Source organism: Hemiscyllium ocellatum, chromosome 26 (genome assembly GCF_020745735.1).
Source record: "Hemiscyllium ocellatum isolate sHemOce1 chromosome 26, sHemOce1.pat.X.cur, whole genome shotgun sequence".
NCBI lineage: Eukaryota > Metazoa > Chordata > Chondrichthyes > Orectolobiformes > Hemiscylliidae > Hemiscyllium > Hemiscyllium ocellatum.
In genome coordinates, this window is record NC_083426.1 from 13,924,575 (window position 1) to 14,068,753 (window position 144,179).

General features: G+C 40.2%; 3 protein-coding genes across 7 annotated transcripts in view; all 3 read right to left on the minus strand.

The window, feature by feature from the left end:
- Nucleotides 1–18,277: 18,277 nt before the first annotated feature.
- nucks1a (nuclear casein kinase and cyclin-dependent kinase substrate 1a) lies at nucleotides 18,278–60,505 on the minus strand. Its single transcript, XM_060845074.1, has 8 exons — nucleotides 60,072–60,505; nucleotides 57,661–57,704; nucleotides 49,681–49,786; nucleotides 49,126–49,208; nucleotides 47,509–47,652; nucleotides 35,002–35,157; nucleotides 25,048–25,203; nucleotides 18,278–20,185 (listed from the first exon to the last, which is right to left on the minus strand). Exons 1-8 carry the CDS (start codon nucleotides 60,086–60,088, stop codon nucleotides 19,953–19,955), a joined length of 939 nt encoding a protein of 312 aa, XP_060701057.1. The 5' UTR covers nucleotides 60,089–60,505; the 3' UTR covers nucleotides 18,278–19,952.
- A 13,202-nt stretch (nucleotides 60,506–73,707) lies between these two features.
- On the minus strand, nucleotides 73,708–83,961 carry LOC132828152 (ras-related protein Rab-7L1-like). Of its 2 annotated transcripts, XM_060845075.1 has the most exons (5): nucleotides 83,572–83,961; nucleotides 78,819–78,890; nucleotides 76,407–76,588; nucleotides 74,438–74,559; nucleotides 73,708–74,002 (listed from the first exon to the last, which is right to left on the minus strand). In XM_060845075.1, the coding sequence occupies exons 1-5, from the start codon at nucleotides 83,690–83,692 to the stop codon at nucleotides 73,879–73,881; spliced, it is 621 nt and encodes a 206-aa protein (XP_060701058.1). In that variant the 5' UTR covers nucleotides 83,693–83,961; the 3' UTR covers nucleotides 73,708–73,878. The 2 variants fall into 2 exon arrangements, with proteins under 2 accessions (XP_060701058.1, XP_060701059.1); XM_060845076.1 differs by lacking the exon at nucleotides 78,819–78,890.
- Nucleotides 83,962–97,810: 13,849 nt separating this feature from the next.
- LOC132828349 (solute carrier family 41 member 1-like) overlaps nucleotides 97,811–144,179 on the minus strand; it is a 60,271-nt gene continuing 13,902 nt past the window's right edge. For all 4 annotated transcript variants that reach the window (XM_060845375.1, XM_060845374.1, XM_060845376.1 and 1 more), the window contains exons 3-11: nucleotides 122,466–122,573; nucleotides 115,494–115,565; nucleotides 113,794–113,938; nucleotides 111,256–111,402; nucleotides 108,655–108,802; nucleotides 107,978–108,057; nucleotides 105,561–105,695; nucleotides 99,746–99,894; nucleotides 97,811–98,538 (exon numbers count right to left, since the gene is read on the minus strand). In XM_060845375.1, the coding sequence (XP_060701358.1) occupies nucleotides 98,353–98,538; nucleotides 99,746–99,894; nucleotides 105,561–105,695; nucleotides 107,978–108,057; nucleotides 108,655–108,802; nucleotides 111,256–111,402; nucleotides 113,794–113,938; nucleotides 115,494–115,565; nucleotides 122,466–122,573 (1,170 nt within the window). In that variant the 3' untranslated portion in view covers nucleotides 97,811–98,352. The remainder of the gene's footprint in view (nucleotides 98,539–99,745; nucleotides 99,895–105,560; nucleotides 105,696–107,977; nucleotides 108,058–108,654; nucleotides 108,803–111,255; nucleotides 111,403–113,793; nucleotides 113,939–115,493; nucleotides 115,566–122,465; nucleotides 122,574–144,179) is intronic.

Consider the following 144,179-nt stretch of genomic DNA (forward strand, 5'->3'; position numbering starts at 1 on the left):
GCCAGTTCAGCCGTCATATCCTTGGTATAGTTCACCCAAACTAGTCTTCGGGTTACTCCTGATGTGAGTTAGTATTATGAAACAAATGTTAATTACCTCTAATTGCTTAAGATGCAATACTTTTGTACTCAAGGACCCAACAAACGTGAATCTGATGAGCAGAAATCGAAATAAAAAGGAAACTGGAGTTTTAATTCCGTGCCAATCGAGGGGAGACAGGATCATCCCCGCTTCTAACTTTATGATCAACCCTCAGTTGTGAGGTCAGAAGTGAAGATGTTCAGTGATGATTGCACAATGTTTAGCAATGTTAGTATTGAATCGGTCTATGCCCAAATGCAGCAAGATGTGGACAATATCCAGGTTTAAGTCAATAAGTAGCAAGCAACGTTCGGACCATACAAGTACCAGGCAATGACCATGTTCAACAAGAGAGAATTTAATCATTACCCCTCGATATTCAATGGCATGAACATCACTAAAACCCCCACTATTGTGGGCGGTACGGTGGCACAGTGGTTAGCACTGCTGCCTCACAGCGCCTGTAGACCCGGGTTCAATTCCCGACTCAGGCGACTGACTGTGTGGAGTTTGCACGTTCTCCCCGTGTCTGCGTGGGTTTCCTCCGGGTGCTCCGGTTTCCTCCCACAGTCACAAAGATGTGCGGGTCAGGTGAATTGGCCAAGCTAAATTGCCCGTAGTGTTAGGTAAGGGGTAAATGTAGGGGTATGGGTGGGTTGCGCTTCGGCGGGTCGGTGTGGACTTGTTGGGCCGAAGGGCCTGTTTCCACACTGTAAGTCTAATCTAATCTATTCACATCCTGTGGGTACCATTGTCCAGAAACTGAACAGGATTAACTATGAAAATACTGTGGCTGTCAGAGCAGGTCAGCAGGCAGTGAGTAACTCATTTCCTGACTCCCCAAAGCCTGTCCATCATCTACAAGGCACAAATCAGGAATGTATTGAAATACTTTCCATTTGCCTGGATGAGTGCAGCTCCAACAATATTCAAGAAGTTTGAAACCAACCAGGAGAGAGCAGCCCAGTTGATTGGCACTACATCAGTAATAAAGATTCACTCCCTCCACCACCAATACACACAGGAATGAAAGTGTATAGTATCAACATGAAGCTCTGCAGAAATTCACCAAGGCTCCTTAGACAGCACCTTCCAAACTCATGACCATTACCATTTAGAAGGTCAAAGGCAGCAGGTATTTGGGAACACTGTCTCCTCCATGTTTCCCTCTAAACCACTCACCACCCTGACTTCAAAATACATTGGCATTCCTTCAGTGTCACTGGGTCAAAATCCTAAAAGTCCCTCCCTAACAGCCTTGTCGGGGTACGTGTACCAAATGGAGTGCTGTGGTTCAAGACAGCTCCTCACCACTTTCTTGAGGACAATAAATGCTAATATCCACATTCCATGATTAAATGAAAGACAACCTGAACCAGGTGACATGGAAGTCATAAATATGGTGAGGAAATTTGAAAGGGTTCAGAAACGATTTACAAGGATGTTGCCAGAGTTGGAGGATTTGAGCTATAGGGAGAGGCTGAACAGGCTGGGGCTGTTTTCCCTGGAGCATCAGAGGCTGAGGGGTGACCTTATAGAGGTTTATAAAATCATGAGGGGCATGGATAGGATAAATAGACAAAATCTTTTCCCTGGGGTGGAGGAGTCCAGGACTAGAGCACATAGAGTCATAGAGTCATAGAGATGTACAGCATGGAAACACACCCTTCGGTCCAAACCGTCCATGCTGACAAGATATCACAACCCAATCTAGTCCCACCTGCCAGCACCCGGCCCATATCCCTCCAAACCCTTCCTATTCATATACCCATCCAAATGCCTCTTAAATGTTGCAATTGTGCCAGCCTCCACCACTTCCTCTGGCAGCTCATTCCATACATGTACCACCCTCAGCGTATGCATACGAGACAATTTTCTGATTCAGTATGTGCGTGTACCTACTAGAGAAGGTGCAAAACTTGACCTACTCTTGGGAAATAAGGCAGGGCAGGTGACTGAGGTGTCAGTGGGGGATCACTTTGGGGCCAGTGACCATAATTCTATTCGTTTTAAAATAGTCATGGAAAAGGATAGACCAGATCTAAAAGTTGAAGTTCTAAATTGGAGAAAGGCCAATTTTGACGGTATTAGGCAAGAACTTTCGAAAGCTGATTGGAGGCAGATGTTCACAGGTAAAGGGATGGCTGGAAAATGGGAAGCCTTTAGAAATGAGATAACACGAATCCAGAGAAAGTATATTTCTGTCAGGGTGAAAGGGAAGTCTAGTAGGTATAGGGAATGCTGGATGACTCAGGAAATTGAGGGTTTGGTTAAGAAAAAGAAGGAAGCATATGTCGGGTATAGACAGGATAGATCGAGTGAATCCTTAGAAGAGTATAAAGGAAGTAGGAGTATACTTAAGAGGGAAATCAGGAGGGCAAAAAGGGGTCATGAGATAGCTTTGGCAAATAGAATTAAGGAGAATCCAAAGGGTTTTTACAAATATAGGGTGAGAGGGGAAAGATATCAAAGATACCTAAGAGGCAACTTTTTCATGCAGAGGGTGGTACGTGTATGGAATGAGCTGCCAGTGGAAATGAAGGAGGCTGGTACAATTGCAACATTTATAAGGCATCTGGATGGGTATATGAATAGGAAGGGTTTGGAGGGATTTGGGCTGGATGCTGGCAGGTGGGGCTAGCTTAGGTTGGGATATCTGGTCGGCAAGGATGAGTTGGACCGAAGGGTCTGTTTCCGTGTTGTACATCTCAATGACTCTATGAATGCATAGGCAGCAATGAAATCAGCACCTAGTCAGAAGAATTCCAGTGCATGCAACCTACCTGAACTCAGAGGTGACATTCAAATATTGGCATCATTGGTTTTTACAAGATAAATACACACAAATTTTGCACGACTAGTACCTGGATTGAAAAGATTTTCTCCGTAGAAACAGAAAGTAGTACAAAAAAGAGATTAATTCAGTCTTTGGATTAGAACAAGGAAGCTTGGCTCCTATCCCTTGACTGTTTAGGTGAGAAGTGTTCTTCTTGCAACATTCATTTACTTGGCTAATTGAAGGGACAGCAAGAGTCAAATGTAATGTTACTAAATGGAGTAAGCAGCAGTCCAGCAGATGGAATATGTAAAAATGCAGACTATTGCTATATCCCATGTCACAATCATGGAAAAGAATATTGCAACAATTAGCCCCTCCTTTCATGTTCTGGAATGCATCCAAAGATCAGTGAAGAAGACCACAAAATGAAACAACTTTGGCCATTTCTGAGCCACTGGTTGTAACTTCTGACCCATTTCCCAAAAGAAAAATTGACAAAAGGACACCAACCTACAAAGCCAAGCAATGAGGACAGTTGCAAAACTCAAAATAACAATTTAAATGTTAAAGGTGCCGCAAAATCCTCAAAATACTTCAACCAGGAGGATTATAGAACAAAGTACGATACCGAATCACAATAGTGGTCCACCAAAAACTTGGGCAAAGTAGTAGGTTTTGAAGGAGTACCTTAAAGAAGTAGACTGGTGCGGCAATGTCTCGGCCTGGTGTGGTGGTCTCTCGGCCTGGTGTGGTGGTCTCTAGGCCTGGTGTGACGGTCACTCAGCCTTGTGCAGCGATCTTTCGGCCTGGTGTGGTGATCTCTCGGCTCGGTGCGGTAGTCTCTCGGCCCGGTGTAGCGACCTCTAGGCGTGACATGGCAATCTCTCGTCCTGGTATGGCAGCCTCTTGGTCCGGTGTGGCCGTCTCTCGATCTGGTGTGCCAGCCTCTAGGCGCGGTGTGGCAATCTCTCGGCACGGCATAGCCATCTCTCGATTCAATGTGGTAGTCTCTCGGCCCAGCATAGCGATCTCTCGGCCGGCTGCAGTGGTCACTCGATTCCACATGGCAATCTCTCGGCCCAGCATTGCAATCTCTCGGCCCGGTGTGGTGGTCTCTCGGCCTGGGGTGGCATTCTCCAGGCCCAGCATGGTCTCTTGGCCTGGTGTGATAGTCTCACAGCCCAGAGTAGTGACCTCTCGGCCTGGCATGGCAATCTCTCAGCCCACTGCGGTGGTCACTCGGTCCCGCGTGGCAATCTCTCAGCCCAGCATAGTGAACTCTCGGACTGGTGTGGCGACCTCTCGGCCCTGTGCAATGGTCACTCAATCCCGTGTGGCAACCTCTTGGCTCGGTGTGGCAGTCTCTCGGCCCCGTGTGGCAATTTCCCGGCCCAGTGTGGTGATCACTCGGCTCAATCTGGTGGTCTCTCGGTCCGGTGTGGCAATCTCTCGGGCCAGTGTGACGGTCACACGTGCCGGCGTGGTGATCTCTCCACCTGGTGCGATGGTTTCTCAGCCCAGTGTGCTAACTTTTCGGCCCGGTGGGTTGATCTCTTGGCCTCGTTTGATGATCTCTCGGCCTGGTGGGATGGTCTCTTGGCCTGATAAGGCAGTCTCCCGGTCCGGTCCGGTGACCTTCAGGCCTGGTATGGCGATCTCTCGGCCAGATGGGGTGAACTCTAGGCCCAGTGTGGTGGTCTCTCAACCCGGTACGGTGTTCTCTCGGTCCAGTGTGGCAGTCTCCCGGCCTGGTTGGCGATCTCTCGGCCTGGTGTGGCAATTTCTAGGCCCTGTGTGTCAGTCTCTTGGCCTGGTGTGGAAATTTCTTGGCCTGATGTGCCAATTTCTTGGCCCAGTGTGGTGGTCTCTCGGCCCGGTGTGGCGATTCCCTAGCCCGGTCTGGTGATCTTTCGGCCCGGTGTGGCGGTCTCTCAGCCCAGCGTGGTGATTTCTCAGCCCAGTGTGGCGTTCTTTCGGCCTAGTGTGGCGATTTCTCGACCCAGCGTGGTGGTCTCTTGGCCCAGGGTAGCTTCATCGTGGACCTTCGGCCTAGGGAAGAAGCACAACACTGCCTGGATGCTCGATGTTGGCATGGATTGAGTTGGAATGACTGTTATTTGGAAATTTTTTCTCATTTATTCCTATGATCTGTAAAGTATAGAAATCAGCTTAACTTAATTTTAAACAATTGTATAAAACTTTACCAAGTTTGATTTCTCCACCCACAATCACTTTGAATTCCAGAAAGGTAGAACAAAGTCACATAAAATGAATTATGTCGGTTAACTCCTCAAGTATTAGCTGAATAACTGGATTTGAACATTTTCGAGGTTAAAGCACACACAAGGTGTGCACACACCCAATGCCAAATGAAAATGCGATACATTTCAACCCCTGGGTGTTGCTTCAGCCTCACCTCAAGACTCAAGTATTATTTGGGCCAAGTAGCTATGCAATGTTACTATTCGCAAGTGCATTATTTACTGTTACTAAGAAGGTCCTAATATTAAATTTGCACATCTCATCTGAAGCTGAAACTTCCTCCCTATTTGCAGAGGCATTTTCACTCTGGTTGCTGGGTAGATATACCATTAGAAACTGGGAAATAATCTAGAATAGATAGAAAATGTAGCTAGTTCTTTCTCTAATTGTATTGCTTCTCTTGCAAATACATTTTCCTTGCTAATAACTGTTCCTGATAAGTTTATTGGATATTTAATTTGTTGCACTTCATCCATCCTCAATTATTCAGGTGCTTTCAAACACATTGCTCACTCAATATTTTGTGACTGCAATCTTCATTTCTGCAAGGCATTAATATAACAGGTGATTCTGACCCTGAACACTTTATTAAAACCAGTGTCAAATTATTATTTAACTTCGGCAGAACACACAAACAAACAGTCAAACCTGTTTTCTAAATGGTTAATATGTCCAATGATCCTTCACAAAACATTATCAAACAAAATTTGACACCAAGGTATGATATTTGAACAAGCTAGGTCAAAAGGTTGTGACATAAGGAGCACCTAAATTTGGAGGAAGCAGAGATGCATCAGTTTTCAGAGAGAATTTTAAAGATTAGGATCTTGGCAGCAGAAGCCACCAGCAAAGAAATCGATAAAATTTGACGCACAATTGGACTACAATTATCACCCCAGTGTTGGGCTAGAGAAAATAAAGCTGAGGGCATGGAGGGATTTAGAAACAAGACAAATACTTTCTGGGCTATAATCTACCTGTTACATCATACAGATCATAGAACCAGTACAGTATGGAAGCAGACCATTCAGCCCATCGAGTCCACACCAACTTCCAAAGAGCATCCTACTTAGACCGCTCCCCCCACCATCCCTGTAAACCTGCATTTCCCATGGTCAATCCACCTGACCTGCACATCTTTGGACTGTGGGAGGAAACTGGAGCACCCAAAGGAAAACGACGCAGACAGGGGGAGAATGTACAAACTCCACACAATACCCGTCCAATGGTAGAATCAAACCCGGGTCCCTGGTGCTGTGAGGCAGCAGTGTTAACCACTGAGCCACTATACCACCCAATGTAGATGTTTCCTTCCCATTACTGTAGTTTATTCCTTAACCAATTTCTTCAATGCAATTGATTCCAACTTTATCTATTCCCAAATTAAAGCAAATTAATTGTTTATTCTTAAATTTCAATTAATTGTATCAGTCATAATCACAGGTGAGGTGGCGGAAGATTGAAGGTCGGCAAACGTAGTGCCACTGTTTAAGAAGGGTGGTAAGGACAAGCCAGGGAATATAGACCAGTGAGCCTGACCTCAGTGGTGGGCAAGTTGTTAGAGGGAATCTTGAGGGACAGGATGTACATGTATTTGGAAAGGCAAGGACTGATTAGGGAGAGTCAACATGGCTTTGTGTGTGGGAAATTTTGTCTCACAAACTTGATTGAGTTTTTTGAAGAAGTAACAAAGAGGTTTGATGAGAGCAGAGCGGTAGATGTGATCTATATGGACTTCAATCAGGCGTTTGACAAGGTTCCCCATGGGAGACTGATTAGCAAGGTTAGATCTCATGGAATACAAGGGGAACTAGCCATTTGGATACAGAACTGGCTCAAAGATAGAAGACAGAGGGTGGAAGTGGAGGGTTGTTTTTCAGACTGGAGGCCTGTGACCAGTGGAGTGTCACAAGGATCGGTGCTGGGTCCTCCACTTTTTGTCATTTACATAAATGATTTGGATGCGAGCATTAGGAGTACAGTTAGAAAGTTTGCGGATGATACCAAAATTGGAGGTGTAGTGGACAGCGAAGAGAGTTACCTCAGATTACAACAGGATCTGGACCAGATGGGCCAATGGACTGAGAAGTGGCAGATGGAGTTTAATTCAGATAAATGCGAGGTACTGCATTTTGGGAAAGCAAATCTTAGCAGGACTTATACACTTAATGGTAAGGTCCTAGGGAGTGTTGCAGAACAAAGAGACCTTGGAGTGCAGGTTCATAGCTCCTTGAAAGTGGAGTCACAGGTAGATAGGATAGTGAAGGTGTTTGGTATGCTTTCTTTCTTTTGTTGGTCAGAGTATTGAGTACAGGAGTTGGGATGTCATGTAGCGGCTATACAGGACATTGGTTAGACCACTGTTGGAATATTGCATGCAATTCTGGTCTCCTTCCTATTGGAAAGATGTTGTGAAACTTGAAAGGGTTCAGAAAAGAGTTACAAGGATGTTACCAGGGTTGAAGGATATGAGCTATAGGGAGAGGCTGAACAGGCTGGGGTTGTTTACCCTGGAGCATCGGAGGCTGAGGGGTGACCTTATATAGGTTTACAAAATTATGAGGGGTATGGATAGAATAAATAGGCAAAGTCTTTTCCCTGGGGTTGGAGAGTCCAGAACTAAAGGGCACAGGTTTAGGGTGAGGGGGGAAAGATATAAAAGAGACCTAAGGGGCAATCTTTTCACACAGAGGGTGGAACGGGTATCGAATGAACTGCCAGAGGATGTGGTGGAGGCTGGTACAATTGCAACATTTAAGAGGCATTTGGATGGGTATATGAATAGGAAGGGTTTGGAGGGATATGAGCTGGGTGTTGGCAGGTGGTACTAGATTGGGTTGGGATATCTGGTTGGCATGGACGGGTTGGACTGAAGGGTGTGTTTTCATGCTGCCCATCTCTATGATCTGTGACTCTAATACTGTAAGCAAGTGACAAGTACAATAATTAACTTCAGAAACTTTAACTCTTCCTGGAATATTTTGTATTTCCTAGCACCAAGCATAAAAAAGTATGCTACTAAATGGGGATAGCAAATTAGAATTTTAAACACATGGGAAAAAATATTTTTATAAGACAGTTGGTAACAGGTGAATTGGCTGATCAAACAAAATGAACCCCATTATTGTAATGCTCTCATCTTCAAAGACATGTTCAACATGCTTGGTATTGGAGATTATAAAGTACCAAAATAAAAACAAAGCTAAACAAAGCAAATTCCCTAAAAATATCCGAACATACAACATCAGTTTTAGTGCAACTAAGAGCTCCGGGTTCAGAGACTCTCAAGGACCTACTCCTGTTCCTAAGCAATGCCTCCTTTCTTCCAAAACACTTAGTAGGTACTCCACCTAGGGATATAAAAATGAAAATATTTACCTAAGGTAATATTCTACCCCACCCCACTCTACTCACATTATCAACTTCTATAAATTTCTTTTACAAGAGTGTGGGTGTCACTGACACATCCAGTATTTACTTCCCAACTCTAATTGATTAGAGAGCAATTAAGAGTCAACCACATTGGTGTGGGTCTGGAATTCACCTGTAGGTTAGACACCGACACTCTCATTCGTTTGACCGAACTGGTCCTCACCCTTAACAATTTCTCCTTTGAATCCTCCCACTTCCTCCAGACCAAGGGGGTAGCCATGGACACACGTATGGGCCCCAGCTATGCCTGTCTCTTTGTTGGCGACGTAGAACAGTTGATCTTCCGTAATTACACCAGCACCACTCCCCACCTCTTCCTCCACTATATTGATGACTGCATTGGTGCCATCTCATGCTCCCGCGAGGAGGTTGAGCAATTCATCAACTTCACTAACACATTCCACCCTGACCTTAAATTTACCTGGACCATCTCTGACACCTCCCTCCCCTTCCTGGACCTCTCCATCTCCATTAATGACGACCGACTTGACACTGACATTTTTTACAAACCCACTGACTCTCACAGCTACCTGGATTACACCTCTTCCCACCCTACCTCTTGCAAAAATGTCATCCTGTAATTCCCAAATCTTCCGCCTCCACCGTATCTGCTCCCAGGAGGACCGGTTCCACTACAGATCACACCAGATGGCCTCCTTCTTTAGAGACCACAATTTCCCTTCCCACGTAGTTAAAGATGCCCTCCAATGCATCTCGTCCACATCCCGCACCTCCACCCTCAGACCCCACCCCTCCAACCGTAACAAGGACAGAATGCCCCTGGTGCTCACCTTCACCTTACAAACCTTCACATAAACCAAATCATCCGCCGACATTTCCGCCACCTCCAAAAAGACCCCACCACCAGGGATATATTTCCCTTCCCACCCCTTTCCACCTTCCACAAAGACTATTCCCTCCATGACTACCTGGTCAGGTCCACGCCCCCCTACAACCCACCCTCCCATCCTGGCACTTTCCCCTGCCACTGCAGGAACTGTAAAACCTGCGCCCACACCTCCTCCCTCACCTCCATCCAAGGCCCTAAAGGAGCCCTCCACATCCATCAAAGTTTTATCTGCACATCCACAAATATCATTTATTGTATCTGTTGCTCCCGATGCAGTTTCCTCTACATTGGGGAGACTGGGTGCCTCCTAGCAGAGTACTTTAGAGAACATCTCCGGGACACCCGCACCAATCAACCACGCCGCCCCTTGGCCCAACGTTTCAACTCCCCCTCCCACTCTGCCGAGGACATGGAGGTCCTGGACTTCCTTCACTCCGCGCTCTCACCACCAGATGCCTGGAGGAAGAACGCCTCATCTTCCGCCTTGGAACACTTCAACCCCAGGGCATCAATGTGGACTTCAACAGTTTCCTCATTTCCCCTTCCCCCACCTCACCCTAGTTGCAAACTTCCAGCTCAATACTGTCCCCATGACTTGTCCGGACTTATCCTACCTGCCTATCTCCTTTTCCACTTATCCACTCCACCCTCTCCTCCCTGACCGATCACCTTCATCCCCTCCCCCACTCACCCATTGTACTCTATGCTACTTTCTCCCCACTCCCACCCTCCTCTAGATTCTCTCTCCACACTTCAGGCTCACTGCCTTTATTCCTGATGAAGGGCTTTTGCCTGAAACGTTGATTTTGCTGCTCCTTGGATGCTGCCTGAACTGCTGTGCTCTTCCAGCACCACTGATCCAGAAAGTAGGTTAGACCAGTTGAGAATGGCAGATTTCCTTTCTACAAGGAAATTTACATTTTTTTATGACAATAGACAAATGGTTATATGGTCATCAGAAGGGGTACAGAAGTTGGGACATCAGATGTTGCGGCTGTACAAGACATTAATGAGGCCACTTTTCAAATTCTGCATACAATTCTGGTCACCCTCCTATAGGAAGGATGTTGTTAAACTTAATAGGGTGCAGAAAATATTTACAAGGATGTTGCTGAGACTGGAGGATTTGAGTTATAGGGAAATGCTGAATAGACTGGGGCTTTTTTCTCTGGAGTGACGAAGGCTGAGATTTATAAAATCACATGGGGCATGGATAGGATGAATAGCTGAGGTCTTTTTGATAGTATGGGCAACTTCAAAACTAGAGGGAATTGTTTTAAGGGGAGAGAAGAAGGTTTAAAGAGGACCTGATGGGTAACTTTTTCACACAGAGGATGGTGCATATATGAAGTGAGCTGCCAGAGGAAGTAGTAGAGGTTAGTCCAATTACAACATTTAAAAACTGTCTAAACGGGTACATAAATAGTAACTGTTTAGAGGGACATGGGCCCGAATGCTGGAAAGTGGGATTAGGTCAGATCAGGATGTCTGGTTAGCAGGGACAAGTTGGATTGAAGGGCAAGTATACAATACTTTCTGCACTGAAGCAACATTCACTGGCATAAATTGTTAGTAAATGCATGACAACTACATCGCAGTCTATATCTGTGAAAACCGTCCCTAGGTACATTATCCATTCAATTGGTTGTTTAAATAAATTATTGGTCTTTTTCAGAATATATAGAACAAATAGCCTTGAATGCAAACGCATCGCCACCTTTACAAGAATAAAGGTTATTTAACACATTCTCAGGAAGATAAGCCAAGCTAAGAATGTATTTAAATTTGATTCAACATCACCATTAAAAAAGTTACCTGATGTATCCACATCTCCCAACAAGGGTTTTCATTGACCTTGTACTAACTAACTGGCATTAGCTACATTCCAGTCAGCAATTACAACTAATGTCCAGGAGTGAAGCCTACAATTTAACCAATTTTCAATTTGTTCTGATCCATTTTTTTTCAGGCATTCAATATAATGATTCTCCTTTAGCTCTTTAACAGGTCAAGTCCTCTAGGTACACGCATGTCAACAGCTAATTAGCTTTTGTGTTGTACCTGTCATTCATAAAGAGTTCATAGCTTCCACAATTAAAAGTCCAGCTCGAGGGAAAGTTGTTTGTTTTTTAGCTGTAGCATCCAAAATGGCAAGACCACAGAATTTTCTTTATATGAACGTTCTCATTCTGAGAAACACCAGTAATGTTGCAGTAGAGCTGTGTGAAGCAAGTTTTTGGATTTAATCCAGATCCCTCGAGTCTGAAATCGCTAAGCATATTTTCACACAGTGGTTAAAATCTGTGCTATCAAGTTGCAGCTAAGTTCTATACATGTCTTTTTTAAGAAGTTACTTTAGATTCATCCATTTATTTAAAACATAATTATCCCTCATGGGAAGGGATTACAGTTGTTACTTAGCTAGATATAATGTTTTGGTCCTGACTATGTATCCAGTCAATAATACACTGAGTGTAGTGCTTCTTCCACCATCTCATTAATAAATAAAATGCTTTGGCATTCCTCTAAAGCCACAATGTTTCAATTCTAATACACACAGGGTACAATATGGTCCTACAATACACAGTGAAATTAGACCTATTAGTACATATTAGTTGAAAACATGCAGGAATTAACACCATCCATTTTACACAAAATTCACAGAACATAATGAAAATGCAATTAAACCATCCTACATTTTACTTACGTAACAGAAAAATTCCTGGAGGTATCCCAACAGCTTAATAACAGGTTTCCAACAGTTTGTAATAATCTGAATCTCTCAGTATGGAATCCCAACAGTTCAGAAGCAGACCATTCACCCATTGAGTTCACACTGACCCTCCAAGGAGCTGCCCACTCACACCCTCTCCCATTCCTGTAATTCCATTTACTATGGTTCATCCACCTAGCCTGCACATCCCACGATGGACAATTTAGCACAGCCAATCCACCTAACCAGTTGGACTGTGGAAGAAAATTGAGCACCCAGCGGAAACCCACGCAGAATGTATAAACTCCACAGGGCCAATCACTCAGGTGTGGAATTGAACCCATGTCACTGGCACTGTGAGGCAGCAATCACTGAGTCACTGTGCCATCCAATGTATTAATATATTCACACCGATGAGCTATTTTATATAATGTAGGTGGCACTAAAAGATCATTGCAAATGTTCCTCCTAATCCAAGACTTCCCAAACAGTGGGTTATAAATTGAGATTTTGAGTCACAATCTCAGAGAAAGGTGTGGAGCTCATGCTGAATGCAATGAGCATTCTTTCTTTTACCATGGGTGGGCATGGTTTGACAGGTCTTTTGAGTTGCAATTGCTACCAAAACATCTGTGAAAAGGTGTTGTTTTCAGAAGAAAAGGTCGATAGTTTAAATAATTCCCTTCACGCTGAATATCAACCCGTTTGTTCTGCTGAAAATGTGAAACTTATCCGCTACCACCCCACCCCCACTCCCAGGCTCACACCAAGTATGGAATAATGACGTGAGGAAATAACTGAATCATAGAACATTTATGGAACAGGAAAGGGCAACTTGGTTGAACAGATCTGCATCATGGTGCAAAATAGAATCACATTGAGAAAAGTTCAAAGGAAATAAAGTAGGTCATTGACAGATTCAAGGATGTCAGAAAGCAAAAGTAAAATTTATTTTTTTAAAAAGAAAATGGGAAAGCCAATTATTCCGGTATCTTTCTGCAACTGGCAACAAGGGGAAACAATCCAGGCTTTGTAAATTAGATAGACTTGGGCTTTTTTTGCCTTGTCTGTACAAAAGGGTTAAGTCAGTAATACTAAGATTAAAGCTAGTTGAAAATTCATTTACCATACATTTATTACCCCCCAAGATAAGCAGCCAATTCTCATCACATTCTTTGAAAAGGTGAATCACACACAAAATTTCACTTGTTTGCTTTTTTTTGACCCTGGTGTTCTAGAGATGCAAAGATGAGAGCCACCAAAATACCTGCTGTTTCAATACTTTTAGCTTGGACTGTATTTCAATTTCACTTGAATTTTGATGTTTACTTCCATTGGAAAGTTGCATTATAATTAATGTTGATTAACTGTTAATGATGCTTTAGAGAGTGATGTGGTTTTAAAAGAGAGAAGCTCTTAGGAGATGGGGAAAGACCGCCAGAGACAGACATGATACTGAACAGGAATCATGTAGAATAACTAAAACAAAAATACGACAGATGCAGATGATCTGAAACAAAAACAGAAATTGTTAGAGAACTCAGCAGGTCTGACAGCATCTGTGCAGAGAAAACAGAGGTAATGTTTTGAGCCCAATGACCATTCTTCAGAAGAGATTCTGAAGACGGGTCATGCTACTAAAAAATTTAACTCTGCTTTCTCTGCACAGATCTGCCTTACCTGCCGAGTTTCTCCAGTAATTTATGTTTTTAATGGAATAATTACATTTATGGTTTTTGCATTTGCCCACAGCTACGATGAAGTGCAACTGAATTCAATCATAGCCATCAGCTTTTTTTTTTGATACTGTCAGGATTGTTATACAATCAAATGCACTGTAGAATTTAAACCTTGACACAATAATGATCACCAGGAAACGAACGAGAATTACACAATGTTGTGGAACTTATCTGAGGTTCACTTAAACAAAGGTTCTTTGGTGAGTACTATATAGAAAAATCGAATGGCTTCATTTATAATTGAGGAATGCAATACATTTCACAATAGCTTCATCTAGGTCATTATGACAACGTTTTACATGTAAGAACAAAAGCCTACAAACAATTCAAATGTCACTCTAGGTGGTGCACAAGTCACATACATATCAGGTGGAAACTGACATAATTTAGAAGTGACAAAATTGATTTAGTTATTTTTAATTGACTTGTTCAGAGATGTTATTACACATCTCTGGAGCAGATGGGACTTAAACCCAGGCCTCCTGGTTCAGAGGTATGGACATTACCACACCAGTCCCTCACAGAAATGTTTTGATTTTAATTTAACTTATTTTTCTAAGCAACCTGTTCAGAGATGTTATGACACCCTTCTGAAGCAGATGGGAGTTGCATCTGGGTCTCTTGGTCCAGGGTTAGGGACACTAACTTTGCACCACAAGAGGGCCCTCATTTGTTTTTATTAATCTACTTTTCTAATCAGCTTATTCAGAGATGTTATTAAACACCTCTGGGATTTAAACCCAGATCTTCTGGTTCAGAGGTAAGGATATTACAACAGTCCCTCATAGAAATGTTTTCGATGGCAGTAATAAGCAAATGTTTAAACTGCTCTCAATTGATTGGAAGTGACTGATTCTCAATTAGAAGAGGAAAATAAAAGCGTGCAAGTGAAAGGCAAAAAGCTGAGAAAAGCTGCAATTTAAACATTCACAAACAGCTTCACCTGGCAAGTTCATCTTGGATCTGGAAACTGTGCCAAAACCTCTCTATTGGTTGCTGGAGGAAGTCTGGCTGTGGAAATGCACTGGTTGTGAGGGGACTTAGTGAAACAATCCTTAACAAGGTCAGAAGTGTTAACTCATTTCGACCTGGAGTTACCAACTACAGTTAGCGTGTGACAACTTTTCTTGTGGGTTGAGGTCACTGACAAAAGTCAGAGGGGAATTGTAATCAAGTCAAAAAAGGAGGATTGGGCACGGTTTTCATCATTAAGAAGTTCACCTACTTCCTTTATGACTGGCACTTTGTGCTGCTGTCAGATCACAAGGCTCTAGCCTTCATTTTTGGCCCTTATAAGGCGATACCATCAATGACGCAGCATGCTTGCAGAGAAGACACTGGCTCTGTCAGCCACATGAAATCAGATACTGGCACATAGCACAGCAATAAATCACCTTATCAAGGCTGACATGACTGGTAGATACAGAGGTTACCACCTGAAACCTGGAAATTATGTATTTTTCCCAGGAAGACAGGTACTGGCATCAGCCAGTGAGATATGGAGTTAAGGGAGCACCTAGAATACCACAAGAATCTTACTGTAGCCAGGAGAGACAAAAGACATGATAGAGTGAAACCAGAAGCAACTGGCTGCTAAAACAGCAGGAACTTTAAAGCCTAGAAGTCCAAAAAGGAGAGAGATCGTCTTGTCCAGAAATGATACACTTCCAGCAATGGTGATGGCTCAAACAGGACTATTGTTGTACATGATACAGACCAGTGATGAAGCGATCTGGAGGAAACACGTGGACAGCTGGTCACCTTTCCTCACCAACAGTGGAGGTCCCTCAAAATTCACAGCCAGACCAGACAGAACCAGTCATAATGATTACATCATGTGCCTCTAAAACAGGGTCAGTCATTCAAACAGGAGATAGTAGCTGTTTCACAGGGCAGTGGCAGCCAGAGGCAGACACATATGTTGAACTGCAGGAGTTTCTGCAAGTCCAGGATACTAACCAGAAAAGGCTCCCAAGGTGAGAATACAGTCTGCTAGAAATGGCCTTATAGACTAATTGTATCAATGCAGACTACAGAGGGGATGCTTTGCACAGGGTGGGGAGAGGGAGTGGTTGCCCCGCAGGTCTCTTTTATACCTTTCTCTCCACTCACTTTAAAAATGTGCCCACTAATTTTGAACTTGCCCTCCCTGGGGAAAAGACTTGCTATTCACCTTATCTTTGCTTCCCATATTACAAACCTCTAAGGTTACTTAACCTCCTATACTGTAGTGAAAAAAGTCCCACCCTTTCTCGTCTATCTGTATAACTCAAAACCCTCCAGCCTCAGCAATAGCCTGGTAAATCTTTTCTGAACCCTCACCAATTTAATAATATCCTTCTTATATCAAGGTGACCAGAACTGTACATAGTGCTCCAAAATTATCATGTAAAATTAAAATACGTAGGGATTGGAATGGTGTACTGAAATGGATAAAGAGCTGATTGGCAGACAGGAAGCAAAGAGTAGGAATAAACAGGCGTTTTTTTCAAGTGGCAGCCAGGGAACAGTAGACTACTGCAGGGTTCAGTGCTTGGACAATTGAGATGAAGGAACTAAATGTCATACCTCAAATTATCAAATGCGTTGGGAAGGTGAACTGAGAGGTGAGTTTTGAGGAAAGGTCACTGGACTGGAAATGCTCACTCTGCTTTCTCTCCACAGATCAAACCAGACCTGCTGAGTTTCTTCCGAAATTTCGGTTTTTGTTTCAGGATAAAGCTGAGATGATTCAGTGTGCTTTGGACAAGTTGACTGGGAAAATGCATGTCAGGTGAAGTATATTGTGGACAAATGCACTTTGGTGGCAAAAATATAGGAAGCCTGATTAGATAGATTGGGAAAGGTAGTTGTGCAATGATACTTGAATGTCCTTGTACCACCAGTCACAAAGTAAGCATCCAGGTGCAGCAGTGAAAAAAATAAATGGTATGTTGGTCTTCAGATCAAGAGGATTACAATGCAACAACAGGTGTATATTGCTGCATTTGTACAGGGCTGGAGGAGACCATATTTGAGGAAGAACGTAATGTAGGGAGCACTGTAAAGATTCACCAAACTGATTCATGGAATAGTAAAACCGATATGCCAAGACACTGGATCAGTTGACTATATTCATTGGAATTTACGAATGAGGGAGAAATCTTATAGAAACCTATAAGATTCCAACAGGGCTAGACTGAGAACACATTTCCTGCAATTACTCTATGACCAGGGAGCTCATAACAGCGGTCACAGTCTAAAGAAATGGGGTAGTCAAATTAGGACCAGTTTCTTCAGCAGGAGAGTGGTGAGCCTGTGGAATTCTCTGCCGAAGAAGGTGTTTGAGGTCAAAATGTTGACTGATCATACCAAACGGCAGAGCAGGCTTGAAAGACCAAATTGCTTACTTGTGCTCCAATTTTCTATGTTTCAAAAATCTATGCAATCTATAAAGCAATGAATTATTGGGTGATCATTACATGGCACACGAGGTTAGAAATTGCTTTTCAGAAAAAAGGAATAAGTTGCATAGTCAAAGCTAACTACAATAACTTCCGTCAGTTATATGTATTTTAATCTCCACAGAATACAGCACAGAACATATCCTGTGCTTAAAACAATTATGATCCCAAACAGAAATAAGGGTGGGGTAGAGGAAAGGAATGAAGGGCTTTTGACTGAAATGTTGATTTCCCTGCTCCTCGAATGCTACCTGACCTGCTGTGCTTTTCCAGCACCACTCTAATCTTGACCCTAATCTCCAGCATCTGCAGTACCCACCTCCACCTAAAGGAAATGAATGTCTTAGAGCATGTAACACCAATAGCTTCAAGCACCATTACAGGGATGACACAGGTTTACAAAATTAGTGATCATCAGGCAGTCTTGCTGAGTGGTTCTCACACTGGGGTCTGTTGACTTTGGGGATCTGCAAAATACATGAACATAATGCCATGGAGGCACTGTGACCAAGAGCAAGAGAATGAGTAGCAGAGGTAAGTAGCTGAGTGAGTTGGGAACAAAATATGACTGCCATACTTGCAACGCAAAGAGTGAGCCAGTTTCTTCACCAACCAGGATAACCTCAAAAGGTACCTTCCAAACATAAGCAGCAGACACACCCATCTCACTGATATCTGCACATAACCAGAATCTGAAAACCATTATTAATATATTCTGTGAGTAGCTATTTCATATTATTTGGCACAGTTTATACAGGGATCCATGATTATCAAACTATTTAAGAAAAGGTATCCTTCAACGAAAAAGGTTTGAGAACCATTGTTACAGCTAATAGGTTTGACTATACATAAAGATTTCTAAATCTGCATCTGTATATTTGGAGCATTACACCGAAGAAATGTTTCAATAATCTATTCTCTCCCCTTAGTTTTATTAAACTCTTTCACAATCTCCAAAAGAATTGATTAAAGGAACCATTTTACACCAGCAGACATTTAATGTTCTGTAGCGAAAATAAAAACCAAAGAAATTGAAAGCCCATGTGAAATTGAATGTTAACATCATAAGAATTGGCTGTACAGGATTTTTTTTGTAAGTTACAAAGAAATGGCTGCATTAACAAAATGCTGATACAGATAAACAATTGCGCAGTTTTTTTTAGATTCAATCACATTCATTTTTAAACATTTCAATCTGCAAAAAAAAAAATACAATTCAGTTCACAAGATCAGACCTGACGACTAGAGTGATTTTTGGTGGTGTGCAGTTTTTTTTTGTTTCTTTGTTTTGAAGTAGTGAAGATACAAACAGCAATTACAATTTTGTGATTGCTTTTCAGGATTACAGCATCTCACATCATTACTCACTTACAAGGAACAGCTTGACCATACTGTTTTAGATACATTCACTGTTTGCAAAGCAAAATTGCCCATGTAAGAGAACCAGTTAGATTTGAACTATAAAAGATTGCTTCCTTCGAGGTCCCAAAACATTTTATTTAAATCTAGGCAGACGCAAAAAAGTTTAAGACATCTTTAAAAATATAATATTCAGGTTTTCTTAAAAAATCTCATAACACTAAAATAATTGAACAAGTAACTGAATAAATCTCAATAGTTGGACTGAAATGGACTGTGTACCATTCATTTGTGACTACTTTATATTTACCTAAACTGAAAGGATGCAAAAAGGATTTAAACCTTCAGTCAAATGGATGGAATCAGCTCAAGATCACTTAATGTTTTACATACTTACCCAACTCATGATTTGCTTGTGAAAAACTACAATGTTACTGAGATAATTTTAGAAACTTAGATAATATACTAGGAGTCAGAAGGCAATCAGTTAGCATTGTTGTAAATGGCAGATGCCTTTCTTTAGACCACCGGAAAACACATTTTCTTTAAGTTTACAATTCAAAAAATGGTTGTAATCAAAATCTACACCTATGTTTAAAATGAAGCTACATCTATATTTCTAGGTCATTTGGCTACATGTATGTACAGCACCTACATTTTACAAGGTTGAGCTGTTATATTTACAGGAGCCTTTGATCTTGTTATCTGTTTTAAAAGAAAGTTTGCTGTCAAACGTTTCAGAGAAATAAATCCACTTAAAGGGCAGATAATACGATGGAGACTAAAAAAAATGATGTACAGCTAACTTTTAGCTGTGTTTAAAGGATGAATGATCTGCTTGTTATATAAATGTACGTGCACAAGTTTGCATCTAGTTTGTCCTCTTTGCAGCCAATGCAAAGATGCTGTACCTTAGTTTCTGAATAAGATCAGTATGCTGAAGAGCTTGCCTTCATCTGAATATACTTTAGGAATATTTATATGGCAAAAAAATACTTTTGCAGTGTTGCCCAATTTCACAACTTCACTTAATGCTACCACTGCCAAAAAAAAAGACAAAATAAGAGACATCGTGCTAAGTTTGCAGTTCTTACTTTTGAAAAGATCAAAGCAACTCCCATAAAATGCCAAGCTAATTTTAAATGATTTGATTCTATTAGTAGAGTCTGCAGGACACAAAAAGGGACAGTCTCTGAAAAAACACACAAGTCTTGTGTCTAAACCTTGTGAACCAAGCTGTCAGTGAAGTCATTTTCTATCCCTACTTATATAAAAAAATATCCCCTTGCATTGTTCAGTCATCCCCAGAATTAACTTCTTCCTCTTCCTCCTCCTCCTCCTCCTCCTCTTCCTCCTCCTCCTCATCTTCTGGCTCTTCTTCATTTGTTTCTGGTGGAGGACTCTTCTCCTTCTTTGACTCTTTAGCAGGGCTTTCAGGTGGTTGCCCTTTAGAAGGTGGTGATGCTTTTGTAGTGGCAATCCGCCCCTTTCCTTTGCCTTTTACCGGACTGGGAGTTGCAGGGGTGACTTAGAAGGAAAAGTAGACAGAGCAGACAAATTATGTTAGAAGTTACTTCAGAACTGTACCATGACAAATTATCTTTTAGGCTGATAAGAGGACCACTTCAAAACAAGCCATGATTCCAAAAAAAATTGAAAAAATTTCAATTAATCTTACAGGATTTAAAAATGAAGAATGTAAATACAACTTTAAAAGATCATAACAGAAATATTGCATTAAAACAGCATGAGCAGTTATATTTTTATTTTTAAAAGTATAGAGGAAACATACCATTAGATATAGAAAGTGCATACTGGGCACAAAAGGATCATAAAATCACCACCCACGCCTAGCAAGTATTAAATATTAGAACAGCGACATGAGTATTCTTTATTCACTCGTGGGATGTGGGAATCACTGGTTTGGCCAACATTTATGGCCCTTCCCCAGGTGCCGTTGAGAAAGTGGTGACAAACCTCCTTAATAAGCAGTCAATTGATGGTAATATTTAGGTGAAAAGAACGAGTGCTAAATTGACTAGCAAATTAATAGTGCTAAACCAAATATTAATTCCTTTTTGAGGTGGTAGCATGCAGCTGGTATAACTCTTGCAGCAGACCAACCTAAATAATGGGCAAAAACGCAACACTTAAATGGCCATCAACAGCCTATGAATCCTCAACCAAATTTCTTTACACAGCTTAAACTCCATCCTGCACTCAAATCTACCACTGAAGTGGAATAATTTCACTTCCTTTGACATATTTATTAAGAAAATCAATTCTGTACTCCCTACATTCACCAGTCAATATACAGGTTGGAATTCCTGAAGTTCCACATGGTACATAAATCTTATATTGGCAACTTTGCAAATAGGACCCAAGCCACCTGCAAGCTTAGTGCTGAGATAAGTATGTGAAATCTAACCTGGCTTGCTAATGGTCATCCTGATCAATCATCATTAGCTCAACTTAAGAGAACCCATGAAAGTGCAACATTCACCATCTTTGACCTCAGATTACCCTTGAAAGTGGAGGCATCTCAGAAATGGGGTGAGTTTTGGTGCTGGTATGATGCCAGTTATTGAGGAACATGCCCTAACAACTGGCAGATTGCATCAAACAATGCGTTACATTGATAATTTGCAGTAGACAGCATGCAAATCAACATGCTCGACCAGCCTCAGAACAGTATATTCACTACTAGATGTGATTTCGATATTGGACATAATATATTAAATAATCCAGACAGTGCAGAGTATTTCACCAGAAACCAATTTAGGAGCATCAGTTGGGCTCAGAGTGTGATGTATGTATGCCTGTTAAAAGCTACCTATATTAATATACAGATTCTATTTTACATTGGAAAATTTGTACAAGCACTGCAACGTTTTCATCAAAAGGGATTATACAGACCGCAAATCTCTCCTGCATACCATGGCATCACCCTGACCGATCAGTTGGATTGCCTGATCTGAAGAGTAAGGTTGATAAAAATACAGAAAAGGCTGGAGAAAGAAGATTTTGTTGCAAACGTTTCGTCCCCTGGCTAGGCGACATCATCAGTGCTTTGGAGCCTCCTGCGAAGCGCTTCTTTGATGTTTCTTCCAGTATTTATAGTGGTCTGTCCTTGCCGCTTCTGGTTGTCAGTTTCAGCTGTCCGCTGTAGTGGTTGGTATATTGGGTCCAGGTCGATGTGTTTGTTGATGGAGTTTGTGGATGAATGCCATAAACAAACACATCGACCTGGACCCAATATACCAACCACTACAGCGGACAGCTGAAACTGACAACTGGAAGCGGCAAGGACAGACCACTATAAATACTGGAAGAAACATCAAAGAAGCGCTTCGCAGGAGGCTCCAAAGCACTGATGATGTCGCCTAGCCAGGGGACGAAACGTTTGCAACAAAAACTTCCAGCTCGGCGAACAGAACCACAACAATGAGCACCCGAGCTACAAATCTTCGCACAAACCTTGAAGGCTGGAGAAACTCAGCAAACCTGGGGAGAGAAAGAGTTGATACTGGAGTCCAGAATGACTCTTCAGAACTTCAGCTATACTTGCTGAATTCCTCCAGCATTTTGTGTTTGTTTCATATTTACAGCACATGCAGTATCATTGAACATTACAGCGCAGTACATGCCCTTTGGCTCTCGATGTTGCGCCAACCTGTCATACCAATCTGAAGCCTATCTAACCTACACTATCCCATGTACGTCCATATGCTTGTCAAATGTACTTAAAGTTGGCAAATCTACTACCGTTGCAGACAAAGCATTCCATACCCTTACCACTCTCTGAGTAAAGAAGCTACCCCTGACAACTGTCCTATATTTATCACCCCTCAATTTAAAGCTATGTCCCCCGTCACCGTACTTGGAAAAAGGCTCTCCCTGTCCACCCTATCAAACCCTCTGATTATCTTATATGTCTCTATTAAGTCACCTCTCAACCTTCTTCTCTCTAACGAAAACAGCCTCAAGTCTCTCAGCCTTTCCTTGTAAGGCCTTCCCTCCATACCAGGCAACAACCTAATAAATCTCCTCTGCACTCTTTCCAAAGCTTCCACATCCTCCTTATAATATGGTGACCAGAACTGTACACAATACTCCAAGTACGGCCACACTAGAGTTTTGTACAGCTGTAGCATAACCTCATGGTTCCGGAACTCGATCCCAATATTAATAAAAGCTAAAACACTGTCTGCCTTCTTAATAACCCTGTCAACCTGGGTGGCAACTTTCAAGAATCTGTGTACCGGGACACTGATATCTCTCTGGTCATCTACACACTACCAAGAATCTTACCATTAGCCCAGTACTTTGCATTCCGGTTACTCCAGCCAAATTGAATCACCTCATACTTAGAGTCATAGAGATGTACAGCATGGAAACACACCCTTCGGTCCAACCCGTCCATGCTGACCAGATATCCCAACCCAATCTAGTCCCACCTGGCAGCACCCGGCCCATATCCTTCCAAACCCTTCCTATTCATATACCCATCCAAATGCCTCTTAAATGTTGCAATTGTACCAGCCTCCACCACATCCTCTGGCAGCTCATTCCATACATATATCATTCTCTGTGAGAAAGAGTTGCCCCTTAGGTCTCTTTTATATCTTTCCACTCTCACCCTAAACCTATGCCCTGTTGTTCTGGACTCCCCCACCCCAGGGAAAAGACTTTGTCTATTTATCCTATCCATGCCCCTCATAATTTTGTAAACTTCAATAAGGTCACCCCTCAGACTCCGATGCTCCAGGGAAAACAGTCCCAGCCAGTTCAGCTTCTCCCTGTAGTTCCGATCCTCCAACCCTGGCAACATCCTTGTAAATCTTTTCTGAACCCTTTCAAGTTTCACAACATCTTTCCAATAGGAAGGAGACCAGAACTGCATGCAATATTCCAACAGTGGCCTAACCAATGTCCTGTACAGCCGCAACATGACCTCCCAACTCCTGTACTCAATACTCTGACCAATAAAGGAAAGCATACCAAACACCTGCTTCACTATCCTATCTACCTGTGACTCCACTTTCAAGGAGCTATGAACCTGTACTCCAAGGTCTTTGTTCAGCAACACTCCCCAGGACCTTACCATTAAGTGTATAAGTCCTGCTAAGATTTTCTTTCCCAAAATGCAGCACCTCACATTTATCTAAATTACACGCCATCTGCCACTTCTCAGTTCATTGGCCCATCTGGTCCAGATCCTGTTGTAATCCGAGGAAACCCTCTTTGCTGTCTACTACACCTCCAATTTTGATGTCATCTGCAAATTTACTAACTGTGCTTCTTATGCTCACATCCAAATCATTTATGTAAATGACAAAAAGAAGAGGGCTCAGCACTGATCCTTGTGGCACTCCACTAGTCACAGGCCTCCAGTCTGAAAAACAACCTTCCACCACCGCCCTCTGTCTTCTACCGTTGAGCCATTTGTCCGCATTAAACTCCATTTGCCACCTCTCAGCCCTACTCTGCAGCTTATCTATGTCTCTCTGTAACCTACAGCATCCTTCGTCACCATCCACAGCTCCACCTATCTTAGTGTTGTCTGCAAATTTACTAACCCACCCTTCTACGCCATCATCCAGGTCGTTTATAAAGATGATGAACAGCAGTAGACCCAACACTGAACCTTGCAGTACACCAGTAGTAACTGGACTCCAGGATGAACATTTCTCATCAACCACCACCCTCTGTCTTCTTTCAGCAAGCCAATTACTGATCCAAACTGCTATATGTCCCACAATCCCATTTTTCCACATTTTGTACAATAGCCTGCTGAGGGGAATCTTATCGAACGCCTTGCTGAAATCCATATACACCACATCAACCGGTTTACTCTTATCTACCTTTTTGGTCACCTTCGCAAAAGAACTCAATAAGGTTTGTGAGGCACGACCTACCCTTCACAAAACCATGCTGACTATCCCTAATCAAATTATTATTTTCTAGATGATTATAAATCCTATCTCTTATAACCTTTTCCAACACTTTACCAACAACTGAAGTAAGGCTCACTGGTCTATAACTTGCTTTTATTTAACAATGATTCACAGTTAATGGTTCCTGCTGCAATGCCTTGCCAACAGTAGTTGTATACAGAACAACCTCAGTTATCCAAACATCAATTATCTCAAGCAAGATCTCAAGGTCCCGTAAAAATGTTATCTGAACAATCAGTTATCCGAACAAAATACTCCCCACCTGTCTCAGTTGGATAACTGAGGTTGTTCTGTAAATTGGTTTCTCAAGTCTTATTTCTTCTATCCTAGTCCTGATGAATGCAAGAGGGAAAAGCGTGAAATTGTTTCCTTTTAGAAATCTTGAAATTCTGCACACAGCAATTTTCCCACTAGCAGAAGCATGCAGCTTACCTGTGGCACTCAGCCTGGGTTTGGGTGTCTTCTTTTCTTTTTTCTCGGGTACTGTTTTAGTCTTCCGTCCCTTTTTGCTTTTCTTCAAAGAGCTCTCATAGTCGCTGTCATCATCATCTTCCACGTAAAAGTCTGCATCACTTCCAGAATCTCCTTCTAGAATAATATTAAATTGTGAAATTCAGCCATAAAAGTATTAATTCATTTTTCACACTTTAACCAATAAATACTACTCAGAAATGGAAGTAAAAAACAATTAAGTTTAGGCTTTTAAAAAATATTTTGGCCTTCATGAGATCTGCCCTCTAACTGATTAAGCACACACAGCTGCTAGTATGTTATTGGATAATGGAGTAGTTACGGTGATTTACTGGGAATTCAGACTCTGAATTCAAGGATTGGCATGACAAATTGAGAATGTGAAATCTGGCTTTCTTCTGACCATTATTAGAGAAACTCTTTGCAAAACACTTGGAAGGAAAGGAACCTGCCACTGCTACCTGGTCTTACTACCTACTTGACAAAGATGCCTTTAACTATATTGTATAGGGTAATGGGATGGTTGGGAAAAGGGAGGCCTTTTAAAATGAGATAACAAGAATTCAGAGACAGCATGTTCCCATTAGTGTGAACGGCAAGGTTGGTAGCTATAGGGAACGCTGGATAACTTGAGAAATTGAGGCACTGGTCAAGAAAAAGCAACAAGTGTCAGATATAGACAGCTGGGATCGAGCAAATCCCTGGAGGAGTATAAGGGCAGTAAGAATATACTTAAGAGGCAAGTCAGGAGGACAAAAAGGTGACATGAGACAGCTTTGGCAAATAAAGTAAATGTGGGTAAGTTGTTAGAGGGGTAAAAGCAAGAACTGATTAAGGACAGTCAACATGGCTTTGTGCTTGGGAAATCGTGTCTCACTAACTTGGCTAAGTTTTTTTGGAAAAGTTGACTGTTAAATGCAGAATGGTAGACACTGTCCATAGGGAATTCAGCAAAGTTTCGACAAGGTTCTGCACGGTACACTGGTTAGTAAAGTTAGATCAATTGATTTTAGGGGGAGCCAGCCAATTGGATACATAGTAGTTTGGAGGTAGGAGACAGAGGTGTTGATGAAGGTTGCTTTTTGGACTGGAGGCCTGTGGACAGCAGTATGCCACAAGAATTGGTGTGCCACAAGGATCAGTGCTGGGTCCACCATTTTTCATCATTTATGTAAATGATTTGGATGTGAATATATGAGGTATGATTAGTAAGTTTGCAGATGACACCAAAATAGAGGTGCAGTGTACAGTGAAGAAAATTATCTCAGAGACCATGGGCAGGTGAGTGGCACGTGGCATTTAATTTAGATAAATGTGCTGCACTAAAAAAGGCAAACCCGGACAGGACTTATACAATTAAAGGCAGGACCCTAGGGAGCGTTGTCAAACAAAGAGACTTAGGAGTGCAGGTGAATTGTTCCTTGAAAGTGGAGTCACAGGTCGACAGGATAGTGAACGTGGTGCTTGGAAAGTTGCCTTCATTGGTCAGATCATTGAGCATCTGAGTCAGGACATCACTGTGGCTGTACGAACATTGGTAAAGCCACTTTTAGAGTACTGTGCATAACTGGGGTCACTGACCTTCTATATGGAGAGTGTTGTTAGACTTCAGGGAGTGCAGAAAATGTTTATACGGATTTTGCTGGGACTGGAGGGCTTGAATTATAGGAAGAGGCAGAGGCTGGGGCATTTTTCCTTGAAGCGTCAGAGAGGTGGCCTTACAGAGGTTTATAGAGAGGAATATATAGGGTGAAAAGCCAAGCTCTTTTTTTCTAGGGTTGAGAAACCACTACTGACATGAAATAAAAACTTTAACAACATCCAAATATAAAATGTCACTGTAGGTTTCCTACACTTGCCAATAAATCCATGAACAAAAGAGCCTTAACATTTGAAAATAATACCATTAACTTCTAACATCACAGTACACAAACATTTTTCATATCTCTGTATAAATCAAATCTCTTCCTTGAAGAGGAAGTTTTTAAGAAGGATATCAAAGGGCATGGGTACAAAGCAGGAATTTGGCACTGAGTTGGATGATAAGCCATGTTAATATTGAACAGTGGAGCAGGCTTGAAGGACCAAATTGCCTACTTCTGCTTCTATTTTCTACGTTTAACCCACAAAGTAATAATTCAGAAGATGGAGATAACTGCAGAAGTGACAAAACATTCATTGCCAGATTGAAAAACAGTTAGGTCTGTAACGCCTCCTCCACTTGGAAGGTTAGTGCAGATAATACGAACTTCATTTCTAATGCCAAACCACGGAATGCCCTACGCTTGTTCCTCTGAGTGCTCAACTGCAAAGAGGAGCAGTGCCAAATATACTTGGCCACCCATTTAGCAGTTCTCTGCTTGAACATTAATTTCTCACTTGGTTTTCAGAGCGACTAGATTAGGTTGGAATATCTGGTCGGCATGGATGAGTTGGACCGAAGCGTCTGCTTCCGTGCTATGCACCTCTATGAATGAAAGGTATTCACTCATCTGAATCCCTCCTTAATCAGAAGCTCCAGTTAAAAATTGTCTTCTTTCTTACGTGGCACTTCATCATTTCTGCTCACATTCCAGTAAATCAGAGCTGAAGTCTTCTATTCCTTTACAGCTTTCCTAGTTAAATGTGTTTTGAACATCCTTAATAAATTTAATGTTTTGCTCCACATTTTTACACCTTCCATTAAGTCAAGGGGAGATTTAAAAAAGTGTTTTGAACTCTTGTTTCCAACCACATGTTCTAATTTCAAGTGGGAATTTTCTGTTGCCAGTGAGCAAACTAAGGATTATAGTGATTCAAGTAAAAAAAAAGCTAAAATGTTAATTTCTCAGAATTGCTTGCAAACATGATAGACATTTTCAAGTTCAGGAAATTTCCAAAATTGTTGCCTTTGAAGAGAAAATCAATAACAGAATCCAGTCAGACATATTTAGCAAATGTACATGACTCTCAAATATTAACCAGTATGATTCTGAAAGGAAGAATAAATTACATTTATTTTCGCTACCTCGAGCTGTGTCATCAGGATTACTTAAGCTACTAACAGATGAAGGTATTTCGACTACAATGCAGTTACGAGATCTCAAATGTGCCTTTCATATTACAGCAATAAATTTGCACTCTTCTTACAATTAAATCACAATAAGCTCTCCTGTCTCTTAACCATAAACCAACACAAGGACAGAAATGATTGAAATTACCCTACATTAAATTTCCATTATGTTTATCAAGTTTAAAACAAAAAATTCTCAAGTTGCTCACCATAATAATCAAGGATATAATAAGCTTGATGAACATCTGATGGCTGAAAATGATATTAACAATATGGCATGCACACAAGTATGCAACTAAAATTAGCGAAACTTAGACAGCTATTAAATCAAGTCTTAATACCTTTCAATTAAACCAACAACAGCACTTACCTCACCAGGAGCAAGCAGTGCTGCTCAAAGGCTCAGACACCAACTAGAATAGTTTAGTCATGCAGCTTTCCTTTTCTGGATTGTGATACTATATTCATTGAGAAATATTTTGCAAGCAGAAAAAAGTGTATGGGTATTTCCATTCTCTGGATAGCACAAACCATTCCATGGGCAGAACTGCCACCATAGTATGGGTACTGTGGATGCGTCAGGGAACCTTTTACAGATGTTTATTGCTACAAAACTACACCTCATTACTTGCTTCCACAATGATTTAGAAATTAGCAAAACAGTACATAGGATTACATACAATCAAAGCCCACAAGACTTCATTTCTAGTAAAATGGAACCCCACCACCTATATATCAAGCAAACTAAACAACTTTACCAACTCAAACATAAGCCTACAACTACATCATTCGTTCAGAGTTTGGTTCCAGCTCAAAAATGTCCAATTATCCACTGTTGTATTTCACTTCATTTGGTTTACATTAGGGCTGTACAATCATATCATCCCACTTTGAAAGAAATAGAAACCTTTTCGTATGAAAATAAAATGTCTTCAAATTAAAAACAAACAATGATAGATAAACCTATTCATTTCAATGAGGATGCCAATAGTAAAACAGAGTAAGCCAGATTATCAGATGGTGTAACAAAATTTATCCTTTTCCCCATTGATCCAAGTTATCCGGGAATAGCAGGGAAAGAAATCATGGTGGAAGTCATCTGCAGACTCCCGAGGAGCTGCCACGTTGCAGGAGGAAGGATAAAATAGAGAATAATGTTGTCATGGGTGTTTTATTCTGCATATTGACTGAACAAATCAGGTGGCCATGGGTGACATGGAAGACTTCAGTGCACTTGAGTGCATCAAGTAGTTGCTTCTTATAGCAGTACACTGCAGCACCTACCCTGGCACAGATTATTTTAGATCAATGAATGAGCAATAAGGTGGATTAATAAGAGCTTGAAGTTAAGGATCCTTTGGGGTTAGCAAACACAGCATAGTAGAATTTCAAGTTCAGTTCGAGGGAGAGCAACTTGGGTTTCAGACCTATGTCCCGAACTTAAATAAGGGCAATGGCAGAGGTAAGAAGAAAAAGAGAACATATGCTGGGAAAAAAACTAAGGGGAAAGGTCAGTGAATGAGCAGCAGCAGACATTCATGCAGATATTCATGATACTCAGCAAAAATGTACTCCAGTCAAAAAGGAGTCAATGAGAATGGTTAACAAAGGCAGTTAAGGTGAGCATCCAATCAAAAACCAAGGCATTCAAAGCTGCAAAAACTAGAGGCCAGAGAATTAGGAATTGTTTGCTTAGGAACCAACAATGGAAAACTAAAACATTCTTTAGAAAAGAAAGTAAATTGGTTAAACATAAAACAAACTGCAACAGCTTCTTATGTATATATTTTTAAAAAATTATTAAACTAATTGAGGATGCAAATAGGGAATTGATAATGGGGTAAAGGGAAATGGCAGATAGTTTAAGTCAATATTTTGCACTGGTGTTCATGGTAGAGGACACAATGAACACTGAAAAAAAGAGATAAACAAGGTGCCAATAGGAGGAAAGATCTGGTAACAGTCTCTAACAAGAGGGGGAAACAAAAAGATTTGACAAGCTAAAGGGCCTAAAGGCAGACAAGTCCTGCATCCAAGTTTCTTAAAAGAAGTGGCTACAGAGATGGAGGTGCCATTGGTCAACATATTGATTAACTCACTTGATTCTAGGGAGGTTTCAATGGATTGGAAAATCGTGAATGTGATACCCCTGTTCACGAATAGAAGGAGACAGAAAGCAGGAAACTATGGGACTTATGGCCTAACATCTGTTATTGGGAAAATGCTAGTTCCATTAAGAAAGAAACAGCAGGTCAATCAGAAATGCTTAGCACAGAGTCAGCATAGTTTTACAAAATGGAAATTTTTTAATGTTCTTTGGGAATATAAGAAACAGAATGATAAAGGGTAAGAGCTAGATGAAGTGCATTTGGACTTTCAGAAGACATTCACAAAGGTGCTACATAACAATGTTACAGCACAAGATGGGAGCTCATGACATCAAAGTAATGGATTGAGAAATGGTTAATGCACATGATAGAGTCAGGGCCAGGGTTGGAGGATTTGAGCTATAAGGGAGGGGCTGAACAGGCTGTGGCAGTTTGCCCTGGAGTGTCAGAGGCTGAGGGGTGACCTTGAGGGGCATATATAGGGTAAATAGGCAAAGTCTTTTCCCTGGGGTGGGGGAGTCCAAAACTACAGGGCATAGGTTTAGGGTGAGGGGGGAAAGGATATAAAAGAAACATAAGGGGCAACCTTTTCACGTAGAGGGTGGTATGTGTATGGAATGAGCTGCCAGAGGAAGTGGAGGAGGCTGGTACAATTGCAACATTTAAAAAGCATTTGGATGGGTATATGAATAGGAAGGGTTTGGAGGAATATGGGCCGGGTGCTGGCTGATGGGACTAGATTGGGTTGGAATATCTGGTTGGCTTGGACCGGAGGGTCTGTTGCCATGCTGTACATCTCTATGACTCTCTTAGGCTGGAAAAATGGGACTCGTGAAATGCCACAATCGGTCCTAGAAATTACCTGTATTTACGATCCAAATTAATGACTTGGAGGTGGGAGAAATTTGTAAATAAATTTGTTAACTACAACATACATCGTCTGACTATTTTTGTATAGTGAGGTATTAAAGAACCTGCAAGGGGATAGATTGAGACAGTGAACAAAAGCTTGCAGATGGATTTTATTGTAGGAAAGGTGATCCACTTTGAGAGTGAGAATTAAAAGGCACACTATTATTTAAATGAAGAGTGACTCCAATAAAGTTCAGTGCAGAGGCGTCTAGACATTCTTCTCATGAAACACAATGTTTGCATGCAAATACGTCAAGTAATTACGACAGCAAATAGAATTCGGCCTTTATTGCCAGGGGTTGGAGTTTAAAAGCAGGGAATTGTCACAACTTCACAGAAGGCTATACCTAGAGGACTGTGCACAGTTTTGGTTCCCATATTTAAAAAAAGGATCTACTGCAATTGGAAGCTGTTCAAGAGATTCACCAGTCTAATCCCTGGGATCAAGAAATTGATTTATCAAGAACAGATAAACAGGTTATGTCTTTATTCATAGCATTGAGAAGAATATTTGAAACAAACAAAATTCTGAGGGGGCTTGACATGGTTTAAGGTATCTTGCTTAAAGTAAAAGGGGGCGAGATCCAAGATGGCGGCGACTCAGCAAGTCTGAGTCTATAGTGCTCCTCCCAAGACCGAGGCAAAGTGGGCCACCTTCCAGCACACTCACCAAATCAATTAAAAATAGTTTTTACTTAATGTAATTAGTGGTTTAGTACTAAATTTAAACAGTTCAGTGTCCTGTAAAAATGATTAGGGGGAAAGGAGCCCGCAGTTCTTAGCAGGCAGGAGCCTCTCTCCCCAGCTGCAGCAGAAGCGTCTGCAGCCGCGCCGGGAGACTTACCTACAGTGGTGAGCCTTGCGGAAATAATCTCCAAACTCGATGCAAAGATTGATGCTTTCATTGAAGAGTCCCGAAGTCGATGGAATACACTCTCAGCAGCACTACAAAAGCACTGTCGAGACATCGAAGAAATTGAATGCTGAGTTGGAGGGGCAGAGCTAAAGGTTGTGACCTCCGAGGCCATTGCAGAATCAGCCATGAATCGGGTCCGGACTCTCGAGCAGCAGGTCCGGACCTCAGAGAATGACACTGATGACCTTGAGGATCAAGGTCGTCGAAAAAATATTCGTTTGCTGGGCCTTCCTGAACGGGAAGAAGGAGGCCAGCTTACAAGGTTCCTTAAACAGTGGCTTCCGCAGTTATTGAATCTGGAGGCTGGATCAGGCCAGGTAAGGGTGGAATGGGCCTACCGGGTTGCAATACGCGGGCCCGGCTCGAACCAGCGCCCCGGCCCGGTCCTGTTCTGGCTGCAGAGCTATAAGGTGAGGCAGATGCTCTTGGAAGCCTCCAGAAATCTTGGGAAAGATCCCCAAGCCATGACTTATAAAGGATCCAAGATTGTTATTTCAGGACTTTTCCCCCAGCTTTGGTCCGAAAGAGGAAGGCATTTGATGAAGCAAAGAAGCGTTTAAGGGATTTAAACATTCAATACTCCTTGCTCAGCCAGCTATACTACGCTTCAGCCATGAAGGGTCCGTGTATAACTTCGGCTCACCGGAGAAGGCCAAGGAACTTCTGGACTCTCTTAGACAAATAATAAGAGTTAATTGATGTTGTTTTGCCCTACCTCCACCCCGGTTTACTCCCCCTTTTTTTTTCCCTGTTTATTACCTTACTGTTTAATATTATCTCCGGGTGGTGGGAAGAAGGGTTTATTTATTCATCCTTTACTTAGCGATTTTCTTCCCCCACCCTTATATGCCAGGGGTCTAGTTAATGTAGATGGGGGGGGGGGTGGCTACTTTATCTTATTTTATCTTTGTCCTTGGGAGCGGGGTTGTTTTCCCCTGTTATTTTATATTAATATATTTAACTATTATTTGTTGAGACTGTAATTTTATAGTCACATATGTTCATATATGGTATTAACATTACCAAATATATCCAGGTGTTGGTGTGGGTGGGAAAGAGGTAGGGTATAGGGTACTCACTGTTAGTTCTAGTTCAGTAGTATACTTGAATTTTTTTTTATCCTATCATGGGGTGCCTGGGTCAAAGGTGGGGCACTGATTGGGAGAGGTTATGATGGGTTTTTTTGGAAAGGAAGTGATGCCCCCTGGGAATAAGGGGGAAGATCTCCGCTTAAATACATTTTATATTTTTTTTACTATTTAGAAATTGATTTTTATATTGATCTGAATGTAAAGAGCTTTTATTTTTGTGAATTTTATATGCTCGAGATGTTTTGGATAAATATGGGTTTTGTTGTGATCTGATGTTAACACATTCCGAGCATGTATTGCACTGCTCAATTTGTGTTATCTGTTGGGTTTTTTTTCCTTTTGAACAATGTAAAAATGTTAATGATACACTCTGGCTAGTTGTAAGTTAGATGAATAGTTAGTTGAGTTTTGTCTTTTTTTCTCTCTTGGTATTTCTGTTTTCTTGTTTGATAGATTTTGGTTATCATTTATTTAAAATCTAACCGTATACCAATGTTTATACTTGAGTTTTTTTTAAGTTTTCTTTTGCAAACTTGTAAAAGCATGTTAAATTTTCAGTAACAATATCTATATAAAAAAAAGAAAAAGTAAAAGGGGGCAAGTTTAAAAGGAGATGCAAGGCAAGTTTTATTTACACAGCGAGTGGTAAGTACCTGGAATGCATTACCAGAGGAGGTGGTAAAAGCAGATACTCTAGCAACGTTTAAAAAGGATCCTGACAGATATATGAATAGGCAGGTAATACAGGGATATGGAGCATGTGCAGGCGAAAGGTTTTTAGTTTAGGAAGCCCCATGTCGGTGCTGTCTTGGTGGGCCGAAGGGTCTGTACCTACACTTTTCTGTTCTTTGTGCTTTTTGCTCTAGATATCGAGAAGATGTTTTCACGAGTGGGGGAAATCTCAAACTAAGGGATATGGTCACAGAATAAAAGGACACTCGTTTAAAACTGAAATATGAATGAATTTCTTCACCTAGAGAGAGTAGTGAATGTCCTTTGCCCCAAGAATTATGGATACTAGATTAAAGTATTTAAAAAAAAGATAAAAATCACACAACACCAGGTCCTTGTCTCTGCAGTGATTTACACATGAAAGTGAAACTATCATTGTATTATAAAAGATGAAAGGCTTTACAAACAATCAATTTTTCAATGTATAATTTCAGTTACATCACACTGCAAACTTTTGCTGTAAATTCTGTGTTACGAGCAAGCCCTCCACTATCACCTGATGAAGGAGCGTCGCTCCGAAAGCTAGTGTGCTTCCAATTAAACCTGTTGGTCTATAACTTGGTGTTGTGTGATTTTTAACTTTGTACACCCCAGTCCAACACCGGCATCTCCAAATCACAAACAAAATATTGAGCTAATATTCCAAAACTCTATGCTGAGCTAGCATGAAGCAGTAGGTGAAGCCTGAGGCAGATCAGCGATGACCTTGTTGAATGGCAGGCAGGTTTAAGGGGCTGAATGACCTGCTCCTATGTTATGTCTCTTATGTTCTTGTCTTCCCTTCTACTGCACATAGTGATCCCAAAGGAGTACTTATCTAACTGAGTGTCTAAGACAAACATTTTTTTAAAACCCATGGACAAGATATGGCTAAGCTCAATCTTACTCCAAATTACATCTACACACAGGCTAATTTTTCCTCCAAGCACCCAGCTACCACAGTCAACTATCACAATAGAGATCATGGGTGTCCTAATCTGGGTCACATAGCACCAATCCTCATATTATAGTGGTCAGTAATAAAAGCTTCTCATTAAACTAGAGGTTACAATTTCAGTGCACAAAACTGTCACTGAAGACTTGGTCACATATCAATTCACTTACTTTCCTGAACAGCCTCTTCATCATCATCAGGCTCTTCTTCACTCCCTCCGTCGTCCAGCAGGATTTCTCTCTGTTTGCTTGCAGCTTTGGATGCAGCTTGTCTTTTCTGGCGGCCATCTTTGTGGCCTTTTTCATCTTCGCTCTCATCATCTCCTGCTAAATGATGCAAATAGACAGTGTATTTAATTTTAAAATTATTTAAATCCATAGTGTTTATACCGGCAGAAATTAGACACTTGTGATGTTTACAGTGCTAACACTTTTCTGAAGTGGGAGCTGTGACTGTAATGTTATTCAAACCCTGTAGTAATACTTGATGTAGGGCATGGCAAATAAAATATCAATTCAAATGAGTCACACAGGTCAAACAGAGTAAAAGGACCTTGTCTCTGCAGGCAGCTATGTTCTACTGCACCTGCTGTACACAAGTTTGACAACCTTCCTTCGAGAGGCACTGTTTTTATTGCATCATTTGGCAATTTACATATAGTATACATCATAGTAACAGATAATTCAACCTAAAAATTGTCCATGCTGGCGTTTATGCTCTGGGTTATCAGGACCATCGTGAGCTTGTTTCTTTTTAGTATCCTTAACAGCCTCATCACTACAATTCATTTGGTGGTAGGTAACTATTTGAACCCATAAATTCTAGCCATCATTAACACAATAAAAATGTCATCAGCAGTGAAATTATAAAGTGCAAACAAATTCATGATTCTGATAGGGTCTCAAGAGGGTACATCCATCACACTGTACTGACACTTATGCATATGTTAACAATCATGGGCCAACTGCAAATAAGAAATAATTTTATGACTGTGGCTAAAACAAATAAAAAACACTTTCAGGATAATTATAATTAATTATATTGTCAGTCCTTAATATCCTTTATCCTATTTTAGTCAATCAAGATACTTCTAAACTTAGAACAAAAAAAAATGCACTGGAAACAGAGGATCTGTTGGACATTAAATGAATAATTGTGTTATTTTCCAATACCAAAGGTAACAATATTTAAAATAAGTCATACTATCCACTTGAACATTCATTTTTAAAGCTTTTCCACACAACTTAAAAACCACAAATTAAACAATACATTCTGTTTTTAGAGGACACAGACTCCATTCTTGATCATCTCTTAATATGTCCTCAGTACATGTGTTCCACCATTGTTTTGAAGAATAAAATTAAAATGCATCACACTGCAGATTTTGACAAATGTTATAGAAAGGGAAAATAATCTCCCTCGAGGTAAGTGGATTTTGATTAAAAACTTTTACTTTACAGCGCTCTCAACAGAGTACCTAGATTTCAACATCATTCACTCATCTGTCTACATTTGCCTAAGTTCCTGTTCAAAAACCCACAAAAATAAGTTTCCAATGATGCTTGTTCTGTCATTGTGTTAATCACTAGTGGGAATCTATGAGCCCTGTTGACTTAAAGCAAATGTTGATTTGCTGGAAACCAGGTTAAGCAAAACGCTCTTAAGTAAAAGTCACTCTAATCAGCTAAGTAAAAACAAGAATGTAAGATATCAAGGGACTTGATCTCTGCAATGTACTAGGTTTTAATAATCCGTTGCAGAATCATAAAGCTGAAGAGGGTCAATCACCAGTGAAGGTGTAAAAAAACCTCTTTACTCATTGAAACAACCACAAATTCATCCAAGTGCCACTTCATGCAAGTAGGTTGAAATAAAGAGCAGGAACACCTTTAGTTGAAATAGAGTGGTCTTCAATTTGACTTGTCCCTTTAACGTCAGTGCACAGAAGAGTTCTAAATAAGCAGATAATGTGGCAGATTACAGGTTATATGCTGAATTTATTTTAAATGGGGCTGCTCTCCTCATTGCATCTCACCCTCCCCCCAGAAAGTGGAAACCAGGTCATAAATTTCATTTGGTATGTCCACTGCAACATTAAGTAAAGGATAACAGAAAATGTGAACACTTATGAAAACACTGAGACCCTCTGATCAGTATTGTTCTTCAGCAATAGGGCTTCCAGATTAGATGTTGGAAGCTAAATATGTATTTTAAAATGTCAAGAATTTAAATGAGAATTATATGGAAAAGGAGACCATTTATGCAAAGAAAACATTTAAATGCCAAACCATACATATTCTCCATACTGGTATGTTTATTTTGAATGAAGCAGTACAGCAGAAATAATAGCATGTGCATAAACAAAATTATTCTACTTCATTCATTATAGTGCACATATATGCTGGTCAGTTAAAAGGAAAGAGCGCAAGTATATGAAGGCTACAAAAAGGCACACAGAAGTATGGTGTGGTTTCTGTTGGTTAGCAAGATAGTAAACTTTTATTGCACAGGATGATTTGAATGGAAAACTTTCACCTTGAATCAGAACTAAAGCAGGAGTACATAAGCTCCCTATAAAAGGAAAAATATTTTTAAATGAGGCAAACTATTAAACATATTGGGATCAAACAGCAGTGAGATTGGATGAGAACGCTCACATTCAGGAAAACATCATTGCTGATGCAAGGATGAACTTTGTGCTGTTAAATTGTCAGAAGAATCAAGCACAATTCAAATTAGTAAAAGAAATAATTAAATAAAAAATGGCTTATATACGAAGAAAATTAAATAAAAAGCCGTGAAAACACTGCTGATACAGGCAAGCTTAGCTATTCAACAGCAACAGAACAGAGCATGTGCAAAAGCAAATGATTCTATTTCACTCTATAAACGAAACCCATAATTATGTTTCAAGTCTTTGGTATATTTTGTTTGAGCTATCTGTCACTTCACACTTTGCAACAGAGCAGAAGTAGTGCATTAAACATGAAAATAAACGAGACAACTTACATTTACAACTTAGTTAGGAGCTGTTTAAGCATGTTACTAATAGAATGGATAAAGGACAATCAACGTATTAAAATAGAGGTGCTTCACAGGAGCATAAATGAAATAAAATGCCACATAAGGGCAACTATATGGTAGGTTATAAGCAAAGTTTTGAAAGGAATGAAGTGATGCATAGGCAGAGATCTGTATGAAAGACATTCCAGTATCTGAGGCTGAGGATGTTGAAGGATTGCCTTCAATGATGGGGCAATTAAAATCGGAGACATGCAAGAGGTCAGAATTAGTTTTGCAGGTCTCATGGAAGGGGGTGATTGTTGTTGAACAACTGGAGGAAATTACAGAGATGTGTGTGTGTGTGTGTGTGTGTGTGTGTGTTGGGGGGGGGGGGGGAGAAAGAGAAGGGAAGCTCTTGGCTTTGAAATCAAAAGGTGAGAATTTGAAAATCCAACATATCATTTGGTCAAGAGCCAATGTGGGTCAGAAAACACAGCAGCAGGGGTAAAAATTGGTCAACATTACATGGATGGAAATGGGCAAATCAGTGTAAACGTGTGGTTGGAAGTTCATTTCAAGAACACTGATTGTGGACTCTCTGGTATAGTAACAGACTGTTGCTAGAGGAACCAACAGAGTCAAAGTTGGGGAATGGACTTTTGAGTGGGAACCGAATACAATGGACTTCAATCCTCTCAATATTTAAATTGCAGAAAATGCCAGGTCACTCAGTACTAAAGTTGGATAAGGGGTCTGACAGCAACAGTGAAGGAGTCAAGGAAAGGTGAAAGATATAGCTAGAAATTGAGTATAAGTGCTAAGGTTTCTGGATGACATTGTTGATGGACAGCACGCAAAGAAGAAATAGGAGTGGACCATGGATAGATCCTTATGCGACACCAGTGAGTGGAAGAGAAGTTATTGTATGTAATATCCTGAACTAACTGCAGCCAAAGTAACTAGTCAAAAGCAGTCCAACCAGCTGGATGTCAGCAGAGAGAGTTAGGAAGATGGTATAATCAACTGTGTCTAGACTTCCAAAATTCTCTAGGTTCTGGATTGGCTCTTGCAGATTATATGGTGTGAATGTCAACCACTATTTAAGGGAGCAAGAGAAAGAACAGGGAACTACTGGCTTCTTAGCCTTAGATCAGTAATGGGGAGAATATTAGAATCCATTATAAAATGTGAAAATTGAGAACTGGATAATAACGATCTGATCAGACAGTCAGCCTGAATGAGAAATTGAAGGTGACAAACATTTTGGAAAACGTTTGAGCATGTCATGAATAGAATAGATAAAGGGCAATCGACATTCAGATTCAGAAAGCATTTGATAAGGTGCCGAGGATAACTTAAAGCACATGGGAGAGGAGGTAACGTATCATCAAATTGGCTAACAGGCAAAATATCATAGGAATAAACAGGTTCATCTCATTTCGGCAAGCTAAATGGTGGGCTATTGCTAGGGTCGGCACTTAGGCCGCAGATGCTCACAATATATATCAATGATTTAGGTTGTGGGATTAGTGGGGCTTTTGTGGGACTTCTGAGTCAGAAAGCCCATGTTCAAGTCCGACCTCATCCAGAAATGTCATAACTTTTCTCTCTGAATAGGTTGATTAAAAATGTTGGGATCAGTAGGGTTCTTGTGGTGCAGTGGTAGTGCTCCTACTTCTGGAGCAGGAGGCCCAGGTTCAAGTCCTGCCTATCTGGTAGATAACTCCACATCTACCATGGCTAATCAATCTAGCCTATACATCTCTGAACACTACGGATAATTTCAGCATGGCCAATCCAGTCAGCCTGCACACTTTTGGACCGTGAAAAGGTACCAACGCACGTGAGAAGAAAAACTATGCAGTCGTGGGTAGGATGTGCAAACTCCACACAGAAAGACACTCAAGGCTGGAATCAAAGCCAGGTCCCTGGCGCTGTGAGGCAACAGTGCTAATCACTGAGCCACTGTACTGCACCAAAATAGAGATTTAAAAAAAAAACTCAAGAGGTCAGGAAAACTTTGGTAGTCTCTACCCCAGAGAGCTGTGAAAGCTCAGTCTTTGAGTATAGAGGAACCTTGATTATCCAGCAATCACTTATCTGAATTTCGGATTATCCGGCAAGACCGCAAATCCCAATGCTTGGCTAAACTGTGTTATCCTGCAATCAATTAACCGAGCAAAATATTGTCCGTCCATGTCCTTCAGATAATCGAGGTTCCTCTGTTTATTTAAAAGTGGAAATTGAAACTTTTTTGATTACCAACTGTGTAAGGAATTATGGGGATAGTGTGGATAAAGGACATCAAATTATTTGATCAGCCACGATCATATTAAATAGCAGAGCAGGCTTGAAAGGTTGGCCTACTCCTACATCAAAGGGTGCAGGCATGTTGAGGAAGGGTAGTTTAATGTTTATTGAAGTCACAAAGAATGTCATCTGTAACCCAAATAAAAACTTCAGTGTTGCTTTGGCAAATGCAGAAGCCATTTTGGAGAGATTAAGCAAAATATCTAGGAAACTTGGATATCAATTTCAGAGACGACAACATATTTGAGGACTGTGGGTAGGATAATGAGGGCAGAAATCAGATGCTGGTTTGCAAGGAGGAAGATTTTCAAAATTTTGTGGCAGGGATGATGGCGGTAGATTTAAAAAGAATTGATACACACAAAGACAGAAAGCCTTTAATACAGGCAAAGGCGAGGTGGTGAGGGGGTGTCTCACAGGTAAGGCAAGGTAAGAGTTGCCCTAAGGCAAGAAAGGAAAGACTTTATAGAAAGATGAAAATTTAGTTCTAAGCTGGAGAACTCTCACATCACCAACTCCAAATCACATTAGAAACATTTCAGCTACTATGTTTTCATGCAAGTAGCATCTTAGGGGTCAGAAGACAACTGTCTGTGTACTGCTTGCTCAATTAATGGGATCTCACCAATATTTGATGTTACTATGCTTTACTATTTAAGCTTAATAAGTATCATCACCATTACTGGTTCAAATCTGTATGACAGCATGCCCATATTTTATTAACAATTTGGCTAAAGAGCAAGGTACATGACACAGGAAAGCAACTGATTTGCAAAGTAGAAATAATAAAATTGTCAAAACTCTGAAGTATCAATGGACAAAGCACTTTTAATAATAAGGCCATACAGGTACAGTACCTCAGAGCAGAGGCCATTTCAGATTCTGAATGTTGAGAGATTTTGCGTCAAGTGGATCAGGTCAAACTAATGCAGGTGGGATCAAGGGTCACTACGAGGATGAGACAGAGCAGCACGTGAAACCAATAACTAGTCTGGAGCCACGCCACGCCAATGCAGTGCCTAGCTGTATTGTTCAGGTAAATTATTCTTTAAACTACTTTACTGAATCAAAATTGATGGACAAAATGCCAGTTTTCGGACAACTCCGGTTTTTTGGACAGCCAACTTTGAGACACTGTACCTGTATTTAAAACATCCACGTGGAGGACATTTGTACTGTTTCATTTTCTTTCCTCGCCAATAAGCTAATAATTTCCGGTCTCCATCCTCTAAAATCATCCAATCAGAAAGTATGGTACCATCAGTGATTGCTTCTTCCCAAGATAATGTACAGGGAATCTCTCTGGTCCTTGATGCTAAGCAGGAAGAATCTAAACTTAAAAAATAATGGTGCACATCATCAAATGGATAAATATGCCCAACAAATCGAGCATTTAACAACCCCTCCCCAACATTATGTCTGGAAGTGTACTTTATAACTCCTACTTCCTTACTTGTGAGGTGATAAAATATCAACATGCTATGGAACCAGGGAATACATAAAGTCACTTTGGAGACACCCAAATAATCTTGCCATCATGGGAAGAGAAACCTAATCAGGAAGAGAAACCTAATCTAGGAGACACAGAATAGCAGGTCGAATTGTTGTCAGCAACTAAGCAGAAATGTTTGTAAAAGTTGTCTATTCAAAAAGAGAACAGGATTGGACTTTGAGATTTAAAGAAATTAGTTGCTAAGATGGGCTCTGCTGGATGACAGGTTTGGTATACAGTATGAGGAGAACAATTTTCAAAAGATATCAGAAAACGTTTCCTGGAATGGCAGAGAGAGAAAAAAAAGTGTCTGCTGGAAAGCTGGGACCAACCACTGCTACACCTGGCATTTGTAAAAGATTCCATACAGCATATTCTGAGTTAGCTAGCTAATGCAAAAATATAGGAGAAAGTGAGCCCCGAATCGACAAGCGTGGCACTGGAAAAACACAACAAGTCAGGGAGCTTTCGAGAAGCAGGAGAATTGATGTTTCGGGCATAAGCCCTTCATCGGTAATATGGAAGTAGCTTTTCTGTATTTGGCATATTAGTTTTCCGTTAGTGTTTGTTGAGTTTTTATTTTAGTTTGGTTAAAGTGAAAATCTTAAAAAGTGAAAGCTTGACCTGTGATTTATTCCATCAGTTGGTAAGAAATGCAATTTTGTTAAAAATAAATTTTGCTCTGCTGTGGAATCGCAAGAGGATGTTTCCGTACAGCTCTTGGCTCCTGTTTTATACAACAGTAGAAATGTAGGAATGGGTCACCAGTTCTTTCTCAGGCGTAGTTTACTTCAAAGGTCAGTAGCCAAACTTTTTTCTCCGCGTAAACGGTGACTAAAAACAACAGTTAAAGGTTGTTTTCCTTAACACAGAAGAGACGGAGTGATTTTATTACATATACAAAATTATAAAGGAGCCCACTTATGAAAGACTTGCTTCCTAAAGTAGAGGTGTCAATTACCAGGGGACTGGTAGAAGGATTAGAGGGGACACAATGAGGAACCTTTTTATGCAGAGCGTGGCGAGTGTCTGGAACTTGCTACCGATTTGGTGTTGGAGACAAAAGCCCTAAGCTAGTTTTAAAAAGATACTGGAGTTTCCACCTGAAGCGTTATAGTCTGAAGGTGTGATTATCCCCAAGACCAGTAGACATGATTGGCTGAGTGGCCTCTTTCAGGCTACAAGTCTATCTCCAGACAGCACTCAGTACTATTCAATTTAAACTAATATATGAATAAAATCACCTGTACACAACTGACATCTGTGGAGTGTATCTCGGTGAGGAAATTAATTTAGCAATACAAAATTGGAGGAAAGAAGCACAACAATAAGTTAGGAAGTTCATGTCTAATCCCCAGTGTGTGCTGAATTAGCTTGTCAAGTGGAATCAATGCCTGGGAAGAGCAAAAATATCAGATTTATACCCAATCAGCAATTAGTAACCTCCACTGAAAATATGCAGCTGAACATTGTTCAAAGATCAGGATCAAAGGCTTGAACGAGCAGAGTTGTAACCTGGTTAGAATGTCAACACTGTTCAGAAGGTGAGGGGTGTAAAGGAAAGGAGTGCAAATGGGAACAGATGGAAGAGAAATAAAAGTATATCAAGTGTAAATAATCTACACTTCATAAAATAAATACTGTCATTTCTAAAGATAACAATGTACACTTTATGTCCATAATAAAGAAGATATTTCTTCCTTACTTACTTTGTAAATGAGCAAGTCCTTTCTAGCTCATCTGTCCAAAGAACAGCAGTAGCACCTCTCTGCCCCCCACTTATATTCATGGGTTTAATCTCCATATAACCCAGAAATCCACTGTAACCGTGGCCACAGTGGATCAGGAATTGAATGATGTTAGTCCTAATTTCTAAATCACCTGACAATCTTAAAAATTTAATTTGAAGTAACATTTCAGCTTTACCCGTTCCACAAACTAGACTACCACAGATCATTTTGTTTCCTCTTTTGAAAGCTGAGAATTCATAATATTTTCTATTCTTTCTTCATAATAGTTTCCTATTGCCAATAATCTATCAAGCGGTTCTTCCTTACACTGACACCAAGGCGGTCTCCTCTACATTGGGGAGACTGGGCACCTCCTACCAGAATGCTTTAGGGAACATCTCTGGGACACCCGCACCCAATCAACCGCACCGCCCCGTGGCCCAACATTTCAACTGTCCCTCCCACTCTGCCGAGGACATGGAGGTCCTGGGCCTCCTTCACCGTTGCTCCCTCACCACCAGGCGTCTGGAGGAAGAACGTCTCATCTTCCACCTTTGAACACTTCAACCCCAGGGCATCAATGTGGACTTCACCAGTTTCCTCATTTCCCCTTCCCCCACCTCACCCCAGCTCCAAACTTCCAGCTCAGCATTGTCCCCATGACTTGTCCTACCTGCCTATCTTTCTTTCCACCTATCCACTCCACCCTCCTCTCTGACCTATCACCTCCATCCCCACCCCCACTCACCTATTGTACTCTATGCTACTTTCTCCCCAACCCCACCCTCCTCTCATTTACCTCTCCACCCTGCAGGCACTCTGCCTCTATTCCTGATGAAGGGCTTTTGCCTGAAATGTTGATTTTCCTGCTCCTCAGATGCTGCCTGAACTGCTGTGCTTTTCCAGCACCACTCTAATCTAGAATCTGGTTTCCAGCATCAGCAGGCCTTGTTTTTACCAGGGCCTGAACCAGTCTCATGTTTCTTGCTGTAAGAACTAGACAATATTGGAAGTCTAGTCAGAGATCTGTTCAGTTTAAGGAAGCTGACCTTTGAAATTGCTCAGGAACAAAATCAGAAAGCGGTATTCTTACTATATGTTATGTATTGTATGATATTCCTGATAGTTTTGACTATGTGCCTATTTCTAAATTCTATGAAGGAAATTTGACAATTCACTAATTCACATTTGTAGTACTGTGAATCTTTAAAAAAAATACTGCAGACCAAGAAATTCAGGACCAACAAGTGATGAAACTTCCCAATCAGTGTTCAATCTAGTCTGTCAGATTTGGAATATTATCACAAAAGTCATATTAAATACTTCGGAATCAAGAGAACAGTGATCAAAGTGTCAGACCAGTCACAATAACTGTTGGCCAATGAGTAATTGGCATAGTTAATAGTTCAGTCACTAGCCAATTCAAATTAACCTAACAAAGATCATTGAAAAAAAATTTAACAACGGTTTCTGTATTCAACACAGCAACGAGAATTTTGTGCACCTGACGCCAGATATCATTTTGCCCAGGTGTCAAAGAAACTTCTAAATGTTTGATAGAACATTTAAGCTTATAAGTCACACCGTAACTGCACGTGTAGATTCCTACAAATTAATGGCTATTTCTAGCCAATTGAAAATACTCAAAACTGAAGCTTTTAGAAAAAAAGCAAAGAACTAGCATATGCAAAAAGATGTTTAAAAATGGAATTAACACTAGGAACTAGTTACTGGATGATAAATACTACCCTGATGATGTCCCAGGTATCATTTTAAAAACAAATCATTTTACAGAAATAAAGAAACAATTAAAACTCAAATCATGTGAAGCAGGTCCTCTGATATGTGGAGAAAGCAGAAAATAATACTGCTGCTTCCTAGCACTGGTAATGCTCACATGGAGTCAATCAAAAAATATGTTTCCATAGTTTTTAAACCAATTTTATTATTACTGCTTAAAAAACTGAAAATTAACCTTAAGAAATGGAATGTATACTAGAATATGAATGCACTTCTGGAAGATTCCAGGTTTGATCTTTTACTTGCAGTGACTTAATCAATTTCAACCAATAGTAGCGCCTGTTTTGGTGCCATGGGCTTGGAAGATGGCTCGGGCGGGGGGATAAAATGAAATCAAAGTGAAACTCTGTTCGAGTCACTAATCATTAACCATTACTAGAGATTGCACACACGTATTACGTACTGTTGTCCGACGCTGTCATCAGCCAGTGTGCTTAAAGATCAGCCTGAAATATTTATCTAAGCAAATGATTTGTCAACTAATATATTGGTACCAGTGGACTGTACCCAGCACAAGACACCAACTGCAGAACGGGAGGGCAAAGAAAGATAAAACATTGAGGGGCAGTGGGATAACATTGGGAGGAAGAGAGAACACTAAAATTGGAAGATACATACCTGGGACACATCTATAGGTAAGTACTTACCATTCGGGAGTACTTACTATAATTACCTTCTTTAAAATAGAAGTTGTTTGGAGACTGGAGTTATCCTTTAAGCAGCAATTCCAGGAACCCAGAAAGAAGAAAAAAATGCCGCATTGCCAAAAATTATTATACACACAAAGGTCGAGTATAAATGATTTTTGTCACTTGACTAATGTCTTTTGAAAATATTATTATAATTACTCTTGGGCACCCATCCTAAAAAGTTACCCACAGGGCCTGCTTCTAATCAACACCTTCAGAAAACTGATTATATTCCCACCCAAAAGTTTTAAAATAGCCAGAATGAATACTGTAAAACAAGACCAATGTTGCAATTTGCAAAGCTTGCGCACAAGTCAATGAACAGCAAGCTGAAATGAGTATTTGTGATATGCACCCAATTACAGCTAACCGTTCCTCTGCATGTCTTAACTGTAATGCAATTACTGTGAACTACTGGTTATAAGATAGGTAGCTAACCATAGTGACAAACTGTGTGGACAATTCCACAACACACACAGGACGCCTGCTCAACGATGGCACTTAAAATTCCATGTGTGAGTCAGCAAAAAAAAAGTTACAAGTTGTTCTCAAATAACCCTGCCAGTTGAAAGAAGCACTAACAAAGACATTAGGAGCTCCACTCTAATTGTTGCAGGTTAACAGCCAAAACAAGATAAAAATTATTGGACAGCATAATCAGAGGCAGTAAGTGTTTTTCTTTAGAAAATATTTCTATTTGATAAGCCTTACGGCAGCTTAAGTTCAGATCACCTTATAACAACTTATATTGTGGAACTCTTCGCCATACTTCCAAACCACCATCCCCCAATCCCAAACAAGAACCCAATAAACTCCAGATTTATGTTGTGGTGTCAGAGATCATGAGGTTCCAGATGTGGGAGCACAGAGACAGAAATTAACATATCCTGTTCCTAATGTTTGTCCAGTGACACCTGGATGAATATGGATCAGGACAAAGGTAATGTTAAAATTTTGCTATGGTGATCAGTGCAGGCTTTTGACTCCTGCATACAAAAGGGGTAACAGGCAAAATGTGAAAAGTTAAGAACACAAAATTAAATCAGTGAAACCGTTCTGATACAAAAGTTTTTAAAACTGATCTTGAATTTCAGAATTAAACATGCAGCATCATTGAACCTTCAAGATCATGCAGTTCTCAGCTCTCATCCCTTAATTTGCAGACTTTACTGGCTGTGGTTAGCATCCTAGCACTAGGAATAAATAAGAAATCAGGGAGGGCTTCTGCTTGATGTCTATCCAGAAAGTACCTGCTAGAAGGGTCATACCAGATAAGGACAGGATTTATAACAAACAAATTTGAGTCAAGCATTCACCAAGAAAACTTGCTCTTAAATACAAAGTTGTATTTTTATATAATAGGCTGTTTGTAAAATATAAATAAATTTGAACTATAAATCCAGACATCTTGAAAAGTGTCCTTTCACCAAACCTCTGTGCACAGTTTCTGAGCTCAATCTGCACTTCGCAAGAATCACAACTGATGGCATTCTATAATAACCAACCTGTAGCCTTTGCCCCACATTTTTGAGAAGTTCTTTCCATTTGTAGCCTTAGTTCCTCTTTTCAGGGAGCTCTCAGACACCACTACCAACTTCAATCTCTTCATCATTACCTATTTTCTCCCTAACTTTAACATGAGATGCAACTTACCTTCAGCTGCTTTCCTCGGTTTTTTGGGAATCCTTTTCTCTTTCTTCTCCGCTTTAGTCTTTTTTCCTTTTTTACCCTTTTTCTTTGAAGCTTCATAATCACTGTCACCATGGTCGAAATCTTCCTCACTACCCATGTCCTCATCTGAAATTAAATTATACAATATTCTCATGAAATGTAAACTGGATTGCTAATGACTTCATAATGTGCACCTACAAATGTATCATGCCAGACTGGCAGAAAACACTACATCGAGTAACGCTTGTATAGAAACTGAGGCAATGCCTAAGTGGGTGCAGTACAGGAAGATAAAAGGAACAGCAAATATTTATAGAACTCAATCTGAATTGCAGCAATGGATCCAAATACATAAGACTGGAACAATTTACTGATGTCAAATTGCAGTGACAGAAATTAATTGCCTTAAACTAATTCTAAATTAGAACATATCTGGCCAGTTTATCCGCATCTGTATGATAACCGAAATTATATCTTCTTTTGAAGACTAGAAAGTGAAATACTACTCCCCAATGATGGCAACATTTCAACAGACCGTTTCTCAAACCTATGTCCTGTGCTGCCAACAGGAACAAATCAAGAAGAGAAAGTAGATCCCTGCTTCTATTTACTGAGCATTACGTGATTGAAAGATACACCACTACTACTTGTCAGTTCAAAATCAGGTTATTTTACTCAGGCACTGTACAACTTACAAGACCACCTCGCTCAAGGTTTGAAAGTAGTTTGAGAAACTCAAAACAATATACGAATAAGTATCCACAGACATAATTAAATTATACACAAAGACAAAATTGAGATGTCCATTTACTTGTAAAACGAAAAGCAATGAAATTGTATGAGAAAAAAAAGTTAAACCATTAACATGGAAACATGGCCTGATATGTTCTATTTCTTGACTCCAAATTTTAAATTCACTTTCACGAGTTGTCATGGATCTTAAAGTAAAAAGATTGCAGCGAATTGTTAAGATTTACTGCACTCGAATTTTATGTAAAAAGAGAAGTATGAATTCACACTTCATGTAAATGCAAGAAAGGAGACACTCAGTGTAAAAACATACCATTTCATTTTGGTACAAAATATTTTGGAAATGTTATATTCTCAAGATTTCACACAAATCTGGTGTTTTCCCATTGCTAAACTTCTACAAACTGGAAATTACTATTCTCTAAGTTGGTTTCTGTTTGAGTCACGTGGTTGACAATGGAAGGATTTTTTCAACAACTTCTAATGCCAGATGAAAACATCACACCTTGTTTAAGCTATTGTCAACTTCCTTGTTTTTTAAAATTAATTTTTCTTCCAAGTTTCTTCAGCATATTATAAATCAATGCTAAGGATAACAGAATACCTTCATGGTGGGAAAAAAAATGTTGTTCCGTAATTTGAACAGGAGTGTTCCACAAGGCAAAGACTTTATTCTACAAAGTCGCATCATTAGCTGATCAAATTTTGAATAATATGTAGGCACGTTCGCTTCCAGGAATAATCAAAACCTGGAATCGCACAGCTATGAGACATACAACTACACTTACAATAGGTTGCTTCCTTCGGTCTGACTTTTAACCTGTACCATACAGTTTAATGTAAACCCACCAGGTGAATGGGATGCCTCCTTCTTGGACAGAGCAATGGCAGCCTTCAGGTCCTTCTCATACAGCTTATCGTCTGATTCCTCACTGCCAAATAAATAAAAAATATATTACGAGATTTGTATAGAGATTTCATTGATAATTATGAATAGCTTCAATTTCTGCCTTCAACTGATATTGACGTGTTGTGTCAACAAATCTTTAATGCACCCATGAAAGGTTCCATGCTGCACATAAAATTTATACTGGTTAATGACATCCACATATTCAATTTACAGTTTCATTTTTGGCCATTAAAAGGTCAAGGGTGGATAGGTAATGTATTCAGCCAAGATCTGGCCTGCTGGAGACAAATATAGACTTGTGCCTCAGAGCAGAATCAACATGTTTACCAACAGCACTGCTGTCCCATAGCAAGAAATCACGAACTATGGTTTAGCACTTCCTACCTCTGAAACAAAATTGAAGCCAGTATTCTACATCAAGCCATGCACCCACACAAATCAATCTCTTAGAAATGTAACAAGTGCAAAAGATTACATTAAAACACAAATATTACCTTTCATCTCGCGCATTTTTTGCAGGCTTTCGTTTGTTTTTGCCTTCTCTGGGAGACGCTCGTGCTCTCTTAGCAGGAGGGGGTGAATCTCTTCCATATGCTTCATCTGCAAATAGAGATTTTGATTAATTTTCTACTTTTTCAACTCTACATCTATGATGACAAACAGGGTGACTCAATTTGCCAAACTGGAGGAGATAAAATTCCTATTAGAGAGAACATTCCAACAGAGCTTCAAATCCAATTATTTGCTGTCCAAAACATTTATGACTATGCCACAAACCTAGTAAAGATTGTATATTATACATATATAAAAGTGTAGCCTTTTACGAATTTGTGCAAGCTGTGAGAACAAACTATCAAAACACTGCATGTCACATAATTTTGTTTCCTTTATCATAGTCATTTGCTGTATTGACAAGATCCTGGTTTTTAAATTTCAAATGGAGCATGGAGGTAAAAATTGTTACACATCAAATGTTAGTCTTACAGGAATTGCTGGTTACATGGGATTCAAGAAAACACCTGAATTACCAGATAAATAAAAGAGGTGAATAAGAGCAAGAAGATGTGAAGCAAAAATAATTTAAGGAAGGAGAGAAGTCAGTGAGATAGTAAATGGAATAAAGTTGCTAGAAAAATCAAAACTGGGTTGAATCAAAACATAATTAGTTTATAGTCATCCATCATGTGAACAAATCAAAATCATGAAAAGAACCCAAAATCATTCCTAGGATTGTTTAATTTTTATGAATCTGTTGCTATTTAATAAAATGACTTGCAAGCAAGGATTAATAATTAGATTTGTCTGGATGCCATTGATATCTTGATCAATTTTCACTTTTGAAAAATTCTTTTCTTGACAGACACCAAATCCCACTAGGGTATAATTTCAGTGTGTAAAACCCCTTGTAAACTCACCAAGTAACTAAATGATAACATCCTGCCCTTATGTGACCCACATACACCCCACCAAAGGTAAGAGGCTACCAATGAAAATCAAGAATCTAGGGCAATATTACCCTCCTTGTTCATGGACTAGCAGTGAACAACTCTCTCTTTCAGCACAGCTTGGTAGAGATCAACTTAGCAAAATTAAAATTGAGAATCTGACAAATGAGTAACTGTATCCACCTGAATTTTTGCAGTTGGCATAATTGCAATCACCTTTATGGAACAAATCAAACAACAACTTTAAGTGTAAACAGAAAATGCCAGTTATACTCAGTAGGTTAGTCAGCATACATACAGAAAACAGAATTAACGTTTCAGGTCGATGAACCTTCAAAGTTAATTCTGATGAGGGATGCTGACTTTAAATGCTAACTATTTCTCTCCATAGATGTGGTCTGCCCAGAATATTTTTGGCATATTTTACTTTGCTTGCCAGTTTCCAGCGCTGGTTGTATTTTCTTTCTGTGGTGTTATAGTAATTTCTTGTGTTTGCATGCACACAGTAAAAACTCCAGAAGCTCCAATCTTTTTCTGCTCCTTCACAAGTTTTGTTGATGCGGAATTAAAGCACACGTAGGATGCAAAGATATTGAGCATATCCACGATGCTTGCAACAGGTTAGGGCAGGTACAAATGACATTTTGTAATTGCATTTCTTAATTAATTACCAACCAACTTAGAAGATGAAAATGAAGTTTAACAAGAGGGCAATCTAATTACAGAGAGATTTTATATAAAGATTTTAAAAAACCTTTTGTCTCCCTGTTTCTCATTTATTTTTCATATAAATGACTTTGGTGACATAAATTTTGGTTAGCCTTAAAACCTCCTGGTTTTGACTCTGCATATCTCAGGTGCACATTTTTACCCTGTTCTTTCTCTCTGCCAGGAGAAGTTTGTGTAGAATTTACTGCTCTGGAAAGAATTTCTAAAAATGTTAAGTCACAAAAAAGACTGTGGGCAGTTGCAAGGGTAACGAACAATGATTCTGTGCCACTGACTGCAATATCTAGACCCCCTTATGTACCACTGTACTGAGCCTCTGGTGCAGCTTACAATTAAAAATTGGAATGAAATACAAGATAACAAAATATTTCAGATATGACAATACATCCAAGACCTAAAAAAGGATATCACTGCTTGGAATCAGTCTTGACGCACACATTCAGTATCATATGAAAAAAAAACTTACCACAAGAAATTTGGTTGCATTGCACCAATGAAGCTGGATAATAACAAAGTAGATCAAAATAAACAGACATCTTATCTGAACAGAAATTTTCAAACAGAAGTCAACTCAAAACAACCACGCTGATTAATCCTACATTTCGTATAAATAAATAACTTCCAACTCAGCAAGTAAAATAATAAATTGAACAAATGGGTTTGTTTAGACCATCACCAATCCTGTTTTGCCAATGTCATTTTGAAAACAGATGTGCCATTAATCTTCATTCTACTTAGCCTGATTGCACTTTATCGAAATCCAGTAAACTTGGATAACTATAATGCAGGGACTGCTCATCAAACACACACTTGGAACAATCATGATCACAATAGGCTGAAAAGACCTTAAAATAAGTTGAGTGTCATAGGATTATCACTCACTGTAAAGATTGTAGTCACTGAATACAAATGATCTATGGTACTACTTGTAAAAAATGAGGTCTGCAGATGCTGGAGATCACAGCTGCAAATGTGTTCTGCAGATGCTGGAGAATGAAGGGCTTATTCCTGATGAAGGGCTTATGCTCGAAACGTCGAATTCTCTATTCCTGAGATGCTGCCTAACCTGCTGTGCTTTGACCAGCAACACATTTGCAGCTATGGTACTACTTGCACTACCATTAGATATTTACAGATTAAAGCTGTTCAGTCTTGAGAGTATTAGTGTCTGACGTCTAAATGTTTTGTTTCTTAAGTCTAACGCTTCAGCACAGTAGTAAAGGAGTTCTACATTGTCACACTATTTTTTTGAGAAACCACCTAGCTGTTAAGTAAATAACAAGGCCCAGTTTCTTTAGAACCTCAACCATAGTTTGCCGGTAGGCCTGTTTTCTTTCGCTCAAGCACTCCTAATGCTTTTCAAGGATTTTTTAAAAAATCACTTGCGAGATGAGCGCGTCACTGGCTGGCCAGCATTTATTGTCCATCCCTAGTTACTCTTGAGAAGGTGTTGAGGAGCTGTCTTCTTAAACCACTACAGTCCATGTGCTGTAGAAACCTTACAAAGCCCTTTGGGGATTCCAGGATTTTAATCCAGGGATACTGAAGGAATGGTAATTATTGTCAAGGCAGGATAGTGAGTGACTTGGAGGGTAACTTACAGATGGGACACTGTCCTTCACCTCCTAGGAGAAGCGGTCATGGGTTTGGAAACTGCTTCTTGGAAGGTGAATTTCTGCAGTGCATCTTGGAGATAGTACATACTTCCGTTGTACAGCTTCAGATAGAGTGGATGCATTAGATGTGTGCCAATCAAATGGGCTGCTTTGTCTTGGATGGTGTCAAATTGAGTGTTTTTGGAGCTGCACGCATCCAAGCAATTATTTCATCACACTCCTGACTTGTACCTTTCAGGTAATGGACAGGGTTAGGAGTCAGGAAGTGACAGCATTCAAGATCACTTTGCACTTGCAATTCAGCAACTCATGGATCTGCTGGCCATTCTCATTGTACCAATCTTAAATTTCCAGATAGAAAAACCTATAATCTCCTTACAGGTATGTTTGCAATAGTTTTAAAGGGCAGACTAGGCACTAGGACATTCTGCAGTTCCTCTTCATTCAGAAACACTAAGTTAATTACCAGGTATTGAATAATTCTGGTAATTGCAGGCTATTGACAATGTCAGGCTAAAAAAGACAAGCAATGGTTTGTCAAATAGTCTTCAGTTTTAGTCTTGACTTGGGTGATGCTGGCATTGTTTGAACAAAGGATCTCAACAATGACAGATAAGTAGGTGCTTCATTTCCAAGAATTAGACTGATTGCAGAAAAAAAAGGGTAGCAGTTTTACTGGTGGTTAATAGATGGACTGTTTGGTGATCGGAGAACAGAAAATGTTCAGTTGTGTATAAGAGCACTTCTGGATATAGAAAGAATAAAAACTGATAATACAGATCACAGTAACTACAAAACGTATGCCCCTACGGTCACTGCATCAAGTCTCCTCCCAATGGCTAAAGAGCTCCTTCTGAAATCATAATGTGTATTTGTCCATCAAGAGGCATAATGGACATTTTCACAGTAAGACAAATCTAAGACAATGCAAACAGCAGTTGCAACCTCTACACATGGCCTTCTTCTAGACTCTATTCATAATTCCTCCCAGTTGACAATCTCCTTAAATCTATCAACATTCTCCACCTGCTGCAAGCTTTGGTCCTCATAACACAACAACGAACTCATGGTCTATACGGTTGAAACATAGAATCACAGATTCTCTACACAGTGTGGAAGCAGGCCATTCAGTCCATCAAATCCATACTGAACCTCCAAACAGCATCCCACACAGACTCATTCCCCTACCCTATCCCTGTAACCCTGCATTTCCCATGGCTAATCCACCTAACCTGCACATCGTTGGGCCCTATAGGGCAATTCAGCACACCCAATCCACCTAAACTACACACTTCTGGAGTGGGAGGAATCTGGAGCACCAGAGGAAATCCACACAGACATGGGGAGAATGTGCAATCTCCACACAGAACCATGCTAAATTGCCCCATCGTGTCCAGAGATGTGTAGACAAGATGAAATAGTCCCCCAAAGGTGGAATCAACAGTGCCAACCACTAAGTCACTATGCTGTCCAGATGTGTCAGAGAGGTAGACAATTTACAGCAGACACCACAAATCCCTCGAGAGATACCATCAGCAGTGCCTTCAATAAAATCCTGCAAATCCAGTGGCATGATAAATGCTCCAATGTCAGTGGTCTTTCTCAGGTCAACACCCCTTGCACAGAGGTACTCATTATTGTCAAACAGCTGCACTGGGCAGGCCACATGTTCTACATTTCTGATAGAAGACTTCCAAAACAGTCCTGCACTTTAAGCTTTGTCACAGCAAACGGTTAACAACTGGGCAGAGAAAAACCTTCAAGGGCAACCTTCAATGAAGCTGCCATCTTGCTTGAGCATATCCAATAGGCATAGGTGGAGGCCAAACACAAATAGGAGTGTGCAAAAATCTAAGCACCCCATCCACTCACCTTTTCAAACAACAGTTGCCCCACCTCTGACTAGGTGTACATTTCCAGCTTTTCATGTTTGTTACCTCAGAATCCATAACAAGACTGGAAAACAATCTTTAATCTCGAAAGGCTGCCAAGGAAATCAAAGCGCATACTACCCTTCAGGGAACAGCAGAAGAGTTCTTTGCATAGCATGACCAGCATCTAATAAATGAACATTCAGAGCATTTATCTTTTAGATGTTTGTTGAAAATTGCAACAGTGGTAATGCCCAGTTCTTCAGACCTTCCAGAGGATGCAACAGGCTTATATAAATGTCCAAATAAACTGATGCTTACATTAGATTACATGGGAATTGCACACTGCAGAATTTTAACCTACTCTTTCAGAAATTGTCAAGTTTGTGGTAAAAATGAACAGAAATTTCTTGCCTCACCACGAAGATTATGTATGCTTTGCTCAATTACTACAAAGCTGAAAATGTGTTGGTGGAAAAGCGCAGCAGGTCAGGAAGCATCCAAGGAGCAGGAGAGTCGATGTTTCGGGCATGAGCCCTTCTTCAGGAATTCTTCAATTACTACAAAATCAACCTATCATTGCACAAATTTACATGCTTAAACCTTCAACTTGCAAAATGTAATTTTAAATTCTTCTTTTCAAAAATATTTGCAGATTCCAAAGTGGGCCATTTTTGACACTGACATCCAGCATAAATGTTATGAAAATACAAACCAGATAGCGTCAGATTTGACAGTGTATTTGCGCTTAATTTAATGGAAGGAGAGCAGCACAGGTGCCTCAGTGGTTAGCACAACTGCCTCACAGCGCCAGAGATGTAAGTTCAATTCCAGCTTTGGGCAACTGCCTACATGGAGTGTGCATGTTCTTCCAGCATCAGGAAGGGTTTTCTCTGGGTGCTCCGGTTTCCTCCCACAGTTCAAAGATGCACTGGTTTAGTGGATTGGTCATGTTAAATTGCCCCGTCATGTCCAGGGATTTGTAGGCTAGATGGATTAGCCATGGGAAATGCAGGGTTTCAAGAAGAAGATGGGTCTGGGTAGAAGGCCTGCTTTCACGCTGTAGGAATTCTATGATACTACAGAGAACACCAAACATTTGCCTGTTATTGGCCAGGGAGGCAAAGTCGAGAAAAAAAGTGAAAGAAAAAATCTGCCCTGGAAAATACATAAATAGACATACAGTTCAAAACAGGCTTATCTTGTCCATGAGACCTATTCCCCCTTAACTGCTGTCCACTCAACTTTCTCTCCAAGCCCTGTTACATGATAGTAAGCTATTTTCTCTTCTAAGTTGCTGTCCCATTCACGTTCAAATCTACCATTCATCACCATTCTCCTCATAAACCCCACTTTTGGGTAATAATCGCAAGCTTCCATTTCATCTTTAACAACGCACAAAAGTTTTTGAAGGTGTTGTCCATTCCCAAATTCATGTTTCCTGAAATGCTACATCAGAATCCCTCAAATCAGATTTCAAACTCTGCTAATTTGATCTTAAAAGTTACAGAAGATAGCTTATGTATGACTACAGCAGACAATTCCTCCAAACTTCTCAATTTTTCTGCAGCTGACTAATGACATCATCTCCTTCGATGCCCCTTCCTCATCCAGGTGAAAAGGGCTGTCCTCACCCAATTCCATTGTTATCCCTTCAATTGTAGTCAGAGAACAATCTACAATGGCTTATCTTCTCACGCCTGTACTATTCCTCTGGGATCTTCCAAGAATCTATTCTTGGCCCCATGCCACTTCTCACATGCATGCTGACCCTTGACAGCATAATTTAAAACAGAATATCAGGTTCCACACATAAGGTGAAAACACTCATCACCATCTTTCTCTACTGTCTGATCGACCACCCCTTTGATTTCAAGAACTGGATTAGCAGAAATATACCCACTCAACATCAGAGAAACCAAAGCCACGATCTTTGGTCCCACTTCAAACCGCATTTTATTACCACCAATTCCGGGCTTTGGCCTGTCGATCCTGAAGACAAATCAGGTCACATGCAACCCTGATGTCATATTTGACCAAGAGATGAGCATCTAACCACACAGTTGTTTCATACAGACTGCCTACTTCAACAAACCCAGCTTCTGCACATGCTCTTCTACTCACATCCATACCATTATAACTGCAAGACTTGTCTATACTAACGCTATTTTATCCTCCCTCCTTTTTTTCACCATCCTTAAACTCAAGTCCATTTAAAAAGCCTCTGCCCATTTACAGAACCTCAAAAACATACAATATAAATTAGCCACATCAAGGAATCAGGATTTAAGAAAACAAATATTCACAAGACTGGCACCAAACCCTGTTCATCATCAACAGACTGATGATGTGTTATCTGAAAATGTTACCATTACTTCAAAATCCATCTGTGGCTGCATCCTTTCATTTTTCCCAAAGAATTCTAAGGTCTAATTCAGTCTTATGTACTTCTGTTTTATTTGTTGCATTACAAGTGACCATAGCTTCAGTGAAAGACCCAATTACCTACCCAAACCTCATCATCTCTGTCTCGCTCTCTTCTTCACTCAAACTCTCCAAATTTTTGGTCAATATTTCTTAATGTCAAAATTTGTTCGATAATGCTTCTGTGAAGCTCTTTGTTATTAGCCAATTTTTTAAAAAGATAATAAATAAATACAAGTAATTGTTTGAAGAGTTGATGCCTGTGGGGTAGATGGTTGCACGAAAACATACAATATAAATTGTGATCTCAAAAAGTTAGGGATGGCTTTTTTTTTAAAAGTCACAAGACAAGCTACTTAAAATTACCTGATGTCATGTATAGTACATACCATCAGAGTCTTCAAATTGGGAGTAGTCAATGACCTTCCTATTCCTGGGAAAACAGAAAATAGTTAATTTTGCTTTATAATGTTCTTGTGAAGCCCCACAAGATGTCCAATTACTTTAAGAGACTAGAAACAAACTTATTTTATTAGTTAATACACGAACCCACACCGAAAGATTCATGCACAATCACACACCAGAATGCTGAAGAAACTGAGTAGGTGGGGCAGCAGTGGAGAGGGAAACATCCCTCTGAAGAGACAGAACGGGCTCAAAACATTTACTGTTGCTCTCTCCACAGGTGTTGCCAGGCTTGCAGAGTTTCTCCAGCACAGTGTTTGTTTCAGAATTCCAGCTTCCACGACATTTTGTTTTTAAATCAAAGCACTAAAGTTGTGATGAAATAAAGTTTCAAGTTAAAATTTTGAAAGACTGATTGCTGCCTAAGTGGCACCATTTCAATGAAATCCAACAATAATGATAAGATATTTACAAAAATCTGGTGCCCTCTCACTTTCTCCTGCATGAGAACAATGTGTCCCTTCCGAGGATTGGGGAGGAGTGGTAGTGGGAGGAATTAGTATCAGGATGAAGAGCAAGAGTAAACCAAGTCCAGATTAAGTCTAAAATCCTTTTGAAGTCTCTCTAGTCACACAGTGAATTCTAAAAGGTCTTGTCATTAGCATTGTCCAAAAATAGGATCTATAACAACAAATGCAAAAGAAAACCCTGGAAAATACTCAATGGCAATTCTGGTCTCCTTCCTATTGGAAAAATGTTATGAAATTTCAAAAGGTTTAGAAAAGATTAACAAGGATGTTGCCAGGGTTGGAGGATTTGAGCTATAGGAAGAGGTTGAGTAGGTTAGGGAGAGGCTGAGGGGTGACCTTATAGAGGTTTACAAAATTATGAGGGGCATGGATAGGATAAATAGACATGTCTCTTTCCTGGGGTGGGGGAGTCCAGAACTAGACAGCATAGGCTTAGGGTAAGAGAGGAAAAATATAAAAGAGACCAAAGGAGCAATTTTTTCACGCAGAGGGTGTTACGTATATGGAATGAGCTGCCAGAGGAAGTGGTGGAGGCTAGTACAATTGCAACATTTAAAAGGCATCTGGATGGGTATATGAATAGGTGGGGTTTGGAGGGATTATGGGCCAGGTACTAGCAGGTGGGATTAGATTGGGTTGGGATAGCTAGTTGGCAGGAACGAATTGGACCAAAGAGTCTGTTTCCGTGCTATACGTCTCTATGACAAACCTGAAAGATCTGAAAATCAGCCAGGTGATCACTTTCGAATGTTAACTCACCACAGATATTGCCAGATCTGTGGCCTAGTTCTAGTATTTTCTATAGTTAAATACCCAAAATGATTTTGAGCAAAAAAATTAAAATGATAGTATCAGAATTTAATAAATACTCATGTTGGAGTGGAAAACAATATTTTACATTTGCATTCTAAATAGGTTTGAAACTGAATGGATCTAGGACTATGATTGCACATTCTATCCTTTTTGCTCAAATACATCCTCTGCTCACTTCCAGTCACAGAACTCAAGCTGAAAGGATCAGACTATTAGAGATACACATTTAATTGACTTAAAACAAAGGTCTGCCATGATAGCTCCTCAGGTACCTTGTTAAGAGCAATGGATAATGTGATCATTTGAAAGACATAAGTTTCCTATTTACTTCACAAGGAATTCAGAACAACAGTCATTTGGAATGCAGTCACAGCATGAGCCCACTTGTTCCTCCAACTTCCCAGAAACCACATGTCTTTTACAGGACACAATTCAAAATGGAGACCCAGATGCTGACTTTGCTAAACCTTACACGGGATACAAGAGTTTAAAAACAGGAATCGCACACGTGCCTTAAGAAGCACACACCGCAACGCATATGTAAATACATTTTGCATACACCAAGGTCTACACCACATTAGAGCAAAACATGGAGCCCCTCAAATTAAACTGAACGACTCGATTCACACGATAGATAAAAAGGCAATGATTTAAATCGGATTTCAAGATTCAGCTGTTGTGCTACACAGAGCACAAACGGTATAGTACATTATAATAAGATAGGGGGGCGGGGTGCCACAAGAGACGGGAAAGGGGGCACTTTATGGTTTTAATTCAGGGATTAAAATGAACGCTATAAAAATATATCTTAAAAAAGGTCAAGGGAAAGACAAGCGTGCACATTTTTAAACGGAGACTATTACAAAACACGGACAAAAATAAAGGGGGAGGGTGGAAGAGGGAAAGGAGTCGAGAGAAAATAAACGAGTAGAGGGTCGCCCTTGAAGCGTGGACCCACTTTAAGAAATGAATTCCTGGGCGATTTCTTTGAGAAAAAAAGAGACAAATTCGCACTGAATTCCCCCATGAATTTAAATGCTGCACATACGAACCTGACAGGTCTCGACATCTCTTCGGCGGGAACCAGAGGGTTTTCGAAGAATAAAACCAGAGAATATATTTCTCTCCCGTTTTCTCTTCAGTCGTAAAATTAATAATTTCTTTTAAAAAAAAAGAAAACAAAAATCCGCAGGCCTCAGGCTTCAGCGCACGGGCGGGCGACCAATTACAAACCCCCTCCCCCTTTTCTTTTAATGTATTTATATATTTATTTTTTTCAATTTAAAGAATGAGTGGAAATAAAATTCCGATTTTTGTAAAAAAAAGAGCCCAGCGCCTGAACCGGTTGTTGTTATTATTTGTTGTTTGAAATAGATCTGTATTTAAAGACAGGGAGTAAATGTGACTGAATTCCCTCAGTAAATGGACAACTAGGAGATAAAAGAGCAAAATACTTCCAGGGCAACCTAACTCGCTGTGCGCCCCCTACCAGGCAGAGTCCCGCCCCTTCACCTCATGCCCATTGGCCGGTGCGCCATCAGCCGCGCCGCCGTTGGCCCGTTTGAAAATCAACCCGCTCCCCGATTGGCCGGGACGCCTGCCCATCAGCGGCCGTTGGTGGCAGGGGCGGGGCGAACAAACACGTTCGGTTGCAGCTCCTCCGCGCCAGCGAACGGCGACGTTTCGCTTCGGTAGATTCGCAGGGGAAACGTGCCAAAGGAGTCCACGAAAACCGGGAGGAGCGCCCTGGCAAGGTTTTTATTTAAAAACTGCAGGCGGGGGGGGGGATTGTGCCAGTGCCTTGTTTCTCTCGGTGAAATAACATGGCGATTTATTCAAAGTGGGCGAGTCTGCGATTTCGCGGCGACAGATTCGCCATGCCGCCCCCCCCCCCCCCCCCCCCCCAGTTATGCCACTTCGTAATTATATAAAAATATAGTTTTGCAAGTTGTCGGAATGAGCTTCACAAAGATATCGTCTCTCCGCGCAGAGGTACATTTTATAATAACGTTTGTGATTTTTTTTCCCTCACATTTCGCGGCAGCCCCGCCGAAATTTGGCGGCAAAACCTGGCACCGCCATCTTGATGCAGAATCGCAGAAGTCTAACTGCGCAGGATAAGGCCATTCCGCCCATCGTGCCCACAGCAGCCCTTCAACACCAACATCATCGAACCCCTACAAGGTGGAAGTCCACACCGACCCTCCAAAGAGTATCCCACCCAAATCCATTCCCCTACATTTACCCCTGACTAATGCGCCTAGACTACACATCCCTGAACGCCATGAGCAATTTAGTATGGTCAGTTCACATAAGAAACCCAAAGCACCTGGTGAAAACCCACACAGACATGGGGAGAATGTGCAACTCCACTGAGTCAGCCCAGGTTGGAATCGAACCACTGTCCCTGGCACAATGAGGCATCAGTACACAATCCAATTGCATTAAAATTACCTATAGTGTAGAAATTGACTTGCCCACAGTGCACCCCCTACCAGGCATACTCCTGCCCCTCTACCTCCTGCTACAATGTGAAAAAGTGACTTTTATATAAAAATCTCAGAACTTTTAAGTTCTTTTATGAAGTTCTGGACTTACACATTAATGAACTGAAAGCTTTTCTAAAAGATAAAAGACTTCACAGCAAACTGTGTTTGTTCAATAGATCATTTCAGTTGCATGCAACTATGAACTTTTCCTATATATTTTATGTCTTAGGAACCTGCTTCAGAGCTACGTTATGAAGGAGCAGTGCTCCGAAAGCTAGTATTTTCAAATAAACCTATTGGACTATAACCTGGTTTGTGTAATTTTTAACTTGGTCAACCTAACCCACTTGTACCATACGTTCGGACAGTGAATTCCATACCCTAGTTACTTGTTGGGGAAACTAAAGTCTTTACCTATCATCTTTGTTGCTTTTGCACATCACTTCAAATCTGTCCCCTTGTTCATTTTACAAGAAGGAACAGGTTCCTCCCTCTGTATGTAGCCAGCTATTTTTTTTTAAACCTTCATCGGATCTCCTTTTAGTGTTCTTCTCTGCACAGAGAACAGTCTTAACTGTTTCAATCTAACTTCAGTTGAAGTTCTCATCCCTAGAATAATTCTTGTAAACCTTTCCAATAAGTTCATATCCTTTCTATAATGTGGTGTTCAGAGCCATACACAACACTGGCCAAGGTCTAAGAAGTGCGTCACCTTCTTAATAGGGGTATAGAACACAAGAATAAAGCCAAGCTTTACTTACTGCTTGAAATACCACTAATTATCCTGCCACTTTTAATGATAAGATAGTTAGGAAAGGCCACAGAACTATAAACCAGTGAGCCTGATATCGGTGGTGGGCAAGTTATTGGAAAGAATCCTGAGAGACAGGATTTACATGTATTTGGAAAGGCAGGGACTGAGTGGGGATAGTCAATATGGCTTTATGCGTAGGAAATCATGTCTCAATAACTTGATGAGTTTTTTGAAGAACTAGGCACGCACAGAGGCTCAGTAGTTAGCAGATTAGAGGCCTGTGACCAGTGGTGTGCCACAAGGATCAGTGCTGGGCCCACTGCTTTTTGTCATTATAAATGATTTGTATGTGAACATAGGGGGGATGGTTAATAAGTTTGCAGATGACACTAAATTGGGGGTGCAGTGGACAGAGTACTGCAGGATCTTGGTCAGATGGGCCAATGGCCAAGGAGTGCCAAATGAACGGAGTTTCATTTAAATGCTGCAATTTAGAAAAGCAAATCAAGGAGGACTTACACCTTAATAGTAAGGTACTGGGGGGTGTTGCTGAACAAAGACCTTGGAGTGCAGGTAAGTAGGATAGTGAAAGCAGCATTTGGTATGCTTGCCATTAGCTGTCAGTGTATTCAGTATAAGAGTTGGGAGGTCAATTTATAGCTGAACAGGACATTGGTAAGGCCACTTTTGGAATACTGCGTACAATTCTGATCTCTCTGCTATAGGATGAATGTTGTGAAACTTGTAATGGTTCAGAAAAGGATTTACAAGGATGTTTCTCGGGTTAGAGTGCTTGAGCCACAGGGAGAATCTGAATAGGCTGGGGTTATTTTCTCTGGAGCATCAGGGGCTGTTGGCTGACCTTAAAGGAAGTTTATAAAATCATGAAGGGCATGGATAGGGTGAATAACCAAGGTATTTTCCCTGGGTGGGGGATACTTAAGGGGCAACTTTTTCATACAGAAGGTGGTGCGTGTACAGAAAAAGTTGCCAGATGAAGTGGTAGACGCTGGTACAATTACAACATTTAAAAAGGGATCGGAGGGTCCATTCACATACTGTACAACTCTATGACTCTGCGCATATAGATCCACATTCATCTGCCTCTACAGCATCTCATACTTCATCTGTCACCTCCTTACCTACTCCACTAACTAGTCTATGTTCTTCTGGAGTTCTGCACTATCCTCAGTTTGAAAATTATTCCAAATTGTGTCATCTGCAAACTTTGAAATTCTTCCATGAACACCAAACATCTTAGATTATAAATAATCAGGAAAAGCCATGATCCCAATACCAGTCCCTAAGAAACTCCAATACAACATCATTCACCTGGGAAAAAAAAATACAGTAACCATTACTGTCCTATCATTCAGCTGATTTTGGATCCACTTTGCTCCTGACTCTTCCTTCGTGACCTATAACTTTCAAGTCTGTTTGTGCTACTGTATTGAACACAGGAAAGTTCAAGCAGGCCAGATCAACAACCTGCAGCATATTTCCCAGGTAATAATGTTGTTTGCTTGAGGGGCCAGTGCAGAAAATGAGCTGAATGGCTTCTTTCTGCACTATATATTTATGGTTGTGATGTTGTGGGAAATAATGTTTTGCTGTGGCTTAAAAGGGTAAGCACTCACCTTCTCCAGTGGAAGGCTGTAGATTAAAATCCTACTTCAGGAAACTAGTACAAAAAAAGGGCAGGAAAAAGTAATGCAGTAGTGAGGAAATATCAAAAGATGATGTCCTCTTGCCTGTATTAAGTCAAGGCCGGGCCTCCTTGTGCTGCATGAGGAATCACACCAGTTTCAAAACCTCTAATCTTTTCTCCACAGATGCTTCTACCTGCACTTCTCCAGCATTTTCTGTTTTTGTTTCAGTTTTCCAGTATCAGTAGTATCGTATGTGTTGTGAATAAAAGCACCTTTGAAATAATGTTAAGTACAGCAGGGGTATTTTCAACAGACCCCATCCAATAGTTATCCTTCAAAATCAACATCACAAGATAATTCCAGTCACTTTGCATATGCATAATTGTGTGCATATTAAGTGTCATGTATCCTAAATTATAACAATGGCTATCAGCTAATGAAGTATTGCATTGACTGACAGTGGAAAGCACTATTAAAATGTAAGGCTTTTCTTTTAAAAGACTGGTCACTGGGACAGAGATTTGGTTTAGGATCCTGGCAAAATCCTTTTCTTAAATGCAATGAGAAACAGTATGCAACAGTTCAAAGGCTATCAGGAGGAAACAGAAGTTGTACACGGGATAAAGTTAATAGTCGTAGGGATGTACAGCATGGAAATAGACCCTTTGGTCAAAACAGTCTATGCCAACCAGATATCCCAACCCAATTTAGTCCTACCTGCCAGTACCCAGCTCATATCCCTCCAAACCCTTCTTATTCATATACCCATCCAAATGCCTTTTAAATGTTGCAATTGTACCAGCCTCCACCACTTCCTCTGGCAGCTTATTCCATATATGTACCACCCAGTGTGTGAAAAAGTTGCCCCTTTAGGTCCCTTTTATATCTTTTCCCTCTCACCCTAAACCTATGCCAGATAGTTCTGGACTCCCCGACCCCACGGAAAAGACTTTGTCTATTTATCCTATTCATGCCCCTCACGATTTTGTAAACCTCTATAAGGTCACCCCTCAGCCTCCGGCGCTCCAGGGAAAACAGCCCCAGCCTGTTCAGCCTCTCCCTATAGCTCAAATCCTCCAACCCTGGTAACATCCTTGTAAATCTTTTCTGAACCTTTTCAAGTTGCACAACATCTTTCCAATAGGAAGGAGACCAGGATTGCACGTGATATTCCAACAGTGGCCTAACCCATGTCCTGTACAGCCGCAACATGACCTCCCAATTCCTGTACTCAATACTCTGACCAATAAAAGAAAGCATACCAAATGCCTTCTTCACTATCCTATCTACCTGCGACTCCACTTTCAAGGAGCAATGAACCTGTACTCCAAGGTCTCTGTTCAGCAACACTCCCTAGGACCTTACCATTAAGTGCATAGTCCTGCTAAGATTTGCTTTCCCAAAATACAGCACCTCGCATTTTTCTGAATTAAACTTCATCTGCCACGTCTCAGCCCACTGGCCCATCTGGTCAACATCCTGTTGTAATCGGAGGTAACCCTCTTCGCTGTCCATTACATCTTCAATTTTGGTGTCATCTGCAAACTTATTAACTGTACCTCTTATGCTCACATCAAAATCATTTATGTCAATGACAAAAAGTAGTGGACCCAGCACAGATCCTTGTGGCACTCCACTGGTCACAGGCCTCCAGTCTGAAAAAAACCCCTCCACCACCAACCTGTCTTCTACCTTTGAGCCAGTTATGTATCCAAATGGCTAGTTCTCCCTGTATTCTGTGGGATCTAACCTTGCTCACCAGTCTCCCATGGGGAACCTTGTCGAACGCCTTACTGAAGTCCACATATATCACATCTACCGCTCTGTCCTCATCAATCCTCTTCATGACTCAGAAGAGGGGATTCAGAAAAGTTTACCAAGATGTTGCCAGGAATGGAAGGTTTGAGTTACAGCAACCAAAGGAAAAAAAACAACACTAGAAAGGCTGGGACTTTTGACTAGAGGAAACAAGTTTCAATAATTATGAGAGGCATCAATAAGATGAATAACAAGGGTCTTTTCCTAGGGGTGTGGAGTTGTTCAAAATTAGGGGTCATATTAAGGGGAGGGAAAAATTTAACTACAGGAGGGACTTGTTTTATTTTAAAAACAAATGGTGTGGAGTAGATGCCAGAGAAAAATGGTGGATATAGGCAGAGTTACAATGTTGAGACATTTGGATAAGTTCACTAGTAGGAAAAATTTGAGGGTTATGGTCCAAGTGCAGGCAGGTAGGACTAGTTCAGTTTAGGAATAAGGTCAGCGTGGACCATTTGGACCAAAGGGTCCCTGATTTCATTATGTGAAACTCTACTCAAAAATGGTAGAACAACCAACACCGACTCTGATTACAATTCAATGAAGCAGCAGAGTCGAAGTAGGACCAAAAGGCATGGAGAGTTCTAAGATTGGGAAAGTTACATAAGTGGCCTTACTCTTTGCCATCTAGGGCAACTTCATGTGAGGATAACATTAAAGTAGAAACATTCAGAAATTGGGAGTTCAAAGTCAGAGTACAATATTGTACACAAATGAGATGGTGCAAATTCAGAGTTAGACAGCGAGTTCCTGATGAGCTTAAGTTCATGGAGAGTGATAAAGCAGGAGGCTTGCCAAGGCAGTATTACAACATTTGAGATCACAAAAAGGGCTGTTGAAACCTTCACCTGTAAAAGGAATGACAAAAAAAGTTGAAAATTACAGAGTACATATGCCATTGTTATTGATATAAATCCTTTGCACCTAGAGTGCACTATGGAACTCTCAGTAGTTCAGCAACATCAACCCTTCAAAGTAATTCGAAACTTACAAGTCACTCAATTCATTGTCAAGAAAAATTTGAATGTTAAATTAATTTAAGATGGTAGTAAATCTGTTATAAATATATATTACCACCCTTCTATTGAAGGCAACCAACCATATTATACTTGTCCCATTTTGTGTTTCAAAAACAAAGCTTCAAGAACATTACACAATTTGGATTTCAGCAGCTCAAATCTGTTCTTGTTGCTAGAAGCATCACCACATCTTGGTTATCAGAGGTGTAGTATTTAATAAACACTAAGGGTTAGTATAGTTGCATGCTAGAAACGGTATTGCAAGATTGAGGTGGTCTTCTACTTTTTCCTTGTCCCTTCAGTTTATGTCAAAGTCTGGGGCTTGTAGTGCAAGTAAGTTTTCGGTAGAGTTTTGGCCCAAGTGAAATATCAAGAGAACTTAATTATCCCTTTAAGACTAGTAAAGAATTTAATGAATTGTTTCCTATGAAACTTTACAAACTGATCACAAACTCAATGTCCTTCCAACATACATCTCGTATTTGGCACAAACTGTGGAAGTTAATATTGAAAGGCGTCATTTCCAAACCAAAGGTTGAAAAAAAAAAGCTATGAAACTGGACTTAAAAATCACAAACTGAATAGCAAATCCACGATAAGTGCTTTCTACAATCATATTCTCCGTTTTAGAATTACTTGACACCGACACTAAATGAAGTCCATAATAAGTTCACTTTTCCATGACAGGTGTTTAAACCAAATGCATCTGATATGGCTTACAAAAATATAGCAAACCTCCTCATCCAGCAGTTTTATACAGACGCATGTATAGTGCAGAGTCTCAACATAGGACAAGAATCAGTTACTGAAATCTTCCACCTATCTGCAAGCATGATAGGTCTTTATTTTTTTTTAAAAAAAAGAGCAGCTCACAGAATAATTCAAGTAGAACATATGGCCCGTTAAGCTTGCTCCACTGTTTAGTATGATCATTGTTGATCTTGGGGGTACTACACTTCATATCCCTCTATTTCTTGTTGCATGTGCAAACCACATACCTGAATAGGAGATAGAGGCTCTGCAGCATAAAGAGGAATAAAATAGAAGAGCAGTTATATTTAAATGATATTTCATGCGATATATTCAAAATGTACAAGATTTTACACTAGATTTTAAAAACTAGTGTATTAAAACATAATGTAGTTTCAATTCATCTACATGAAAATTTCTTCAATTTCTTCCCATATTCCATTTGAAACCTGAACAATTAATAGCCATCCAGAAGGCATGGAAGCCAAAAGCCGGCACATAAAGCATTTCCACCTAGCGCATTTATATTGCAACTAATTAAGAATGGAAATAATTGAACTATTGGGGAGGCACAGTGGTTACCGCTGCCACCTCTCAGCTCCAGGTTCGATTCCATGCATCTTTGGGTGACCATGCGACAGACACAGACAGATAGACATTCTCCCAGCGTCTGCTGGAATTGTCTCAGGATGCTCCAGTTTCCTCTCAATCCAAAGGATGTGGATTAACCATCTGAAATGCAGGGTTTCAGGGATAGAGTGGACACGGAGGGGGTGGGATGCCCAGTGTGGACTCCATGGGGCTGAATGGCCTGCTTCCACACTGCAGGGTTCTATGACTGAATTAGAAACCTCCGGTTCAGGATACAGGCCTACAAACTCAAAAGCATCAACTCAGGCATTCAAATTCATATTGAAAAAAGGGTACAGGAACAAAATCTACATTTTCAATAAAGTGAAACCCTACTGCTGCAAAACGACTAGAAACCAAACCAGGAAGAGAGAGAAATTTTTCCATGTTACTAATGCTTATACAAGAATCAATATTCATATCCCACTTAGTGAGCATTCCTGTATAATATATATGTTAATTTGTACGAGGGTTTTTTCCCACCCCCAAATAAAGTTGACGTTTTATGCCCATCTAATAATCAGCCTGTCAATAAGTTAGTTGGCTCCCAGTATCCAAACCAATTAGTTAGAACATGAACAAGCTCTGATGCTTCATATCGCAATCCCCATTTACATACCAAGTGCTGTATGATATCATAGGAGCAGGATGCTGCCTGACCTGCTGGGCTTTTCCAGCACCACACTGATCTAAACTCTGATTTCCAGCATCTGCAGTCCTCACATGTCAGACAATATAAAACTACCACTTGATCATTAAGTTGGGATGCTTTTTAAAATTAACTGCTCCAAGCCCAAAATCTTCAAATTACAAGAATGACAACTAACCAAATTCCAAAGTACATGAACTCAGTTGACAAGAGACTCACACTGCTGGATTGGGCTTTCTGATCCAAACATCTGCTGTTCTCAGATCCAAGTTTTAGTTGAATCAACAAAGCAAAAGTCAATGTTGTTTTAAATTCATAATGTAACTACTACTAGTAGAGGGATACACTAGGTTTGCAAGTGGCACATCTACCTTCAGTTTCCAGGCTATATTTAATGATCCACAAACTTCAGAAGTTTCCATTAAAATGGCAGAGAAGGAAGCAAAAGGAGGGTGAAGGCAAAGGCTTAGTGGTATCAATTGCTGGACTGTTAATGCAGAGACCCAGACAGACAATGTTGAGGAACTGCAGACGGTAGAATTTGGATTCAATAAAAAAAAAACTGGAATTAAAGAGTCTAAAAATGAATCCATTGTTGAGTGTTGGAGACATTAGAGAACCAGATCAATGTCTATCAGGGAAGGAAATCTGCTGTCCTTACCTGACTGGCCTATGAGAGACTCCAGACCCACAGCTAAATGTTTGACACAATGACCAGCACTGCCTTCACCTGGTGAAAGAAAAATAGTTAACATTCTTGTGAATGTAACAAGACTTTAATTCTGCAAACTAACTTGTAACGTTAAGTACTATAAAAAAAAGTATTAACTCAATCCTTACAATTCAACTAGTTGTGTAAAACAGATCTATAGCAGATGCCATTTCCCTAACCCTCCACTCATCCCTGGAACATCAGGGCAAGGACACAGATATCAGACTCCTGCTGGACTACTTGACCTGCTGTGCTTTTCCAGCACCACTAATCTAGATTGATTTCCAGCATCTGTAGTCCTCACTTCCCCCCCCACCCAGTTGATTTTAACCTTACTGTGAATCCTCTTGCAAGGATGCCTACTTTGAAGTTCTCCTCCTCTCTCTACAAGAATCTGGAGTGTGTCTCACTGCAACCCCCAGGTCATCATCTCAGCCCTGAAGCTCTTCAACTATGTCCTGAAACAGACTCGCTGTTATCACCTTCATCCCCACCTATTGTGTCTGGGCTACCTTCTCCCCAGCCCCACCCCCAATCTTTCCACTCGAGGCTCCCAGCCTTCATTCCTGATAAAAGGACTTTTGCCTGAAATGTCGATTTTCCTACTCAACCTGCTGTGCTTTTCCAGCATTACTAAAATTTACAACTTCTTCACTGTCCTGTCCAGACTGATCTCAAAACAGCTTTAGGTCTTGGCTCTGCCCTGCACAACTGTATCCTCAGCTTCCTGATGCCAAGACAGCAGTGAAGATTGACAACTGTACCTCCTCCACAATAACCCTCAACACTGAAGGCCCCCTTGCATTTTCAACCACCTACTGTACTTCCTGAATACCCATAAGTAGCAAAATTCCAACCAAACACTATCTACGAGTTTCAGTCGTTAAGTGTCATCAGCAATGAGCAGTCAGGATGAGAAAAGGAGAAATTGTGCTTGGTGTTGTGGTGCATTGTTAACAACCTGTCTCAATGTCATCAAAACAAACTGATAATTGACTTCAGGAAGAAATGAGAATGCATGTACAAAATCAGCAGAACAAAGGTTGTGGGGGGTTGGTAGTACCAAGTTTCTAGGAATGGCAATAAGCTGTTTTGGAATTCCAATGTGACAGTCAAGAGGGCACAATCATGCCTCCTCTTACACAAATTTTTAAAGAAAAAATGCACCACAAAGCATACTAGCCAGGTGCTTAACAGCCTGGTTTGGCAACTGCTCTGTCCACGACTGTAAGGAACCACAGAAGATATTCTGGGCTGTGCACTCTATCACAGTAGCCAACCTTCCAGCCATGGACTCCATTTGTCCATTATTGCTGCAGCAAGGCTGCCAAAAAGACTTACCCCACCCCTGAAGTGTTCTCCTACAGGCAGGAGATACAGAAGCTTGAACACACTAGCAGGTTCAAGAGTAGCTTCTTCCCTGCTGTTGGACTGATGAATGGACTCTACCTCAAACAAATGTTGATCTTGCTTTGTGCACATCGTGTGTTAAATCCCAGAGAAGGGTTACACCCAAAATGTTGACTTTCTACTCCTGATGCTGCCCAACTTGCTGTGTCCTTCCAGCCTTCTGCTCGTCACTCTATACAAGTTATTTTTCACCCTGTGATCTGTATGTTCTTGAAGATAATCTTCCTCTCCTGCTTGTGAACAAAGCCTTTTCATTGTCATGTTTACCAAAGTACAATAAATCAACACATGTAAAGATCGAGTAACCAAAATTCTCCATGCATTAGCTGCCACCATTCCCATGCATTTCAGCTAGCAGTGTGTAACCTTAAAAAGGCAACTTAAATATGGAATTTCATTTTGGTTTATCCATTTCTCAAAGCAGAAAAATCAAATAAAAGTTGGAAATTCCCTCTCAATTGCCATGGAATCAGGAAATGAATTTATCTTGAAGTCATCCTAAAAAATTTCACAACCAAGCTTCATTTCTAGATTCAGCAACACCCAGGAGCTAGTAAAATAGCTCATTTTCACAACAAATACTTCAGATAAGGGTGGTATGCAAAACAGCTGAATTCTCATTTCTCCACCATCCTTGGGGCGCTACAACATAGAAGCATCTTGTTGCATTGTCCCAGTTTGTTGTTTTTGATTTTCTCTCAAATCATGAGGGGTTTTGGAATTAGATTAGATTTTGAACCACAGCAAAGTCTAAAGCATTCAACCTTTACCCACGAAGTCAGAACACTTAATAAAAAAAAAAGTTTTTATTGCATATATTACATTTCACATTAAAAAATTCAAAAACCACAAGTGCATGACTGCCTGAAATTCACTTGATTATAATTTTTTTTTATGGCACCAGAATGAGGTAGTCATGGATTGCATTCTTAGTCATCAATACAAGCATGCAGTGCATTCTTAGTCATCAATACAAGCATGCAGTTTGAGGTTAAAGATGACAGCACACATTGCAAGGTTGAAACATTTCACTGAAGTCAGAGTTAGTCCTATATTAGAATCACAGGTCACATCATTTTTCACAATATGTACATAAGTATAGCACGAGAGCGCAAGCAGCTCAATTTAAAATGTATCCAGTTTGCCAGAACCAGAGAAAGGGGCTTTCTATTTATGGTCAATACACTCAGGTGACATAAGCAATGTTGGGAACTTACTATTCAAAAAAAAAGGAGCTTTGCAAACATTACATGCATGATGTTTCCTTTTAGTGTGCCAGCTATTAAAATTGCATGCTGAGGAAAGTACAGGTATTGTGTAACCCATGCATAAGTATCATTGTAAATGAGTTTATAAAATAGTGATATGATCACTTCTTCCTGGTATTCCAGTTTGTTGATTAACATTTGGTACATAGTCTCATCCAAAAGTATTCATCATTTCAAGTGTACATTCAAAGCCAATTGGATTTATAATTTGAAATATGAATTTCCCTTTCCCAGAATCAACTTAAAACTACCATAAAAAAAGTGTTAAATTATTCAGAATACTTTTACAGTTATTAACTAGCAAATTGAAGTAAGTTTCACAGGTGATCAAACTATGCATGTTATTATTATGCAAGATTTCCCCAATGTCACTATTTCTACACAAATTATAGTCTGGAGATTTCTGGACGCAAAGCATAAATACTACTACTGAGAATTTGCTTGCAACCAGCCTCAAATTACAGCGTCATTTGGAGGAGACCTGAAAGGCAATCCTACGCTCACTGTGGCAGTGTCAGGATGGAGGAAGTTTAAACATCGGAAACAATTCACTAACATTGTAATTACAATACAGAAAAATGATAAAGGATTTCAAAATTAAAAATAGACATTGCTCAAAAAGTTACAAAATAAAAAGGCAATAAAAAAAGTTTCACTTTATTTACCTGGAGAATTCAGATTTTTTCAGTAATCAAAAACCCAATTCAGGTTTTACAGATTTTGCCAAATTCTTAAACTGGTATCAAGCCTAGGAACTACAGCATGCAAAATAACTGGTTTATACAGTGGTACAAAATGACAACAAATGTCAGCATGTGATTAGTAATTCATTCTCAAGAGTTGCATTTTAGGTGATAAAGGCCAATAACAATTTTTAATACACTATTGGTCTAAAGGAGGATTTCTGGATTGAAGTAATATTTATGTTCACAAAAGGTGAATTTCAGGAAATCTGCAAACAAATATTTAGTCATAGAAGGTGAAAACTCCTCTAAGCCTTATATCATTGTTGCCTAAACGATTACTAATTTGATGCTTTCCAGAAGTGAATATCAGCCCAAGAAGTTACATTGCCATATTAAGTTAATAAAACCATTAAGAACAAAAATTGAATGGTTTATAGATTCCCTAGGATTTGCCAAATTTCTATTGAGAAATGTTTGCAATACAATTCTGATATATTACTTTTAATGCAAAGCATGTCATTACAGGATACCCCATACAAAGGAATTGTGCAGAATGTAATACTGAACAAACCAAAAAAAAGGAACAGAAGCATTGGCACAAGTAAACATTTGTGACATGAACAGTTCATCACCAAAACACAAATCTTGCAGTTTACACTTTTCCCTCTTAGTGACCTTTGATCATAAAGATGAGTTTGCACATTAATATTAAATGTCAACCGTACACTATTTAAGCCAAGTTTGCGATAGTCCATACCTTTAACAATTTCTATTGGAAGTGAACTAACCAGTTGTATTTTTTTATTCCTAGGAAGAATTTAGTGTAGAATTAGGGCACTAACCAATTTAAAAACTTCTGATCAAAAATCTGTTCGTTTAATATTCAAAAATGTAGGTATTAACTTACATGAATGAGAACCACAATAGTGCAATGACTCTTCCAGAATTTGTCTGGTAAAAACTAGTTAACTTAAATGCATTAGAAAACAGATCATACAAAGTCCACAGTAGTGCACTATGATTTTTCAACAGCATGCTGAATTCCAATGACGTTCACTTTTTGGCATATCTTTTAATTGAATGTAATCCCCTTGGTTTTGATTGGGAGGTCCCAAATTAGGTTTTGACATCAAATGCTCCACTAATACTCTGAAAAACAAAGCAAATGAAATTTTGCATTAATTTTTAAATTGTCCAGAATTCTAAAAAATGAATTTTAAATAAGTTACATAACTTGTTTCCCTACATATTCAAAGACAATGTGTTTCCCTCAGAGGGAGGTGAACTTTTGGAAAACCCCACAGGGCTGTGGAAGCTCAATCTTTGAGTATGTTTGAAGGTCGGGATTGATGGAATTTGATTGCCAATGGCATACAGGGTTAGGAGGTTGGAGTGGTTTGTATTGAAGGGTTTGATAAACCAAAAGTTGTAGTGTATAGTAGGGCAGGTTTGTTGTACTGAATTGCCTACTTCTGTCCTTGTAGATGTTCAAAGCAGCAAAATGTTAAAAACTTGCAGGAAATAGCAAATGTATTAAATTTAAAAAACTTAAATGGAATTCTTTGGAATTATTCCACAACATACCTCATGGCTTGAGCAACATTCTTGTTTTCTTTCACTGATGTTTCAATCCAACCGAAAAAGTGGTTTTCTTTACTGAACACATCAATCTCACTTCTGCTGATTGCCCATTCTGACAGGTCACACTATTTTGGGGGGCATAAGAAAAATTGAAAGTTGATTTTGTTTTCATGCAGCAAAATACAAAGCATTATTCAAATAAAAGCTTCATTTTATAGGAGTTAGCAAAGCAAGTAGTACCATTTTATAAAACACTAGGATTTAAATAAAGCTTAGAGAGGAGGGTGAAATGTGAAAGCTTGAATTTCTATTAGTGACAGAAAAATTTCTTCTTTGCTGGGGGAGGAAAAAATGAAGTTTTTAAAAATGGAGTTCTCAGAACCAGGTCATTAAAATTAAGATTAATTCATCCCTTCCCTCCCAAATGGTATTGGAAAATATTAATTAATGCAAATATCATTTAAATCATGCTGCTAACTTTTCTTGTAGTTCCTGGTGTTTAAAATACTGTCTCTGATGAGTTTCACAAAAGGGTAGCACCACCTGGTGGTTCCTTATTAGGATGAAGTTCACTTCTCAATTCAACACCAACAGTCTTCCTGAAATTAAGCCTCCTTGGATCACATACCTGCTTGGAAAAGGGGACTAAGATCTACTACCACATTGCTCAAATCACAGTGCAAAGGAAGAGCAGTTCCCTTTTCTGATTTGATGCCATTCTCAACAAATGGTATCAAGTTCCCATGTGCCCATCTTTGGGTGATACAATAAACCCTGAACTTTCAGTCCAGGGTACAGGGGAGCTCCAACATGTTGGGCTGTTATTATACAGCAAACGAATGTACACAAAGCCAAAGAAACTGTATACAAAACACAGCAAGACAAAAAATAAAAAACCTGACTGAATAAAACCACCCTTTCATGTAAAAACCTGAATTTTGAACTAAAACAGGCAAAAAAAAGTTGTCCAACTTAGTTTTGATAATGTTTATTTCAAAAAGATAATAGCAGCAAATAATGTTTACACATTAGTGGAGACATGTAGCAGTTCCTGCTCTCTATTCACATTACTTAACTCTACCTGGAAGCAACCCACAAAAAAAAAGTGCTGCAAGCAACTGTATAAGCAGATTGACTGCATAAAATGTTTATGAATAAGTTAAAATGCTAGGTTCAGGAATGGGAGATGTAATTTAGTGTGGTGCCTTGTAAGGCACATCAGAAATAAGACAACTATTTGGCAGAGATTGAAGAAAAGATTTGAACACTTTGGGACTTGCCAATGAAAGCTACAAAAGATCTAAAGGGATCCAAACAAACTTCATATACTGGAGAACTGAATAGTCAGAACATTTTCTATTCCAAAAAAATACTCAAAACATTGGTTTAAAAAATATTTGAGGACAATTTTCTTCAGAGTTCAAAGATCATGCAACTGAAATTATGAGATTGGGTGCACAATGTTATTTGCATTTAATATTATGGAGAACAAGTTGATAAACCAACAAGTCTCAGTTGTTCAGTACTGAAGGTTCTTTCCACTGTTTAAAAATGCTAATATTAAACCTTAGTGTAGACAAAAGCTTCAAACAGGATTTAAAAAAAGCAATGTCTAAAAAAAATAAACTATGGCAAACAGATTCACTTTACAGATTATGACTATCATGGTTGAATTCTGCAAAGGGGTTGAGAGAAAATTACATAGAGAAAAAAGTTTCAGAATCTTATTTCTTTGAAATCTTCTGCTCTTGCTCATTCGTTTTAAAACAGTAAAAAAACTAATTGAGGACTTAAGGAGAAAATGATGCCCAAATCAAATTTTCTGGCCATACTTATAGTATCCAGGCATTATACAACTTAGAACAAATATCTGTTTGCTTCAAGCCAAATCACAATCCAAGTTTAGATGTCTCTCTCAAAAAGAAAAAGATTCTTGTAGCACAATTACTGCATAAAATCTTTTTCAACTCACCTTGTTTGCCAAAAGAATACATGGCACAGGGCTTCCATCCACCAAAGCAACTTTGCTATCCAAATCATGCTTCCATTTGAGGCAATTCCGGAAGGTTGCTGTATTTGTAACATCGAACATAACAATGCATGCTCCTGCATCTCTGTAATATAGTCTGGTCATGGAGGTAAAGCGTTCTTGGCCTTCAAATAAAAGGAAAATTAATAAACTATTCACGAAGGAGGGTGCTGAATTATAGTCCTTATACCTCCTGTGGTATGTTGGCAATCTTGTCCTTTTGAAAAAAAATGCAATAAAATCTGTTGACGTAAAAAGCTACAAAGATTTGTTCAGAGGAGTACTTTCCTCCTATTTAAAAAGATACCAATAAGTAAATCCACTTAGACATGTATTTGAACATGCTGCATGTGTCCCCAGTAGCATGTACAAGGATATATGGAACGTTTTGCTGTCAAAAGCTACTGCACTCACTCCTTTTCATTCAGGACAGGAATGTTATTTTTGACTAGGTCAAAATTCAGAATATAAAAATTTATCACTGCCATATTTGTCAAAAATCTCTACTCCATAAGTCTATGGAAGCTCAGACTGAATATAGTTTAAGTACAGGTTGATAATTTTTGATTATCAATGGTGTCAAAGGTTATAGGGCTTGTGGAAAAAAGGCAATGATGTTTTCTAATCAACTATAATCATATTGAAGGCACAGTGGGTTTGATGGCCTATTTCTATTCTTAACTCCAGAAAAAAAAAGTTAGTATACTTGGCTTCATTCGATTTGGGGAGAAATTAAATAATTGAAGAGGGGTAATTGTTTTCTATTTGATTTTGTCTTACCACGTCAGTTCCATGCTGAGAATAGAATCAGTGCAAGGAAAGTTGTAATCCTGTTCCCAGAATGATTTTAAGAAATTCTAGAGTAAAATGAGTGCAACTGATGTACATTTTCTTTGTTAAACACATCGCCCTAATAATTTCCAAGACAAAAAGCTTTACATAGTCATCAGACAATTACTTCTGTCAACACAAATCTTGTTTTCAAGACCACAGGTCTATGTGCGTTTTGTTAATGCAAATCTGCTGTAACGTGATTGATGAATTGGGGACACCGTCTCTAAAGTGTGAACCTTTAAAAAGATATATGTTGATAGTGTTAAGTTTTGGTGATGTAATCTTATAACTATTTCTAAAGCAAGATCTTTCTATGACACAGGGTTCCACAAGAATCATTTGTCCTTTAATTGTAGCCAATGTTTCTTTCCCAACTGAAAAACTTTCAAGCAGTTCACTTGGGGAACCGTTACCTGATTTAAAACGTACTACAAATCTGTACTTAACAGCCCAGGTAGTAGTCGACAATGCTCGGTGTTTAAGAGCCTAAGAAATAAGAATGGAAGAAAGATCATTCGGCCCATTGAGTCCAGTCCACCAATCATGGCTGATGGACATTTCAATGCCACTTACCCACAATCTTCCCATATATCTTAATTCCTTGCGAGATCAAAAATTTATCAATCTCTGCCTTAAAGACATTTAACATCCCAGCCTTCAATGCACTGCATGGCAATGATTTCCACAGGTCCATCTCTCTGGCAGAAGAAATGTCTCCTCATTTCCATTCTAAATTGACCCCCTCTAATTCTAAGGCTGTGCCCATGGGTCCTAGTATCCCTGCCTGACTGAAACAGTTTCCCAGAGTCCACCCTTTCTAAGCCATGAATTCTCTTGTAAGTTTCTATTAGATCTCCTCAAATCTTCTAAACTCTAATGAATATAATCCCAGGATCTTCAGCTGTTCATATGTTGGGCCTACCATTCTAGGGATCATCCATGTGAAGCTCTGCTGGACACACACGTCCTTCGAGGTGTTGGGCCCAAAACTGGCCGGTATTCTGAGTGGGACCTAACTAGAGCTTTATAAAGAGTCTCAGAAGCATGTCATTGCTTTTATATTCCTGCCCTTAAATATAATGTTGTCACTTATCTCGCTTTCTTAACCATGCACTCAACCTGCAAGCCAATCTTTAGAAAATCCTAGACTAATACTTCTAGATCCCTTTGTACTTTGGCTTTATGAGTTTTCTTACTGTTTAGAAATAGTCCATGCCTGTGTACTTTCCCTCTGCCAAAGTGCAAAGCCTCACATTCAATTTCAGCCATGGCTTGGACCACTAGCCTAAAATATTTCTGTAGCCTCCCCACCTCCTCAGTACTGCATCTAACTTTGCCAAAACGCCCCCAGTCCCTATGTCCAGATCATTAACATATAAAGTGAACTATTTTGAACAAAGTGTTGTACTATTTTTCCAAATCAGCTCATTACATTTACTTGTACAAATACAGATATGTATTCTTTAAAACCAGTCTCTAAGTTAACAGTTTCTGGTTGAATGCAAAAAACTAAGCTTTTACCAGCAATATCCCAAAGCTGGAGTCGAACAGTCTCCGAGTCAGACCACTGTATAATCTTCAAAGCAAAGTCCACTGAAAGTAATGAAATAAAGATATTGCTAAAGCAATTGTAAAGTATTTAACAATTTAGCAAAAATCTAATTACTGTCAAAGATACACTGATGTTGATTGTTATGACAAAATCACTGTGCATTTTCCATAACTATTTTTTAAAAACCTGACAGCAACTAGCTCACATGCAGAGTGGTGCAGAAATCCAGGTTTTACTGTTAGAGATTCTATGTTTGAATAGACAGTTGAAATTCCCTGTTTGATTCCACAGAATCAAAATAGGCCACTTCAGTTTTTCTTTTCCCCAGTGGGATAGCACCTAATGTGAAACAGCCAATGTAGAATGGATAAAAACTCCAAAAACTTTTTAATTCTAAAGTCCATAATTTGACAGGCATCTGATACACAGTATTGTGTATATGAAACATTAAAGGTGAATTGTGGTACATAAAATTAACAGGTCTGACAAAAGTCAGTGTACTATGATTCGTTTATTGCCCCACGAGCTGTCTATTTTCCTATTAAAAAAATCTCATTCATGATCATGTCTGAATAAAATTTGGGAAGAGTCCTGCTCATCTTGAATTTTGATCAGTTATTAGAAAGACATCAAACTTGCCCTTTAGCAAAATAATGACTAAGCCTTAGTAGCATAATTTAATCAAATCCCAATCACAGTATTTTTCAAAGCCTTAGTTTATTGCTCTAGTGTACAGAGCAAACGGATTCAATATTGTGGAAGTGTGAGAAATAAATACCCCACCCTAAGGGGAAAAAAAAAGAGACCTTGGCCATTCACCCTATCCATGTCCCTCATGATTTTATAACCCTAGTATATTTAAATTGTACAGCATTTAATATTAAAAAAAAATGAATGAATGAATGAATGAATGCTTCCACAATTGTTTTCCAACCATAGTTCAAAGCAGTTTATAATTAATGAATTACATTTGCATAGGCAAAGACCCATAATTTGTGACAAAAAACATTTTCTGCTGTATGAAGTGTTTTATCCAAAGAAGATTGCTTAAACCAAAAGGCCAGCCTAATGTGTAAAAACTGCAGTTCTTGCAGCAAATTTTCTTCCATGCTGATTTGAAGTATCATTCTAGATTTGCTCAATTTAGAGTGGCATTTGGACCCTCAAAATCTGGCTAAGTCCAGGGAGGCAGTTAACCAAGGTAATTGAAATACTGACAACTGAACATCCCATTGTACTCCTGACATCAGCTGCATTTGATTAAAAAGTCAAGTACATTTCCATGTGAGAAATAATATTTGTAACTGAACTTTAATCTTCAGCACCTGAACAGAGAAAAGTTACAGCTTTCAGCATAGAAATTTACAGGACAAAAGGCAGATTATGCATTTGTTTGGAAGTTTGCTTTTTTCCCCCCTTTCCATTAAAGGAGTTTCCATCTAAATTTCATTCAGTTCAAACCATGCCTTACTTGAGAATTGAAGAATGCCCATCTTTGACTGACATGAAAAAATTGGCAGAAGTATCCATGTGACCTTGTTAAGTGCCTTATTGGCTGCAAAACTGTTGAGAGGCAGTTAGATTTTGAAATACAGCCCATGTGAAGTAAGTTTTTCTGAAACAAAACCAGCAGTAGCAGTTGTTTTTGTACTGGAGTGCTGCAACATCAAATATCATTAAGCTACAACACATTGAGGTTAGAATAGCTGTTTATTCAGTTTTAAATTCTCTTGTTAAAGCGACTTGGAGAACTACCGTGCTTTGATACAATCAGAACTACTTCCATTTCTGGGGAATGTAAAGTGAATTGATTACAAAGATGCCAAGAAAAGTGGAATTCCTTGAAAATAAAAAAAGTTAAAAATCACCACACCAGGTGACGAAGGAGCAGAGCTCAGAAAGCTGCACTTCAAATAAACTTGGACTATAACCTGTTATGATTTTTAAAAAAAAACTTTGTCCACCCCAGTCCAACATTATCCTCCAAGATGTGGAGGTGCCAAAGTGAGAACTACAGGCAACAGAAAACATGTCAACCATAAACGAGTTACAAAACAGTGTGTTTGTTAAGACAAAGTCTAGAGCTTCTTACAAAATAGGGTGACTCCATTATGAAATTGTCAGCTTAGATTTGGTAGTGCAGTACACATGCTTTCAAATTAACCCACATTTTTCCAATCAATTCAACTACTTCTCTAAATTGCAAATCTCATCATTTTAGTTATCAGACATGATATTTTGTGAAACTGTCAACCACATCCTCAAATGCAAGTTAACAATTTGGCCTAATTTCACTCCCCATCCCCAATTGCCTTAAGTAGATTTTAAAGAGATACTTGTTGCAGAATCATGGCCCTTATGAACGGAATAATAAAAATAAAAAAAGTCTTACAGATTCTTATTTTGCTCAACTGTGTTCAATTAAGCTTCTTTCACCCATTTCTCCATACTCAAAAAGAAATAGTGTCAAAACCTAACTGAATCTTCAAAACCATTTCCTCAAATGTAGCTCTGCCCACATTGTGTAAAAGCATAATTCCAGTCATTAGCGACTTAATTCAGCACACAAACACTCAGCTGAAACATAGCTCACATTCTTAAAAACCTACAGTTAATCATGACAGGCAAGTAATTTTATCTCAGTTCCATACTTGGTACAGTGCACAATATAGTAGTCTACCAAGGAAACTACCAGTAACTGCTTACTCATTGGTTATCAATCTGGAATGCTTATGGTTAAAATTCTTCAATGGTCGAGTAGGAGTTAATTAGTACAGAATTCATAAGTCATTAAATACACTACAGCAACACAGTATACTAATCACAAAGTCAGGCTCCATTTTATTTTTGACAAAAATGAGTGCAGATTAACAAGAACAAACTTGGCATTTTAAATTTTTCTACAAGAAAAAACAAAACCCAAGGAAAATAGCTCCGTTTTCAAAGCAGAGATTAGCATGTAACTTTTCAGAAGCCCAATGTTTCGGGCATAAGCCCTTCATCGATTCTCCTGCTCTTTGGATACTGCTTGACCTGCTGTGCGTTTCCAGCACCACATACTCAACCCCAACTTATTTAGAAGCAACTATCTCACCTATTCTTTTATTACATTTGCAGACTTTCACTTAGAGTCTAAAACATTGGAGTGCAACTCAAGTTGTTTAATCAATCTTATGAAATTACAATAAGTACAAGATTTGCAAGATAATGATTTTGTTCCAAATACCTTAACTCAATTGAGGACAGGAGTAAGAGACAGGTCTGGGCAGAAAGGGAATAAACTCGTCAAATCAAGTCATGGAGAAGACAATTAGCAGGAAATTGTCTAAAACTTAGTTTCATTGATACAGGTGAAAATTGTTTTCTTTTGCTAATATTGACATTAAAGTGAATCATTGAAGATGATATGGTTCCATCTGCACTTTAAGCTTCTATGCACCTAATTTAAAGACAATGCAAGTTTTAAAAAAAATGACAGTAAGTTTTACATTCTAATGAATATGATTAACTCAAGGTTCAAAATGAGAATTTAGCATAATTAAAATTATTCCCACTAGCAGAAAGGCCAACAACCTGAAAAGATTTAGAAGTTGTTTCTTTTGTTATAATATCTGAAATAACTGCTTAAAATGGATATTGGGGTTAGATTTAACAGTAACATTTAAAGTGGAAATTAAAAATATGCCAAAAAAAAGAGGAACAGTGCTGTCTAATTTGACAGCCCAATAAGCTCACATTAGGAATAGTGGTTTTGTATTACATAATATAATCAGACGGGTACTGAAAGTTACTAAGCTTCAGAAATAAAGTGTTACCCTCCTTCAAAGTGTTATAAAAACTAAGACAGTCAAAAAAAAAGACATTAAGCCAGGAAAGAAAAAACTGAAAGTACTTGAGAAACTCAGACTGACAGCATCGCGAATACAATAGAGATTTATTGTCACGTGTACTCAGGTTAATATTTCGAATCCAGTGACCCTTTGTCAGAAAGGAAAGCAGCTGGGAAACGGAATTTATTCTGCTTTTCTTTTGGTAGAGAGGTGTGGTAGTTGGTAGGTAGTGGAAAGAGTGGACCTCGTAAGAGAGACGGTGCCCAGAGACAGAGACAAGTCAAAAGAAAACCCAGGACCGAAGAGCTTTACACGTTACCAATTTACAAAAAAAAAGATTACGAAGTAAGCTATTGTCATGAAACAAAGACCAGAACCTACTGACCAGAAACTCAGCAGGCCTGGCGACATCTGTAAAATAAAAAAAAGTGTAGGGACCCTGTCCAGAGGTCACATTGGACTCGAAACGTTAAGCGTTGCTCTGTCAACAGATGCAAAGACGCGATGAGTTTCTCCCAGATAATAAAGTTTTTATTTTCAGATTTGAAGCAACCGCAGTACTCGAATGTAATTGGAGCCCTTCCTGATGAAGGGCTTATGCTCGAAACGTCGAATTCTCTATTCCTGAGATGCTGCCTGGCCTGCTGTGCTTTGACCAGCAACACATTTGCAGCTGTAATTGGAGAGAAGACCAACTTGTTCGACAGAGAGAGATTTACAATAAAAACCTTGAGAGAGGGAGAGATTTTTAAAAAAAAACCTTCCCCCTCAAACACCATCAACTCTGGCTGGCGGAGCTTCCAAGTGCACAAGAGTTGTTGTAAATTACTCATCCCTCCACCTCACTGCAGCAGCAGCAACAAAACAAAGTCTCTATTACACACACACTTACCTCCCACAGTGGATTTGTAGTTCTTACTGAAGGTGTCGTTGGCGTATCGCTGCACCAGGGAGGTTTTGCCCACCGTGCAGTCCCCAATAACCAGCACCTTGAACAGGTAATCACTCGCCATGGTGCAGAGGGGACACTGACTAAGGGAAGATGCAGCAACAGAAGCTCATGAACATCCTCCCTGAGGCCCTGGAGACAACATCGTCTCCTGCTCCTCCCTGCTCCCGCCTTTTTACACCAGCGCCTGGAACCACGTCCACCACTCAACTTCACATCCCTACAGCCGGGGGGGAGGGGAGAAATAATAACTCAAAACGAACGGTGTCGCGACTCCCTCCGTACGTTTCCCACTTTTTTTTTGCTCTGTTTTTGACCGGACGCGTTGTAAATTTTCCGCTCGCACCTTGGAGGGCGGTCACGTTTGCCGGTGCCACCCTGGGAATCGTAGTCCGCCACCCGACAGGCGGCACGCAGAGCTGCCACACCCACTGACCGGGGGAACTACAGCTCCCAATAGTCACCGCGCCGGCTGGGTTGGCAGGCGGGAGCGGTGGGGAATGAGCCCCGCCGCTGGCTGTCGCGGGTATTGCACGCTGCCTGAATGAACGGCACAGGAGAAAGTCAGGCGTGCAGACGCTGCAGATCAGATCGTGCAAAGCGAGTTGTCGGTTGCATTTGTTAGTTCCAGGGTATTTTTGCACCAGCTTCTCTTTGTTATCCCCTGTTTGAAGTGATTGCATAAACATATTGTGACTGAATGCCATTGGGGGGAAAGTTACATCAGGCACATGAGCTAATCAAAAATCAAATTCCTAATCAGTAGAGGGGAAGAATAGAAATTCCCATGTAATGTCATCTTGTAATAGGCAGGTGCACCTATGAGACAAAAAAAACCCTGCAGATGCTGGATTCCAAAGTAGACAGGCAGGAGGCTGGAAGAAGACAGCAATCAAGAAGAGTTACACCCCTAACATCAACTTCTCTACCCGCTGATGCTATCTGGTTTGCTGTATTCTTTCAACCTCCTACAGGTATATCTATGAAGCGTTAAGTTGCTTTCTATATAAATATTATATTTGTCTGTGCATAACCATATGATTTCAGTGAATATGATTAGATAAACACATAATAGCTGTGTTTCCTTGCTTCGCAATTATGAGTCCGGGAAGTACATCCTCGATTCATTAAGCCAAAGGAATGTCAGTATGCAATCCTTATGCGTCAGTGAACTTGTGGCAATAATTTTGTTTCCTTTTATCCTTTCCGAATTTGCTTCATGCATCTAGTTTCCAAACCTGTTTTCAAATCCCTCCATGCGGTTTAACTCCGCATTACCTCCACAACCTTCTGCAGCCTTACAATAATCTGAAAGTTCTGCACTTCAATTCTGGCATCTCTGAATTTAAACACTTTACTGTTGGCTTTATTTGCTGTGTCTTTATTTATGAAGCCTCGTGTTCTGGCATTATCTTCCTTAACCTCCCCACCTCATTATTCTGCTTTATAAAAACGGCTTTGTTTTTCTTTACGATCTTGTGGATCATGGCTACCACTGGCTGGCCAGTATTTATTGCCCATCCCTGATTACCTTTAAAAAGGTGGTGGTAAGCTGTCATCTTGAATCACTATAGTCCACACGCTGTAGATAGAGCCACAATGTTATTCGGGGAGGAATTCCAGGGTTTGACCCAGCAACAATGAAGGAAGGATGATATGTTTTCAAGTCAGGATCGTGAGTGGCTTGGAGGGGCACTTGCAACTGGTGGTCTTCTGATGTATCTCCTGCCCCTGTCCTGCTAGATGGAAGTGGGCAAAGATTTGGAAAATGCTGTCCAAAGATTCTTGGTGAACTTCTGCAGTGTAACTTGTAGATAGTGTACCATGTTGCTGAACATCAGAGGCAGATGTTTGTAGATATGATGCCAATCAAGCAGTTGGCTTTGTCCTGGATGGTGTCAAGCTTCTTGAGTATTGTTGGAGATGCACCCATCCCGGAAAATCGGGAGTATTCCATCACACTCCTGACTAGGAGATGGTGCAGAATCTTTGGGGAGTCAGGAGGTGAGTTACTTGCTGCAGTATTCCTTGCCTCTGATTTAATCTTATTGTCATTGTATTTATACAATTACAACAATTTAAAAAGCATTTGTATGGGTATGTGAAAAGGAAGTGTTTAGACGGGTATGGGCCAAATGCTGGCAAGTGGGACTAGATTAATTTAGGATATCTGGTTGGCATGGATGGATTGGACTGAAGGGTCTGTTATCGTGCTGTACAATTCTGCGACTCTTATATGGCTAGTCCAGTTGAGTTGCTGGTCAATCGCAACCCAGACTGTTGTCAGTGGAAATTCAGTGATGGTAATGTCATTGAATGTTAAGGGATGCTGTTTAGATGGTCTCTTATTGGAGATTCTGGATTAGTGGTGCTGGAAGAGCACAGCAGTTCAGGCAGCATCCAAAGTGCAGCGAAATCGACGTTTCAGGCGAAAGCCCTTCATGCAGTCATTGTTTTTACCTCTTATTGGACATGGTCATTGTCTGGTATTTGTGAGGCAAGAATGTTACTTACCACTTTTCAGCTCAAGTCGGGAGATTGTCTGGATTGCATATGAACATAGACTGCTTCAGTGTCTGAGGTCTCATGAATAATGTGGAATATTGAGCAATCATCAGTGTACATCCCCACTTCTGACCTTATGAAAGAGTTTCTGGTATTGAGACTGGCTCTAATGCAACGATGGATTCGTCAAGTTTCAAGAGATCAATTATGTTAGGGGACTCTCTAGTCCGAAGTGGCTAGCTGCGAAAAATCAGAATGATGTGTTGCTTTCCTGGTGCCAGGATCAATGATTTCTCTGAGAGAGTGCAGAATGTTCTCAAGGGAGAGAGGGGCCAGCAAGAGGTCATTGTGCACATTGGAACCAACGACATAGGAAGGGAAAAGGTTGAGATTCTGAAGGGAGATTACAGAGAGTTAGATCGGAATTTAAAAAGGTCATCGAGAATCGTAATATCTGGATTACTCCTGGTGTTACGGGCTAGTGAGGGCAGGAATAGGGGGATAGAGCAGATGAATGAATGGCTGACAAGCTGATGTATGGGGGAAGGATTCACATTTTTGGATCATTGGAATCTCTTTTGGGTAGAAGTGACCTGTACAAGAAGGATGGATTGCACCTAAATTGAACAAATATACTGGCAGGGACAGAGCTGCTCGGGAGGATTTAAACCAGTAAGGTGGGGGGTCCCAGGGAGATGATGAGGAAAGAGATCGATCAATCTGAGACTGGTACAGTTGAGAACAGAAGTGAGTCAAACAGTCAGGGCAGGCAGGGTCAAGGTAGGACTAATAAGTTAAACTGCATTTATTTCAATGCAAGGGGCCTAACATGGAAGGCAGGTGAACTCAGGGCATGGTTAGGAACATGGGACTGGGATATCATAGCAATTACAGAAATATGGCTCAGGGATGGGCAGGACTGGCAGCTTAATGTTCCAGGATACAAATGCTACAGAAAGGATGGAAAGAGAGGCAAGAGAGGAGGGGGAATGGTGTTTTTGATAAGGGATAGCATTACAGCTGTGCTGAGGCCTAGGATATTCCCAGAAATACATCCAGGGAAGTTATTTGAGTGGAACTGAGAAATAAGAAAAGGATAATCACCTTATTGGGATTGAATTACAGACCCCCTCATAGTCAGAGGGAAATTGAGAAACAAACTTGTAAGGAGATCTCAGCTTTCTGTAAGAATAAGAGGGTGGTTATGGTAGGGGATTCTAACTTTCCAAACATAGACTGAGACTACCAAAGTGTTAAGGGTTTAGATGGAGAGGAATTTGTTAGGTGTGTACAAGAAAATTTTCTGATTCAGTATGTGGATGTACCTATGAGAGAAGATGCAAAACTTGACCCACTCTTGGGAAATAAGGCAGGGCAGGTGACTGAGGTGTCAGTGGGGGAGCACTTTGGGTCCAGTGACCATAATTCTATTAGATTTAAAATAATGATGGAAAAGGATAGACCAGATCTAAAAGTTGAAGTTCTAAATTGGAGAAAGGCTAATTTTGACAGGATTAGACAATAACCTTTGAAAGCTGATTGGAGGCAGATGTTCACAGGTAAAGGGACGGCTGGAAAATGGGAAGCTTCAGAAATGAGACAATGAGAATCCAGAAAAATATATTCCTTTCGAAAGAGACTGGTACAATTGTAACATTTAAAAGGCATTTGGATAGTATATGAATGGGAAGGGTTTGGAGGGATATGGGCCGGGTGCTGGCAGGTGGGACAAAATTGGGTTGGGATATCTGGTCGGCGTGGACGGGTTGGATCAAAGGGTCTGTTTCCATGCTGTGCATCTCTTTGACTCTATGGCCCTGTCACTCTCCCCTCTGGAATTCAGCCTTAACAGCATCTGCTCCTACGTTAAATTTGTGAAATAGTTTTTGGCAACTTCAAAGTGGAAAGGCACCTGATCCCAATGGCTTGCCCAGTGAGTTTTATAAAGAATTTGTAAACATACTGTCAGGGCCGATGCTAGACATGTACAGCTATGCATAAGGGCTTTTGCCCAAAACGTCGATTTCGCTGCACTTTGGATGCTGCCTGAACTGCTGTGCTCTTCCAGCACCACTGATCCAGAATATAGTCGGGATTGCCTCCTGCCATCCTTGAGAGAGGCTAATATTTCTCTTACCCTCAAGAAATGGAAGACCCTGGAAGATTGTGCTTCTTACAGACACATCCCGCTTTTAAAATCTGATTTTAAAATTTTATCGAAGACTCTGGCTGAAAAGGGTGTTGCCCTCTATTGTTAAGGAGGTTCAGACAGGCTTTATAAAGGGTCACAGATCTTCTAAAAATGTTAGGAGACTGCTTAACATGATTGAAGTGTGCTAGCAGCGGGTTGGTGGTATCTTTGGATTCAGAGAAGGGATTTGACCGAGTGAAATGGCCATATCTTTTTTATATCCTGGAGTGGTTTGGCCTGGGTGAAGTGTTTACTAAATGGGTAAGGGTCCTTTATAGTGATCCTCAGGCAGTAGTTCTCACTAATGGTATAAGGTCTGATAATTTTAACATTGGTCAGGGCAGCCAGCAAGGCTGTCCCCTCTCATCTTTGCTCTTCACATTGGCGATTGAGACACTGGTAAGAGGTCATTTGTGGGGACCCTAATATAGCTGCCCCAAAAGTAGCGTCGAAGTTGCATGAGATCACATTATATGAGGATGATGTTCTAATTTTTCTTTCGGTGTTGGTGTTTTGGTGCCCTATTTGATACAATGTGTTAATTCATTTGGCTTTTTCTCAGGTTACAAGATCAACTTTTCAAAATTTGAGGCTATGCCTATGGGGAGTCTTAGGTGAATACCAGATGATGAAGGTGGCTTCCCTTTAAGTGGGCACAGGGAGGCTTTCTTTATTTGGGACTCTCTGTTACCCCTAGTTTTGATCAGTTATTCAAGACTATTTTTGTTCATTTGTTTGACAAGATTAAACAAGACCTTCAAAGACGGGGGCGGGGGGTGCTCCTGGCAATATCAGGGCTAGGTCGAGTTGCTCTTATTAAAATGAATGTTCTTCTTCGCTTATGCAGATGCTTTCCTCACTTTTTCCTAGACAAATGTTTCAGAAATTAAATGGTTGGTTTAGTTCTTTTATTTGGTGCCATAAGTGGCCTCTTATCAAGCTTACGAAATTGCAAATGTTCGAGGAGTTGGGAGGAGTGAATCTCCTGGATGTCAGAAGATATCAATTGAGCTCCATTTTATCTTTTGTAAGTGATTGGGCCTGTGAGGACTTGGCGTCGATATGGTTGGACATTGAGGCCTCCCAGGCGAAGTGTCTTCTTATTAATCTGTTGTATCTGGACAAAATGAGGATCGTTGCAGAACCTTGCCACAATCCAATAGTTATTATCACTGTCAAAGCGTGGAGGGCAATGAGACAGCTGGAGGGTAATATGTCTAAAACATCTTTCCATAATCCCACAGTTGGTATGGCAGAGACATTGGATCCCGGGATGAAGTCCTGGGGTGATAGGGGAGTGTCTTGTTTGGGTGACCTGTTTGAAGATGAAACATTAATGTCATTTGATCAAATAACTCGTAAGTATGGATTATCGAGCAGGGATCTCTTCTGTTTTTTTCAGATCAGAGATCTTATCTGAAAAGAGACTATGCTTCTGACTGAGTGTTATGGTGTTTGCAGAAAAGAGGGTGTTTCGGCTAAGAGCACACTTTCAATGAGTACTCTGTATCATTTGTTACGGGGGGGTTCCTCAGGTGACATCAAGCGGATTATGGGAAGTCTGGGAGAGAGAGTCAGGGGTGGAGATCACTCCAGAAACTTGGGAGGACATCTGTGAGAGTGCGAGGAAGATTTCGATTTGTAATAGGACCCAAGCAATGCAGTTAAAGATTCCTCATAGGGCACATCTGGCTCCAGATCACCTTGCAAAATTTAAGCAGGGTGCGTCTTCAATATGCCCCAAATGTAAAATAAATACAGATACACTCACTCATTGTTTGTAGGCTCTGTACATACTGGAGCGCTGTGGCAGGAAGAATGGAGAGGGTTTTGGGAACCAAAGTCAAGGTAGACCTGCTTTCTCTTCTCCTAGGTTTGCCGAATTTACCTCCCTTAGATGTACATGGGAGAATGCATTTTAGCATCCTCACTTTTTGTGTGAGGGAGAGCATTCTGATGTGCTGGGTGTCTGAGCATCCCCCGGGTCTGTCAGGTGGCATAAGTTAGTCGTGGAACACATTCCTTTGGACTGTCTTACAAATATGATGCACCAGAAAACAGAGAATTTTTAAAAGACATGGCAGCTCTTTTTGAATTCTTTGGAAGCAGATCTGTCCGCCATTTTATTAGCCATGATGGTTTGGTTTAATAAACCTAATGTCCTGAGAGGAAGAATTTGAAGCAAACGTGAGCTTAGTAATTGATGCCCTTGAAGGTGAGACCTGAGGTCTTGTTACGCTGAGCGGTGTTATTTATTTGCTTATTCATTTATTGGTGTGTAATGTGTGTAGTTGTGAGTTCTTTTGTAGAGTAGTAGGTTTATTGTTTTTGTTGTTATAATGTTATATTTTCATATTTTTGTAAATTTATAATTTTGTAAATAAAAGTTTTTTCAATAAAAATATTTTTTAAAAACTTGTGATATATTTTTGATAACACTATTATAAAGCACTTTGGATCTTTTTTTAATTTGAAAGGTGATACATAAATAACTTTTTTTTATCCTATTAAGTCCTCTCATTCTAAAAGATGTCCATCTGGTCACCTCTTAGTCTTCTTTCCTGTAGAAAAGAAAATGCCAATCTGATCAGCTTTTCTGATAGGTGTATTCTTTCAATTTAAGTCATCTAAAATACGAAGGAGCAGTGCTTCCAAATAAACCTGTTGGACGATAACCTGGTGTTGTGAGATTTTTAACTTTGTCCAACCCAGTCGAACACCGGCATTTCCAAATCAATCACTTATAACTTCAAGTTTAATTTGTATTTCTATACTGTGTGTTATAAGGAGTCATGGCTTCAGTTTCAATTTTGATTTGGTTGGAATGGCACTAGAGTATCTTAAATTTGTTGATGTAGGCATTTTTAATGAGAGTATATAGCCCTGGAGTGGAGCTTGAGGTGAAAAGTAGTATATTACGAAAAATGGTCAGAAAAGAAAAACACTGCAGTTGCCAAGCATCAAGAATCAATTATCACAGAAAGACACAGAATCCAGAAAGGAAAAAGTGAGGACTGCAGGTGCTGGAGATCAAAGTCAAAATGTCTGGTGCTGGAAAAGCACAGCCGGTCAGGCAACATTGAAGGAGCACAGAATCAATGTTTTGGGGTTGGGGAGTGGGTGATGGAAGTGGGCTGAGAGATAAATCGGAGGGGGATGGGGCTGGGGGAAGGTAGCTTGGAAGGCGATAGATAGATCCAGGTGGGAGATGTGTACAAAACAATTTTCTGATTCAGTATGTGGATGTACCTACTAGAAAAGGTGCAAAACTTGACCTACTCTTGGGAAATAAAGCAGGGCAGGTGATTGAGGTGTCAGTGGGGGAGCACTTTGGGGCTCATTTTAAAATAGTGATGGAAAAGTATAGACTAGATCTAAAAGTTGAAGTTCTAAATTGGAGAAAGGCCAATTTTGACGGGATTAGGCAAGAACTTTCGAAAGATGATTGGAGTCAGATGTTCGCAGGTAAAGGTACAGCTGGAAAATAGGAAGCCTTCAGAAATGAGATAATGAGAAAGATTGTCTATTTATTTTCTCAAAGTCTTTTCCCTGGGGTCGGGGAGTCCAGAACTAGAGGGCATAGGTTTAAGAAAAGAGGGGAAAGATATAAAAGAAAACTAAGGGGCAACTTTTTCACGCAGACAGAAGTACATGTATGGAATGAGCTGCCAGAGGATGTGGTGGAGGCTAGTACAATTGCAACATTTAAGATGCATTTGGATGGGTGTATGAATAGGAAGGGTTTGGAGGTTTGAAGGACTGGCAGGTGGGACTAGATTGGGTTGGGATAGCTGGTCGACATGGATGGGTTGGACCGAAGGGTCTGTTTCCATGCTGTACATCTCTATGATGGTGACAGGTCAGAGCAGAGGGTGGAGAGGATGGGTGGGAAAGAAGATGGACAGGTGGAACTGTTCAATAGGATGGTGCTGCGTTGGAGGGTCAGAGGCTGATAGCGAAGTTTGGTACCCATGGGGATGGCCTCAGCCAGGACCTTGGGTTCATGTCACACTACAGGTGACTCCACTGCACTACACACTCTCTCTCTGACACACACAAACTCGTACAGACCCTCTCTCAAAATGCACTCAGACTTCCACACACACGCAACCTCTCACAGATCGACACTCCTTTACACTCTCACACCTCCACCCCCCCCCTCTCCACACACACACACACTTGTGGGGTGAACTTGTACTTGCAGAATTACATTTTATTTTGCTCAAAACCTGCATGAATTCATGTAAGATTGTAAAATCCTTTTTTTAAGAAATAGAATCAGTCCGAATGTTGGGGCAGACAACCTCACACAGAGCACCTCACACCTTCAATGCAATATCTGAGCTGACATGGCATCTATTGTTAAAGTTCACTTAAAAATATAACTTTATAAAAAGCTCTGGAATTTGCATATGAAAGAACTGAATGAAACATGGTCATTCTAAAAAAGGAGACTTAACAAACAATCCATGTCTTTTTCAAAAAATAATATCAGTTACATCACACTATAAACTTTTGCTATAAATTCTGTGTCTTACAATTTTATTCTCCACAACCACCTGATGAAAGCGCAGCGCTCAATAAGCTAGTGCTTCCAAATAAACCTGCTGGACTAAAACCTGGTGTTGTGTGATTGTTAACCTCTAAGTTTTTCAACTGTCTCTTGAAATCAGCCAATGGCCTCACCCTTTCTCTTCTCCTGTAATCTCCTGGTCTATAATTCTATGATGTACAAAGCTCTTTCATTCTCACCTCTTGAACACTCAACTCTCCATTTCTCTAGCTTTATGAAACTCAAGTGTACTTCTGACCAAAGGTTTGATCATCCAACCTGATGTAGCTCAGTGTCAAACGTGTAATGCTCCTATGAAGTATCATATACCATGTGATGTTAAAGGGTTCGCTGGGGGTTAGCTCTATTCGTTGGCCCAAAATTCTTTATTTTGCATATTCCCCTATTTTACTAGAGAACAATTTTCACCATTCGTTCAGCATAATTATTCTGACAGTATTTTGCATGTTGCCAAAAATTCATTCATTAGGAAACAAATCCCTGTTTTTTTAAATTCTTTTGCTATTTTCCAGACTTTTCTGAAACTTGCATCCTCGAATGGTGAGGACCCACTGTAAATGTAAACTGGCAGTTTTAAATAGGAAGATGTTAACATTTAGAAATTATTTCCTCCTGTCCCATTTCAGATTTAACCAGAAGTGTTAACTTTAGATTTCAGATGTCATTTATTTTCAAGACATTATTTTTGTTCCCACGGGATCTGAGCATCTTGCTGATCCAGTATTTATTGCTCATCCCTAATTGCCTTGAGAAGATGGTGACGAGCTTCCTTCTTGAATCACCGCAGTCCATGTGCTGTAGGTAGACCCACAATGCTATTAGAGAGGGAATTCCAGGATGTGATATTTATGTTAGAAAATCAACAAAGATCATCTGGACAAAATTAGACATTATGATGCATTGTTCCACAGCACATTAGGACTCCTCAAAACCACTATGAAGATCTTCTGATTGGAATAGTTCTTATTGCTACATAGCAAACAGGACTCATTAATGAATTAGTGCTTTTTGTAAATTATTTACCGTGCCCATCTGTTTAGTGAGACAGACTGAAAAGAGCAACTCCGATATGTAGAGCTGATCTCCAAAACAAATCTGTGCAATCAGTTTTATTCACATGTTGTATTTCAACCTCCTTGAAATTGTAGTGTATGATTAGCAAACCTAGCAGTTTTCTCCCACTGTTGAAATTGTATTCCTACCAATGTCACAGCCAGTGTTTGCTTTTTGTTTTGTGTTTCCATCCCACCCCGCCCCACCAGCAATATTGAGGAGTTTTCCAAAATAACATAAGCAATTTCCCCACTGGCATAAGTTGGATACTTGTTGCCCAGTGTAGCATTAACCTTTAAAAACCAGAATGCCTATATTCAATATCCGATCTATGCTAACTCAATCCTGCTAGCAAGAAGGATGTTGCACGAAAAATTTCAGCCAGGTTTTGGTGCATGATTCCCCTCCATTGAGTCTTGCTGGAAGATGCATATTGTTGGACAGCAATAGAATGCTCTCTAATACACATCATTTTAAAAAGGGATGCGGGAAATTGCAAGGTAAAAGAAACATCATGAATTCCAACATATATCTCCACAAGAATCTTGGAAACCTAAAACAAGTTACGCTTGGACTGCCTAGTGATGACACAAAATACACTGGAGTGATTTACACATTGTGATTTCTGATGCCAGACGCTCCAGAAGTTGTTGTTAATAATTGTTAAGTGTCTAGGTAGCACACTCAAAAGTAGCAGAGGAAAATGAAAGGCAAACATTAAAATAAAAGCAGTTCATCATTGTATGACATTTTATTTTATCAAATACAGACTCCCAAAACGTTCACAACATCTTGGCAATTTAGAATATAAATATTAATTTTGGATATACTGTGCAGGAAACTGGCTCAGAACACTGAGCACAACAGGGCTGGATCTGGAAGAAATTCCATTCACAGTACAAGAATAAAATTAGGACAAAACAAATGTAGTTTGCTCTCAGTACAAATATTCTGATTCGGTCACACCTTTACAGATTACATCCCACAGAAGTGACAAGAGCACAGACAAAAAAAAACAGAACACATAACAAACTCTGATAACAAAATGTAACTTGTTTCCCTGTGGGGTGTTAGTTTTAAGACTGACTCAATGATTGCACTGAATACACTTTTTTTGTCGGTCTAATTGACCGGAACAGCAGTGGCAAACCAGCAGATTCAGCGCAATTGTCCTGATTTTCATCATCCTGGATTAATCAGCTGTCACCATCGAACAGAAGAATCACAGAATTAAGTTGGCAATTTTCTCTTGTTTAAACACAGCCGTTTAAAAAAAATAGGAAAGCCTAAAAATTTTAAAATGTATCCTGGTCTTGCAAAAATACAACCATTTGTTCATTTCATACAGCATGCACAATCATTCATTGTATAGATACAATTCTTTCAAAATGATTTAACAATTGTTAATATACTTATATACTGTTAGCATTCCTCAGTATAATTGCTTATTGGGGAAACTGAGACTTCTTGAGACTTTTTGTACCAAAGAAAAGCATTTGAGTTTACCAGAAAACACATAATTTCTTTGAGAAAATGGAAAGATAACCATCATGATTTGCTGTATTCTTTCTAAAAAGCAAAAGGGTCCAGATTACTCAGGAACTGTGGATAATATAAAACAACTTCATTGAATGGATATTCTAGATTCTAAGTTCCATGACTTTGTGTGTAGCAATAATTAAGAGTCATCCGATATTTTCCTCAAAAAGACGGACTGCAACGAGATTGATGTCCAAACCATTAATGCATTATTGTTTTCAGGTAGGTTGGAATAATTCTCAGTCAATTAGATCCGAGGCGCACACAGCTCCACGAGCCAATTTACACCAATATTCAGTACAGACATGTCTGGCTTATGCGTATATATGCATTCACACATCAATAAGGACTATTCACAGTTAGGATTTTAATGACATTTTATAAAGTATTTTAACATTAAATTGGATTAACTTGGATCAATTTTAATTGGGGGTGACTTTAATGTAACTACATGGCAAACGTGGTGTGATTTTGGGTAAAGATTTACAAATCTTTAAACATTTTAAAAGCTTAAGCACAATATCTTGGAAGCAGTCTAGGTTTTGGTTTCAGACCCGCCAGGAAGGGAAACTCTAGCAGTGCAAGTGGCTAAAGGAGATAGTGGGCAGGGGGATGGGGGTGGGGGATGCGCAATCAAGTGCACATCAACAGAGGACAAAAAAAATTGCTGGGGTCACTGATGAGATCAGTACTAAACCATTCTACTATCTTGATCAAAATAATCAAACAAAAGATCTATAAACAGCACTGTCAATAAGCAAGGACAAGGAAGTGGGGAGAAAAGTTATGGAACTTAAGACTATATTTCAAACTCCACAAAATTATTCATATCCTTTATAAAAACCTAATGATGTGGAAGGAAAAAGTGCAATGTTTAAAAAGAAAGGGATGCATTAGAGATCCTCTTTGACAGTTCCTTTAAACAACAATGGTATAGCAGACACTGAGATGCTCATGCTTTTCAGACTTTTATATGTCTTTATCAAAACATTTTTTTTGGCTCAGCTGGACTACCAGCTGAGTTATCAATGGACCACTACGTACATGGAGTTAAGACTGATATAGCTGAGATTTTGAATTATTGAAAGCAACATTGTGGGAATTGGGTGGGCGCACGCATTTTGGCCTTGTGACCAACATACCTACAAAGAGTCTTTGGGTTATGAATTGTTCCATTTTTGAAGCTGTTTGCAAGTTGATTTGTACTCAAGTCAGAAGAGAATACAGGCCAATATAAAATAGCCATCTGTAAGCATGCAGAAACATGTGTATCAGATCTTTAAAATTACACCCCTGTATGGGATTTCCTTCACAAGTATAAGTGTTCGTAAGTTGAGGACCTCCCTAATTGCAACAAACTTGGTCCTGATCCACTGAATGAATGCTTTGTGTTTTCTTTTTTCAAAAATGTTATAGAAAAAATGTGACAATGGGTCCTTGGTTAGGCCCAAGGCAGGTAAGATTAATTATTGAGTCAGTAAAGTGGCCTTTCATTTTAAATAAAATGATAGGCCTTTGAGATCAATTGTGAACTCATGAGCACAATAGAAATTAAATAATTCAATCAATAGAAATGCTGTATGACATGACTGTCATTAAAAGCAGCTACTGTGATAACAGCACAATTCTCTTCAGAATTACCAGTGAAAACTCTGGCTTCAGAGTTAGAGAAATAGGCATGTTAACATTATGCTGGCACGTATTGGATTAATTTATCAATCATCAAAATAATTTTACAATAAAAAAATGTAACATCCTAAAATTCAATGTTTTATATCAGAACCTACAACTCAACACATTGGGGTGTGTATTAAGTTATCTTGATGACAAAGGAAGTCAAACCATTTTGCAACTGTATAATACAGCTTAACTCATTTCAGTCAGCTATGTTTTCTGTCCCCAAAATCCTGGGGCTGGATTAACCAGTCAGCTGCAGCTGGTTATTTTCTGCTTTTGCATCAATGTTTTGGGTGCCTTTAAAAACACAAACTTTATGCTGAACCACATAAAGCCAGAACAAAAGTGATTATAATCATTTGGGGAGTTCCCCATCCACCCTAACACTAGGTCCACGTTGGGCAACTGGTCAGATGTGGATTTGAGGGAAATAATTTATCAGGAGCATCAAATTGATTTGAAGTGTTGCTTGCTTCAGACCCGGCAGCTTCTAACAAACAGACAATGAAAATGTATATATACATGCACATTATATATACATAACATTATATATAGCTTATATATAATATACTATATTATATATAACACATGTTATATATTTTATATTATATTATATATATTATATATAAATAAATAAGCTAGATACATTATAGACTTCTTCCACATCCAGCAATGTAGATGAAGTACAGTTGCACAATGCACCCGCGACATTGATCATGCTCAATGAATTCATAATTATTCCTTTTTTAAAAAAGTGTAAAATATACATCCCACCCTGTTATTCCAGAAAACCCCTTCATGGATGACCAACTGAGAAAACAGGATGTCTCAGGAAGATTGTTCTTTGCATTTAAGGATATACTTCTCAGTGTCTAATTAACAGTTTGCATCTCAGAGTACAAAAACAAATTAACCACCTTCATTTCGAATTAGCAGCTTTCAGTTCTGAAGTTAGTATCCAGTTTACCATATGTTGCTCTGCTGCAGAATCCAGTTAACACACAGGTGGGATTCCAACTTGATATCTCCTAATTAAGTAGTATTTATAGGTGTATACAGGTATCTCCATTGGTTGCTGCACATGGGCTGCACATATACAGTCTCCATTGCATAAAATCTCATTAAAGTCTCCTTCATTGAATTGCACTTGATGATTTTACTCCCCGTCTTATAAGGAACCTTCATTCTAGTCACCGACATCTGCATCTCGATCACCGATCAGCCAGAGAATGTGGAAGCTGAGTGCCAGGAACCCTGTTCCCAACAGGTCACCCAAAGCCGTCAAGTAAGGAATTGAGAAGTTGTCTGGATCCATTCCTCGTCCCCACATCCAATGAATCATCCAATCAGCAACATAGAGCAGAATTAGCACCTGTAATACAGTCCAAAATCACAAATCCTGTACCAACAGACCATTATTGCTCAGAATTCCTTCAAAAAACACTTAAACATCTCAATTTTATTCATTTATTGGAAGCAGCCATCGCTAGCTAGGCCGGTATTCATCACCTGTTCCTAGATGCCCTCAAAACTGGTTGTGTGGAACTGCCTCCTTGAGTATAATCTGGGTGGGTTGCTAAGCCAGAGGGCAGTGAAGAGTCAGTCAAATGTCTTTAATTATGCTGTCACATGTTCACCAGATTGGACACAGAGGGAAGATTTCTTTTAAGGGCATCAATGAACAAGATAGGTTTTTAATATTATTACTGATGCTAGCTTTTTATTCCAGATTTTAATTAACTAATTTAGTTTAAATTCCCAAGGTACTACAGTTGGGTTTGAACTCATCCCCAGATCATTTATCCAGGTCTCTGGATTACTACTCTTGGAACAGAATGAGTATACTACTATATCCTTATTCCAGATGCATTGTGTTTACACAACATTTGACAACAAATGATATATATTTATAGAAGCCAGTCAAAAAAGGTAGTGATCGTTTCATTTTTGAGGGGATTTACCTGAGCTACATATCAAGCATGTTGGAGGGAGGGTCAAACATTTAGTCAATTTTCCTGGAGTGTCTAGGATAATTCATCAGCAAGAATTTTCTTCAGTGTCCCCATAAACAATGATAGCTGAGGACTGTCTACACAAATTAGATAATGATCAAAACACTAAATTGTAGAACATTCTGAGCTCATCTACTTTGTTGCACATTTTATCGTAACATCTAATATTCTCTTCTCAAGTACTGAATTTTCTTACTGAAGTCTAGTAACATCCTGGATTTTGTTTTGGTGTGCAGTCTGAGTTGTCTCCTTTCCTTAACATTTGGAATACCATGTTCTAAATATAAACAAGTAGAATTGGAGGCTAAAAAATTGCCTCAAGTGAACTTCTCCCCTGAACAATGACCTTTATCTTTACTTGCAACCTGTATATGCACCTGTAAAACCGAGAACTCAAATCTATCAAATGCAAGAATTCACATTCTGATAAGTCTCAGCTAGATCATGATTGGGTTCAGTTTTTAATAGTTTCTGGTGCTGATCCGAATAATTAAGCAGTATTTTTCAAAAGTCTGTAATCACTAAAACTCTATAGCATAGTTTGAAACATTGAAATGAGATACATACTTGCAATAAAGCAGCCATCATGTAGAACGCTATAAATATTGGCGTTAATGTTGTGTGTCCCCCCTGCATTGAATTAATAGTGTATAGAAAGACAAGGTGTCCAGGGACAACTAGAAGGAACAAGACCCGAGCGGATCTTGAATTCAAATCTGTAAAAGAATAAACAAATAGAAAGTTGTTTTTACAACCATCAGAAATGATTAAACACTAGTTTTAAGTCTGGACTCAAAACAAATCATAAATATCACAAAGAAATGCACAGAGATAAGGCTGGCCATACAGCAGGATTTGAAGTATATAGAGAGCTTCACTCTTTCTCTGACTAGCATCATTTCCAGTTAGGGAGCCCTTGATTTAATCTGGTCTTATACAAGTGATGAAACATTCTATCATTAACAGCTATCATTAATTCTTGGATATTCTTGTCTTAGAGTAAAGGGAAAATTTCAGCATGCAGTGTTATTTGACCAGGCGTAAACTACAAAGACCAAAATATTCACATTATTTGAAGCAGGAGAACACATAATCGTGTCAAAAAGCCCACCTCCACATCACATACAGTCTCTTAAATAACTCAGAATTTTATTCACTTTCTAGAGGTTTTAAGGAACAATTTGCCCCATTATTAGCCATTATCACATAAGGAATGCTACATGGCATCAATCCTAACTAGTAAGCATACAAGTCCCTTGGTCCACTGAATTCTGAACTTTTCACTTGAAACTGTGCTTGAAAATAAGCTCTTATTTTAATTAGAAGGCTATCCATCCTAAGAAATGCTGTTCATCTAAAGGTTGAAAAATACAAGGTCAGCTTGCTTTGCAGGTGGTAGTCCATATAATATGTGAAACCGACCCTCACCCATTTCTATAGACACATCAAATCTTAAGTCCACTGAAGTAGCAACAATGTGGAATATAACAACTTGATAACCTGGATATGAAATACTAATTAAGGTTGCCTGAACAGGCTGGAGAGAAATACTTCCCACTGAACTGGAGTAACATGGGCTGTCCATCTTAATAGATCAATTTGACTCTGCCCCAAATGGATAAAAGCATTTAAAATGCTTTAAGCCTTTTCAACAAAATTTATATAACACACAAAGTTGAAAAGGAACCCACCCTATTGAACTAAATTGGATGCTAATTGAATTTCAAAAGGACTATGTGACACAGAAAGAATGTTATCTTTAAGTTTTGAGATCTTCAATGAAATGGAGTGATAAACTTCTTGTGACCAGAGATGTGTAAGAAGCTTGTGTCCTCAGCACAGAGTGGCCAACATACAGTCCCAACTGCTAGCCTAATACTCAGGGATGGCCGATGAGAAAGGTCACTGGCACAGCAGGAAACAGTTCAGAGAGAGGTTTCCTCTGATCAGTATTATTTTCATTTTGGGAGTTCTTGATTTAAAACAGACTTAAATGGGTTACAAAATATTTTTTGCAATGCTGCACCAGACTGCCAACTTCATGTCATGACCTGGCTAGGGACCAGTAACTTTTATTTAAAAAAAGACAAAGTGTGTGATTCTAGGTACTTATGAGATTAAATCTGCAAGATTCCAATTTTGTTCTTTTAAAAATTATTTTCAAAAACATCATTTTTTATATACAGTACTAAATTCTTCATTTGTTCCTGGATTATTTTGTATTGGAGTAAAGCATAACTTTCACATTAGAAGATTGTGATGAAATATGTTTTTTTTCCTATCCATTTATATGGTCAGCCAGGAACCTGTGAATACGGTAATATTCAGAGAACTTGGTGTTTCAATATTATTTGCATTTGAGTTCCTATGTTAGTATACAAAATGATGGGGATTGAAAGAATAACTTGTCGACACATAAACTGGAAGAAAAATATATTTCACATGATTTAAATCACAAAGTGAGATTGCACTCTTTGGAAGTTAGAGCGTTGGTTACTTTTAGAGAGGTTTAGTGCATCTCTTATGTCACTGTTCATGACAGGTATTACATTTCCATGCAAGACTGAATTTTACCATAGATCTGCTACGATCCAAGTGTAAAATACAAGCATACATATTGTGCTGATTTTGGAACATAGAAGATTTAGATATATCCATAACACAAAACGCCTATCACAATTTAAAAATTGCTCAAGATGCAGGTAATTATTTTCTTCCCTCACCTAAATATATTTACAAAATATATAGATACAGGCCCACCAAGCAGATAATTAGTAATTCTTAAATAGTACTTCAATTGATTTGTTCATTCTTCTCCATTCAAAATATTCCCTACCCCACTAAATTATTCATACAGGTACAAAACATTTGATTCTGATGTTCAACCTGGGTATAAAACCTGACTCAAATCAACCAGCCACCCACTCAGAATGTGTCCAATTTTAATTTTGACATATTTAAAATCTGCTAAATTTAATCATGTCTGCTTAATGCAGAACATGCTGCATGATGGGTGAATATAAATTCTGTGATTCACAGATAGGTACAAACAGAGAAGCGCACACACATTGCATTTTGCAAGCACATTGGGAGCTTCTAACAGCAAAAACAAAAGGACAATTTCCAAATCAAGTTCGAAACTGAAAAAACAGTGCTTTCAGAAGGAAATGTTTCATATAAATTAACAATTTTATGGGCTAGTTGAGCAATCTTTTTAGTATTGAGTAACTTTTTTATGTGGTTAATGATGTTTCCAATGGTACATATTCACATCAGAAAAGGAAAATTGGCAGACAAAAGCTCTGAGGAAATTATTTGCACTGCTTAGTTGGCTTCCTGGACATTACTGCCAAGTGTAAAGGGGCTTTGTAGAGAAAGCACCTGACCAGTTTATTCAATTTTCTGTCATTTACTCATTTCCCTTCAGGGTCATGAACTGAATTGAACTTCTTATCTGTCCTTAAAAGTGAGATATATATTTTAAAGTTCCAGGCTGGTGGCTTGAGGAGCTTATAACTTGCTTTTATTTTTTTTTGAAAAAAAGCCCTAACTAAGAGAGGGGCTATGATTTCAAGGGAATTGGCTGCCATCTCAGCTTGCTAGGGTTTATTGTGAATACCACCAAGTGGAGCAATGTTCATGCATGAACACAGACACCAGGTCACAGTCAAATGACGGAACTGGCCCTGTCTGTGTTTGGGTCCACTTTGGCATTATAAATAATCATAGAGAACAAGTTCAAACCAAACAAAATAAATCGCCACAAAATACAGTTCAGTGGAGACAAGCTATGGTGAGATGCAGACAAGGTAGTTTGAAGAAGAAATCCTGAAGGCTGAATCCAAAAACAGGAACAAGAAAAGTAAAATTGTTATTATTATTTTAAAGGGACTGTTCAACGAGAGCTGGCCACACTGTGTATGCCTACATGACTGTGATATTATCACATCATCATAATCACAGAGCAGAACTGAGGGAACTTCACACAAGTGCATCGTTTTGGTGACAACCCTTCCTGCTCACTCAGGTTGGTCAGGAGGTCATACTGAAGGAGGATCCATGGCTTAATCCAGTGTGTAAGAGAGGAAAGTGAAAACTCTAGCTGAGGCAGACAGGTTTTGAAGGATGCTATGACCGGTGCTATACGGAGGAACCTTGACTATCCAGCATTTGATTATCTGAACATCAGGTTATCTGGCAAGATTGCAAAGTCCCGATGCTCGGATAAACTATGTTATCTGGCATTCGATTATCTGGAATCCGATTCAAACAAAATACTGCCCGCCTGTGTCCTTCGGATAATCCAGTTTCTTCTTATATACTGAATAAATTACCTGATAAAGTTAGGAGAAAGTGAGGACTGTAGGTGCTGGAGAGTCAGAGTCAAAAAGTGTGGTGCTGGAGAAGTACAGCAAATCAGGCAGCAACCGAGGAGCAGGAGAGTCAACGTTTTGGGCATAAGCCCTTCATCAGAAGAGGCTTATGCCTGAAACATCAACTCTCCTGCTCCTCAGATGCTGTCTGACCTGCTGCGCTTTTCCAGTGCCTGATACAGCTTCCAGACCCGTTTTTGTTATATCTGCTTACAGCATATAATGCTCATGTTTTATCATTAATTCCTCATTTGGTTTATGTTGACTTTTAGTTTGATTTTTAAAGTAAACATTATGAAGAGTGAAAAGAAAATCCAAAGAACTGCATATGCTGGAAATCAGAAATAAAAACCGCTGGAAATACTCAGCAGGCATGGTAACATCTGTGGAGAGAAAGCAGAGTTAACATTTCATATCCAATGACCCTTCTTCAGAACTCAAGATAAGGCTCACTGGACCAGAGATGCTAACTCTCCACAGATGCTGCCAGACTTGCCGAGATTTTCCTGCAATTTCTGAGTTTGTTAGGAAAAATGAAATCTTGTCAATTGGTTTTCTTGTTGGAGCTGGTTAGTCAGTAAATTCAGTTCTGGTTTATTGATTTTCATGGAATTATAATAGTAGCAAATCAAATCTGACCTCTATTAGACTGAATACAAGTTATGGCTGGAGTGACTGCCCTGAATTAGTTCTTCCACAATCGTGTCATCATTTGATCTTGCATTTCTATCTAATGCCACAAGCAGTCAGATTATTCATAATCTACTTGTTAGATAAAACTTAGACCGATAAAAGATTGTTTTGATACGAATCATTCATCAAAATATAGCCCATTTCACATTGTTGCCAAAATTCTACACAAAGATGCCCAGCAGAACTTCAAAGAAAGACTTTAGTCTGACGTTGTCCAGAAATCAATAAGATGATGGAACAAAAGCAGAAATGCTGGAGAAACTCATCAGGTCTAGCAAATCTGTGGAGCGAAAGCAGAGTTAATGTTCCAGGTTTAGTGATATTTAAGTTCTGATGAGGGGTCACTGGACCTGGAACTTCAACTCTGACTTCTCTCCAAAGATGCCGTCAGAACTGCTGAGTTTTTCCAGCAATTTCTGTTTTCGTTTCCGATTTCCAGTGTCCGCAAATGTTTTTGTGTCCAGAACAACCTCAATTATCCAAATGAGACAGGCGGCGAATATTTTGTTCAGATAACGGATTGTTCCGATAATGGATAGAGTTTTTAATGGGACCGTAAGATCTTGTTCGGATAACTGCTGTTCGGATAACCGAGGTTGTTCTGTACTGCGATGTGGGGAATGGACTGGTGCCCCCTACTGGCATAAATTAAATAATGTATGACACAGTATCAGGTTATCCCCACAATTCAGGAACCAGCTGTTTAAACAGGTTTAAAATAGACAGGATAGCTGAGGACACCAGCTACCAGAGGATACCACTTTCTAAAAACAATCCAGCTCTCAAATTAGTCACTCCTTCAACATTTAATACTTTATTGGTAAAGCACATTTTATATTTTTGTTTCTGACCAGAACTGAGATTGCATACTATAGAAATTATGCTCCTTTGATTGACAGGATGTTTGATTTATACTCTTGGTTCACCATATACTGATTTGCTGACTGTATAGATAAGGAGAGATGAGTAAAAGGAAGCTGATATCCTATACTCAGCTTAAAAAAAAACTCTGAAATTATTTGAGCAATTTACTTAGACTTATGGTATTGTTGCTTAGCAGAAACATAATGAGCATCTTTACATTTTAATGTCTACCTGCTTGTTGGTGAAGGGATTTGTTTTCATCATCATTGTGCTGCAATCCTGCTTTTTACATTCCTCCTCAAAACTATGGCAGTTTACCCTCTCTGCTTCGTCAATGGTCTAACAGAGTCAAGCCTAACATCATCTAGTCAACCTGCAGTATCTCATGTCTTATTCAATTGGAGCGTTAGAGATGTGTAGTTGCTCACTGGCCGCTGACTAAGGGCTCTCACCTGAACTGCAGAAAGTGCGACAAGGACTCGGGCAGGTTTTGTGCATGTTTTCTGGTGCCACGCCAGGCAGACTGGAGAGGTGGAGGAAGGTAGAAATTCTGCTGGCTTGCACTGCCACCAAGTTGCCACCAACACCTGAGGAAGGAGGGACAAGAACAAATAGGTCAAACAAAGGCCTATACGGCATCGATATTTTCAGATAAATCTTATTCTGGTTGGAAAAATCATATCCAAAATAAAATCAGTCCTTTATCATATTTCCAAGCAACTGAATGGTCGAATTACCATCCCTATAAAAAATAGGACAAGTAGGCCATTCAGCCCTTTGAGTCTGCTTCACCATTCAATACCCTGATCCCATCTTCCACTCTACCCCCACAGCCCCCCCATCTCCCTCCCCCATCCTTTGATCTCTTTAACTCCAAGAGTTATATCCAACGCCATCTTGAAATCATAGAAACGTTTTGGCCTTGACGGCTTTGTATGATAGTGAATTCCACGGGCATATTGATCAACAGCACCACTCACAGGGAGTTGGAGGGTTTACACTCTTCTAACAGTATCTGCTGACACAGTAGTGCAATGAGGTCATTCTATCCTGGTCACTGATATCTATTGTATTGAATTGGTCGCTGCCATTTCTTTTTTGTAAACGGGCAGGGTGTTTCACAAAGGGTGCAAATATGTAGAACCGTGGGCATATACAATGAGAACTCTTGGAGGGGTGTCAGGAGACCGTGAATTTTCACAGTGGAAGTAACAACCAAATATGCTGAGTAAAACATGACCAGTCACATTTTGCGGGCAGTAGCCCTCTCAGCTCCTTAAAACCTTTCACTTTAACCGAGCTTTCGACCATCTGTTCAAATGCCCCTTAAGCTGTTGCTGTGATACCTTGCAAAGTATTCTTCTACATTTTACTTCGTTAATAAATTCAAATTATTGTGAAGAAACAAACTTCTAGGAAGTGCATGAAGAATTACTATATGACCAGCTAACCTTCAAAATCTTTGTTAACAAGGATCCAAATGTAAGTTTCCAGCGAGCAGCAGTAGTGAAATTAATTGGGCGACTTGTGCAGGTGTAATTCAGTGCCCATTTCAAAATTGAATGCTTTGAGTTTACTGATTGATAGTAATGTCTACGGCAATCTGAGAAGTACAGAAGTAGTGTTCTTTAGAGCTTGGTTGTTGTATTGCAGCCCCATGCAGCTAAGAATCTGAGAGGGGTGGTGATGGCCAAATGGTTTTATCACTAGACTGTTATACCAGAGACCTAGATAATGGTGTTGAGACCTGAACTCAAATCCCGCCATGGTGTAATTTGAATTCTGTAAAAATCTGGGATTAAGAGTCGAATGATGACCATGAATCCATGCCAAGGAAAAGCCCAGCTGGTTCACTAACATCCTTTAGGTGTGGCTCACATGCGACTCTAGACCCACAACAATGTGGGTGACTCTTAACTGCCCTCTGACATGGGCAACAAATGCTGGCCTAGCCAGTGATGCCCACATGGCATGAATAAATTTAAATTTGATATGAAACAACAGGGAGTGTGAAATTACAGCTTACCAGTTTATAGAGGATGGGTGGTGCTTAAGGACATCATAAGATTGGTAGAAGAACAACACAAGAAATAGGACAGGGACTAGACCATCGAGCTTGGTGTGTTATTTAATACAATCATGGCTGATCTTGGGCTTTAACTCCACTTTCCTGCCCATTCCCCGAATCCCCCCCACCCAATTTCCTGAGGCACTGAAAGCCCGTCTGTCCCAGCTTGAAGCGTATTCAGCAAGATTGCAACTTTCGCCAAACACCAAATTTTGCAACTCATATTCCCCCCTCCCCCCAACTTGATCAGCTAAACAATTCAATGTCCATTTGCCTCAATCCTCAACAGGACAAATAGGGGATAGCTTGCCAATGTTTAAAAATTTGAAGTGCTTTCTCCTGCAGTTTCTTCAACTCTTGCAAAGAAAATATCCGTGGATAATTGGGAATGTGCAGAAACAGATAATCGAGGGACCACAAATGTTGACAACACATTCTAATGCCAGAGTACACAGTGGAAGAATCTTGGGATTTTCACCATCTGGTTCTGCCCACTCATTTCCGAATCATCACCACGGCCTGTTTATTGATGCTGAGTAAGTCCAGCCTGTCCAATCCATAATATTAAGGTGTTTCCAACATAACAACCAAAATACCTTGTTTTTCCTTTTCCCCCATGGTCCATATAAATAGGATTATGGCACCGCTTGCTGTACATTCCTCAGTCAACAACATTCCCTAACTGAATGTTTTTATAGCAATCATTCTTTTTCCACCAAAAGTTAAAACTGACATCCATGCAATTTTTTTTTCAAACATTGTGATTACAAAAATTCACAGCACATGAATAAATGTACTTACCGTTGATAACTGGAGTGAAAACAGCGATCCCTGCAAAATTTGGATCAGATACTGTTTTATCCAAAATCAGTCCACCAACACTGAAATACAATCATATCACAGTTACAACACAGCACAATAAAAGTTTAACATTGTAAAGTTAACTGTTATTTTCTCATCAGAAAAATGAAAAGACAATAAGAGCAATTGCAGTTCAGAACCCAGTGTAAGAAAACAGGCAAACAAGAATTCTGCAATTAAAACCTTTAGACTTTACTTTGAACTAAGTAGTAAATTGCTTCGGTAAGAGCATAATAAGAGTGCAGGAAATTACATCAACATTACAGGGGAGAGTGTTTAAAGTGTGCCTTGATGACGATAATAATTATACCCAAGAAACCAAGAAGTGATATTTCTGTCAGATGGGGCCCTGATTGTGTGAATACAGAACTGCGAGGAATTGTCTTCATCCTTGTGGTTCTGTAAAGCCCATTGACTATTTAATGTGAAATTGACTTTTATTTGCAGGATCATTTGCCTGTTAATTCACTTGCAATTTGCATTGGTTCTGCTTTGCGTTGGAGTAAAAGTTACAAAAAGTGAAATCTTGTTTGTAATTTTTTCATTAGGGAGTGATTTGGTAGCTTTGGTTTATGGTTCCCCTGAAGGTTTCATAACAGAACTTTATTAGTCTATACCTGCTAATTGTCATAGCGATAATAACAGGCTCCCAACCAGAGTATAAGACCTCTCGTGTGGCTGGGTTCTTCTTTGATATGATGATCCACAGAGGTGTCAAAGCCACAAAGAAAGCACACACTAGTGGGTTGATGTAAGGATGTTCTTCTGTAATTATAAAAGAAAATTATAGCATTTCAATGAAAGCAAACATTTTCAACAATATTCACTATTGTCTCATAACCTTTCAATCTAAGTTCAAAGAAAAGCTAGACAAAAGATGATGGTCTAGTGATAATATCAATGGATAATTAATACCAGAGGCCCAGACTAATGGTCTGAACACATGGGTCAAAATCCAACTATGGCAGACAGTGGAAGTTAAATTTAATTGTAACAGATAGAAATCTGTTAAAAATCTGGAATTGATTGTACTTCTATGTGATAGTAACCATGGACCCATCAACAATCATGATAAAAATCCATCTGGCTCACCAATATCCTTCAGGAACAGAATCTGCCATCCTTACCTGGTCTGACCTACAAGTGATTTCAGAGTTACAGCAATATGGTTGACTCTGAACTGCTGCCAAAGGCAATTGGGAATGGTCTACAAATGGTCTACCAGTGATGCCTACATCCTATCAATGAACTTTAAAAAGCTTTTGTTCAAGAAAATCTTGAGTGCCTGATCCATTACGTTGATAGACGAATTGTTTTTATTGCTCACTAATCATACACTACAGAAAAGGCCCTTTCGTCCATCGAGCTTGTATTGTCATAGGGCAGTTATGATATCCCTGCAGTTAAACAGTCTGCCCAATTTCCTTTCACTGAACAAGCCTGCCCATTTTGGAACCGGAAAGGTAGTAGCGATATTCTGGCTCTGATAAAATCAGTCTCAAAAATGAGCCGGCACCTTCAAGGAAGGTGGAGAGGAAAAACAGCTAGTACTGAATGACATAGGGAGAATCTATCATCAGGAGGGTGGTATGTGTATGGAATGAGCTGCCAGAGCAAGTGGTTGAGGCTGGTACAATTGCAACATTTAAAAGGCATCTAGATGGGTATACGAATAGGAAGGGTTTGAGGGATATGGGTCAGGTGCTGGCAGGTGGGACTACATTGGGTTGGGATATCTGGTCAGCATGGAAGTTGGACCGAAGGGTCTGTTTCCATGCTGTACATCTCTATGACTCTAAGGGATGTTAATTGGAATGGCTCCCATAAGATTTAAAATTTTCTACAAAGTATGGCAATGATGTATAATTTGTTTAGCTTTACAAGTACAGTCAGTTCTCATGTAACGAGACAGATCCGTTCTCGTGCAATTTTATGTTATAAGAAAATCATGCAATAACTGCACCATTTAAAGTAATGGAGCCAAAATTGCATAATAACCAATAGAGGTAAGGAAATCTCACATTGTACAAATAATGGCTAAATTCTTCAATCACGTTAAAGCCAATTCTCGTTAAAGAAATACCCGTTATAGCAGAACCGGCTACTTTCAAATGGTCAAACTATTAAAAAAAATTTTATAAGAAAAATAAGCTTCAACTCCCAATGTTTTTGAGGAGTGGTACAGCACATACTGTTGAGGTAATTTATGTTTATGTATAATTTCTGCTTCTTTTACCTGGGGAGAGCAAGTAAACCAGCCACTCCTTGACAGTGTAGATGTTAAGCTAAAATTTGTTTGGTTAACTGCAATGAAATTGAATGAAATTAAACAAAGTGAGAAGGAAAACCATATAGAGTCTGGTGATGATCCAACGATTGGATAAGTCATTGGTTGTAAAGTGCTTGCGTTTTGCTGAAGGTGTGTGTGTGTGTGTGTGTGTGTGTGTGTGTGTGTGTGTGTGTGTGTGTGTGTGTGTGTGTGTGTGTGTGTATATTTATGTTGAGAGTTCTAACTCTGAATGAGCTAACTCACAGTAGCTTTTGAAAAGTTCAAGTTTTGTTTCAAAACAGACACAGTGAATCAATATGGACAATTTATCAGCTAAATTTGAGATTGTTACAGAATCATGCAGTGTAAACATGTTTGAGATGTTTGCCAGTGTCCAATTGATTGTTTGCTGGAGACTGGACAGTACAGAGGTTTGATGCACAGCTTGTCTGCATGGTTTAAAAAAAAGTATTTAAAGAAAGCTTGCCCATAGCATTGTTAGCTACTCCAGGAAGGGGTCACCTGATCAGCAGCTGGAGATTACCTGTTCTGGTCTGATCCTTGGACAAATCCACTAAACAGGTCCACTTATGATCATGAGCACTGGATGCATAAGATTTCTGAAGTATTTTTGGTCTTGTACTTTATTTTAATAAAGAGCATTGAGTATATTTCATTGTTGGAACTGGCTTGGGTTACTGATATCCAAAGTAAATCCAACGGAAAAGGGAAAGGGGGAATAAAAGCTTTCAATGGCCAGCCAATCCCACTAGTTTGTATATCATATAGCTCGTCCAATCAATTCTGTCCATAATTATTTCTTGCAGATGATTTCCAAATCTGCATCTGCTCAATGCATCCCAATTGAGAAACAAAGTTACCACTGTGGTAGAGGGGGGACAAGCAACAAAGCAATAGCAATCACTTGCATTTTATTACTATTACTTACGTAGCTGTATGTAGAGACCCCAGCTGATTCCAGAGAGCAGTGCCAAGGTGATGAGGTCCCCAAGACTAGCAGCAATGGGAGTGGCCACATTATCAGGGTTTATACCAATCTTCCTTGAGCCAATAATTACACCGACCATGATTACCCCTGGATGAGAAATCACAAATTAAAAGTGTGATATTCTTGCAAAAGTCTGGAATTGAAAGTATTTTGCTAAACATTCATGAACTTCCCTCCCTCCAGCTGCACTTCAATTTAGTAAAGCCTCTTGTTCAGGTGCACAGTCACTAGACACATTCGAAATGTAGTTCCTATGGTTTGGTGTTGAAGTGATTATACTGCAGTCTTATTTCTCAAATTTCTGCACCAGCTACTCGTTACTGAGCCACAGGCAGAATTACAGTCCACTACTTCTACCTTTTCTCAAACAGACAGACAGATTATGGGCTCAGAACAGATATAGAATGATTCATGGAGGTAATAAAACATCAACACAATAATGAGGTATGAAGTATTTTTTGACTGAAATAGATGGCTCATATAACCGGTCACAAGTTCAAGTTTTATCTGTGTATGTGACTTCAATGATGATGGCAAATGGTTACCTCTACATGCCCAAAATAGACAGCTGCCTTTGACATTTTACACCATTCACAATGTTGTTTAAAAATGGAAAGTGCTGGAAAAACTCAGCAGTGTCTGGCAGCATCCATGGAGAGACATAAACAAAGATAGGATTTTGGGTCTGATGTGTCTTATTCAGGAGATCGTATATGGTATCTGTTTTTCACACTTGGTCCAAAAAATACATTAGTAAATAGAAGCGAAAGGATTGCAGTAAAATGAACCAAATTAATACTTATTGGTCAGTAATTTGTACAATACCCACTATTCTAATTTAAGAAGAATATTTATGGGATGTGTACATTGCTAAAAGGGTCAGCATTTATTGCACAGTCATAAGTGCTGAAAAGACACATTGAAGAGTCAATGACATTGCCATGGGTCTGGAGTCAAGGATTTCTTTCCCTCAATGGTGTTAATGAACCTGACGGGTTTTTAAACAACAATTGGCAGTTGTTATGTACTCACCAACAGGTTAGCTGTTATAGATTTTTATTGAATTCACATTTCACCATCTGCCATGGTGGGATTTAAATCCACGACCCTAAGATATTAACCTCGGGTGCTGGATTAATAGTCCAGCAACTTTACCACTGCCCATCCAAACCAGTTATCCAAAATTGTTCATGAGGTTCATAATTTATATTGCATTGCATGAAATTTGCAGCAGGAACAGGCCATTTGGCCCACTGCTGTATAATTACACTCCATGCAGGCTTCTCTCACTGTTTTATTTAATCTCTTCCTATCAGTATAACAATTTACTACTATAACGGTTGTTAGCTGTCTTCCTGTTTGTCCTATGTAGTGTTTTGAGCAGTCCTTGCATGGGATTTTGTAAACCACGAGTGTGTCTGAGAACTGCACACAAACCAACAGCCACTCTCAGACAATTCACCAGGACAAAGGACCCGATACCCAGCATGAGCAAAACCAATGTGGTTTACAAAATCCCATGCAAGGACTGCACAAAACACTACATAGGACAAACAGGAAGACAGCTAACAACCTGCAGCCATGAACACCAACTAGCCACGAAACGACACGACCAGCTATCCCTAGTAGCCATACACTCAGGTGACAAACAACATGAATTTGATTGGGACAACACCACCATTATAGGACAGGCCAAACAGAGAACAGCCAGGGAATTCCTAGAAGCATGGCACTCATCCACAAATTCGTTCAACAGACACATCAACATAGACCCTATATACCGGCCACTGCAGCGGACAGCTACTGACAACCGGAAGTGGCAGATTCAAACCAGTATAAATGCTGGAGGAATCAGCACAGAAGCGCTTCACAGGAGGCTCCCAAGCACTGAAGATGTCATTTAGAAAAGGGACGAAACGTTTGCAAGAAAAACTCCCAGCTCGGCGAACAGAACCACACAGCATTAATGCTGTCCCCTTAACTCCTCCATTGTGTAGTAAGCTCCATCGTAATTTGCCATTGCTCGATAAGAACCTGGCTCCCGAGTTATTTATTGGATTTATAGTCAGAGTCACACAGCATTGAAACACATCCTTCTACCCAATTAGTCTACGCTGACCATGTTCCCAAACTAAACCAGTCCCACTTGCCTGCACTTGACCCATATCCCTCCAAACCGTTTCTTTATTCATGAATTTATCCAAATGTTAGCGACTACCTTATAATTATGGGCCCTTGCATTGGACAACATTAACCATTTTAATCAAATCAATGTGTTCAGTTCAGCAATATTCAAATAAACACAGGTTAGCTCCACCAAAAGCTTAAAAGCTAAAATAGATCCTTTTGTGTTTGGTAGCATTTTGGCAGAACCCCCTGTTTTTGCTGGCCAGAGGTAGAAGATTAACTGCCCAGCAGTCAATTGAAACAACATCCAAACAAAAGACACTTCTGATTTCAGGCTAGTGTCTGTCTTACCCAATATGAGGGAAGCTATAAACGCTGTTGCCATGCTGCTGGCACACAGGAGGACAGCATGATCAAGTCGGAAGTGACCCTCAGGGATCCAACCAAACACCACCGCAGCCACAGATGCCAGAAAACCAACCACAGTGGCCTGGACCTAAGAGGAAAAAAAAAACAAAGACCTGATTTAACATTGAGGAATCATTTTCACAATTTTTTTTTGGCTGGGACCAGCTGTACAAATATACACCAATTTTCTAGACCTCTGACCTAGCCCAGGCAGGACTATTTGAGCGCTTCATTTGTTCTTGACAAAAGGCTTTTAGAGTGAAATGCTATTGATCTGATTCAAACAGGATTGCTGAAACTCTGTAATTAACCAACCAACAAAACATTTCCCTCAGAAACTGCACATTTCAAAATTGCATGTTACAAAAACCAGCATTCTTCTGTGTTTTTCTTTGGACAGGACAATTGTGGGCTTTAAGTCGCCTAAAATCAAAGTGTCTATATGAATCAACAGCCTTTGAAATTATTCTTGAGCTCCAAACTACCTTAATTCATTGCACTATATGCAGCTATAGATGGTTTCTCCTCACATAAACTTAATCCGTCCCCATCTGCACAACATAAGCATCCTCAGAACACCATTCTTTTACACAACACCAATATCTACATCTGAAAAAATGAATCTTCATTTCTGACATTATTTAGTAATGCTAAAATCTATTCAAACTTTTAAATACAATAGTCCATTAATGTGAATTCCCAATGCATCAACTGCAAACCATTCTGCACTAAATTCCAAGTAATGACTGTGTTCCAATGTGGCAGCAATGGTCACTGTTACGAAGTAAAATGCTCTGGAATCCACGTAATGATTTTTGAATTAGTCGGTAAATGTACCTCTAGTTGTAACACAACAAGCAAACCCTGGCTGGAATAGTGACGGGCCACAATGGGCTAAGAGGGGGAGAGAATGGGGTAGGCGCAGGAGATAGAAGGAGAAATGAAAAGTAGGTACTGCTCCCATTACAGAATGAAATTAAGGGAGCTTTATTGGAGTGAGTACATTTCCAAGTAAGAGCACTGCTATTTTGTCCTCGGCACTTGAACAGTCTGCAGACCATCTAGATTCCTTTTACTTTATTGTAAATGACCAAAGTCACCACAGTCCCAGAAGACCATAGGACTGGCTCCTCTCTCATTAGAGACAGACACAGAGACAGACAGTCGGTGGTGAGTTTAATGTGAGGGTCACCACACTTCAGGTTAAATGAGGGGCAAAGTTGAAAAGGCAGGACCTTCATGGTAACCTCAGCTGCTTATGTGAATTGAACCTATGCTGTTAGCATCCATCACACTGCATTGCAAACCAGCCATCCAACCAACTTAGCCATGTTGCAGCACAGCCACTGTCTGAAACATGTGAGCTGTCTGAAGAGGAATTCAAAAGTATCCATTCTGTTTATGGGAAAGAAAACCTATCACACTAGAACTCTACAATGGGTCAGGTTGAGACAGAGTGTTGGGGCAGAAGACCGATATTTCATTAGAGTGACTGCACATCAGAGTAACTCAGTTAGAAGTTTTGCTCAACCATAAAAGAAAAATTATGTTTGAACAAGGTTAGAGGTTAGCATGTCTTTCCGATATTTACCAGTAACGTTGGTCCACCCACGCACCCGTGGTTAACGCTCCAACACACTCACCTGAATTAGTGCCAGATTTCCTGTAATCATCTTCCACTGCTCTGCAGCTGAATCCATCTGACCAATGTTGGCCTGTGAAAGAACAAATAACAGAAAAGCAACAAGTTAAACAGTGAAAGGATGGTGTGATGAACTCTCACTTCAACATTTGTCAGTGCTGTTTCTGAACAAAGTAAAAAGAGAGATGGATTTGCTCATAAGCTGAAATTTTTACCTCCCGTTGTGAGGCAAATACCAAATAAAATCTTTACAGTTCTTCGTACTTTGATATATAAACTTCATCTTGAAGGAGCAAAGTATGACTTTATAAGTAGGTTCATCCTGACATTTTTTCTTCTAAAAAGGCAAATACCATTTCCCAGCTATTCTTATGTAATTTTACTGTGCCACACCTCCCGTCTCCAATAAAAAGAGCATTGGAATCCAGTCCGGGGGAGAGGACGGAATAATTATGCAGCAAAAATACTGGAGACAAATTTCTTTTTGTTGCTTTCAGAATAAATACAATGTTTAACAAAGGCTTTACACACCCTCTCCCACAAAAAGCTTGCTCCCTTCAATGCAGTAACATGTCTGCTGGGGTATTAAGTGAGGTCACCAAAAGTTTGACCAAGGACGAAGAGTTTATGGATCATCTTAAACAGAAGGCAGATCGAGACACAGAGGTGTTTAAGGAGGGAATTGCAGAGCTTGGGAGTTTGGCAACAACGCCTTTGGCTACCAAGGGCCTAGGAGTAGCACCAAGAATGTGTCAGAAGTCAGAATTTGAAGACTGCAGAGATCTCTAATATTTGCAGGACAGGTGGAGGTTACAGAGGTAAGGAAAGGGTGGCCAAAGAAATATTAGTAATCAAGGATGAATTTTAAGATCAAAGCGTTGCTGGATCAGGATTCAAAAGGGCTATGTGCTCTTCCACTGCTCAAACTAGAGTCTGGAAATTTATTGGAGGTAAGACAAGACCAAGAAAAAGGAAAACAAAACAGTAAAAAAGAAACTCAAACCCTCCATTGTTAATGCAGTTTCAAGCATGAATCATGTTAAACAAAAAAGTCCACGTATGCTTTGGTTACCAAAAAAGTTTATCTCAAGATTTAGGCACATTATGAAAGGAGACAACACACCAAGTTTCATAACAGCTGTTTATTTGCAAGGTTTATTATTAATTCAAAAAGATTATCCAACTGTGGAATGTTTGGACTAAATTTCAGCAGCATTTGTTTTCAAAGAGCTGTTTATGATCTCTGCAAACTGTGGAAGATGTATTATCAGGAGGAGTAAGCAGAACCACAGTCCAGATAAAAGGAGTCAACAGTTCCAGAACCAGCTCATTTGGCCTATCATGTCCTCACCGACCCTCTAAAGAGCATCCCATCCAGACTCACACCACCCTACCTTATCCCTGCATTTCTTATGGCCAATCCACCTGACATACACATTTTTGGACTGTGGGAGGAAAGCTGAGCACCTGACATAAACCGATGCAGACACAGACAGAACGTGCAAACTCCACATAGTCGGCAGAGGGTGGGATTGAAACTGGGTGCCTGGAGCGGTGATGCAGCAGTGCTAACCACTGAGCAACTGTACTGCCCTGGAGTGGCATGTAAAGGGCAGTGCTCCAGGTGTAATTGCTATGCTACATGGGTCTTTCTGGCTTAATAAACTAGAGATCATATATGCATTCACAGCAACACACAAGTTACAATATGGTAAGAAGTCATAGGGTTCAATCAATCAGTCTACTTCAATGTTTACCCTCCACACAAGCAAACAATCCTAACTCATGGAAAACACACTGATGTGGCTTTGTGGAAAAATACCAAATCTGCTAGCGATACCTTGAGAAGGTCAAACAGACATTTCAAAGGTCATTTGCTGCTCTCTGCCCAATAATCTTCTGACTCATCAAGAAGCCAACGTGAAAAGCCACAGAACATCAGCCAAGGTTTCAAGATGCAAATGGAGAAGTAAAGGCCAAAAGGGCTGGAGTGACAATGTGAAACAAGTAGCTCTTACACTGCACTCTGTTTTGGTATAAGGCTGACTATAAAATGCAACCAGCTTTCCTGGGAACTGCTAGCACTGGTGGTCCTTTACCTATGCAGACGTAGACATGGCAGTGGCATTTTGACCAATAGAATGCAGGTCGTCCCAAACAATGATGTGGAGGTGCTGGCACTGGACTGGGATGGACAAAGTTAAAAGTCACACAACACTAGGTTACCCGATGAAGGAGCAGTGCTCTGAAAGCTAGTTCTTCCAAATAAACCTGTTGAACTAAAATCTGGTGTTGTGTGATTTTTAACTTTCCCCAAACAATGGTCTTGCAAATTCAGTTTTATTTATTTTGAACAACTGCTGGCTACTAGAGAACATCATTGTTGGGGCCAACAGCCAAAAACCAATTTAAAGGAAGTTTTACATGTTAATGAGACTAGTATGCACAACTCCCCATTTCTTCAAAGAGATTTCAGAGACTTCAAAGGAGATTCCCTACTATTTCATATTAAACCAGCAAATTTGTAAAGAAAATGCAGAGTATGAATTCTTTTTCGGCAATGTTCCCCTTCCAGTTACCACATACTACTTCAAAAGATTGTCATTCAGTTGACATTTCATAAATTTCCTGGGTGAGGGGTCCTGAAAATACAGATTATGTATCTGGAAACTCCTTGCTTACAATTAAAATCGATAAGTCAGTTAATAATTGGGAGGAATGCTTGTAAAGATTATTTTTCTATATTTTTGAATATGGACTATAACAGAAAAAGGCAACTTTAAAATAAACACAAGGATTGTGGAAGGGACTGCTGCTCTTTTTAAAAGCAGTTGATTGACTGTCATTGTAAGCGACGTTTACACTGCAACTTATTCAAGCAGCAGGGAAAGGTTATTGCCAGGGGAGATTCTGCTAGCAACAAGTAGATGATTGGTCTGCGAAGTGATGATAGATTGATGTCAAAGGCCTACTGCTTGCCAAGAAATACCTGATTAGCTTCCAGCTACCAACACAGTTTAAGGGGTGCGAATGATTTAGACAGAAGATTTGGAGCTCTGGTAAGGGAGTGCTGCCTTTCTCTATACAGTAAAAAAAACCTAAAGCCTGAAGAAAATTAGTGAATTTTCCCTCACCACTTGTTGTAAAACTGTTACTTTTAACCAATAAAAGTCAAAGACTTTGAGTGTGAACCATTCACTCTGCGCCTCCTGCAAGAAGGAAAAGTACCTGGAGAAGAGAGAGATCGAGGAGTAGCAACTCCAGGCAAGCCAAATGAATCATCTCAGTGAACTATGTGCACAACTGCCTTTCCAGTTTTTAACCTCAGTCCATGCCACTGCCCGTATTTTTTGTCTGTCTCTATGCATGTGCAGGGTGATTTTAGAAGGAGAATAAGAATTATACATCAAAACAGTTCATTATTATTTACTGTAGCTAGATTTATTTTATTTGGAATAAATAGTCATTCCGGTGAAGTACAGAAATCTGATCCATGCTTTCGGTCAACCTAGGTCTAACAGGATAGGTTAATTGGGGAATTCTGCACACTACTATTAAAGCTGTAACTTTTGGGACAACTCCAGGAAGAGTGGGGATTGATTTCCAGTACACAACCCCAACAAAGCTGGACATTATTCACTACACTCTCAGGAAATATAAATCTCCCTATCACCCAGCATCACCAGTAGAAGTGACAGTAAACACGGCCTTGCACAAAATGGTTAATGGCCTACTAAGTTCACAAATTTGGGATGTCAATACTGGTGATCTATTTGCTAATTTCAAAGATCCAGAGACAAAAGTTTTAAAAGATGTGGAGGAAACATTAGGATGTAATGACCTCATTTCAAACATAATGCAATGATTCTAAAACACTTTGGAGCACAGTGAGATCGTGAAGGGCATTACATAAATGCACATTTACATCAAGTACCAATGCCCTGAGTGTTACCATCGACTATAAACTGAACTAGACAAGCCACATAAATATGATGATAGGCAGTGCAGGTCAGAAGCTTGGAATTCTGGAGCAAATAGTTCACCTCCTGACTCCCCAAAACCTGTCAGCAAACTTTAAGGTACAGTTCAGGGTGTGATGGAATGACAATGGATGCAAGAACAGTCAAGATGCTGAAAATTAACCAGGACAAAGTAGTCCACATTATTAGAACCTCATCCACCATCTTAAGCATTCATTCTGTTGAACGAACACACACACACACACACACACAGGAGTGTGCACCAACTGACAGGATGCATTGCTACAACTTGCCACAGCTCCTTTAACAGCACCTGCCAAACCAGTGACCTCCATCAACAGGAATAAAAAGGGCAGCTGACTTGCAATTCCCTCTCAGGTGACACACCATCCTGACTTGGGACTCCATTACTACTCCTTCAGTGTTGCTGGGTTAAATACTTGGAAATCCCTCCCTAAAAGAACCTACACTACATGGACATAGGGAAGTTGGCTCAGCGCCACTTTGCTGAAAATGTGTTGCTGGTTAAAGCACAGCAGGTCAGGCAGCATCCAAGGAACAGGAAATTTGACGTTTCGGGCCAGAGCCCTTCATCAGTTTCCTGATGAAGGGCTCTGGCCCGAAACGTCGAATTTCCTGTTCCTTGGATGCTGCCTGACCTGCTGTGCTTTAACCAGCAACACATTTTCAGCTCTGATCTCCAGCATCTGCAGACCTCACTTTTTACTCAGCACCACTTTCTCAAGGGCAATTAGTGATTCACAATCAATGCATGCCTTGCTGGTGCTCACACCCGGTGAACAATTTAAAAAGTAAAATGTATTTAATTGGCATTACTTACAAAGTTTTTGTTGAGTTAATGTTGATTGAGTGACTGGATTGTAAATTAATAATGTTACAGGAGCATGAGTAATTTTTGAAACGTACTTTGCTGGGTGTAAATGCTTCGAGATGTCTAATGATTAAATGGAAGTCTTCTTCACTTTCTTGGAAAGAACGAATGACAAATCTGACCAAATCAACACAATTGCGTATTTGTACTGAAGATGACCATTCAATGGCCTTGATGTGCAGGTTCAGGTTGTTTTGACATGAATCAAAGACAGGGACTGAGCCAAGACCATCAATGCTGATAAGATCTTGGGTCAATTCAACATTTTTTTCAGGTTGTGTTTGAGACAAAACATCAATCTTTGGTAGATATCTGAACACTTGGGTCTTTTTTGCAACAATGCTATATTCACTTCTATTTAGGCACTGGCAGGAATTGGTTTTGGAAGGAGTTCCGGCTGGTGATGATCAGGTCTGTTCGTTGGAAAGTAAAACAAATGAAACATAATGCCCACTGGAAGGTGTCCAGACAGTTAAACAAAACTCTGCTTGATCGTGCAAAGTCTGTCCAAGCAGTACAATAAATCCAACCAGCAGCCCGTGTTACTTCTATGCATAATAAAAAATAATTTTAAAGTGTTTTAAAAAAATACAAAAATATACTACAGGCTAAAAGGAACTGGAGTGATTGCCTAGCACGTAAATACATTGGTGCTTGTGACAAAGATCTCAGACTTCACCCCTACAAACAGTGTCCTGAATTAGTGAATTTTAGTTCGGGCAGCTCTAGGGACACTGCACTTAGATGTGGTACCACTAGCATGATTCCTGGGAGTGGTGGTGATGGAGGTTTAGTCAGCCAGAGTTGGTAGTCCTGGCTGTTGTCTATTCACTCTGGAATAACTGTGTGCGCGTATGCGTATCTTCGTATCTGCTGATATGTCTCTTTATGAAGGAGGGTATTTGGTTATTGGAGTGCTGTTTTACCAAATGAAATGCCAGCACAAGTCAGCATCATCAGCATGAAGTACAAGAAATAAAGAAACTGTAAGAAATCAACTAATTGGTTAACTGAAACAGAAAATATACAGAGATTTAAATCCCACTTGTAAGCATACATTTATCCCATCACGATTGGGAATTATTGGTAAATTACCAGTGCACATAAAACTAAAATGTGTTATTCAGCTGGTTGATGCGAAAAAGTCAAGTTTCTTCAAAAATTTAAAGACATGCTCAGAAGCAAGACGACATTGCAAAATGCACAGAAGAGCCAATTTCACAGTCTTAGCATTTTGAAAGATCTGATGGGCAACTTAAAGCACCTAACGTAATCATGAAGAGCTTAAACTTTTTTTTAAAAAAAAAGTGGCTCTGAATTTATCTGTACGAGAAAACCGGATTCCCTTTGAAACTCTAACTACACGTGAAGTAGGCACTGATAGCAGGAAAGTCAAGAGTGCTCCTTGTGTGTCAGCCTTTGGAACAGGCCAAGATGGTCAGCTATAGCTCCCGGCTGCTCATGTCTCATAGCTGCCTGCCTTTCTGTCGCAGCCTTGCTTGTGATGAGAGCCTCTGCTGGTGGGTTCGTGGCCTTCCATCTCCAGTGAACACCACAGAATGGGACAGACACCAGTTATTGTATCGTATACATTTAGACGGCTCCTTTGTTTTATTGTGATGCTCCCCATCACTTGTGCCCATTTGAAAAGGGAACAATTGGCTTTGGACTGATGACACTGGGGCAACCAAGCTGGTATTTTCCTTAGGAATTATTTCAGAGTCTAACTTCACCAGAACGGAATCCAGATTATAAACACAAGTATAGGGCTGGCCTACTTTCAGTGTTCTCTTCATGAAGAGATGATGATCAAGTTTGACCTTCACTTTCATCAGGATGAGGCATGTTGACAGAAATCAAGACATCGTTGAATTCCAAGTTTGAATTACAAACAAGCTGACACTTTGATTGGGTTTGGACCACCAAACACCCTAAGCCCACTAGCTGATGTATGAGAAAGCTGACAAATTTCACAAATGTGAACTAGTGAAACAAAGTAATTGAAAAAAAAAACACTGACCAATCCCCAGGAAAAGGCTGAAGCCAGACAGCTCACTGATGGTGGACTTGAACAAGATGCTTTTAATATTTTGTTACTCACCGCAGTGGAGAGTCTGGAGGCAAGGGTCATTTCCAAGTTGCCCTTCAGACCAAGCAAAGCAGGGACAAGAATGAAAACTTCTGTCACCTCTTTAAACACACTCCAGTGCTGCAAGAGAAAAAGGAACAAGTGAATAAGTGAAAGAATGTTGGAGAGGTTATGCAAACATGCTCAGAGTATAGTAACTCCTTACAAGATCAATATAAACCAACCATTCTGCTACACTATACAGAAAATACAGTTTTGAAACAGTTCATTCAGCACAGCTCAATCCTTGCAGCATTTATGACACGCCTGAACATTCTCCCATCCTTCCCCATTTATTGATATGAGCTTCTCCACAAATAGCAGTGGACGTTAGCTCAATTGGACAGCGATTTGTGATGCTAAAGTTGTCAAGAGTGCCGAATCAATCCCCGCACTGGCTGAGGTTACTGTGAAGAACTCTCTTTCTCAACCTCTCCCCTTGCCCGAGACGTGGTGATCCTCAGGTTAAACCACCATCAGTCATCTCTCTCTAAAAAGAGAGCGAGCAGCCCTACGGTCTGGTAGGACTATGGCAACTTTACCTTTCCTGCAGTGACTACCCCCACTTCAAAAGTGATTCATTTGTGGGACAGCTTTATGCTGTCTGGCGATTGTGAGAAATGCAATGTGAAAATGGAAGCTTTTCCCTCAAATATTCCCTCCACCTTCTGGAGCTTAATCTGGTAAACGAGACATGCCAAACAGTGGCAAACGAGTTTGAATTAATAATCAAGCAGGGTATTGGAACACACAGGTTTCATGGTCACTGCCTTCACCATCAAAGGGTTTAAAGGTAATTGGGATTAATCTATTATTGTTGACCCATAAGGAAAACATTCAAATAATCACTGACAAAATAAAAGCAACCATTGAGCCCAAGGGAGCTGCTCCATATTGTGTTGAACGTATCAGTAGATTTGAAGCATCCCGGCTGAAGGCTGAATAGCTAAAGTAGCTTCCAGAGTTTTTAGCAACTTCTTCAGTTTGTATCAATTAGATCAACTGCAATATTCTAACTCTCTGACATATCAAAGTGTTGGCTGGACAAGAAAGCTGAATTTACAACAATTACAGAGAATGCTGAAGAAACTCAGCAGTACTGGCAGCATCTGTGGAGAGAGATTAAAAGTTTAAAGTCCAATAAAACAGTCTTTAACACTGAAACTCAGAAGAGTTCTGAAAAAGTCATACCAGACTTGAAATGTTAACTCTATTTCTCTCTCCACAGGTGTCATGAGAGTTCCTGAATTTCTCCAGCACTGTGTATTTGTTTCAGATTTCTAAAATGCACAGTATTTTGCTTTGATTTGACAGCTGAGCTTGTTCTATAGACACACCTTGAATCTCACCCTCATGCCATCAGCTCCCTTTCTCTACACTGTCTCGTCCTCAGCCTTCACGATCCATGGCAGCGCTCTGCTAGGACACAACCTAGAATCTGGACTCAAAAACAATGGTTGGTGCAGGAGGCTGGGATTCAGCTTCCCACACCAAGTGATTCACCAACCAGCCAAGAATGAGAAATAAATGTTAAGCAAAATAGCACGAACAGCAGCGGTTCAAGCCCACATTTAATTTTTGCCTAAACATAAATTTGAGGGATTCTGAAGAAGCTATTCATGCCGATAAAATTTACTGCGAGTGGTCACTCACAATAGAACTCTCATCGAAATAGAACATAGAGAACAGAGAACATTACAGCGCAGTACAGGCCCTTCAGCCCTCAATGTTGCACTGATCTATGGAACCAATCTGAAGCCCACCTGTTCTACACCATTCAAATTTCATGCATAGTTTATCCAATGACCATTTAAATGCCCTTAAAGTTGGCAAGTTGCAGGCAGGGTGTTCCACGCCCCTACTACTCTGACATCTATCCTATAGCCATCACCCCTCAATTGAAACCCATGTTCTCTTGTGCTACCCATCACCATCCGAGGAAAGAGGATCTCCCTGTCCACCCTACCTAACCCACTGATCATCTTATATGTCTCAATGAAGTCACCTCTCAATCTTCTAACGAAAAACAGTCTCAAGTCCTTCAGCCTTTCCTCGTAAGACTTTCTCTCCTAGTAAGCATCCTAGTAAATCTCCTCTGAAACCTTTCCAAAGCTTCCACATCCTTCCTATAATGCGGTGACCAGAACTGTGTGTAATACTCCAAGTGCAGCCATACCAGAGTTTTGTAATGCTGCAACATGACCTCGTGGCTCTGAAACTCAATCCCATTTTGTAGAAAAGCTAACACACTGTATGCCGTCTTAACAACCCTATCAACCTGGGTGGCAACTTTCAGGGATCTATAGACACTGAGATCTCTCTGATTGTTTACAATGCCAAGAATTTTACCATTAGCCCAGGACTCTTTATTCCTGTTGCGCCTTCCCAAAATGAATCACGTCACACTTTTTCACATTAAACTCCATTTGCCACCTCTCATCCCAGCACTGCAGCTTATCCATGTCCTTCTGTAACCTGCAACATCCTTCGGCATTATCCACAACTCCACTGACCTTAGTGTCATCTGCAAATTTACTAATCCCATCCGTCTACACCCTCATCCAGGTTATTTGTTAAAATGACAAACAGCAGTGGACCCAAAACCGATCCTTGCAGTACACCACTAATAACTGAACTCCAGGATTAACATTTCCCATCAACCACCACCCTCTTTCAGGTAGCCAATTTCTGATCCAAACCACAATCACCTTCAGCCCTATGCCTCCATATTTTGTGCAATAGTTTACCGTGGGGACCTTATCAAAGACCTTACTAAAATCCATATCCACCACATCAACCCCAGTTTACCCTCAACAATCTATTTGGTCACCTTTTCAAAGAACTCAAAAAGGTTTGAGAAGCATGACCTACCCTTCACAAAACTGTTAACTATGCCTAATCAGCTTATTCCTTTCTAGATGATATATCCTCTTTCTATCCACATCCGAAGGAAGGTTCACTGGTCTATAATTACCAGAATAGTCTCTGCACCCCTCCTTGAACAAGGGGACTACATTTGCTATCCTCCAGTCTTCTGCCACTATTCTTGTAGACAATAACAACATAAAGATCAAAACCAAAGGCTCAGCAATCTCCTCCCTGGCTTCCCAGAGAATCCTAGGATAAATCCCATCCGGCCCAGAGGACCTACCTATTTTCACACTTTCCAGAATTGCTAACACTCCATCCTTGTGAACCTCAATCCTGTCCAATTTGGTCGCCTATATCTCCGTATTCTCCTTGACAACATTGTCTTTTTCCAGTGTGAATACTGGCGAAGAATATTCATATAGTGCTTCTCCTAACTCCTCGGACTCCATGCACAACTTCCCATTACTGTCCTTGATTGACTAGAGTAAGATTTGGGCCATTCTTTAATTCCTGATATTCCTACAGAAAACTTTAGGATTTTCCTTGATCCTATTTGCCAACAACTTCTCATGTCCACTCCTGGCTGTCCTTAGCCAGAAAATACCTAAAGAGAAAGCTAACTTGCAACTCTCAAGCTCCCTACCTAAGCCACCACATCTCATCCTAACATAAGCCACCTTCTTCCTCTTGACAAGAGATGCAACTTCTTTAGTAAACTACGGCACCCCTACTCGACCACTTCCTCCATGCCTGACAGGTCCATACTTACCAAGGACACGCAGTAGCCATTCTTTGAATAAGCTCCACATTTCAATTGTGCCCATTCCCTGCAGTTTCCTTCACCATCCTATGCATCCTAAATCTTGCCTCATCGCATCATAATTGCCTTTCCCCCAACTATAACTCTTGCCCTGCGGTATATGCCCAACCCTTTCTATCGCTAAACATAACCAAATTGTGATCACTATCAAATCTCCAAATCTAACATTTGGCTGGGTTCCTTACCAAGTACCAAACCCAATGTCGCCTTGCCCCTTGTTGGTCTGTCTACATACTATGTCAGGAAACCCTCCTGCACACATTGGACAAAAACTGACCCATCTAAACTACTCAACCTATAGTATTTCCAGTCGATATTTGGAAATGCTGGGAGGTGGGGAAAACCAGTGCTTAAATCCAAAGACATTATTTAGAAAGCTACTAAGCCGTCACGGCAAAGAGTAGGATGTCAGACCTGACCTGTCCTGTCCTAAAGAGAGCTCTCGAGCATCTACAACCCTGTTTAAAGTCAGATCACAACTTGACTGCAATCTAAAGCTGACCAGGTCTATTAATGTCACTTTAGAATGAAGACAAATTAACAGGAAAAGCTATTCAGACTGAATGAGTGATCCAAGAAGCTTCTTTGTATAAATCGAAGAGACTAAAAGTTTATACACTGCTGATGCCAGATACACATTGATAAGATGTTCAATGTTCTTTTTTATTCTCTTCAATGAAATAAAACAAATTGTTCTTACATCAAATCAAATGTTTAACTATAAGTCTGGGAATGGCTCACAGCACTTGGAGTAGATATATTATCCCAAGTTGCCAATTAACAGTCAACTATTCAATTACTGAAACATCCAAGACCAACCAGAACCCAATAATAATTAAGTAACTAGGAGCACACGGAGTTTCCAACCATACTGGGAATATGGTTTGCATCCCTTTCTGTCTTTGCAGCCTAGTTCCTAGAGAGGCTGGGTAAAATTGAATGCTGTGGAATGTCACCCTGCATCTGTGTCACAGAAAACATACCGTACAGAACAGGGCATCCTATTTAAAGTATAAACCAGAATGCAAGTAATTTGACAGCTGCTTGGAAAATCCATACGAGGTATCCACGTGCATCTCATTACACTCCACTTGCTATAAATCAAATGCAGCCAACTAAGTTTAGTGTTACAGAGCCTTCAGTTAACAGACCAGTCAGCAGCATTATGAATAAGACTATAGAAGGCATGTTTCAATGCTTCTGCTTCGTACACACATATACAGACTGTGACTGACAGCTAGTTCCAACTCCATTGAAGGGCATCTGTAATTGACATCATCATAATAGTGGTCATTATGTCAAGCAAGAACTGGAAGCCAAGGTTACTCAAGTGTAGCGTCATCCAAATTAAGACTCTCAATATAGGCACAAGTGCCGTGTACCTGTAATCTGCAATGCCTGAGAACTCATAAGCTGGTAAATGAAAACAAAGGAGCCGAACTTAGCCCTGTGAACCTTTTCAACTCACGGCTGATCCGTGCCCAACTTAATTTAACAAAACGTCCATTATAAATTGAAATGTTAACTTCTTGCCTTTATCCTCACCCCTCCCTACTTCTGTAATTTTCCCCAGCCCCACCACCCTCCAAACTTTTCGGAACTCATTTAATTCTACAGTTTTCATTATTTTCAACTTAAATTGCACCACCAATGGCTGTGCCTTCCATGATCTAAACCTTTATCTCCGAGATTCACTCCTTACACCTTTCTACTTCACTTTCTTCCTTTAGGACAGTCCTTAAAACCTGTCTCTTTGAACAACTATTTGATCATCATTTCTAATGTCTCATGAGGCTCATTTTCATATTTACTTTCATAATGCCCTGTAAAGTTTTACTGCAGTAAAGGTGCACTGCAAGCATCAATAATGGTGGTCATATTTTCCATTTCATTTCTCACATCTGTAAGTGTGTTTAGATTTATATTATTAAAACGTTTCTCAACTCCCTGTTTGCCTTGTTCTTGTAAAATTTTAAAAGAAACAATGTAGGAAATTATAACAAGTCCTTCTCACTGCAATTCAGGATTTCTGCCAAGCAGACTTGATTAGTGGCTATTCTGGTTGATCCCAGACCATGAAAGAGCGATCATGTATGATCAAACTTCCTTTTGGGCAGGAGGAGTAGAAAGACCAACAACCTAAATGCTGGCAAATGGGACTAGATTAATTTAGGATATCAGGTTGGCATGGACGAATTGGACCGAAGGGTCTGTTTCCATGCTGTACATCTCCAGAACTCTATGTTGGGAGGTCTGTTGAGAGGGTGGTGAGCACTGTTCGAGCTGACATGCATTTAATGAGGAAAATGAGAAAGTTAGCCTCACTTTACACAGCTGCTAGGTGAAAAAGAAAATCATTCAAGTGAAATGAATGATTGTTAGACAACAAATCACTTCAGTATGAACAACAAAAGTGAGAAATATGTGCCATAAGAGGAGATGAAGTTGATTGGAATAAATAAGTTACCCTATATGGCCATTTGCTGTCTGCACAATATAATGCCTGAATAGTTCATATCCGGCCAGATTTCAGATATTGTTAGCTGGTGATTGGAAAAGTATATGTGATAGCACATGCAAAGAATTGTTCAGATCATAACCTGGACCACATTATCATGTTAACCATTTAGTGCATTTCTGAACAAAAGATACAGGGATCGCCAATGGGAGTAATCAGTGACACTGAACCCAAACGAATATCTTGTGAATTACAATTAGAGAGATCTGGTTTGTGCAAATTACAACTGCAACCTATTTTATACCTATTGTACTTATTCCTATTAGATGAAACATATCTTTAACTCATCGACCTGCACAATCAAACTGTGTATCGCCAGAGTGCTTATTTAATGCATAGTTTGGTCAGTTAGATAAATGATAGCAGTAAATTGTTCTACCATACGTTATTTTCCAAGTTTTTGATGATGTTTATCAAATTCAAATCTAGATATGAATCTTCAAATCCTTCTTTGCACAGACAACAAATAACAATGTCGAGTAAAAGTTATAAATTCAAGGCAATGGACTTCAGAGCTCTCTTTGTGAACAACAAAAATTAGAAAATGCATCACACTGAACTGCTCAATGAGCTAAAATTCCATTTCGGCTTCGTATTCTGGTCTAGTGCTTTGCAGGAATATTCACTGATGTGTGATAATCCAATCTGATCACAACAAAGATCTGGAAAATCTTGGTGATGCAAAAATATTTCAAATATCAAAGGCTTGGAGGAGGGGGGAAAAGAAAAGGATTTTAATTGCAACAGTTTCGATTTCGATAAAAGAGGTCCTCTGATAAGTAGGCTGTCTCACTGCATTGGAATTAGCAAGATTAGTGTCCCAAGGGTTTTAAAAATTTGGAGCTTGCTAATTGTTTTGCAGAGTTATTTCCTTATCATACTGGTTTTCTGTAGATGAAATAGGCCTTTTGGACCTTCAAGCCTGATCTGCTATTTAATACGATCATGGCTGATTATCCAACTCAGTGCCCTTTTCTTCCTTTTCCCCATACCCTCTGAGCCCCTCAGCCCTAAGAACATTATCTAACTGCTTGAAAACATTCCATGTTTGGGCTTCAACTGCTTTCTTTGACAGAGACTTCCACACGCTCACTCCTCACTCAGTCCTAAATAGCCTACCCCATACTTTTGCCTGTGACCTCTGGTTCTGGACACACCACCTCACGCACCCCCCACCCACCCCTCCCCCCCCTTTAGGGCCTCAAAGATTAACGTGGCCATCTACATTTTGAATGACAAGAGATGGCTAAGATAGTAAGTAAGTATTTTGCATCACTATTGATTGTGGAGAAAGACCTGGAAGCCAGGGGACTTGGGGAAATAAATAGTGATTGTCTTGAGGATATCTGGTCAGTGTGGATGAGTTGGACCAAAGGTTATGATTCCATACCGTATATGTCTGTGACTTTGAGTAGTAGTGCTGGAGGTCCTAAAACACAAAAGGTAGATAAATCCCTGGGATCTGATCAGGTGTTTCTCAGAACTCTTTGGGAGGCTAGAGAAGAGATTGTTATGCCCCTCACTGTGATATTTGACTCATCAACAGCCAAAGGTGAGGTGCCGAAGACTCGAGGTTGGCTAATGTCATACCTTAAGAAAGGCTATAGGAAAAGCCAGGGAAGTAGACCAGTGTGCCTTACATATGTGGTGGATAAGTTGTTGGTGGGGATTGTAAGGGGCAAGACTTGCCTTCATTTGGAAATGCAAGGACTGGTTAGGGATAGTCAGCATGGCTGTGTGTCAAAAGTTGATAATTCAGTTTTTTTGAAGAGGTGACAAAGCAGATGGAGGAAGGCAGAGTGGTGGAAATGGTCTGTATAAACTTTAGGAAAGCATTCAACAAGGTTCCACGTGGTGGACTGATTAGTAAGGATTGATCACATGGGATCTGGAAGAGATGGCGAACTGGATACACAATCAGCTTGAAGGTAGCTGACAGAGGTTGGTGACGGAGTTTTGTTTTTCCAGACTAGAGACCCGTGACCGGTGGCGTGCATCAAGGATCAATGCTGGGTCCAATGCTGTTCATCATGTGAATGATTTGGATGTGAATATAGGAGGTATGGTTAGTGAGCTTGTAGATGTCACCAAAATTAGTGCAAGTTAACTCAAAGTACAAAGGGACCTTGATCAGATGGGTCATTGGGTTCTGAAGTGGCAGATGGAATTTAATTTAGATAAATGTGAGGTGTTGCACTTTGGTAAGGCAAACAAGGCAGGACTTATACACTTAATGGTAGTCTCCTAGGGAGTGTTGCCGAACAAAGACCTTGGGATGCAGGTGCTCAATACCATGAGATTGGAGTCATAGGTAGACAGGGTGGTGAAGAAGACATTTGACAGGCTTGCCTTTACCAGTTAATGCATTCAGTACAGGAGTTAGGATGTCATTGCCGCTGTACAGGGCATTAGTGAGGTCACGTTTACAGTACTGCCTACAATTCTGGTCACCATTGTATGGGAAAGATGTTGTTAAACTGGAGAGGCTTCACAAGGATGTTGCCAGGACTAGAGGGTTTGGGTCTACGGAGAGGCTGAGGTTACTTTCCTTGGGAGTGTTGGAGGCTGAGGGGTAGCCTTAGAGAAGTTTATAAAATCTTGAGGGACATGGATAGTGTGATTAGCCAAGGTCTTTTTCCCACGATGAGGAGTCCAAAACCAGACGACACGTGTTTAAGGTGAGAGGGGAAAGATTTACAAAGGACTTGAGGGGTACCTTTTTCATGCAGACAGTGACGTGTGTGTGGAATGAGATGCCAGAAGAATGGTGGAGGCTGGTACAATTACGACATTTAAAAGACATTTGGGTGGGTATATAAATAGGAAGGGTTTAAGAGGGATATGAGCCAAATGCTGGCAAATAGGACTAGGTCAGATTGGGATGTCTGATCAGCTCAAATGAGTTGGACTGAAGGGTCTGTTTCCGTGCAGTATGACTCTATGTGTTTCTCATGCATCATGAAGAAATTGTCAGTAGCAAGCTTTACAAATGCATATTAAACCAATGCTTCCCTGTGACTTCCCAGGGTTCACTGAGGTCTAATACCTTCCCTAGATTTGTAGTTCAAGTTCCAAAATAGCTATTAGCTCTACTGGATATTAACACCATTTTAATTTATTTTTAGTACGGTAAACAGTTTCCCAGCGTACCGTACGTTGCTGCAGATTCTGACAGGGACAAGAACAGCATGGAAGTGAGAGAGGAAGCCCCATGAAGTGAATTCTGGTCAAAATGTGCACGTAATTGCCAAAATGTATTTTCTGCATTCTTGGTTGAACATCAAGCTGGCAAAACATGCTTACATTTAGGAGCAATGCTCTGTTTACACTGAAGTCAGATTTAAAATTGAACACCAAATTCTAGTTGCACTTGCTTCAGAGTTCTAGTTCCAAAGCAGAAAAATAAATTCAGCCTGAAATTGCCCCAGTGAGACTCAGTGCAGGAATGTACCGTATGGTGGTTCAGTATAGAATGGATGTATACACCAGGGCCCATTCTGTATTAGCAGTCAGTGCACAATTGCAGACACACAGCAGCTCCATGTTGGAGGGATAGCTGTGTTTTTTTGCTCATGGTAAAAATTGAAAAGTATTATCAAATGTACACATATTATTATTATTAAAGGTATATTAATACTGACTAAGGACACATTTCACCTCAATTGTAATACTGGAAACAAAACCAGAAATTGTTGGAAAAGCCCTGCAGATCTGGCAGCATCTATGGAGAGAAATCAGAGTTAATCAGAACCGAGGAAGGGTCACTCAACCGGAAACATTAGCTCTGATTTCTCTCCACAGATGCTGCCAGACCTGTAGGGCTTTTCCAGCAATGATGATGCAATTAGGTAAGATTTTGGATGCATAGGATGGGGAAGAAAACTTCAAGGTATGGGCACAATTGAAATGTGGAGCTTACCCAAGGAACAGCTACTGTGTGTCCTTGATAAGTATGTACCTGTCAGGCAGGGAGGAAGTGGTCAAGTGACGGAGCCATGGTTTACTAAAAAAAGGTGAATCTCTTGTCAAAAGGAAGGTGGCGGCTTATATTAGGATGAGATGTGATGGTTAAGTTAGGGCACTTGAGAGTTACAAGCTAGCCACGAAAGACCTAATAAAGAAAATTAAGAGCCAGGAGGGGACATGTGAAACCATTGGCAGATAGGATCAAGGAAGACCCTAAAGCTTCCTATCAGGAATAAAAGAATAACTAGAGTACATCCCTTCTTGAACAAGGGGACAAGAGACAACTCTGGTAATAATAGACCTGAGAGTCTTACTTTGATTGTGAGTAAAGTGTTGGAAAAGGTTGTAAGAGGCAGGATTTATAATCATCTAGAAAGGAATACGTTGATTAGGTGTAGTAAATACAGTTGTGTGAAGGGTAGGTAGTGCCTCACAAATCTTATTGAGTTTAGATTAGACTAGATTAGATTCCATACAGTGTGGAAACAGGCCCTTCGGCCCAACTAGTCCACACCGACCCTCCGAAGAGTAACCCACTCAGACCCATTCCCCCTAACTAGTGCAGCTAACTCTACAGGCAATTTAGCACGACCAGTTCACCTAATCTGTACATCTTTGGACTGTGGGAGGAAACCGAAGCACCCGGAGGAAACCCACACAGACACGGGGAGAACGTGCGAACTCCATACAGACAGTCGCCTGATGCTGGCATCGAACCCAGGTCCCTGGTGCTGTTCTTTGAGAAGGTGGCCAAACAAATGGAGGGTAAAGTGGTTGATGTGGTGTATATGGATTTTAGTAGGGCGTTTGATAAGGTTCCCCGTGGTAGGTTATTGCACAAAATTTAGCAGTTTGGATTGGAAATTGGCTCGCTGAAAGATGACAGCGGATGGTGTTGATGGTTAACTGCTGTTTGTCATTTTAGTAAATGACCTGGATGAGGGCATAGAAGGATGGGTTAGTAAATTTGCGGATGACACTAAGGTCAGTGGAGTTGTGGATAGTGCTGAAGGATGTTGCAGGTTACAGAGGCACATAGATAAGTTGCAGAGTTAGGTTGAGAGGTGATAAATGGAGTTTAACATGGAAAAATGTGAGGTGATTCACTTTGGAAGGAGCAACAGGAATGCAGAGTACTGGGCTGACGGCAAGATTCTTGGCAGTGTAAAAAAGCCGAGAGATCTCTATGTCCATGTCCATAGATCCCTGAAAGTTGCCACCCAAGTTGAAAGGGTTGTTAAGGCGGCATACGGTGTGTTAACTTTTACTAAGCGAGCGATTGAGTTTCCGAGCCATGAGGTCATGTTGCAGCTGTACAAATCTCTGATGCGGCTGCACTTGGAATATTGTGAACAGTTCTGGTCATCGCATTATAGGATGGATGTGGAAGCTTTGGAAAGGGTTCAGAGGAGATTTACTAGGATGTTGCCTGGTATGGAGGGAAGGTCTTAGGGGGAAAGGCTGAGGGACTTGAGGCTGTTTTCGTTAGAGAGAAGGAGGTTGAGAGACGACTTAATTAAGACACACAAGATAATCAGAGGGTTAGACAGGGTGGACAGTGAGAGCCTTTTTTCTCAGATTGTGATGGCTAGCACGAGGAGACACAGCTTTAAATTGAGGGGTGATAGATATAGGACAGATGTTAGAGGAGATTTCTTTACTCAGAGTAGTAGGGGCGTGGATTGCCCTGCCTGCAACTGTAGTAGAAGACTTGTCAACTTTAATGGCATTTAAATGGTCATTGGATAATCATATGGATGAAAACGGAATAATAATAGATCGGCTTCAGATTGGTTCCACAGGTCGGCGCAATATTGAGGGCCGAAGGGCCTGTACTGCTCTGTAATGTTCCACGTTCTATGCAAACAGACCTGGCCATTGCCTGGTGGCTGTATTCAGTTTGTGTACACTGGTTTCCTTACAATGATAACTACACTTTCCAAGTAAAACCTTGGCTGCAAAATACAGAGACACGTTTTGAGGTCTGGTGAGTGTCTGGCTCCCACAGGGTGTTTTTTTTTTAACCTGATGCAGTGCTCCTGTAACACAAGAAACTGGGAATGCTTACTGTGGTATTGAAGAATCCAACAAACGATCATGTACAAACTTTACATTTTTTAGGCACACAAGTGTGGGCTAACATTAAACTATCGAGTTACAGAGGTGGTTTTCAGTGAGGTGACATGTTACAACTGAATCAAAAGTAAGATGGAGTCTGAGAATTTCATCCCCTCAACTTTAAGGCTATGATAGTGATGATATCATAGGCATGTCACTGAAATGTATACTGACAATAAGACATAATAATGAAGCTAACCACAGAAATGCAATTCCCTTCTGTTCATTTAGCTTCACATTTATGGAATAGTAATTTTTTGGGGGAATTCAGGTGTGGGGAGAGAAGAGTCATATGGGACTGCCAACATTTGCAAAATGAGACCTCACTGGGAGTTTCTGTGTGAAGAACAAAACAGAACAGGAACAGAGAAAACGAATGAAGTGGGTAACATTTGAAGGAGAAGGAGGCAAAACAAACCAGCTACTGGCCTCCAAATCTTTGATTTGATACAGTTCAAAAAGAATAGCATCTGATAATTCGCTTACAGCTTGCGTAGTAACTTAATAGTGAAACTCAGTCAGGATGGGAAAGGATGTAGCGGATTTGTAAATGTATATGGATTTCACTTCCCTCAGCCTTTTGGAAGTTCTAAGCATTGAAACTGGATACTAAGTACATGCATCTGAGCATGTTACATCAAATGCCAGATAGTTTTATAAAAGGCAAATGCACCAAACTATTCTTCTTCCCCTTCTCTGGTCACATAGCTAAGAATGCAATGTTCTTTCTGCCAAATTAGGAAACAAAACAGCACAATTATTTTGACTTTTCAGCTGACGTAGTGTGTAACGTATAATCAAAATCAAGTTGTTAGGTCTTTAACCTCCACATCCAAACACAGATAATTGTTTAATATTGAAGAAACTTATAAAAAAAAAACCAAGGTTTTCACTCCAAATAATAATACGGTCTGCAGTTTGAGTTGATGGAATTTAACAACAAGTTCTAATTTCTTTAGCAACATTACTACAAAAGGTTGTCTCCATTTATCTCAATAAATTTGTCACTAAGGTTTCAGCAGTGAAGGACAGGAGTAAACAAGAAGGTTCTTCCAATCAAGCCGATTAGATATATGGTGAAAGAGACACTTTGGATAATGGGCACCCCCACATGCTTGGCTATGGGCAATAAATTTCATATAAATCATGGCACATTATCACAAAAATCTCCTTGCTGGAAGAATACAAACAAACAAATATCTTTAGAACATCCATTATATCTACCAACCTCTGCAAAGTTTAAGCAGAGAAGCTCAAACAGAGAGACATTCAGGGTGGTGGTTTCGGTCAACAGATAATCACCCAATGAAAGTTCTGATTCTTGCCTTTACATGAAGTCAGTAATGTCAATGAAATGACAAATAATTTGAGAACCACAATGAGGATCAAACAAGAAAATAGTAATATTAGTTTTCAAGTCAGTTTCAACTCTTGATAATACTGTTGCATAAAGGAACTATTTTCAAGATTTAAAATGCAATAATCTGCCTACAAGATCAAACTTCATGTTGCTACACATCTGTCTCAGAGTCAGAGATGTACAGCATGGAAACAGACCCTTCGGTCCAACTCATCCATGCCAACCAGATATCCTAACCTAATCTCATCCCATTTGCCAGCATTTGGCCCATATCCCTCTAAACCCTTCCTATTCATATAGCCATCCAAATGCCTTTTAAATGCTGTAATTGTACCAGCCTCCACAACTTCCTCTGACAGCTCATTCCATACATACACCACCCTGTGTGAAGAAGTTGCCCCCGAGGTCCCTTTTAAATCTTCCCCCTCTCACCCTAAACCTATGTCCTCTAGTTCTGGACTCCCCCACCCCAGGGATAAGACCTTGTCTATTTACCCTATCCTTTGTCAACATTATCCAGTGTAAATCAACACGTCTGCATTTCTAGTATAAACTACACTTGCAATGATACCATCCCACCAGCAATGGCACTGTAATGCTTCAGTTCCAAAACTCAGCTTCATAGAAAACCACAATGGATAACAGGATATCAATTATACATTGCAGGATCCCAAATTTCTGAAGGTTTTGCAATTAAATTACTCATCAAACGTATGATGTCTTAAATACAAATGCGGATGAAACCATATCTGTATGCCTTATCTCGCAGCTTCTGAGCTTATACCATCTTTTTGACTTCATTATTTCATGGGTCATGGATGCTGCCGACAAGATGAGTATATTTGCCAATCATTCAATGCTCTTGAACTAAGGCTTGCTGTACCATTTCAGCAGGCAGTGTAGACTCCGCCACATTGCGATTGCCTGCAGTCATACATACCAGTCATACCAATTAAGGATGTTAAATGTTCCTCCCTGAAGGAGATTAGCAACCCACAAGGGATTTTACACCAATCAATAGTGTTACGGCACCATTACTGAAACTCGATAAAAGCTACTCTAGTGGATTTAAGCCTGTATTTCCAAAGAATTAGTCTGAACTTCTGGATTACTTGAGAAATTGACTTGGCCTGTGAGAGAACATGGAAGATTGCAAAATAAATGAAACATGTAGAATCTAATAGAGTCATAGAGATGTACAAATTGAATCAAATTATGCAAAAAAGAAATTAACATGGAGTTGTCTGAAGTGAATGTACAGAATAGCTTAGGGTTGGTCTTTGCAGGTCTATAATGGATGTATCTGTTGGAGACAAGGTTAAGATGTAGTAGGAGACTAGGTACCATACAGGAGTTAACAGATAACATGCCATGACGTGAAGTCTTGAAATGAGGTGTGATTCAGCCCTCAGCAAGATGCACTTTTCAATAAAGACCTGGGAATGGAAAGACAGATCAAACTGACATGGTGTAGCATTCAGCATTCAGAACTAGCTAATTACTAAAGGTTAAAAAGATGCGATGAGCAAATGAGGGAACTAGGAGGAGGAAAACAAAAACTGAAGGTAAAGGACATAATAATGATATCATAAAGGGAGAAAATTGGAGTGAGAAATCTAATAGCAGAGGAAAAATAAATTAACACATGATACAACTGAAACATCCCCTTCGTGCTAAGTGAAATAAAAGAGTTTCTGTTTGACTCAATTTATAGCACTTGTCTAAATCAGAATGTCATGGTTTGAGTTCTTAGAAATAACAATTTGGGTTGGCACACACAGAGTGCGAGTGAGAGATGGCAGGATTGATAGTAACAGTGACAGAAAGAAATAAGAGTTCTATTACTACGTACATTCTATCTTAACCAATGTTATTAAGAAAAAATATTTCATTAGTTTCAGCGCTCCAAGCAAATTAGTGTCAATCTCCCTGTCGTACAACAGCGGTTACATTTTAAAAGTAGTAATTTGTTGTAACAATCTTTAGAATGCCCAGTTTCTTTTAGGATTGGTAGAAATGCAAAGTTCTTTCTTTGCTGGATGTGCCACCTTTACAAGTCAGATGTTAAACAGAAGCATTGTGTCCATGTTAAAGTGGGTGTCGAGGTTCCCATAACACTAAGTATACTGGAGAATGGAGTTTCTCTGCTCATCCTGGTCACACCCATCTCTCAATAACTACCCCAATAATTGAAGATGTTTTGATGCATCAATGAGCTACAATGAAATGTGTTCCACGATGTGGATCTTCTCAAAGAAGCAGAGGTCTGTACAGAATAGCAGATGCAGCTATAAACAGGAGGAAGCTTGAATGTGGCAAGAAAGGTAAATTGGGTTAACCTTTTCACAGAATGTGGTGCGTGTATTGAATGAGCTGCCAAAAGAAGTGGTGGAGGCTGGTATAGTTAGAATATTTGAAAGTCATCTGGATGGGTACATTAATAGGAAGGGTTTGGAGGGATATGGGCCAAGTGCTGACAAATGGGATGACATTAATTTAGGATATCTGGTTGGCACGGACAAGCTGGACCTGAGTCTGTTTCCATGCTCTACGGGTCTATGGATGTGAAAGCCTTAGGCAGCACAAAGGAGATGAAAAGTAGAATGAAGAATCAAGTACCGGTCAGACAATCATGCAAGGTAAAAGGTAATAAGGGAGACAAGATATGATAATTAAGAAATCAGAAGTAATTATACTTTTTATTGAAGGACATTATTGGGCATGATATTTTTCTTTGGTCGCCAATTATGTGTGAAAATAAGCTGCAAGGTAATGACAAATTAATTAATATGCGCTGTACAGTGTATGAATTAACTGAATGTGTAAGGAACTCTTTCATATCCTGGCAACCCAACTGGGACTTCATTGCAAATTGAACTGGGGTCATGCACAGGTTGAATGCATCTGTTTAATGTATTGTCCAGATGGAACAATATGAAGAAATCTCATTGGGATCGAACTGCAGCTAAGGTCTTCACCTACGAATGGCTGCAAGTGTTGCAGAGAACGGTTTGATTTTTGCAGCTTCCATTATACAAGTAATGACAAAGCAGATCTAATTTAAAAAAAAGTTAGCTGAAAATGTGTTGCTGGAAAAGCGCAGCAGGTCAGGCAGCATCCAAGGAGCAGGAGAATCGACATTTCAGGCATGAGCCCTTCTTCAGGAATGAGGAAAGTGTATCAAGCAGGCTAAGATAAAAGCTAGGGAGGAGGGACTTGGGGAGGGACGTTGGAAATGCGATAGGTGGAAGGAGGTTAAGGTGAGGGGATAGGCTGGAGTGGGGGCGGAGGTCAGGAAGAAGATTGCAGGTTAGGAAGGTGGTGCTAAGTTCGAGGGTTGGGACTATGACAAGGTGGGGGAGGGGAATGAGGAAACTGGAGAAGTCTGAGTTCATCCCTTGTGGTTGGAGGGTTCCTAGGCAGAAGCTGAGGCGCTCTTCCTCCAGCCGTCGTGTTGCTATGGTCTGGCGATGGAGGAGTCCAAGGACCTGCATGTCCTTGGTGGAGTGGGAGGGGGAGTTGAAGTGTTGAGCCACGGCGTGGTTGGATTGGTTGGCCCGGGTGTCCCAGAGGTGTTCTCTGAAACGTTCTGCAAGTAGGCGGCCTGTCTCCCCAATATAGAGGAGGCCTCATCAGGTGCAGTGGATGCAGTAAATGATGTGTGTGGAGGTGCAGGTGAATTTGTGGCTTATATGGAAAGATCCCTTGGGGCCTTGGAGGGAAGTAAGGGAGGAGGTGTGGGCACAAGTTTTGCATTTCTTGTGTTTGCAGGGGAAGTGCCGGGCGTGGAGGTTGGGTTGGTGGGGGTTGTGGACCTGACGAGGGAGTCACAGAGGGAGTGGTCTTTTCGGAACGCTGATAGGGGAGGGGAGGGAAGGGAAGGGAAATATATCCCTGGTGGTGGGGTCTGTTTGGAGGTGACGGAAATGACGACGGATGATACGCTGTATATGGAAGTTGGTGGGTTGGTAGGTGAGGACCGTGGGGTTCTGTCCTGGAAGATTGCAGGTTAGGAAGGTGGTGCTGAAACATTGTTGATCCATTACCAGGATTAAAATGAATATAAATTGCACGGAACTCAATGTCTGAGTTGGTAAGAATGCAAAGTCTTGCCTCCTTCAGAATTAAAATCAGAGTTATTATAGCGCAAAAGGAGATCATTCGGTGTATTGGGGCTGCGTCAGTATTATGGCTCAGTGCCATTCTGCTGCCATAACCCTGAAGGTGGTTTCCATTTAAGTTATTGAATGCCCCCTGAATTTCACAGTTAAGCTTCCTTTCACCACACTTTCAGACAGTGCATTCCAAACCATAATAAGTACTCTGAAAAAAAAGTTATTTCTCACATCATCTTGCTTCTTTTGTTAATTCTCTTATCTCTCAGGCCTCTTGTACTCAATCCTTTCTCAAGAGGGAACAGTTTCTTTTTTTCTTAAAATTCTGAGCCTTTTGCCAAAATAATTGATAATTACTTGGGGAATTGGCAATCACATTAAATATATTTTTACAAGGCACTGACCAGCAAGGGAGGCAAAGGTTATTGTGGGTGGAAGGGAATGTGAAGTTGAAACCACAAATGGATTAGCTATGATCTAATTGAATGACAGAGCTGACTCAAACAGCTGAATGGCCAATTAATGCTCCAAATTTCAATGTTCATAATTACTTCAGTTTATTCTGTGATGGTGGTTCTGTGGGACTGCATTTCATATTTCGCAGACAAAAATGTTTTGTTCCAACTTCGCTTCTGTTTTAACTTGAAAATATATTTAGTTCAAATTGTATGCTCCCTTGTTTTAGATGATTTGACCAGACAGGAGTTAATTCATTCCTGAAGAAGGGCTCATGCCCGAAACTTCGATTCTCCTGCTCCTTGGATGCTGCCTGACCTGCTGCGCTTTTCCAGCAACACATTTTCAGCAGAGAGGAGTTACGCCCAACAGGCCCCATTCAGGAACTGCTTTATATCTGCAAATGACTAAATGAAAGTGTGATGAATTTATCAAGGCAACTGCCACATGTCGTGACAATAATTTGCATACAGGTATCGATGGCCACAAGTTCTTTCCCGAACTTGGACAGGAAATTATATCACACTCAAAATGAACAACATGGCAAACTCCATCCCCATCTCAAAACCACACAGAGCAAGAGCAGGGAGCCTGGCTCATTCGTCCCATCTCAACAAAACAGGATTGAGGCCATCTGGACAAAGTTAAAGACGGATCACTGGATGCAAAATGTTAATACTGCTTTCTCTCCAGAGATGCTGCCAGACCTGCCGAGTTTCTCCAGCAATTTCTCTTTTTGTTTCATATCTTCAGCATCCGCAATATTTGGTTTTATTTTAGCAGACAAAGATGGAGCTAGCTTGAACTCTAGGCCTCAGACCCATCGTGATCAGTCATTCCGTGATTGTGCATTACCACCAGGTTTCTAGGATCCTTCCATACCCCACACAGGTGTGGTGATTGGAGTACAAGTGAGCAGGAAATTGCAGAACCCTATCTGCAGGAATATTTCCAGGCAAGGAAGAAAATCGCAGCCATTAAGATGGTAAACAGATGAATTAAAAAAACATGGTAAACTACAATGGGAAGATTAATAAACTAATGCAGCCTCTGCATTGGGAAGGCAAAGCTCCTCAGGGTGTCTGTGCCCAGCTCAGATGAACTGAATGACAATACAACAGTTTTGGAAGCAGGAAAGGTTGCCCAAGGTGCAAGCCTAGAATCTGCAACGACACACCCAGTCTCATACTCAGAGCTACGTAAGCTTCGCGCAATTCTTTTTCCCCTCTCTGAGCCAGCAACACACAAGCTAGAGAAGCAAAGCCACATTGTCAGTTTTGCACGAACCTCTCTACAGGCCCGCTACAGAAGTACCGAGTACGGTCCATATCAGACAATGCAAATTTTAAGCAGCTGTCAAACCAGTACATTTAATACCACAACAGCCTATCCAAACTGGGAAACTTATTGAAGCTTTACAGATGGAAACATAGAATCAGCTTAGACTTTCTCGATAGTGTTCATACTCAGCAATGATTTGTCATGATAGAAAGAGTGTTCATGGAATTATACACACTGGATGAGATCCCTCAGCACAACATGCCAGTTATCTGAAAGAGTATCCAATTCGTGCTAGTCCCCTGCTCTTTCTCATAGTCCTGCAATGTTTGCCGTATCAAATATTTTATCCGATTGCCTTTTGAAATTATTATTGATTCTGTTCCACTTTCTAAAGTGCACACTAATCAGAACTTTCACTAATCCAAACAAAATTTTTTCGGCCCTTCCCTCAGATTCTTTTTTACCAATTGCTTTTGTTCTGTGCTCTCTGATTACTGACTCTCCTGCCAGTGCAGACGAGCTTCTCCCTGGCTACTTTCTCCAACGGGTCAATGTTTTAATGTCTGTGAAACCTTCCTTAATCATTTCAATTCTAAGATGAATAATGACACTTTCTTTCATATCTCTCATGTTCTCAGCAATATTTGTACTACCTCTTAAATCAATGATAAAACATCCTGTATTGACTTTTAATGAGTAAAAAGCTGCAAATGTGTTGCTGGTCAAAGCACAGCAGGCCAGGCAGCATCTCAGGAATAGAGAATTCGACGTTTCGAGCATAAGCCCTTCATCAGGAATAAGAGAGAGAGAGAGCCAAGCAGGCTAAGATAAAAGGTAGGGAGGAGGGACTAGGGGGAGGGGCGATGGAGGTGGGATAGGTGGAAGGAGGTCAAGGTGAGGGTGATAGGCCGGAGTGGGGTGGGGGCGGAGAGGTCAGGAAGAGGATTGCAGGTTAGGAGGGCGGTGCTGAGTTGAGGGAACCGACTGAGACAAGGTGGGGGGAGGGGAAATGAGGAAACTGGAGAAATCGGAATTCATACCTTGTGGTTGGAGGGTTCCCAGGCGGAAGATGAGGCGCTCCTCCTCCAGCCGTCGTGTAGTTGTGTTCTGCCGGTGGAGGAGTCCAAGGACCTGCATGTCCTCGGTGGAGTGGGAGGGAGAGTTAAAGTGTTGAGCCACGGGGTGATTGGGTTGGTTGGTTTGGGCGGCCCGGAGGTGTTCTCTGAAGCGTTCCGCAAGTAAGCGGCCTGTCTCACCAATATAGAGGAGGCCACATCGGGTGCAGCGGATGCAATAGATGATGTGTGTGGAGGTACAGGTGAACTTGTGGCAGATATGGAAGGATCCCTTGGGGCCTTGGAGGGAAGTGAGTGTGGAGGTGTGGGCGCAAGTTTTACATTTCCTGCGGTTGCAGGGGAAGGTGCCGGGGGTGGAGGTTGGGTTGGTGGGGGGTGTGGATCTGACGAGGGAGTCACGAAGGGAGTGATCCTTGCAGAACGCTGATAGGGGAGGGGAGGGAAATATATCCTTGGTGGTGGGGTCCGTTTGGAGGTGGCGGAAATGGCGGCGGATGATACGTTGTATGCGGAGGTTGGTGGGGTGGTAGGTGAGAACCAGTGGGGTTCTGTCTTGGTGGCGGTTGGAGGAGCGGGGCTCAAGGGTGGAGGAGCGGGAAGTGGAGGAGATGCGGTGGAGGGCATCGTCGATCACGTCTGGGGGGAATCTGCGGTCCTTGAAGAAGGAGGCCATCTGGGCTGTGCGGTGTTGGAATTGGTCCTCCTGGGAGCAGATGCGGCGGAGACGAAGGAATTGGGAATATGGGATGGCGTTTTTACAGGGGGCAGGGTGGGAGGAGGTGTAGTCCAGGTAGCTGTGGGAGTCAGTCGGTTTATAATAGATGTCTGTGTTGAGTCGGTCGCCCGAGATGGAAATGGAAAGGTCTAGGAAGAGGAGGGAGGAGTCTGAGACAGTCCAGGTGAATTTCAGGTCGGGATGGAAGGTGTTAGTAAAGTTGATGAACTGTTCAACCTCCTCGTGGGAGCACGAGGCAGTGCCGATACAGTCAGTCATCGATGTAGCGGAGGAAAAGGTGGGGGGTGGTGCCAGTGTAGTTGCGGAAGATGGACTGTTCCACATATCCTACGAAGAGGCAGGCATAGCTGGGGCCCATGCGGGTGCCCAT

Coding starts and splice junctions, on each gene's coding strand:
- nucks1a (XM_060845074.1), bottom strand. Junction 47,653..49,125: donor GGAGGCATCCCATTCACCTG/GTGGGTTTACAT, acceptor ATTTAATTTCAG/ATGAGGACATGGGTAGTGAG. Junction 35,158..47,508: donor ACCGAGGAAAGCAGCTGAAG/GTAAGTTGCATC, acceptor TGCATCATTTAG/CAGGAGATGATGAGAGCGAA.
- LOC132828152 (XM_060845075.1), bottom strand. CDS start 83,692: ATGGCGAGTGATTACCTGTTCAAGGTGCTGGTTATTGGGGACTGCACG. Junction 78,891..83,571: donor CTACAAATCCACTGTGGGAG/GTAAGTGTGTGT, acceptor CATTACTTTCAG/TGGACTTTGCTTTGAAGATT. Junction 74,560..76,406: donor GTATTCTTTTGGCAAACAAG/GTGAGTTGAAAA, acceptor CCCCCAAAATAG/TGTGACCTGTCAGAATGGGC.